At 40.9% G+C, this 121,896-nt stretch overlaps 1 protein-coding gene across 5 annotated transcripts; it reads right to left on the bottom strand.

The window, feature by feature from the left end:
- Window positions 1–4,960: 4,960 nt before the first annotated feature.
- Window positions 4,961–99,745, bottom strand: C1QTNF7 (C1q and TNF related 7). 5 transcript variants are annotated; one of them, XM_019740850.2, is made up of 3 exons: window positions 99,518–99,745; window positions 13,818–14,063; window positions 4,961–8,096 (listed from the first exon to the last, which is right to left on the bottom strand). In XM_019740850.2, the coding sequence occupies exons 1-3, from the start codon at window positions 99,528–99,530 to the stop codon at window positions 7,465–7,467; spliced, it is 891 nt and encodes a 296-aa protein (XP_019596409.1). In that variant the 5' UTR covers window positions 99,531–99,745; the 3' UTR covers window positions 4,961–7,464. The 5 variants fall into 5 exon arrangements, with proteins under 5 accessions (XP_019596409.1, XP_074177621.1, XP_019596410.1 ...); XM_074321520.1 differs by lacking the exon at window positions 99,518–99,745 and adding an exon at window positions 66,996–67,360; XM_019740851.2 differs by lacking the exon at window positions 99,518–99,745 and adding an exon at window positions 66,916–67,358.
- Window positions 99,746–121,896: the final 22,151 nt, after the last annotated feature.

The following is a 121,896-nucleotide window of genomic DNA, read 5'->3' as shown; positions in this document are numbered from 1 at the left end:
ATTAATGGTGACAAGAATGTGTGTGTGTGTGTTTACTATAGGGAGTATCTGTGAAGAAAACTGAGAGGAACTCAGGCTGCCTGACATTTTTAAGCATAATGATATCAGTGGTGATGCTAAAAGGTCACCTGGGTTCTCCTTGGCATAACTAAACCAGACCCACAGACCCAGGTCCGGTCTCTTAGGGTCAGTCTTTGCTTCGAGGGCAGAGTGAGGGAGGTCTCTGCAGTGTCGGCTCCTTCAGAGCATGCAGAGCTGCCTGGTCTAGCCACACTGAATATTTGGATCATGCATGAGCTGGTCCTGGTTGTGATGGGCTTAGCTCCCAGCTGAAGTGGGAGTTAGCAGCATAAAGGAAGAGGACTGAAGAATGAGGCTTTACCCCCACATGCAGTGGTCTAGTTGTGAAACCCTGTCTTAAGGATGTGGCATTGAAGGCAGGGGAGCGTAAGTGTGTATGTTCCCAACAGAGTATAGGTGTCAGAGGCGTGTAGGTGGCAGGAACCCACTCACGTTTATTAAGGCTTGACTGTGGGCAAACTGTTCAATGGTTCAGAGACTCAGTATTCTCATCTCTAACTGGGTAACAGGAGCATTTAACTCGTGATGAGCTGGAAAGCTACTTGGCTAGAACCTTGAAGCCCTGAACACTCTACCAGCTGCCTGTGGCTGTTGCAAGTTTAGGAGGGGGATTTACAGAGAGGATACTAGCAAAACCTTCTGTCCATCACTGCAAGACCTTGACCCCGAACTTCACTGGAATTTTCTTGTAAGTGGAGCTGGACCACTCTGAGACGTGAGGGCTCCTTGCGCACACATTACAGGCAGCCCTGAGAGGCTCTGGAAGGTGCCCCTTTTGCCCTTCTCAAGATGGAGCGTCAGTTTTATTGCAACTGCTGCATGGAGTTTTAGAGAGAATGTAGAGCGGGAAGGGATCGAAGAGTGGAGCCCTATGCTATTTAATTTCCACTTGCTCCCGCGCCTCTAGACCCCCATTTTCTGTCCTTCTCTGCACTGCTCTTTGCCCAGGAAGCCCATCTCTGCATGACATCACCCAGCTCCTTTGCCCCTGTAGTCTTTGGGTTTGACCAGTGGGAGGTACAGATAGGAGACTGGAGGGTAGAAGGAGAGTGTGGCCAGGGGACTGATTGCCCAGGCCTCCTCTCTGCTTCTGCACGGTTCTGGCAGTGGCTGGGCTCCTCTCCAGTCATGGCTTCTGGAGGACAGTCCCTCTGCCAAGTCTCAAGCTCTTTGCTGCAATCAGTAACCACTATTGCCTCCCTCCCCTTCCAGACTTGGGGTGCTAATGTGTTCCTGCTGTTTCTAGTCCTTGGATACCTCAACTCCAAACCCCCGACTTGGTTCTTTAAACCCTGCCAGAGCCTCTGAATACAGTTCTTCTATTCAGTTCTCCATAGTGAAATCCTTCTGAGTGCTCCCTGCTGCTGGACCCAGAGTGGGATGTTCCCAAGAAAGAAGAACACAGAGACGTTGGTGTGTGGCCTTGACTTTGACCTCCTTGTCATGCTTAATCTATATCCCAGCACTGGGGCTCCTGACACATCCATAGCCATGGTCCTCCTTCCAGGGAGGAGGGTAGTAGAAGAGGCACTGCCTTTCCTGAGGATAAAATAAGGTCCCATGCTCAAGGATGGTTCCAGTTACTAAGAATGCACAGGGCACGTGGTAGCTGCTGGTATCACTAGGCGCTGAGTGATGGTCTCTCAAGAAACAGGAAGTAAAACATGAGGACAGCAGGGTGGTTGATGACCTAGGATGGCTTTTTAGTTGCCCCTTCTCCCCTTTCAGTCCTGTCACTATGTTGGCTGAGGAATGAATTGGATTTAGTAGCCCTTTTTTGATTCCACAAAGAGACTAATCTCCAAGGATGCTGCCCCCCTCTTTTTATAATTATCAAACACAAATGCATAGGTTGTTGCATATTCTAGGGGGCTGATGTCAAAAATCAGAAGGTTGGAGGGGGAGGGCATTTTAGTTGAGAATAATACATTCTTTCATGAAAACTATCGATTGGGAGCTGGCATTATGACAGCCTATACATGAGGTCGTCACAAATGCCAGGTTCATAGAGTACAAAATACTTAGTCAATTCTGAGCAAATATTATAAAAATTAGATTATGTCAGAGAAAAATAATCCTAGCAATGCATTTATTTTGCATCATGCAGACAAAATAAATGTGATTTTGATTTTATTTGGAAACAGCCTACAGAGGTCACCTGTTGCTTTTGACCAGCCAGTCAACCAACCTCTCTTTTTCTAGTTCCAGCACCTTTAGTTTCCTTCAGGGAACAATCTTTTCCCCAGCCTCAATCCAGTGATTTAGGTGGGACTCATTCTGTTTCTACTTCTAAGGGTTGAACATGTGACGTAGGCATGGCCAGTGGGAAAACCACATCCCTTTGGCCAATCACTGATTGAGGGATAGGCCCATAACTCAAGCAGGACCAGTCAGAACCAAAAAGCTGTCATCCCCAGGTCTTTTGCTGGGACTATCCAAAAGAGAAACATATGTATCATTTTCCTGGTGGCTATGTTTGCCACAAAGGCAAGAGCCTGCCTGAAAGTGAAGTCTGCAATGAGGAGTAGTAATCTCTGAGATGGGAGAAATACAATCCTGGTGACAATGTGACAATGAATGAATACCCTGATCTGGCTCTAGAATTTTCTGTTATTTCAGTGAACGCCTTTTTTCTTTAGCCTGTTTGAGTTGGATTCTGGCAGTTGTAATCTAAAGTCTTGATCAATGCATGGGACGATCGTAGGACTTTTCAGTTGTGAGCTCTCTCTCTCTTCACATGTAAAAATTGTGACTGAAAAGATTAATTTGTCACATTTTTGTTGAGCATATATTATGGCAGACATTGTGTACAGCACTGGAATCTAAAGATAAATAGGACCAAGTGTCCATCAGATGAACAAATGTAGAAATATATGAGTGATACAATGATGGGACTATTGTGAGATAAATGTGACATAGGATAAGGACCCAGCATGACGATTAGGAGCGAGGACTCTGGAGCCCGACTCCCTGGGTCTCCTGTGCCACTTACTATTTACTTAACACATTTCTTAATCTCTCCGTCTCTCAGTTTCCTCATCTGTAAAATGGAGAGAATAATTATTGTGAAGACCAAAGTGAGCTAATACATGTAAAGCACTTGAACTAGCACACAGTAAGTGTTCACCATTGCTAACGTAGCTACGCACTGGTTTCCAGATGGTATGGAAGACACATGAGGTCACCTGTGATTCCCATTGGGCACAGGGGAAGAGGAAGATTAGAGAAAAGGAAGCAGCCTTTGAGCCGAGCCTTAGGAGGTGAGCTAGTCAGGCAGACCAGGGCAGCAATGGCATGATGAGCAATGAAACAGCACATGTGGAGGTCTGAGGCATGTGAGAACCAGGCTTCCTAGAACTGCAGTTATCTGCATTTGCTTGGATTGTAGGTTGCATGGGAGATAGGACTATAAAAGTAAGGAGATGATAGATCCCAAAGAGCTAATGTGCTTTGCTAAAGCGTGCTTGTATTAATATTAGGATAACATTTTTTGCAAGTGACCGAATGCCCACCTCCAAAGAGCTTAAGTAAAAATGGCATCTAATAGCTGTCATAACAGGAACATCCAGAGAGAGCTGGGATTGGGCATATCGAGGTCAGTGTTCAAATGATGACTCCTAGACCTATTTTTCCCCCTTTATCTGTATTTCTTTACTTCCCCTGTGCATGGCTCCATTCTCAAATAATATTATGCTTTGTGATGGGAACATGGTTGATAGAGGCTCACAGACTGAAGTCCAATGGGAAAGAATGAGATGCTCTTGTATAAAAGTCCCAGCAAAGTCTCATTGGCTCTGAGTCCCCAGAACCAATTATTTTGGTGAATGGAATGCTATACTCTGATCAATCAGCCCTGAGATTTACATACTGCAGGAGTCAGCTCCACTTAGAAACTCAAAGACTTAGCATATGAAGGAGGGTGGCCCTTCAGAAGGAAACTGGGTATGAATACCAGACAAAGGATATGGAAGGCAAAGCCCAAAGAGGTTCAAGACACCTTTTATATTGCAGGGGGCTACTGCTGGCTTTTAAGCTGTGGAGTGACATGACCAGATATGGAGGATGGCTGGGAGGGATGTGGCTGAAGGCAAAGGGTCAATTAAAAAGTTTTCTACTAGTCCGGGGAATGGATGATGAGTATGTGAACAAAACCTTGGCATAGAGAATAGAAAGGTACAATGACTCAAATGTACGGGTAGGGGCTGGAACCATAAGAATTTTATGCTGAACAAAATTCAGTGCGGAAGGGAAGGAAGACATCTAGAATGTACCTTAGTGTAGGGGTGCCATTTACTGAAAGTAGAGCGACAGAAGGTGAGAGAGAAGAAGGTATACAAATAATAAATGGCTAGCATCTAAAATGTACTTATGTCCATGATCTTTTTCACAAAGTGGCAGAGAAAAAGCATATTCAGAATTTACAGAATCTTTTTTCCTCCATAAACAACATCATTCACAATGATAAATGACCTGGGGATGCCCTTTGCATGCACAGGTACAAGGAAACGTGTCCTGTAAATGTGTAACATAGGAACACCTATGTTCATATACACAGTTTTGTATTAGCCTCACTCTTTTCTTTCTTGTTTGTTTTGCTTTTTGATTTTCACTTGCTTCTAACTAGTGTGTTCTTTCTGCATTTTATCTATCTTTGTAAGTGGCTTTAGATCCTTCTGGAATGAGATGGTACCTAGACAATAAATATTTCTTAATATCTATTCATTCCAAGTCAGCCCTTACAAAGAATGATTGGAATGAGACTTGAAATTTCTTTAGACCAAATTTACTCTTCTACTTTCTTTACACAAATATCTGTAAATGTGGATAAATTATATCTAGTTTTTGGTTTTGTTTTTGTTTGGAATAAAAGACAACTGCATTTGCTTAAACATTTATCTTTTTAATACAAAAATCACCTTTTGTTTTCCACTTTAGCTCTCTGATTCCCATCACCATCTCACCAGATATTCAAAAATAAAATTCATCTGTGGGCCTAGAACCAGCTTAACAAATTTTGGGTTAAAAAGCTACTTAACATAGGTTTTTTTAATGAAAGAAACATTTAAAAGACAAACAAGTACACAATGTCCAAAAAATGAATGCACTGATGGATCAGGATGAGAAGAAAATTTAAATTACATAGTAATCTTGTGAGTCATGGATATCTATAATAACTTCTCCATTCCAGTTTCTCCAGCAAATCCCATAATCTTCAAAGGGCCCATATTTTCATGTTTCCTTCTTCTGTTGGCTGTTCTTCACATTTTATAGCCTGGAATGCTAGGTTCGGCTGTTATCTAGAGGCAGTTGACTATCTCAAACCACCATTGCTCTGTCTTTTTTGTCTAATGTTCATTGCCATTGGTCATCCAGATCCATGTCTTGACTCAGAATGAGAGGAACCAGTGGACAAAGGATAGGGGTCAGAGGAAGATGATGGAAGCAAGCTAGGTCTGGAAGATGGAAGAAGCAAGAATTGCCCTTACATGCAAGTGCTTGATAATTATGGATTTCACCTCCCATAATGGCAGTACCCAGCTTTGGAACACACAGGGGTGCCACATTTTCTCATGAATCAAGTCGCCAACCCTCAGCTTGGCATTCAAGGCTCTTGCAAATGTGGCCCATGGATTCCTTTTCTGGGTCTCTGTTCTCACTTTTATGCTTGGAACCATTATTACCTCTGTTTCAAGTGCCTTCCCCCACTTTGGCTACTCCAAGTCCTATCCATCAATTGAGGCCCAGGGAACAGAGATTTCCCTAGCTGTCTTCTCTCACCCCCTGTTTTCGGAGTAAACAATTCCCCCCCAACATCTCTTCCTCAGCATTTTGTCTGTATCTTGTTTAGCACTTAGCATAGTTTAACATGTTTGTTTCCAGAATTCTAGGTATTTTGTCTGTGTGTGCATGTCATTTCCTTTCTTGTATCCTTTGAAAGTTGACAGCAGGTGCTGTGTGGTATTCCTTGGTGTTCCACCACCTTCACAGAATCCACTGTGTTGACTCCCACATAAGAGGCATTTGAACTATTTATTAAATGAATGAGCAGAGAGAGGAATTCATGGATTAGAAGATATCAAGAAGGAGAGAGTAAGGGGATACTACTAGTATCAGCCAAGGAAGTGGCAGGTCACAGAATTATGGGTGAGATGAATGGACAATTTGCAGTTCAGTGGGGAGCAAGAGACTGACACTAAGAGAGTGCTAGACCAAAGGAGGTGTGAGACTTGGAAGGCACAGCTATTTCCTCAGACGTCTGGTCTCTCTCCCTCATTCTCTTGTTCACTCCTCCCATCTGCTCACTCACAAATCAGTGGACATATGCTTTGCTTTATTTGAATTCATTACCTAGAGAGTCCGTGAGACACTATGTGTTACCACAATGTAAAATAATTCCCTAATTTGTGAGAAAGCTAAGATTACAAATATTTGTCTTGGGAAACTATTATGCTGAGGGATTTAGGAGAATGACCTACTGGCTGGTCTCAGTAAGTTTCTCTTCATTTCCATTACCCTTCCCAGGTCTCCAGGGTGCCTCTCTCTCCAGGTTTTTCACCCCTTCCTGATTGCAAATACCAGTGGTGTTTGGAGGATGGGATGGGGAGAATGCCGCTGCTGAATTTCTTGTTTCCTTTGCATCCCTCCCACCTCCTTAGACACACCTAGTCATTTTCCATGGTTTCTCTTGTTCCCATCAAGTTCATTTGTTTGTCAGGGTGCTCATCACACTGAATTGTGACAGTTTGCTCAATACGCACTAGCCTGCATGAGGTAGGAATTTTTGTCTTCACTGATTAAATCTGACCCAGTATCAGTGTCTGGTTCATACAGGCTTATTAAAGAGTTGTTGAGTAAATATATACAAGTGTGAAGGAATAAATGATAAAACAAGGAAAATTATCACTTCACTTTAGCTTGCTTGCAATTATTCAGCATCTCTTACCTTTGGTTTTTGACTAACTATAGCCTTTTGAGAATTGTCAAAGACTTTGAGATGTTATGATTCTCTTAAATAACAGGCAAAAATGTAATTTTATAAAGATTTAATGAGGCAATATCATTGCCAGCTGGTTTTGTCACTCAGGGAATTTAACAGAAAATTTGTTAACATTGCCTTGCATTTGTTTAAATATTTATGAACATTGCATTCAGGAGAATTCATATCTGGGGTTATTGTTTTATATAATTCATTTTGGTGTGGTTTCAACAATTTGGTGGTTCATCTAGTTATAATAGATTCTGCTGGAACTGTCTGTAAATGCTCTGGAATCTGAGTGGGAGTCTCTTTGGATCTCGTTTCTGCTTGTTCCACCTTCCAGGGCCCCAGATTAAATCAAAGTGACTCCCACAAGGATCTTGGAGCATTTCAGTCAGCTGTCCTGATCACAGTTCATCATCTTCTGATATGGAATCTAGATAATCTGTGTCAACATATAGAAGAAAGCCGGAGAACAAACTGTCTGCCCAACCTGGGTCCGAGAACAGGCCGTTCTGGTCAGTGAAGAAGATCTCTAGCCAGACTTCATCTTCTGGCTGCAGATAGATGACTGTGGACCCCGAAGCCACATCATGGTTTCCTGTGTTGGCGTCGAAGGTCTTTATCCGGTACTGCCCATTGTGTACCAGCCCAATTGCCAGATGCTTATTTGCCAATGTGATATCATAAGAAAAGTAATAGATTCCTGGGAAAGCACAGATGAACTTCCCCGTTGCAGGGTTGTAGTGCTGGCCCTCATTGAAGAGGACCTTGTTAAATATAATTGGTAGCCTTTCTTCTGGATAGCTGGTTGTGATGCCAACAGAAAAGGCAGATTTGAGCACGATGCTTCCACATCTACAAACTCCAGGCAGCCCTGGGTCCCCTTGCTCTCCTCTGTCTCCCTTTGGTCCAGGAGGCCCAGCTGGACCAATTTCTCCTTTTTCTCCCTCTGGTCCAATGGGTCCTTTCTTCCCAGTTTCTCCTTGATCTCCTTTCTCTCCAGCAAGGCCCAGTGGTCCAGTTTTACCTCTCAAACCTTTAAAAAGAGTTTACAGTTTAATTAATAGCTCCTCTAAATAAAGAGTCACAAACAGCATGCCCACATAGATCCCAGCGTACCCTAAATTTGTCTGTCTCTTCAAACAACTTTCAACTATATACTACTAACCAATGAATCTTTTAAAAAAAATCACTCATACACTAAAATGGAAAGTTTTCATCAGAATTCCAAGTAAGTTTTCCTGAGAATGTGAGAAATCATTTAAATCCTGATTAATTTAAAATACTTAACTATCATTTTGATGCTGGATCACCTGCCACTAAATTAATCATGTACAGGTACTTATGACTACAGGAGGAATTGAATGAAAATGATGATATTATTCCCCAGAGTGGGGTCATGAGAGCAGACAGAACAAGGTGGCTCCTTAGAGGCTATTCAGTCCCATGCCCCATGCTAACTATTGGTATTAATAATAAAAGAATCAATCAAAATGAGATTAGCTCATATTTATTGAACATTTACTATGTACCAGGTCAGTACTTTATTTACATGCATTCTCTTTTTTAAGGTCTGTAACAATTGTATAAACTAGGAACTATAGATGAGAACACTGAGCCATGAAGAAGTCAGTTTGCTCAAGGAAACAGGGCTAGTGAGTGATGGAGCTGTGATCTGAACTCAGGAGCCCGAGCATTTCCTGGGGCAGTGGCTGGAATATAAATTGTGAAGTATGCCTGGCACATAGTGAGGGCTCAATATGCTTCAATAACCTGACAACGGTGACTGCCCCCACTGTACAGTCAGTTTTTTTTGAAGAAGAAAACTGAGTCCTGGAGAGGTGAAACAAGGCGAGGACTGGAATCCATGTCTTAGCCCAACAATGGATGCTTCCCCGTCATGCCTCTGTCTTTGCCCAACAATGGATGCTTCCCCAAAATGCCTCTGACCTTTGGGGGTGGAATCAAGAATCCTAAATTCTGTTTGGCTCTGCAGCTAAAGGTTGTACCATTTTAGGCAAATCTCTTAATTTCTCTGTGTTTCCTTATATATAGAAAATACTTAGTAGGTAGCTGTGAAAAGATTTCAGCAAATTCAAAATTACCACAATGAAAGGTTTTCTGTTTGTCCAAATCTTTACATCTATAGATCAGCCATAGGTTAAAGGCAGATAAATCATGACTATTATTTGAATGTGGTAACCAGCATCTATTTAACTTTTAAGTCATATATGGAATGGCAATGACTTAATAGCATTAAAAAAGTCATTCAATTTTATGGCTAAATCCATTCCATAAACAATGTCTGTATAATGATACTTTCTCAAAAAGTATCCAAATTACTGGTAATTTGTAAGGCATTTTTGCAGTGAGGGAAAATATATTGTTGATATATAATGTGGTTTCACCCTTCACTATATATTTATTCTCAGGAACTTTTATTAAGCTAAGACTGTTTATCTTGATAGTGCTTTCATATCATTTATTTGAATAATACATATGCATCAGTGTATGAATTTGGTCATTTTTCAATTATTTGGTAAATTTAGCAATGAAGTGTTCTAGATAATGTAAATTTGAGAAGTGAAGTTTGATTTAAAACAAGTACTTTGTTTTAATAATTTTGGAAAGATGTGATTTAACAATTTATGATACACAAAGATGCTAATAATGAATGCAATTTTTTTTTTTTGATGACTAGGGTCAGCATTATTACTGAGCACAGGACTGTTCTCTAGCTGTATATAACTTTTGTTATGGAGTTGAAACTCCACTTGTTCCATCTAAAACACACTCTGGTATTTACTTCTTGAAATAATGCCATAATAGTCTGACCTCTCAATGTTTGCTTTTTTTTGTGGGGGGGAGGGTTGGAGGACGGCAGACATATAACATGAATATTATTTTGCTAATAAATTAACTTTTGAATAAAAAACCACAACTTCTAAATTGTTATTTTATCTTCAATAAGAGCTTGACTTTTGTTCTCTTCATTAGGGACTTTTGATGCATTAATTTAAAAAAGCATTTTGGCACCAGAACAATTTTGACCACTAAATTTCATTATGTCCTCAAATCTTCTTGCCTCTATGACTTTGGACAACTCAATTTTTGTCTGAGTTCCAAATGCTCCATTTGTAATATGAAGAAATTGGATCCAAATTCACTCCAAACTTGGTGGAAAAGCAGTAAACAGTGACTCAGCAAACTGGGGATAAAACCTTTGTTTAGCCATATATTAATCACGTGAATTTGATGAAGAGGTTTCATTTTTCTGACATTATTTTCCTAGTCCTTGAAATCAAAGTGTTGAACTAGATTGCTTGAGGTCTCCTCCTATCGAACATTCTTTGAGACCAAGACATACATACTAAGATGCAATTTTACAATTAAAAGGTCTTTACAATGTTTGGATTTTCTACACTTATTGAGTACTCTGAACTACTGAGAGTTAGATAATCAGGGACTAGCTGTATAATTTATAGTAATTTTTCCTGTTTGCATGACAGATTTGCCACGTGTTAAGGACCAATTATTCTTTACTGAAGAATAGAAAGAAGGGGTAGATCATTCACCCTCTCCCTACTTAGTTAGATATGTTTGTGTAGAGAGGAGAATTATAGAGAAAGTGTTTACGCTTAGGTACTGAAGCTTGGAGAGAAAGGATTTCTTCTTAAATTCTCCATGATACGGGCTTACAAAGATATTTTTCTTCAGTGCCATTTGTGTTATCCATCCATCCATCCATCCATCCATCCACCCACCGACCCATCCATCCATGGATTTATGTGTGCATGCATGCAGCCATCTAAGCCATCTAATATTGATCGACCATCCACTACATGCCATCCACTACATGCCAGAGTCTGAGTGGGACATTGACATGAATGACATCTGTGCCACCCTTCAGTGAGCTGTTATTATGTATTACGTTGTGATCTGCAAATATAGGTCTTAGCTAAGTTCATAAATATTAAAAGCCATATAATAAACCAGAATTACCTAGTTCATTAAGTGGTTCTAGTGTTATTTGACGATATATATATGGATGTGCATTCAGATTAAATTAAATCTTAATAATATGACACAACAATAATTGCTATAGGCCAGTGAGGGAGATAGATATTTTAACAAAAAAATTATAATTCAGTATAGTAAGCTCTGTACTCGTATTTAGAATAGGGAAGCTGGACAAAAAATATGCTTGATTCTGCCTGCACTTGGGTGGTGTAGATTTGTGGGTATGGTCACCAAGGGTACATGAATAATGACCTTTGTGGTGTCACTAACGTGGAAAGAAGAAACAGAAGCTCCCAGCCATGTCATGTTCTGTTCCAGCCACATTAAAAGCATGTCCCCCAAACCCTGGGCTCTGTTTCTATTGTTTGTAAGTGAGTTGTGCCTCTCTTGATCCATTACGCGGGCGTTTTGATTTTTTCTTTCTTAGCTGTTATATATCCTTATGTGTATATGTGCATATTGGATTTAAACAATCTCAGGTGGGGAAAGTAAGTTTATTTTTGAATCTCAGTTATTCATTTGCAACATTATTATTATTACGGTTTGTAATAATTGCTAGTAGGGTTATGGTGGACAATAAGTATGAAACCTAAAATTCCTGACACAGTAAGTTCTAAATAAATGGTTGTTATTATTACTCTGATGATGTTTCTCCATGTTGGCCTCCCACACCCAAATGTTTGCGTATCAAGGAGAGGACAATGTTTTAGTCATGTTTGTGTTCTCAGCTTCTAGAATCATGTTCTCAACCAGAGGCAATTTTGCACCGCTCATCAAGGGATAGTTGGCAATGTCTCGAGATATTTTTGTTTATTATTAATACAATCGGAGGGAGGTGCTACTGGCATCTAGCGGGGTGCTGCTAAACGTCCTTCAATCCACAGTATAGTCATCCCCCAGTAATAATTACTCGGCCCCAAATGTCATTTGTATGGAGGTTGAGAAACACTGGTCTAGAACAATCTTGGATAGCAATAGGTGCATAAAAAAATTTGTTAAATGAGTAATGTGTGAGTGGATGGATTATGAAATGGATTGATGAATATGGGGGTATAGCTGGCCTTATACATGTTTGGAATTGTAGCAATTATGAACATGTGATTTAATCTGAATGCAAATCCATAAACATATCTTTAAATAATACTAGAGCTACCTTATAAAATAGATCACTGATTTCTAGTGTACGACACAGCTTTGGATATTCATGAACTTAGCCATGACTCATTTACAGATCACAATGTGATAAGTGATAACGGCTAACATTTACTGAGTGCTTACTACCTGGCACTTACTCCATTGCATGTTTTACATGTATTATTGTCCTTAATCTTCATAATCACCCTTACTACACCCTATTTACAAATGAGAAAATTGAGGTCCAAAGACGCTATTTGCCCAAGGATACTTAGTAGTAATGGAGGGAGTCAAGATTTCAGCCTAAGTCTTTCTAACTCCAATGCATGTTTTTGTAATCACTAGGTATATTGTTTCCAGACACAGTAAACTAAAAAGATTGGTAGACTTAGCTCTGCTTCTGGTGTTGTTACAGGACCTCAAGGATGTTCATGATCATGACACACGGAGGTGGTGTTCATAGGTGTTGCCATATCGAAGAGTTTGAAAGATAAGATTTAAGCTCCACATTAAAGGATTGTTTTATCTGATGTTGAAATTTTACCTTAAGATTCTTTATCTACTATTGAACAATATTCATAAATTGGGTAGCTACTGATTGGCCAACTATTTTCTGCTTGACAAATTCAGAAGTGAATTATTAGCCAGTAATTTGAATATATATTATGATATTGTTTCACATAACCCTGGATGCATTGCACCACTAAATCAGGTGCAATGACTAGATAGAGACACATTTCTTAAATCTATTGATATTTTCTTCCTATCTTTTGTCCCAACTTTTACACTCAGAAACTTGCTTTCAAAGATTGATTCCAAATCACTCCCTCTTTTAGAGTTAACACGTGGCCTCTCTAGAATTTTAATTTGTTTCACACTGAAGGATTGCAGAATCTGGCAAGCTTCCTGGGTCAATTTATTTGTGAGAAAAAAAGTGAAAATTACTGAAAGATAAGAGGACAGTTGTGTTGCTGTAAAGAGCTATAAGAAATCCTTTTTTAAAATTAAATTAAATTTTTTTTTAGCTGCTGCAGGACTGGTGGGACCGTAGTGAACAAGGAAAAGTAGGCTATACAGGTACTATTGTCATTTCATCTGTAAAAAGTAAAATCTAGAAGCCCTTTATTGGTCTTTGTTCAGGATATTAGTGCACAGCAAGATGGCATCTGTGCTTTTGGCTTCTAATTCTGCCTCTGCTTCATCTTCCCTCCTGTCCAGCTGTCTGTCCATCCAGCTGCACCCTGTCGTAGCCTGCCACTGCCTGCTGGCTGTAACTGCCCAGTGGTCATGGCCATCAGATGTTTGAATCCAGCTCTGCCATTCACTAGCACTTCGTCTTCAGTAGTTCATTTAATCGTGGCATTGCCCAATGTTCTCATCTATAAAATGTGAGAGCTCCCACCTGAAAGCATTGTCATTACAATAAAATAAGAATGCACATAAAGAGTTTAGAGTAGCACCTGAAGCATAGTCAAGGTGCAATAAATTGTTGTGATTAATGAAGGGGAAGTAGAGAAAGGATTTAAGAGGCAATTCCCATTACAAAAAGCAGCAAAGAAAGGGAGTAGTTTTCAGGTGCTTTAAGAACTTCATCATTCATTACCTGCAGCCCCCTTTTCACCTTTCTCTCCTTTCCTGCCGTCTCTCCCATCTCGTCCTGGAAGGCCGATCCGACCGTGGGGCCCAGGGGAACCGTTTGCTCCCGGGGGGCCTGGAGGTCCAGGTAAGCCAGGAATGCTACAGATATATCTCGGGGAGTTGCTCTCTCCTTTGAACTGATTGCCCCGAGGTTGTCCACTTGCACAAATGGCGAAGCTTGTAACATAGAGCAAGACAAACATCTTTGGCTCTGTAAGAAAAGCACACAGACATAATGTACTCTTTCAGGTGGAGGTTTTGCTGTGATTGAACATAAGAATGGACATTTGCAAAAAATCACTTCCGTGCTGGTCTCTTCATGCCTGTAAGAAAACCCCTGGTCACCTTATAATTCCATTGGAAACTTAAGGCATTACTGATGGAGTTCTCGGTACTCCACACAAGGGTTGGTGGAGATGTAGGATTTATTTTAAAAAATTCAAAATAAATCCCTTTGTTGCACATTTTCTGCAGAAATCAGTGATGGATTTTGACAAATAATGTTTTGTTTTTTGCAAAAGTAATGCATTTTTTTAAAATTAGTGATGCAAATGAGTAAGATAAACATCAACATTATTCACACCACTGAAAGTGATGATGTTTTTTTCTATGCTATAGAGAAAAGTGATATCATGTCATTGCTGCAATTCTTCAACTATTTTCATGTAACAAAATATCATGAGCATCTCCCCGTGTCAAAAATTATTCATATCAAATATGTGGTGATGGAAGGAGAACTGACTCTGGGTGGTGAACACACAATGGGATTTATAGATGATGTAATACAGAACTGTACACCTGAAATCTATGTAATTTTACTAACAATTGCCACCCCAACAAATTAAAAAAAATTATTCATAACGTGAAAGAAATTGTTGCATTTGTTTCTACTCTCCATTACATACACAATTCCCCACTATAGATGTTGTTTCCAGTTTTCTGCCAATATAAACATGCTAGACATCCTTATATATAATCCTTGCAAGCATCCAGGGTCATTTTCTTAGGATTTCTGGGCTTTCTTAAAGGAGGAGAAAGGAAGTGGCATTTTCAGGAAAACATGTGTTTTACTTATTAATCACATGTAGTGCCAATTAGTGTTAGTCGGAATACTGTGCACGTCCTGATCGGGGTGTGTGTGTGTCTCAAACTTTAATTTAAAATCTGTGGGCTATAATGCCATGGTATCCCATTAAGCCAATAGCACTGGGGCTCAAAGAACTGAGTGAAGCAGGCAACAGGTATCTTCTCTGTGATCTAATAGGACTTGGTTTTTTCCTCCATAAAGCCTGGCAGCTGAGCGTGATGGATCACTTATTAGCATGACCCTTGGCATATAGTCTGAGGGTGGGCAGTGTAGGCTAGGGACACCTGGTTTCTGTGCTAAATGATCCTTAAGATTAGCAGAGTCTTGGATGGGAGAATGTATACATGTGATCCTGGGGTGGTGTAAATTGGCAGTTTTTGGATAGTTGGACCTGTGCTTTAATAGGAAATCTGTACAATGCTTGATATATATGCCTGGCATATACTTACTCAAATGAAATAATTATAAAATGTGGGAAAAGCAATTGGATGAAGTTTCTTTGTCTTTTTGACAGCCACAACAGGAAATTAACCAGGCGCACTGTATCACTTTTATGATACCCATGGGGAAATTGCAACATCTTGGAATTAGACCCAGAAATTTGCCAGAGCATAGGAATGACAAACCGAGAAAAACAGTGTGCGCATGTGGTTTGAAACAGGTCTGATTCCTAGAAATCTCATTAGTGAAAAACTGAAGCAATGTATCCAAATATAGTCTCTGTATCCTCGCCCAAATCTTCGTGTTAGCAGTGGGCCCTCCCTCCCTCAAATCAAGGAGAACAGCTTTGCCATATGCTGTCTGATTGATTTGTCATACAGCACAAACACAAAATTACTGGTCCTATTGCTGAGCTGGGATTCAGGCACTTTCTGAAAAGCCTGGTAGATCTGATAAAGATGCCAGCCCTTCCAAACGTGCCTCAGATGAAGGAAACGGAAAGAACCTTATATCCATACCCCCTGCCACAGTTAAAACAAGATGCAATGATTACATTGTTAGTTCTTGTAAAAAACTGATGAGAGGAGGCTTTCAGAAGGGACTAGAAAGAGGAAAAGATGAGCATAGAAGATACTCATCAAAAGGTTTTTTACCAGACATAGGATGGGATGCTGTATCTGAGGCCAGGAGTTGGTTCTAAGAGGGACTTGAAATTATCTGGAAAAAAGTCACCTTGGGCAGTGGCATCGCAGACTCTGTGATGGAGATTCTGAAGACATGAGCAGACTAATAATTAGGAGTCAGTCTATGAAGAAGGTGTGGTAAGGGTCCAGGTTATTTTGGATGGTGGAGGCTGAATTTAAAAGATATACTTGGAAGGAAGGACATTAACGTTTCCAATAGCCAGGCCACAAGGTGCTCAAAGAAGGAATAAATTCAAACTGAAACAAATACATTGATTGAGCAAATGGTTTGCCTTGCATTGACAAGTACTGTAGACTATTGTCTGCACAGTAATCTAAATGCTGGAAGCGTCTCCAGTTAAAAATCTTTTGAAAGGTACACAAAATGATTATGCACTAACAATTCTCATCAGAACTGAGGGGTTGGGGGGCGCTGTGGTGCCTGATGCTTGGTGATGGTGTGGTGGTGAGTGGCTAGTCGAATCTTGGCACTCAGTTTATCAGGAAGATAACGGGGTGTGGATTATAAGGTAAAACGATGGTGGCATCACTCTGTAATGGTGGTTTATTTTCCTTAAAAGTCAAAAGTCTCATAGTCGATGGTCAATAAGGTCCTACTTCACTGAGCACCTACGCGCCTTCCCTGCCTTCATCTACTACCCTCCTTTCTACTTCCTCAGCTCTAGTCACACTGACTTTCTTGGTGTACCACAAAAACACTAGGGATGCTTGGCCTCAGGGTCTTCACACTGTCTTTTCCCTCTGTCCAAAATTCTGTTCCCCAAGATGGTTACACATCTCACTCTCTCATCTCCTTCTTCAAGTCTTTGCTTAAATGTCATAAAGCCAACTCTTACCACCTTATTTAATACTGCAAGCCACCTCTCCTCCCTCCGGACCCTCCCTCATTCTGCTCGATTTTTTCTATTTTCCATTGTAGTCATCACCTTCTAACTCACTAGATTATTCTAATCTTTAGTATTCTTTTTTAATTTGATGTATCTCCATCCAATAGAATGTAAGCTCTACATTCTTTGAGTCATGGATTGATGTCTCCAACCACCTGCAACAACTCAGGCTGGGGGCAGAGAAGATTTGGGGTGGAGGGAAGTTGTGAGTTTTGTCAAAAACATGGGGAGAATGGAATATGACAGTATTACCAAACACAGATAAAATAGAGAATTCAAGGAAATATTTCTGGAGTCTGTGGGTCCCTTTCTCAGTGTTTGAGAAATACAAATAAAAGACTTGAGTTGTTTTAATTTTACATGATGTAGTATACTTAAAAAAAATATTTTAAACATTTATTTTTTTTTGTAAAGAGGAAACATGCACATTTATAAATTATTTTTTTTGAAAAGAATTTTCAATGAAAGGTAAATTTCTTCTCCTTCCCAGCCTTCCACACATGCAATTTCCTTTTTGAGAGGCAATCACTGTTGCTAGGTTTTTGTGTGTCCTCCTTCTCCATGTTGGAACATGGTATGCAACTTTCTGTACCTTGCTTTTTCACATAGCTTGGAGATCCTTTTATTATCAGTATACGTAGAGTTGCCTCATTCCTTTTTTAGTGGCTATAGAATAGCCATCATATGTATGTGCTGTATTTAACCAGTCTCCTACTGATGCATATTGGCGATATTTTCATTCTTGTGTTACTATAAACAATAGTGCAATGAACATCTCCATCTAGTGTAATGAATATCTCCATACACGTATTCTATGCATGTGATTTATGACATGATCAGCGAAAACGTTTTCCTAGTTTGCCTTTTCACTTTGTTCATGTATTTTTAAAAATATTTTTATCATGAAAACATATTTGAGGTTCAATTTATTGTGTTGAAAAGGTCTTCGTTACTTCAAGATAAAAAAGAGAATCCTCCCACGTTTCTTTCAGTTCCTTTGTTGTTTCGTTTGTTCACATTTAAAATTTGACCCATTAGAATTTTTCTGATAAAAAGTGTGAGATAGGAATCCAACTTTATATTTCAACACCTTATATTGAATGATTCATCTTTCACACACTGCCCCATTGGTTGGCAATGAGTTTGGTTATTTTGGCTGGGACTGACCTATGTTTGTCATGGGTTCATAAAAATTTATAATGTTTTTAAAGCAGCTTTATTGAGATTTAATTTACACAGCATAAAATCGACCAATTAAAGTTTACAACTCAAAGTATACTATAATCTAATTTTAGAACATTTTCAAAACTTCAGAAAGAAACCTTATGAACCTTAGCAGTCACTTCTCATATAAAATGCTCTGAAGGAGTGCATTGAGTTATGTAAATTTATATAGAATATATGGTAAAATGTATATTTCCACCATTATGCTTCATTGGAGTTAGAAAAATCAGAGTTCTGGAAATATTGTTAATCTTAAACAGATCTGTCCTCTATGTTAATTGTAAATGAACTTTCATCCTATTTTTCTGTAGGGATTACAAAGTAATAAGTTCTTAGTTGTTGAAACACATACTTAAAAAATTCACTTTGTGGTATTGTAGATTTCAGAGCCTTCCTGTTAGTGAGTGTTTTGAATCTGTAGACAGGAATGTACTGTACAGCATTTTGTAAGTGTTTTTTTTTCAGGGATAATACCCTATGTTCTTGCTAAACTAGCTATGGAAAACACTTAAAGTAATACTGAACAAATCAGTGCAAAAATTGAACTTCTAGAAAATGTGTCCACAGATTAAGACCCCTTTGTAAATAGCATCTTTCCTTTATTTTTAAAATAAAATAAACCCATACATAGACAGAACTAACATTTGACAAGGGAGAAAAGAATACTCAATGGGAAAAGAATAGTCTCTTCAGTGAATAGTGTTGGGAAAACTGGATATTCACGTGCAAAAGAATGAAATTGGACCCCTAATTTACACCACTCAAAATTTTAACTTGAAGTGGATTAAAGACTTAAATGTAAGACCTGAAATTGTAAAACCTCTAGAAGAAAGCATAGGAAAAAAATCTCGACATTGTTTTTGGCAACAATTTTTTGGATATGACATTAAAAGCATAAACACCAAAAGCAAATATAAACAAGTGGAACTACATCAAGTTAAAAAGCTTCTGCACAGCAAAAGAAATGATCAACAAAATGAAAAAGCAGTCTACAGAATGGGAGAGAATAAATGCAAACCATATATCAGATGGGGGTTAATACCCAAAATACATAAAGAACTCATAAAACTCAATAGCAAAAACCAAATAATCTGATTGAAAATGGGCAAAGAATCTGAATAGACATTTTTCCAAAGAAGACATGCAAATGGCCAACTAGTATATGAAGCTCGATATCAGTAATCATCAAGGAAACGCAAATTAAAACCTCAATGAGTTACCACCTCTCACCTGTCAGAATGGCTATTATCAGAAAGAGAAGAGATAACAAATCATTGCCCAGGATGTGAAGAAGAGGAAATCCCTGTGCCCTGTTCTTAAGAATGTAAATTGGTACAATCACTATGGAAAACAGTATGGAGGTTCCTCAAAAAATTAAAAATAGAACTACTAGTAATCCTACTACTGGGTATATAGCCAAAGGAAGTGAAAACAGAATATCAAAGATATAGATATCTGATCTTTCATGAGAGCTCAGTGAGAAACTTGCTTTGGTACCAGACGAAAAACAGGTATCTGCCATATTCATAGCAAGTTTATTTATAGTAGCCAAGATATGGAAACAACCTAAGTGTCTATTGACAGATGAATGGATACAGAAAATGTTTTATATAAAAAATATTTTTATATAAAATATATACACATATATATTATATAATTATATATTATATATGTATAATATATAATATATAATCTCATATATTATATATATACATATATGTATATATGTATATATATATTCAGCCACCAAAAGAAGGAAATCTTGCCATTTGCCACAAAATAGATGAAACTTGAAGGCATTATACTAAGTGAAATAAGTCCGGCAGAAATACAAATATAAATACAAATACAAATGCAAACACTATACTGTATGATCTCCTTATATCAGGAATCTAAAAGGCTGAATTCATAGGAACAGAGTAAAATAGTGGTTGTCAGGGGCTGGAGGGTGAGAGAACTGGGAAGATGTTGGTTAAATAATCAAACTTCCAGCTATAAGATGAGTACATTTTGGGGATCTAATATACAGCATAGTGTCTATAATTAATAGTGCTGTATCATATACTTGAAAGTTGCTAAGAGTAAATCTCAAATGTTCTCACTAAACATAAAACAATTATGTGAGGTGATGAATGTTTTAACCTAATTGTAGTAAATATTTCATAATACATGTGTGTCAAATCTTCACATCACCCCCTTTAAACTTACACCATGTTATATGTCAATTATATCTCAGTAAAGCTGAAAAACATAAAAACTGTAGTTGGTGGCCATGTAAAATGGTACAGCTGCTAGGCAAGACAATCTCGTGATTCCTCCAAAAATTTAATACAGAATTACCATGTCATCCAGCAATTCCACTTGTGGATATATACCCCAAAGAAGTGAAAATGGGCTCAAAAAGATATTTGTACAGCCGTGTTCATAGCAGCATTGTTCACAGTAGCCAAAAGGTGGAAGCAACCCAAAGTGTCCATCGACAGATTAATAAACAAAATGTGGCACAGGCATACAATGGAATATTTTTCAACCTTTAAAAGGAAGAAAATTTTGATATGCAGGAATCTTGAAGACTTTGCGCTAAGACAAATATTGTATGATTCTATCTACATAATACAAGGTCGGACAATTAAGTTCATGAACTCATCCTAGAAAAAGTGCTACATACCTCATTGCTGAATATCACTATGGTCACCTTAGAAGTACTCCCCTCGGGAAGCTATGCACCGACACCAGCACCTAGTCCACTCTTCAAAGCAATTTTGGAACTTCTCCTGGAATGGCCATCAGAGCTGTCACATTACCCTTGATATCCTAAATGTCATCAAAATGCCTTTCTTTCAATATTTCCTTTATCTTCAGGTAGAGAAAGAAGTCATTGGGGCAGATCAGATGAGTAGGGAGGGTGTTCCAATGCAGTTATTTGTTTACTGGCTAAAAACTCCCTCATAGACAGTGCTGTGTGAACTGGTGCATTGTTGTGATGCAAGAGCCATGAATTGTTGGCAAAAAGTTCAGGTCATCTAACTTTTTCACACAGCCTTTTCAGCACTTTCAAATAGTAAACTTGGTTCACTGTTTGTCCAGATGGTACAAATTCATAATGAATAATCCCTCTGATATCAAAAAAGGGATTGTTGTAAACAAGTTCACAAACTTAATTGGCAGACCTCATGTAATGAGAACAGTCAAATTATAGAGATAGAATAATAATTGCCAGGAGCTAGGGGACAGAGGGAAAGAGGAGTCAGTGTTTCGGTTAGGGAAGATAAAAAAGTTCTGAAGATGGATGATGGTGTGATGGTCATACAACAATGTGAATGTACTTAATCCCACTGAACTGTACACTTAAAAATGGTAAATTTTATGTTATGTATATTTAATTACAGTAAAAAAAATACAAAATAGAAAATATTGAGATGGAGGAAGCATATTAGTATTCTTACTACTGTGCTCGGTGTTTTAACGACAACTGCTCTCCGCACCACTTTGATTTTAAATAAGAAAACTGAGACTGAGGGCTCAAGTCCTCACAGCCATAAAAGTGGCTCAAGAAGGATTTGAACTGAACTTTTTTTTGGGTCTCCAAACTTTTGAATTTTCCTCTATATCATTTGAGGGAAACTAACATTACTTCATGACAAAGGGCTGGACTTGATTATTAATTCAAGTTGAAAATGTGTTTTTGCCTGGAAATCATTAGGAAGAGGATAGGTAACCAGGGGCGGCCAAAATGAGACATATCCTTGGCGTGCGGAGGAAGAGATTTCACAATAGCAGGCTTTTCCCTCTCTGGCTGCACTAGGTGTGGCACTGTGAGCGAGACAGAATGGGGACAGACTTTGGTGTTCACACCCCAGGTCCTTCTGCTTTGTGGTTCCTCAGCTCTGCCTTTGGGGCTCCAATTTCCCTTCTCAGAACTGCTCCTCCCGTTGGCCATGAATTCCCTTCTCCTGTCGCTGCTCAACCTACAAATCCACACACTACACTGTGTTAGGACTAGTTATTTACTTTTTTTCACTAAAATATAAACTCTGTATCACCAATATTTAGGACAAAGATGGGTCTACAGTAGAGACTCAACGAAGGTTGAAGGAAGAAAACTATTTATATATCAATATTTATTTTTATCAACAGTTCATGATTTATAAAGCTTTGGCTGCTTTATGTAAAATGTTATGATGTCACAACAGCAATAAATATTGTCATTTATCGAACATTTTGTAGTCAACAGAGCAATGTCAAGTGCATATCATCTTCCCAAAGACCCTTTAGTGTACTAGATAGGACAGGGAGCCAGTGTCCACAGAAGTCAGGTAACTTGTTTATGGTCACAGTCTAGTGTCAGACCAGAGATTTCAACCCAGGTCTTCATTTTCATGGATTTTTCTTATACAGCTGTCTATTTAATGCCCTCCAAAGCTACCATAATGATATGGGCATTGTGTCTACATTTGCCAAAAATTTTACAAAAAGAGTAAACACCATACCTTGCTCTGAGATGGTGGGTTGCTCCAGCATTCTAAATCCACAAGAAACCGAGGATCTTTCATGAGAGCTCAGCGTGAAACTTGCTTTGGTACCAGACAGAAAAACAAATCCAAGTTCTCAGGGGTTTCCAAATACTTGTACTAAAAATAATTTTCTCCTTTAGTCCCAAGAGCCAGAGGCCCTGGAAGTCATTCATTGGGTGAGATGCAATTAGGGGACGTTAAAATTACGATTTTGTTTGGGATAAACCCTAATCGCCTGCCTTTGTCGACTGTTAAGTTTAGAGACTCCTCCATCTCTGTGTGTTGTGACCTCTTTTCCAGATTGTTTACTTATTTTTTTTCTCCTCTTTATTTTTCACTGAGTGGATGTTTCAGGAGAAAAATTACTCACTGACTGGAAATGAGTTATTAAGAGAAAACAGTCATTCCTTACTTGAGAATTTTCATGGTAGAGTCTTCAGGTTCTGGACAATGGGTGGTGTCTCATGGAAAAACAAGGAGGGATGTCCCTGTTCTGATAAATATGGCAGGAAAAGGGCCTCTCACTCTATGTGCTGCAAAATGAAAGAAGGTTATGAGTACTGTACTGATGTTTTCTTTGTTCTCTGCTGAATGGATAAATGATTGGGTATTCTTAGAAGACTAATACGTCTTTGTTGCTATAGAGAACTGATCATAACAACTCAAAAGGCAGAATAGTTCTCCAAAGCCTATGACAACTCATCTTCAATGCAATCAATTTCTTTGTTTCCTTCTGATACCTACTTCTTATATCTCCTTAGCAACAGCCATATATAATTCATGATGTCATTTGTGGAAATTAAGTGACTGAAATAATTTTTTTTCTTGTTTTCCCACTATTCTTCCCAAGCAATTGAGATGCTAATTGGAAGACAAATTTCCAAAGTGCAGGAAGTGGACGCTGACCACAAATTTGCCAAGAGGATTGGTGGGCTGCCCATTCTACTAAGTTTCATTTTGCCTTAGCTGTCTCCCTCCCATCTAGAGAGAATAATCTTTTGAATTTGTTGGCTGGCCAAGATCTGAGTGCCATCAGAGGGTGGTGAAAACAATGCCTTGAACACAGAAGTGAGGCACAGTTTTTGCTAAATTAGAGTAGGATATTTTTATTAAATAAATTTGTATTTAACATTGTACAAGTTTAAGATGTATGGTGTCTCACTTTGATACATTTATATATTATAATATGATTGCCATTAGCTATATTTATCATATTACTTATAGTGCAATAATATTGTCTATATTCATTATAGTGTGCATTAGATATCTATGGCTTATTTACCACTCCTTACAAGTTTGTACCCTAAACACCACTACTCTCATTCTCCCCTCCTCGTTCCCTGGTAATTATGTCACCTCCTCTGACTTGCAAGTCTCTGCTCACCATGGCTATCCCATGCCCTTTTCTTCACCTGTTCACGTTTGTCCTTATGCATTGCTTTTGCCAGAAAGTCTCCCTGTTAATGTCAACCATGTACAGCCTTGCCTTCCCTTAGCCCTCCTGGCACATTATTTGGACTTTCTCATGCACTTTAGCTCACTGATTCTCAGCTAGATCTATTGAATCAGCATCCCAGTGTGCAGGTCTAAGCGTTTATAATTTCCAAAAGCTCTATGGGGAATTCGGATGGGGATCTTTGCCTTATCTACTCTGGCTCAAGTCATACCTCCTATGGTAAACCGTCTACACCAGGGAGTTTCAGAAACAAATGGTTTCTCCCTCTTTCATCCTGTTCTTTTATTCATTGCCTGATCACATACTTACTGAGCTGCTGCTATAAGCCAGATTCTGAATGTTTGGTCTTTGTATTCAATGGAGAGCAAAACATGGAGCCCTTAGAGAGGAAAAGTCTAGTGGAGAAGATGACTTTCATCAAATCATCACAAAACTCTGTTTAACAGGAAGTTAACTGGGACTTCCCACCATCTTGGAGTTTAAGTTGAGGACCCAAAGCAGAGAATAGTGGGCAATCAGTGCCCATTCATTTAAGACTTGCCAAAAATCAGCTGCATCTGACACTGACCTCCATTCACTTTCAATCCACATAAGAGAGACTAGAAGTTCAAAAACATTAATGGTTAAAGAGACCCATTGAGGTAGAAGGCTATTAGCTGGTGATGGAGTGCTGAGTATCTCTCCCCTGTCTCCCTATGAGGGACAGAAGAGGGGAATGACACCCACCCCTTAGCCAAGTGCCCAAGACCCCAAGAGTTCTCTGATGGTATTAGAGGTGCCTGCAAGAAACAAACAGTGTTGTTCTCTGGTGGGGTATAAACTGAGTTGTGAAACTGAAAGCCTTGCAACTATCATGAAGTTTTGATTTAGTTTTATCTTTTTTAATGTCTGAAAATGAGTCACAATTGACTAATGAGATTGTTCATGTAACTGAAAGTGACCAGAAAGATAAGGAATTTCCCCGAGATGGTACGTATGAAAGGACAGGGAAGAAAGATCCAACAGAATTTGACTAGAAAAAATGATAGGAGAAAATTTATATTGTTTCTTATTTACATCATATTCAGGATGGATAAGACCATTTGATAAATTCAGTGCACTCTGGAGAGTGTTCTGAAGGAAAAGTAAAGATGTTGTGAGAACATTTAGCAGGACGACCTAGTCATGACTTGCCTAAAGAAATGACATCTGCCCTGAAATAAGAAACAGCAGTAGGCAGTAACCAGGAAGAGGGGTGGGAAAACACTTCCAGGCTGACGGAATGCCATGTGCAAAGGCCCTGAGGTAGAAAAGGGTGATTTTGAAAGGCCATTGAAAGGAGTAAAAGAGAGCATGTGCCTGGAGGGAGAATGTGCCTGGACCAGGCAGGGTTCTGCTGGCCATGGGGGGTTCTGTTCTGGATCCAGAGGGTGGCAGGAGCCCCCAAAGGGCTGTGAGCAGGGTTTTATGGATCAGGCTGTCAACTCTCCCTCAAGCCGAGAGCAGTTACAATAAGTAGAAATGATGTCTATTGACAGTTTCTTGGCTTTTCAATGTAGTTCAACAAGCTATGAAGACTCAGTTTGGTTTCTGAACGGAATCTGCTTTCGTTGTAGGGGAAGATGAGCATCCTTGTGAGAAAAGAAGTTAGCATATTTAAAAAGAGGCAATTCACCCATTCATTGAATGAACAAATGTCATTGGTCCCTACCATGTTCCAGTCGCTGCCCCAGGCCCTGAAGATAAGGAGTTTAAAGAGGAAGACAGAAACACTTGCCACTGAGCTCACCTTCCGGTGGGAATTTCATGTCATTAAGGATAAAAAAGCCTCAGGGATCGTCAGCCTGATTTCCCCACTTTATAGATGAGAAAACACATTCAGTGAGAAGTGACTTCCCTAAAGTTGACTTTTATATACAACACCATATTTGATCTCGGGATCCCTGTATCATTTCCAAGATTCTCTCGTCTGCATAGCAGAGCCTCTCACCAAGACCTGATTCATGGAGAAGACACTGCAGTATTTTTTAGAGACATAAATATCTATTACTGTGGACAAGTGAAAATGAACAATGTAGTGTTATCCCACATCATAATACTTGACACTTGCCTTTATGCCCCAGACATCACTTCTCATATTTTAATCATAAGAAAAAATTTAAAAATTATGGAAAATTTCAAACATATTCAAGTAGAGATGAAACAAGTTCTGATGCACCTACCACCTAGCTTAACAGGTACCCACGGGGAATATTGTTCCATGGATACCCCTATTCACTTGTCTTCTCTTTTCCCCCACCCCTGCATTTTGTATGTTTTGAAGCAAATTCCGCCCATCACATCATTTATTCCATAATTATTCTAGGAAAACCTAGGAATTTTTATCATCTTGGATCATAACAGAGTGACACCATGCATCTTCATTGGCCCTTGAGGCCTTTGAACCGAAAATGAGCATACTTTAGATCAGCACAAAATGTCTTACAAGCACTTTAACGCAAACTGCTACATTAGGTACTAAAACCTCCAAAATGTAATTTTATATGGCCTCAGCGTTTTTCAGTGACGTTTTCATAGGGCAGGGGGAGCTCTCTGATGATTTGGTACAGAAATTCCAGGACTTAGGTTCATTAAAGCCTGTCTGTAGGCCTGTGTGGTGGGAAAGCAGACAGTGCAGAGCTGGTCTGCAGTTCGCCACACGTAGAGGACGGGTGGTGCTGGTGTGAGGTGTTCCAATCTTTGGCTTTCACTAACAAAACCTGTCAGACTGTCCTAAGATTCTTTAGGAAACACTAGAGAACCTGAGCTGTCTTTAAAATGTTAGGTAACCCTAGATAGAGTTTTGGAATGGGAAAGCTAACAGTGACACTTTCCTGAGAAATGTTTGGCGTATCAGAGATGCCATATCTTTGGTGTGTGTGTGTGTGTGTGTGTGTGTGTGTGTGTGTTCTTTTTGTAAAAAATTGAGATAGAATTCATATATAACTTATTAGTTGCAGGTGTACAACCTATTGTGTCAATATAAAGCATGTATTGCGAAATGATCACCACAATATAATTTACGTCCAGCAACACAGATGGTTACCAATTGTTGTTTTCTTGTGATGAAGACTTTTAAGATTTACTCTCATAGCAACTTTCAAAAATACAATACAGCATTGTTAGCTGTCATCACCGTGCTGTACGTTGCATCCAAGCACTTAGTTATTTTATAACTAAGTTTGTTCCTTTTGACTCCCTTTGCCAATTTCATCCCACTCCCCAACCCTGCCTCTGGTGACCACCAGTCTCATCTCTTTATCTATGAGTTCTGTTTTTGATATATTTTTTTAAAGATTCCTCATATAAGTGAGATCACATGGTACTTGCCTTTGACATTTCATTTAGCATAATGTCCTCAAGGTCCATCCATGTTGTCACAAATGGCAAAATTTTATTCTTTTTATGGCTGAGTAATATTATATATACAGTATATATGTATATATGTTATATAATCTCATGTTTTCTTTATCCATATATCCATTGATGGACACTTTAAGTTATTTCTGAAATGCTGTATCTTTGAAAGATGAAAATAAAATAAAATTTATCAAGAGTTTATTATCTCAAAACACTGTCCTAAGTGCTTTATATGCATTTCTTGTCTATTCTTTACCATGAGCCCATGAGGTCACTGCTATGACTTCTCCCTGACAAGTGAGGGGACAGATTGACATCACTGGTAAGGGCAGAGCTAGAGTCCAAAACACTCCTCTTTACAAGTGATCATGTTGTCACATGAGGGTTGCCTAGAATCCAAGGATTATTTCCAAGTTTGGCTTACGAGTCTCTCTTCATGACATTCAATAGCAATGGGAATGGAAAACTTAATTTGGAAGTTTAACGTTAAATGGACAAGGAATAACATTAGAGGAGAGTGTCTTGTCCCTGCTCCTTTGGTCTGCAGGAGAAATACACCACCTCTGTTTATTTTACCCCAGGGAAGGTGGGATGGATGAATTTGAGACATTTAGGAAGAAAACTAGGTGTTTTCAGCTCAGTTGACTGGGGACAAAAATCTGCCCAATTTCACAGAACCTGGATTAGGAAGACCCTTTACCATCACACCTAAGAACCATTCTTATTTTGTTAAAGCTGTAATTTATAAAGAGTAATATTCACCTTTGTATGAATACAATCTGATGAATTTTGACCAATGTATACAGCCGTGCAACCATCACAGACTAGCGACATAGGCCTTTTCCATTCCCTCCAAAATGTTTCCTCCCGCCCCTTGGTAGTCAGAACTTGCTCCCACCCCAGCCACTGGCAACCACTGATCTTATTTCTGTCCCAATAATTTTGTCTATTCCAGAATGTCATATGGATGGAATTGTACAGTATGTGAGTTTAGAGTCTGTCTTCTTCCACCGAGCATAATGCTTTTGAGAGTAATCCATGTTTCTTCCATTGTGTGGGTGCACTATTATTCGTTTATACATGTACCAGCTGTGGGTATTCGGTTGGTTTCTCATGATTGGCTATTCTGAATTAACGTTGCAATAAACATTCATGCACAGGTCTTTGTGTAGACATATGTTTCTAGTTCTTGTAGGTAAATACCTAGGAGAGGGACTGCTACGTAATGTGTTAAGAGTGCATTTAATTTCACAGGAAACTGCCAAACTGTTTTCCAAAGAGGCTGTGCCATTTTGTATTTTCAGCAGCAATGTATGCTCCATATTCTTGCTGGCACATTCTATTATTGGTTTTGCTTTCAAATTTTAGCCATTTTAAGGTGTGTGTTGGTATTACATTGTGGTTTCAATTTGCTTTTCCCTAATGCTGTTGAGCATCTCTTCATGTGCTTATTTGCCATCCATATATCTTCTCTGGTGAAGAATTAGTGCAAATCTTCTCATTTGGGGTTATTTACTTGCTTGTTATTGGTTGTAAGAATTCGTTATATATTCTACATACATATGAGATGTACATTTTACAAATATTTTCTCCAGTCTATGAGTTGACTTGTTTTTTTATTAACGGTCTTTTGAAGAGAAGTATTTAAGTTTAATTTATCAACTGTTTTCTTTTATAGTTAGCAGTTTTGTGTTTTATCTAAGAAATCTTTGCCAAACCCAAGGACACAGATATTTTCTCCTAGAAGTTTTATAGCTTTAGGCATTACAGTAAAGTCTATGACCCTTTTCAATTTTTGTATATGGGGTGAGGTAAGAAGTGAGATTTGTTTTTCTTTGCATATATGGCCACTGAAGAAATGTGGTTTCTGTTGGTGGAGGGAGAAGCAACTGTAAGTCAGAGTCAGAGACATCATTCATTTCTTTATTTTTTAAATAGAGTTTAGAGTTCTTTCTTGCGGGGCCTGGGAAATGCATGTCTTTGGTGACACTCTTACTGGGTTCTTGTTCTGCGTTCTCAGAATCATCTTATCTACATGATTAGAGAATCTCTCCCTGGGGAAATATCTTCTGAGCAATTTTTTAAGACTTGAAGTACTATCTTGGAAAACAGGTGTGAGAGTGGGGTAGCATAGGCTTTCCAGGGGCAGAGATGATGGCTTGAGTAAAAGCCTGGCATTAAGACAGAGCAGGGTAGCTTGGAGAAAGTGAGAGAAAGCTGGTGAGGAGGCTGGAGGAGAAGAATGTGGGAGGAATAGTAAGAGAGGAGGAAGAAGGCTGAGGCAGAAGCTGCCTATAGCGAAGGTGGAAGTCCGTTGTGAATCTTGGACTTTATCTGAAAGGCAGTAAGAAGCAAGTGAAGGGGAAGTGTGGGAGTGATAAGAGCATGCATCCATTCTGAAAAGTTCTCTTAGACTGACACGATGAGAAGGACTGGAGGGAGGCAAGAATGAAGGGCTATGGTAGATGGCACCCGTGAGCAAGGAGAGGTAAGAAAAACACCCAACCACTGACAGTGATTCTAATAGAAATGAGTAACAGATTTTGTTTGTTTTTTATTTGGCTGTGTGTGTGTGTGTGTGTGTGTGTGTGTGTGTGTGTGTGTTCATTCTTGTGTGTGATTTCTTTCTAATATTTTTTCTATTTATAGTTTGCAATTTTTTCCATCAAAATACATCTGTTCTTGTTTACCTCAAAATTTATTTTCTATGTTCTATATGCGGAATATATGCATAATTGTCACATAGACTTATTCATACTTTATCTTAAATATGTGACCATTAAAGAAAATTTGTAGAGGATAAAAAGATAGAAAAGTAAAAGTGAAACATTTTATAGTTCTCTCAGATAACCACCGTTACCAGTTTATTTTATTTTCTTCTATTATTTTTTTTTTTTGGTTCTGTGTATATATACGTACATAGATAGTTTGTTCAAAGATTTGTAATATTTCCCATATACTGTTGCTGCTTGTTTTTTCTTTCTTTCTTTTTAAAAATTGAAATATATTTGACATATAACTGTATAGTTTAAGGTGTATACCATGTTGATTTGCTACATTTATGTGTTATAATATATTGCATTGCAGTGATAGCACTCTATCATGTCACATAATTATCATTTCTTTTTGTAGTGGGAATAATTAAGATCTAGTCTCTTAGCAAGTGTGATGTTTATAATAGCGCTGATGTCTATCTTCAGTAGACTGTGCATTAGATTTCCTGACTTACTTGTCTACTAGTTGCAAGTCTGTATCCTTAAACATCTCTCCTTTTCCCCTACCCCAGTCCCTGGTAACCAGCATTCTACTCTCTGTTTCTATTTGTTTGGCTTTTTTAGTTTCCACATATAAGTGAGATCATCCAGTGTTTGTCTTTCTATGGCTTATCTCACTAAGCATAATGTCCTCAAGGTAATTTCACATGGTCAAAAATGGCAAGATGTCCATCTGTCTCATGGATGTATACTATTCCATTATTCACACCTTCTTTGTCCATTCAACTGTTGATGGGCACTTATGTTGTTTCCATATCTTGGTTATTGTAAATAATGCTGCAATTGGTGAAGGGCTTAACAAATGTAAGTGGGTAGTTACAAAATAGTCATGAGGATGCAACGTATAGCATAGGGAATATAGTCAATAATATGGTAATACCTATGTATGGTGTCAGATGGGTACAAGATTTATCAGGGTGATTACTTCATAAGTTATATAAATATCTAATCACTATGTCGTATAACTGAAACTAATATAATATTGTATGTCAACTGCAATTGAAAAAATAATGCTGCAATAAACATGAGGGTGCAGATAACTTTTGAATATCCCATTTTCATTTCCTTTGGATATACACTGAGGTAGGATTGTTGTTGGATCATCTGCTTGCTTTTTCTTTAACTTAATATTATATCATAATCATTTTTCCTCTGTTAGTTTTTGGAATCATTAATGGCCAAACAATATCCATCAAGTAGTTGTACCATAATTTATTTAATCTCCTCCCCCCATTACTGGGCAATTAAGTTGGTTTCATTTTTCCTATTATAAATGAGATTACATTGAAAATTTATGTGCATAAGCCTTTATCCCTATTAAGGATTATTTGCTTCAGATAAATTCCCAGAAATGGAATTACTGGGTCAAAAGATTTGGGTGTTTTATGTCTCTCTTGGTACGTGCTGCCAAACTGCTTTCCAAAAGGCTGAATTTACACTGCCCCATCCCCGAATAAAAACAAAATTCAGGAGAATGTCTGCTCCTCACCAGTCAGGTACCATTAGTCCCTGGAACACAGGCAGAGCCGCGGGTGCCCGATTTGGAAGTGACTTTAGAGGTCAGTAAAGCTGATGGTTGCCCACAGAGGTGTGTGTTGTGGAGAGTACATCAAAGCTTGTTCCACAGTGGTTTTGACAATTGTACCATCTCTGGGTCAGGTAGCTCCAAATTTCCCACATACCCTCAGCCAGGGGTTAAGAGTTACTCATTAGTAATTCCACAGAACAAGTACCGTGCTGGGCATAGTAGGTGCCCAAGCTACCTGGCAGATTGAATACAGGTGATGAGATACACTGCCTGAGTTGAAAGGATCTCATTTTCTCCCTGGAACAGTTGTGTGCCTGGGTAGATAGCTCAGGCAGGATACCAGAGACAGCTTTGTGGTGGGACAGAGAATGCAGCCCCTGGTGTGGCTGGGGCTCCAGGGCACCAGAGGCTCTCAGTCCCCAGGGCTCAGCTTCTATGGGGTCTTTGAACTCTTAGAAAGACTTCCGGGAGCCCTTGCTCAAAGAGCAAAGAGTCACATGACTAGGAAGGCAGTAGAACCCATTTCCATCTCTTCTGCACCCAAGGTGTAGCCCTCCTGGCTCTCCCCTCAAGGCTCTGCACTGACCCAGACCTACGGGTGACCTTTGCGCTGGTCATTATTTATCCTCTGGCCTTCCTTTGCCCCTTGGGCTATCCAGAACCTACCACTTTTCCAGGTCCAGTTGAAACCCGGCTCTGCTAACTCCAGAAAGTTTATTCATTCCACACAAATTTATCCAGCCTCCCACTGGACCAGCTGCTGACCATCGGCTGAGGTCCTCAGTTAGACAAGACCATTCTAGCTTTTATACACACTTTGTTTTCTAGTAGCTCTGTGACTTTGCGTGTTGCTGCTCTCTTTCAACCTGCATGCTCTTTCTCTTTCTTCACCTGGTTTGACCCCACACTCATTCAAAAACTCATTAGTCTTCGACTCTGTGCCCAGGTGTTGGTCAACACTGTTAAGCAGCCTGGACGAGACCTCTGAGTCTGCAGTGGGTCATGGAGTTAGACAGCTGTCGGGACTGTCACTATTATTATTCTCATTTTGTACATGGAAAACCTGAAGCACAAAGAGTACCTTGCCTGAGACTACACGGTCTTCGACTCTTAACCACTATATTCTGCTATGTCTTTTGAGTAAGTAATTTTATATACATGAAAGACAGCAAGTGATACAAATAAAAAGAAGAGACTAAAAAGGGGGAAGTAGGTTAATCTGAGGGATCAAGGAAGGCCCCTGTAGGGAAGGCACATTTAAAGGATTCCTGAGGATGACTTAGCCACGTAAAGACAGGAGAGACGCTCTCCGGGAAGGGACAACAGCGTGTGTGAAGGTGCTGGGGCAGGAGAGGGCTTTGGGAATTCTAGAAAATGAAAGAACAGTGGGTTTGTGTTTATAGCACAAGGGGACCTACAATAGAAGTGGTCAGAGAAATAGGCGAGGTCAAATCATTGCAGGGCTTTGAAGAGTTTGTATTTTACCTTAAGAGCAATGGGAGCCCCAAACAAAGGAAACGGTCATCTTTGTCATGCTTAAAGTAGGACTCCGGCTGCTGTGTGGAGAATGGGTTACAGAGGGCTGGGGACAGGACATGGATGACCCGTTGGGAGGTTGATGCAGGCAAGTAGGCCTGACACGATCATGACTGGTTATCGTCGCGGCAGGAGATAAAAAGAGAAATGGAGACATTTTGAACATTTTTGCTTAAGTCCTGATGGGATTCCCCTCCTGCACTGGTCAACACCAGCCAGCTCTGAAGCACCTTCTTTCTGTCCCTCTGGTACCTCACCCTAGTATCACATGGGGGACAATCTCCACTGTATCTTGTCTGCTTCCTCTCCGACTGCGAGCTGTGCAGTGGTTATTGTGTTGCTCACTGCTGTACCTCTGCCACTAGGACAGTGTCTGCCTCTGGTAGGTGCTTGAAAACTGTTTTTAAAATTTGTTGAATTGGTCACTTACTGTGTGCTAATCACTGCGCAAAGTTTTATGTGCACTGGTTTGTGTTCTACGCTCAGCAACCCCATATGAGGTGGTTACTCTTTCATCCCCATTATAGACAAGGAAACAAAGACACAGAGGGCCAGTTGCCTTTAGCACACTCATGTAACTATGAAATGTTAGAGCTGTGGCTTGAATCCAGGCCTGTTGGTGACAAAGACCGTGTGTGAGAACACCCAGCTACGACCTGCCTACACTTCTCACCAGGCTTGCACATTAGGTGAGTGGGGTCTTTGATCAGATCATCACTGAATTAAACATTGAGGCACGACACAGAAGGCAACAAGTCGGTGTGCATGGAACTCAACCAAACTGAATCAGGCAGTATAGACACACAGTGGAATATTAGACAGCCACGAAAAGGAACAGGGTACTGACACATGCTACAACATGGATGGACCTCAAAAATATTATTCTACGTGAAAGAAGCCCGAAACAGAAGGCTACGTCGTGTGAGTCCAATTCTCTGAAATCTCCAGAACAGGTGAATTCATAGAGACAAGAAGCAGATGGGTGGTTGTCAAAGCTTGGAGGTAGGAATGAGGCATGGGAGTGACTGCTTAGTGGGTCAGGGATTTCCTTTTAGGGTGAAGAAAATGTTTTGGAAATTGATAGAGGTGGTGGCTATTCAACTTTGTTAATGTACTAAGTCCCACTGAATTGTTTACTTTAAGATGGTGAATTTTATGTCACGTAAGTTTCACCTCAATAAAAAATAATGCGCGGGAATGAAATGCACTAGCTTCAGACTAGTGGTTAATTGAGGAGCAAGGAAAAGATCAAAATGGAGCTTTAGCTAAACCTATAATTTTTTATTTCTTTATAAAAGATCTGAAGCAAAAACCAACCAAACAAACAACAAACAAACCTACCATTACTTAAGTTATCGCTGGAAAGTTTTTCATATAGAGAAATGGAGCTAAGACAGAACAAAACACAACAGCTGAGTGTGAAGCCCGCATTGGTCAGATTTCAGCCTCTTTTTTTTCTCCACTCAAGCCTCTGACTTTAAAAGGAGGGATTTCAAAGTTATGAGACCAGATGCGTTGTGTTATGGCCACCATTCTTATCTTGTAATGAATGCCATGTCCATGTGAGACCTAACAAACTGCAGAAATCAGCTCTCCATGATTCGTCTCTGTTCCCTCCGATAGAAAACTGTCATGGAAAGAGCTGGTACATTGATTGAGTAGTTGCCCAGGCCTACAGGAAAGTGGAGCTCAGGCACCAATGCCTCCTGGGCCCTCCCTGGGCCCCACCACAGTGCACATGTCAACGTGGATGACTTTCAGAATCACCTCTGGAAAATGGAGTCTCAGGTGAGGAACCTGCCGAAGGTCACACAGGGACCAACACAGAGCTGGGATTCCAACCTTGTGTGCCTGGTGCCAGCGCCTGTGTTCAGAGCCTCCAGCCTGAGAATAGACACTGGCACACAAAACGGGCTAGAGAAGCACTTGTCCAATGAATAACCGAATGGTAGCAGAATTAAATTAGTGTTTTAATGGCTTAGTAGTTGGGTAACGATGCACAGAATTCAAACCAGCTAGAGGGCAGCCGTGTTTATAGGTTGTGCAAATATAAAATGGTTTAATCTTTCAAGAATGCAAAATTTACATTTACAAGTATATATAAAGAGTCTGAAAATTGTGCAACCCTTTGTCTTAACGCTTCCACTCTTGGGATTTAATTTAAAGAAAAAAGATGTAGGCAAAGCTATATGTACAGTGGTGATGATTACGGCATAATATACCTTTTTTTGGGCCATTATAAGTTATTTGTTCTACAGTTATAGATTGGTTAAGTCAAAGGCACATCAACAAAAGGACTCTTGCAACCATTAAAATCTATGTTCTGTAAGAACATTTAATGACAAAGGCAATTGTGTATATTAGGAAAAAAAGTGGGCTACCAAATAGTGTCTGTAGTATTGGAACATTCATTTTGGCTTACAAAATAATGTGTGTATCAAAAAGATGAGAAGCCTCAATACCAAAATATTAATGTGGCCATATTGCCATGTTACGGGTCATTTGTATTTTCTACTTTCGTTTCTATTGTGTATTCCAATTTTCTGCAAGCATCAATAAGCACATTCCTTTTGGTTTCAAAAAGTTCATAAATGCTACATAAAAACAGAACAAATTCACTCTACACATACAATATCCTGTGTAAATGAAAAGAATGTCCTTTTTCTCACAGAAATAAAACATTAATAATACAAAAGATTTGTCAATATTTATCTGTGTATTTTCTCTTCCTCCTCCTCATTTTTTTTTCTTTTTTCTTTTTTTTGGTTCTTTAATGTATAATTTTAGCTCCTTCTCTTCCTGGTGCCAGATTTAAACATTTGGTTAGAGTCCCAAATTCTCTTCTTCCCCACTTTCCCATTGAGGAATTTGAAAGCAAACAGTCTTGGATTTCAGACATCTGGCAATGGCCAAGATTTTGGATTTGTTTTGTGAAAAGATGTATTTGTTCAGTTGAGCAAGTGTGAAGCAAATGCTTTCAGCGTGTCTATTAATCTTAGTGGCCTGAGTGATGTAAGCGTAGGCTCACTCATGTTTTATGATGTTTGGTTTCATGAAAATATGTTTGGTTTCAAGGCATTGGCCCCCCGTTCTCTGTGGATGGGGAACAAATTTGGAGGATGGAAGGCCTTTGAATTTTTTTCCCAAACCTAGTTTGTCTTTTAATCAACTGATGATTATGACTAACACATTTTGTGAGTTCATGAAAACATTTATTTTGACAAAACAAAACAAAACAAAAAAAGCCCACAACAGAACAGCACTAGAACCAGAATCCTTGAGACCATATTTTGCCAGAAGACTTCTGCAGGAGGGTTTTAAGGATAAATTTAGATGCCTGTTGTTGCGTACTGAGAAGAGATGGAGGCATCTCCGTGTAGGCCACAGATTCTAAAAGGAAAAGAAGGAAAATGAAGGAATTTTCTAGTAGAGTCAGGGAACTGGAGCCTGATTTATAATAGCTGGGATGCAGCCGGAATTCTCTTTGGATCACACCAGAGTTGAGGTTATAATGTGTCTAAGGGCCTAAAATTTGTTTGCACCTTCAAGAGCCATGTTAGAACATTCTTTATCTTCAATCAATTTTCAGAACTAGGAGGTGACATGGGGCAATACTTATAATGATTTAGTGAAAAAGTCCCAACACACAAATGTGTGCCTAGGATTTTACAAGGAGAAAAATAAAAAGAAAGAAAAACACTCTACATTAAAAAAAAAAAAAAGACTGGAGAGAAATATAGTGCATTTTTTTTTAATGATCATAGATCAATGTGTGTTGCTCTCTACTTTTCTTTATTTTCCAAAATTCTTAATGAGCCTGCATTATTTTTATAATAAGACTTATTCATTCATCCAACACACAGGTGCCAATCACTAAGATTAAAGATCAAAGGTGATTAAGCCACTTATCTGCCATCAAGAAGCTTTTAGCACTCAAGGGGAGAGAGAGAAATAGTTAAAAAGTGAATGGTTGCCCTGTGGGAGGTATATTTGAGGTCAAAGTGTGAGTCAAAAAAGCAGTGGTCATTATACTTACGTCAAAATTTAAAAATAATTACGTGCACACAACCATAATGACAAAGTCCTGCATGCATTAAAGAATGTTGTCTCTTGGAGTCTAGGCTGTCCTGTCTAGTGATGTGTGCTTCAGAGCATGGGGCCTAAGACTGAGACCACCCATTTGTAGGCGCTGGGAGAGGAGCACATGAGTGAGTGTTAGGGCTTTGCAGCTTGTCAGTTTGAGAAATGTAATCAGTCTCTCTGAATTCTTGTCTCCACTACAGAGGATGTACCTTTACTGATGCATCCCTTGAATTCTATAATATTGATGTACCTCCTCCTGTGGAACGTGTGTTTTACATAATCTTCCTTTTAAATTGCAAATATAACTCAAGCATATCCCTTTGAGCAGGAAGTAGAGTGATCAAGAGCTGCACACATTGATTAGAAAAGAGAAGGCAGGCCCTGGATTAGGGCTCCAGGGGTTTTTCTAAATAGTGCTTTCACTTGGACTTGGAGTTGTTTATTTCGACTGTTGAGCAATCTTTTTGGGGTGTTTGTTAATTTTCAGTGTTCCATCCATGTTGTAAGTGGTTGAGTTTGCTCATATTGGTTATCTCTGGTCAAAGGAATGTTATTTATTACAAAAACAAGTATTTAGTTCCTACTATGTGCCTGGCCCATTCTTACAGCTGAAGGGACAGCAGTCAGCAGCAGAGAAGATCCTTACCATCGTGGAGGGATAGGTAACAAATATGTAGACAAACAAATAAGTAAGGAGACGGGTGGTGAAATGCCGTGGAGCTGTGCTGGGAATGGTGATGGCAGGTTGCATGCGGAGGGCTGCCTCCTATTACTGTAAACCGCCATTGCTGGTGCTTTTCTTCAGGACCAATTCCGGTGTCCATTGTCCCGGTGAGGGTGCCACCTGGGCTTTGGGGTCACAGCCACTTGGGCTCTAATCACAGGGCTCCTGCCCACCAGTGTTGCCGTATGATGTCAGGAGAGTTACATAACTCATCTGAGCCTCAGTTTTCAAGTCTCTGTTTTGGGGCAAGCATGCCCTTGCCAGGTGTGTTGCGATCATGCAATAAGTTAAGGTGGGTGAAGTATGAAGAATATATTAGATGCTCAAAACAGAGAGGTCTTGGTACATGTATTTTTAAATGCTATCTCTGGGTCCTCTTGCTGGCTCTGTGGAATTGCTGGCATTCTAAATGGAACAGCTTTCCCCTTCTGTATTATGTGCATAGAAGTATCTATGCAGGTACACTGTATCTTTTGAAGTTGTCTTTTCGTTTTTTTTACTATCCAGGCATGGCCGGGTGAATAATCTCCATTTGAATGTTCTCCCTGTGACCGCATTTTAGACTTCTGACTTCCAGAACTGTGGGATAGGAACTGTGTCGTCTTAAGTCGCTAAGTTTGTGGTAATTTGTTACAGCAGCCGTAGAAACCAATACAAGTGAACCAGGAGACCCTGCCTGAGCCCCAGGCAATAATGAGAATGTGTGTGTGGGGGTGTCTCTGGGGCTGGTTAACATAATGATTTCTGAAGCCAGCATGCCTGGGTTTGAAGCCCAACTCTACCACCTACTAACTGTTGAACTTCAGAAAATGACAGTCGGTCTGTACCTCAAGGTGTCTGCTATAAAATGGTATGAAAGTTTGCATATGTTTAGGATATATAAAGAGGGTGCCAAAAAAATGTATACTCATTTTAAGAAAGGAAAAAACTGTATTAAAATTACGCTGATGGTAACCACTTTTCAGTACGTCTTGTAATTGCAGAAGTCGAATGTGACTTGTATTCATCTTTTGTTATCGGTATATATTGAGTATTGCAATTTTAATACAGTTTTTGCCTTTCTTAAAATATGTATACATGTTTTTGGCACCCTCTGTATATATCTTATAGATCTATGTCTCTCTCTATCTTAGGATATTGGCATGTGGCAAGTGCTCAAGAAATAAATATAAATTGTTATTAATATAAATGAGTTCTTACTGAAATGAATCACTGTCTCCCTGGAATGATGGAAGATGAATGAATTGTTGCCATCAAGGTGCTAGTAGAAATTTGCTAGATAGTTGTTGAATGGTATCAAAGGATTGTTTTACTTAGTATACATGTTCTTTTCCATAGGGCATTTCTTTCAGTGGGGGCCAATGGCAGTTTCTTTCTCTTCCTGTTCACATGTGGAAAAAGAGATGCAAATTGGATAACAGGCACTGAGGCTTCTCAAAACTCTGTTTTGTCTCTTAGTTATAACTCAAAATTGCTGTTGGAGCAGTAGCAGCCAAATAAAATGGTATCCTTTGAAATTTTTACAATTCTGTTTGCCTCTGGTAGATCACAAGCTGCCTTGTTTCTGCTTTGCTAAAAGTTATTCCCCTAATATTTCTGAAAACCAGGGAAAAGCACATTCACGTGAAAGCATTGTGACTTTTCTAAGTTCATCTAGTTAGGGAAATATTGTCCTCTAATGTAATTTTATATTTGAAAACTAGAAGACCTGCCATTTGTGTGAATTTGGCCTAAGGAAATAATTTTTATTTCCTCAGTTGGACTGGAAGTTCAATAAAAATATCTACATACAAAGATGTTCATTGCAGTATTTTTAAGAACAGCAAAAAAAGAAAAATTGGGATAAACTGAAATGTTAGAGAATTGGGGAATTGTTAAATAGATTGTAGGAAAATATGGAAAATATTTGTAATATACTTTTAAGAGAAAACTTGAGAGACAAAATTGTGTTTAGTGTAAATATAATATTTATAATGATTATAATTCACATGTTAACAGCCCAGCAGAAAACATACCAAAATACTGACATCCAGTATTAACGTGGTGGAGTTATGAATTTTTTCCCTCTCTATTTTCCAAATATTTAGTAATATGCTATAGATATTTATATAGCTAAGGAAAAATTAGTTTAAAAAAACATAAAGCAATAAGCCAAAGTTTCTAAATAGTGTGGAAGAGGTCCAAGAAAATTATGAATGCACACATTTACAACCAAATACAAATGCCCAAGGGGTTTTAATTTCCTAGATCAGTGCTAAAGACAGAAAAACCTGGATGAGAAATCTTGGCCATTAGCACACAGCAGGGAATGTGTAGACTTTTAGCACATAAACTTTCTTGCTTTAAATTAACTGATTTGGTTTCATGAAACAAAGAACAGTTTTGCTTTCCAAAATAATTCAGTTCTGATGGTATCAGTAACCTCCATTCCAACGTGTGTGTGTGTGTGTGTGTGTGTGTGTGTGTGTGTGTGTATGTATCTGGTGGGGGTGGGGAGGTGGCTATGGAGGGAAAAAAAAGAAGAATATTTATTATTTATTGAGGCCTTGCTATATGCCAAGCTCTGTGCTGACTGCTTTACATTTATTGTCTTTATTCATCCTCTCAGTTCTGTTAGGTAGGTCCTATTGCGTGAATCTTACAGACCAGAGATGCTCAGAGAAGTGAACACTAATTGGGGCAGAGGCAGCTTCAGACCCTGGGCTGTCGGACTCCACAGCTCAGTGCCTCAACCTAACAGCTCAATGTCTCTAGCTCACTAGGCTGTCTCAGTCGATTCTGTAAAATGCTCTATTTTTAAGAGATCCAACAGTGTCTCACCAGATTTGTAGCTCCCTACCATGGCGGTACATGGGGAATTTTTAAGTTCAGTTTAGTTTTACATAGGCAGCACACAGTGGTGTTTGAAAAATTCATATAACAAAAAGCATATAGAGTGAAAATAAATCCTTTTACATCCATCCCGCATTCCCCATTTACGTTCCTCGAGAAATCCATTGTAAATGGGGATCCATTTTCAAGATTTAATGTCTTAGAATCTCCTCAGTTTGCCCAGGAAACCTGGACCTTTAACAAGCTTCCCAGATTATTTGGAGGCAGGGCCTGGGGCCGAGGACCATTGCGCAAGTGAATACAGTGATGCTCGACCGAATTTTAAAAATGCAAATTCGTGCTGTTTATGTCAACAGTATTTCAGTTGCATGCAGCCTTTCTGGAATATACTCATAGTTGTTTAATGAAATGAGTTCACCTTTCTTGGTTTTGCAAAATCCAACAATTTTGGAGAGTGATACATTTCAGTTAGAAATGTTTCTGAGCAGATGTGGAATTGAAAATTGATCTGAAAATTCCATGTGTCGTTGGGCGCCAACCGGTGGACTGGGAGACACACAAGCCTGGGGGAGATGGGGTGTCTTAGCTGTAACAAGACGCCATAGACTGGGTGGTGGAAACAGCACTCATTTATTTCTCACAGTCTAAGATCAAGGCGCCAGACAATTCGGATCCTGGTGAGAGTGCTCGTCTTGGCTTACAGATGGCCGCCTTCTTGTTCTATCCTTCTTGTTCTATATATCCTTCTTGTTATATGGTGGAGAGAGAGAGCTCTGGACTCTGTTGCTCTTTTTAAACATAAGCCGCTAACCTCATCATGGAGGCTCCACCCTCATGGCTTCATCGAAGCCTCATTACCTCCTAAAGGCCCCACCTTCAAATACCATCACGTTGGGGATTAAGGCTTAGCATATGAATTTGAGGGGAACACATTCAGTCCATAACACTGGGCTTCTCATCCACTCTGCCAATGTCCAGCTGAGTGCTCTTGGGTAAGTTACTTCAATGGTTGGGCTTTAATCTCCTCATCTATCAGGTAAGCTGATTGGGCCAGCTCAAAGCTATCTCAAGTTCCCCAGGAGAACCTGGAGCTCTCTTTGGGTCAGAGATGGAGTGAAGTGTTGGCGATGGAGCAAGCAGGTTTCTACCTCAATAGGCCAGTCCCCTCCTCATCACCATCATCCCACAACAGCAGCTCTGTCTATCTATCTATCTATCTATCTATCTATCTATCTATCTATCTATCTATCTATCTACCATCATCATCTTCTTAGTATTTAACCCTAGACTGTTCAAATCTCACCAGCTTCCCCACTGACTCCCTTTGCCATTTCCAGGATAGCACATTGCATTTAGTGTCTTATTTGATTTTGCCTCTGATTAAAATTTTGTTCAAACCAGTGGTTCCAGAATAACACCAACAAGAAACATTTGACATCCCCTGCATTAACTGCTTGCCAGGTGTCTTCTACTTGTTTGACGTTGAGGTTGACCTTACGTATGAGGATAAACTGTGATGTAGGGCAACAAGCAAGGTCTTTAGATTTAGACAGGGCTGGTCTAACTTTTATTAGACAAGTCACAGAGCCTCCCTGGACTTCAGGATTCTCATCTGTAAAATGGGAGATTAATACCTAATTTGCACATTCTGAAAATATAGTGTGTTTGGCAGAAGAAGAATTTTGCATTTGGTTCTGGTGGCTGTTTTCCAGGTCCCTATGGCACTACTGAACCTGAAATGAAGGGCCACCCCATGGCTGTACCTTTAGTGTTGTCCTTGTGATACACTTGTCCCATGCCCAGTTGAGCCTTTTAAACATTTCCATGTGCCTGGAATAATATTTAATAGCAGCCTGCTCTTCTGTTCCAAGGAAAGGCCCTCTGGTATCTAGTGTTTTGATCATACTCTTGAGAGAGGATTTAAGACATGCATCATAATTCAGTTGTTCCAAACCGGAAAAAGATTACACTATTCATACATGCTAGTCAGAGAAAAGTTAGACTATATGGATAACAAAAGGAAGAAAATAAAAATCAGCTGTGATTAGACCACCCAGAAATAACCTTGTTATCATTTTGGGACCTACATCTGGAAATGTACATATTCTCTCCCTCTTTTCTTTTTTAAATTGCACTATTGTATGCATTATTTTTTGAATCTCATTGTCATCACTGTATGTGATCATATTTCCATATAATAAAATATAATTCAGCAATGTACTTTTTAAATTGTATGGATATATTGACTTTATCTTAGCACAATTCCCTATTGTTGGATGGTTTGGTTGTTTTCAATTTTCGCTTTTGCCAATAACATTGTAGTACACATCCCTCTAGTGAAATCTTCATGCACCATTCTCCAATTTGGAAGTCTGAAGCTGGCAGCTGTCATGGCCCACCCACCCCTCCTTTGCTCTTACTTCCCCAATAGAAACCCTGCACTGTGTGTGTATGCGTGTGTTCCCAGGTGGCCTGTGTGCTCCTTTGCAGGCAGTGAGCACCTTGTTCGTCTTCATCTTCTCCTCTCTAATATGTAGTACTGTAGGGGGCCGTCTGTGTTCTTATGGTGTCAGCCTGTTACCCTGGACTTGCACCTCTGTTGCTGGTTCTGCTTGGATATTTGACATCTGGGTTCTTAACTCTAGTGCATACCCTCAGTTATCCAACAGAGATCTACAGAGCGCCTCTGTGGTGCAAAGCACGGATCCGGGCACTGGGGCACAGAAGGCAAATAACACAGAAAGCAGCCCTGCCCTCAGGGCGTGGCATTGTAGAGTGGGAGGCAGACGTCAATCAACGCAACACATGCAGTGACAATTTCAAATGGCAATAAGTGCTAGGACGACTGGAAAGCAGTTAGGACGATGGCAAATCTTGGAGGAAACCAAAGGAGGTTTCTCTGAGAAGGCAACCTTTGGGTGGAGATCTACATGACGCAAAGTGTGGCCAGGAATATGGCGTGTGTGTGTGTGTATGTGTGGTCCCTGCAGAGAAGTAGTCTCTGTAAGGACACTGCAGCAGGAACAACCTGGGCTGCTCATGGGCAGCAGGAAGGAGACGTGATGGCCAGGAGAGCGGGAGGGGGAGGGTGTTAGAAATGAGCCCCAAAGGCCTGGGGGGGAGGTTTGGCATGAAAGGGTGGTGGTGGTGGGGGGGCTGTCATGCCAGGGTCTCAGAAGCCATGGGGAGGAATTTAAATTTTATTTGACGTTCAATGGGTAGCTCTTGAAGGAAGCAGGAAAGGAACATGATTTTTGGTTTTCATTTTTAAAAAATCACTCTGCTCAAATTTTATCCTAAACCCAGATTATGCAGATGATAAACACTCAGCAGGGAGTGAGAACTTATCAACAGATATTGGCTAGGAGGAAGGAACAGGGTTTTCTGAATTTTAGTTTGCTGAGCTTTCCAGGTTTCTTTTGGTGGCAGATACTATTATCAAATCGATATCCATTCTCCCTTTCCTTTGCTACCAGAATTCCAATTGTGTCAGGTGGCAATATATGCCCACTTCCCAGCCTCCTTTGCAGGCGGCCTTGGAAGGCATGTGACACAATTCTAGCCAATCAGGTATAAGAAAACATCGTATGGAGAATTCTGGACAGTTTTGCTTTCCCGACAAAAGGACACAGATACAATTGGTACAACACTAACTCCTCCTCTGCCTGTGACTACACAAAGGTGACGTCTCAAAGCACGGAGCCGTTTTGCTGTCCTTTGATGACAAGTGTGAGGATGGAAGATAACACGTTAGGGATGAAATAGTGGGAAGAGAGAAGCAGCCTGGGTCTCTGCTGGCTTTTAATGTGTGTCTGAACCCCTGAGTTTCTGTCATGTGAAGAAATAAAACCCCTACTAGTTTAAGCTGCTGTTACTCAAGCATTCTGTTGAGTGCAGCCAAAGCGTTCCTGACCGATATGATTATCACTGAGGAAAAGTGGGAACTGACTCCATCAGTAATTCCACAGAATAGTATGAAAATCATAAAAGCTATGAAAATCTCAGTGTGTATTTAAATTGAAGCGATTACTGAACCCAACTTGGGGAGCCTGTGTGCTGTGGATTAGGGCTCACGGGGGTGTACTACTAAATTGCCACCCAAGGTAAGGATTTCTATAGTGCTCTGCAGATATCATTTACCAGAGAGGTGAGTCCTTCCAAAGGCTTTGGTGCAAAGATGATTGGACTTTCTTTCTCTCTCAGACTGATTGGTTCCCATTATCTTGGTTCCCACTAAGGATGAAATGACAGCCGTACTCCAGGCAGGCCTGCTCTGACAATGCCATTTTAAAGCCCCAAGTGCATATCTGAGATCAGAGAACACACTGTTTAAGGGATCCTGGTCACTGATTCATGCAAATACCTTTGAGTTTGAGCCATTCCCGCTTCCGTGGTGAAATAACTGAGGTGGGTCTCCCTAGCACAATCCCTCTAAAGTATCGCTTAGAACATGAGCATAATAAGAAACTAGTCTAGGCACTTTCTGAAGCACTTTATAAACATTATCTTTAATCCTTATTTAATCTTCACCGTGATTTGCCCACTAGAGTTGATTTTCCTGGTAAAAATCAAGCCTCAGAAAAGTCAAGTCATTTGCCCAAACTCATGCAGCTAAGTAAGTGGAGCAAAAGAACTTGTACTCGGATATGCCCGGTTCCCAAACCTGTGCTCTCTAAGCAGCCTCGGGCCTGTGTGTTGTGTGAAACCCTCATCTAGAGGGTTGCTCATTGCTTCCATGAAGCACCTAGAAGCAGTGGCACATAGTTTTGGTTTTTGCACCATTCAGAAAGCTTTTATGGTGGGTTGAATGGGGGTTCCCCAAAGACATGTCTGCCCAACACCTGTGACTGTGAACTTATATTTGGAAAGAGGGATTTTGCAGATGTGATTAAGCTCAGGGTCTTTAGATGAGATTGTCCTGGATTAAGGTGGTCCCCAAATCCAGTGTGTCCTTAGAAGAGAAAGGGAGAAGTATAATTACAGAGATGAGAACGTGAAGACACAAACACAGAGAAGACGACTTGAAGACGGAGGCAGAGGTTGGAGGGGTGCGTCTACAAGCCAAGGATTACTGACGGCCACCAGAAGCGAGGAGAGAGACATAGAATGGCTTCTCCCTCAAAGCCTCTAGGAGGAACCAAATCAAGCCAAACCCTTAATGTTGGACTTCCAGTCTCCAGAAGTGTGAGATTAAATTTCTGTTGTTTTAAGCACCAAGTTTGTGCTAATTGTTATGGCAACCCCAGAAAACGAATACAACATGACTCATATAAGAGGATGAGAAAGGATGAGGCCAACACTCAATGTTGGAAATGAGAAACACAGAGCTAAACTTATTGCTTACCTCAGTGAGGAAGCAATATGCTGCCGTGGCATACTGTCCCTGAGCTAGTCTTGTATAGGGTTTTGGGGACATGTGGAGCTCAGGGATTGGCTAGGCAGGTGACATTATCTAGAGAGACATGCTTACTTGGATGAGATTGTGGTGACATTATGGCAACGTGGCTGCTTATACAAAAAAATTCAAAGAATTTCAGAAAAGAGCAATGGAAAAAAGCAAAGCAAAACAAAACTTCCATTTCTCAGAAACCATTTCGCCAAGATTGATAATCATCCCAGACGTCTCTCTAGGTACATATTTAGCCAGAAGCCTTGGTAGATATAATTTTTCAAAAATAGATTTATACTATACATGCTAATTTTATAAAAATTCTTAAACATAAATCTACTTGAATTTACTAGACGTAAAAGAAACTAGAATCAAACTGAAGGAATTGTTGAATTTCAGATAAGTATTTGTTCATAACAAGAGATAATAGTTCCTAAGAGAACTAATAGTTCCTAATAGTTCCTAAGGTTAAAAGACAATTATGAAAAAAATACTCAGAGTTTGGAAATATTTCACTTTTTAAAAACTGTATGCTTCCACTCGATACAATATGTATTTAGTTTCTGTTGTGAAAGAGAAGGATTTTATGCACTTGCTTTTCCCTTCCACCCCCAGTCTTCCAATTTTTGCTATTACATTATTATTATTGGGTCGCCTGGAATAATAACATTTATATCTGTTCTGTCAACTCATTTCAACAGTTCTTACTTAGCCTCAGTCCTATGTTTAAATGGATTGAAAGCTTATTGGTGACTTCTCCATTGCTAGGTGTTTAGTTTTGATTCATATCTTGTTATGCTGAGATTTCATCATCAAATATTTTTCAAGAAGGGCTTTGTTACTATAGTCCTTGAATTCTTGTATGTTTAAGAACATTTGGCTGTTTCTTTTATAGTTGCAGCACAATTTGGCGAACTAAACAATTCTTGGGCCACCCTTTTCTCCCTTAGAACTTGATTGATGTTATTCTGTTGTTTTCTAATGTTGTAGTGATTTGTGCTGTTTATATGGACAGGACATTTCCCCTTGAATTTCAGTATCTTCACAATAGTATCCTGATGTTGTTAATATTGCTTATTTTTCCTGGGATACCGCGTGTCCTTTAAATCTAGAGATACCTAGCTTTCTTTACTTTGAGAGAGTTTTTTTGATTTTCTTTAAGATTTTTCCTGTACCCTTTTGTTCTTCTGTTCAGGATACCAATTTGTGTATGTCGGCCTCCGTTTCTTCAGTTTGTAGTGTCTTGTCTGTAATCACTTTTATCTCATTGTTCCTTTCTATTTCATTTCATGTGATTTCTTAAGCTTGGGCTGCACTTTCAACAGTATTTATCTACTTTCTGTTGCTTCTGAGTTGACTTTCATCTGTACAATTGCTTTATTTTTATCTTTCATTTGTTTGCTGAGCTCTGCCAGTTTACTTTTCAATGAGTTTTCATCTTATTTCTTTTTTGATCACATATTTCTCCGTTGAACTTTTCTGAAAAACTATGTTGTTGATTCATTTAAGATTGGAGACTAGTCTCTTTGTTCTCATGAATAGATCATTTATGATCAATATTTTTAAAAATCTGCCTTAGGCATTTGTTTTTCTCCCTCTTTTCCCCCTCTTGGCAATAACCCTGCTGGGGCCCTCATAGCCTGGTTTCTTTGGTATATTTTATTCAAATATAAATGGGTGCATCCAGCTGTTTGACCAGTACTGCAGAGGGGGCCTGAGGGGTACGGTTAATGAGCTCCAAATTAGGTTATGACTGCCCTCCTACTCAGCCATGGAATGTCTGCCTCACACTTTGGTCTCCAAGGTCAGTGTGGCTCAGACCCATCAAGTTATGGGTTGTCTGTCCCTCCCCAGCACTACTTAACCCTTTTCACTCCAGATGGGCTCTCCCAACCAGAGACTCTTCATAAACAACAAATGTGAGTCTTCCTGTTTCCTCCTCTTCTATTGACCGCTCCCATTCTGTCCCCTCCACCCTCAACTCGGCTTTCCGCAATGTGAAAATAGGGATATTCTGACTTATCCTACGGGAGGTACACAGCACGGGTACCTACCAGTATTTCCAGTTCTATCCTCTTCTGAAACACCCCCTCAAAGCTAGGCATGGCCAGATGAATTGTGAATTGCTTGGGCAGCAACATGTGAGTGGAAGCATCATGAATCACTTACATGCTTTCTTCTTTTTCCACAGTGAATGATGAAGCCTCATGCTATACGGTGGTATAGGAAGGTGGTAACGTTGGCCAGGTCCCTGAGTGCCTGTTCTGTTGCCCCACATTGAATGTGTAGCAATGACAATATTGCAGCAACAACAATATGTAGCAATAATAGTAGCAATCAACAGTGCATAAACCTTTGCTGTTTTAAGCCACTGAGATTTGTGATTTGTTGGTTACGCCTGCATAGCCTTGCCTCTTTGGCTAGTAGAGGGCAGGAAGAGCCAACTATTTCTGTCTCAAACAGGAGGAAGCCTGGCTATCAGGGAGGCTTGAAGGGCTGGCTGGAAGGTGTGCAGCAGAACAGACCATTCAATGCCCATCTGGAAGACTGGCTGGCTTTAATGGCTTCCTTGAATGTTGGAGGGGAAATTTTGTAGAATCTGCAAATGTAAGGTCTCTGGCTGGAAAGGGTTTCTGATTTCCTGTGTTCACCAGGAAACAAAACAACGGAACTCAGTCCTTTTCTGTTTCTTTCTTCTTCCTTTCATATATCCTCTTTTGCACCAAATTCAGTGCTGTTGACAGCGTCATATACTACCTGTGATCAGCTCGGCTGATTTCTGGGGGGGGGGGGGGGGGGTTCACTGATCGTCTACCCCTCAAAGAGCCAGGAGAGCTGCTGCCTTCAGGTCTTCTAACAATTTACAGTCCGTAAATGTTTTCCCTCTCTCTCTTTTTTACTTCAATCAAGTTACTCCTCCTTTCTATAATTTAAAAAAACAAAATGTGTGTACCACCCTGGATGTTTTCTAAGAATAAAACCTTGCATCTTTGAACTACCCCTGGGCCTAGAGACAGCTGGAGATGTCTTAGCTCCAGCCTCGTTTCCCTCAAATCCAGCACGCATATTAGCAGCACGATGACATCACTTCCCCAGAACCTGACAGTCCAGGCTGAAATCCCAGCCTTGCCATTCTGTAATGGCAATGGCCCTGGAAAAATTGCATCAGTGTTCTGAGCTCACTTTGTCATCTGACAAACATGTGATAATAGCAGTAGACGTTTCAATCCCACAGGAATATTGGGACGAGCAGATGAGCTAATACGTGGGAATGTCTCTGGAGTGGTGCCTGGTCCTAAATGAGCACTCGGAACATATTACATGAAAGCACCTTGTGAGTTTTGCTAGGGACGTATCAGTACATTCATTCCTGTACTTAATGCACATAGAGTTGCTGAGAGTTATGCAAGACACACATACGGAGGTGACAGTCAAATGAAGGTAACACTTGTCATCAAGTGTCAGACATAGTCTGAGAGTATAGTAGCTAACATTTGAGCGCTTACTAGGTGCCCAAGCCCTGGGTGAAGTGTTCATGCAGGCCATCTCATTCACTCCATGCAGCAACTCCGTGTGTATCACTAGAATTATCCTCATTCCAAAGAGAAGGAAACCGAGGCTTAGAGAGATGAAGGAATAGAGCAGCCACGTTGGAACAAGCACCGCAGGCAGCGTGACTCTGAGTCATGTGACTAACCACTGTGTAGACACTTGAGAGCTACTCATAGAAGCCGGAAACAGGCTGCTACCTCAGGATAGATGCTCGCAAAAGGCCTCTGGGAGAAAAGCATGCCTGAGCTCAGCCCTGAAGTCTGAGTAGGGGCTGCTCACTGAGAAGAGACCCGAGGATGAGCAAAGGTCGTCACAGAAGAAAAATACCGGCAGCCCAGAGTCTGTGAGGGTCAGTGTTGCAGGACAAGGCTTGAATCGGATCAAGATGCTCAGATGTCAAATAAAGGGGCTTGGACAGTGACGAGAAACCAGTGAGAGATGCTAAGAATGTTTCTGATACGATTGGGTGCGGCTTTCTTACCTAGGGCACTTTGGAGGTACCTTGGGTAAGAAAGTACCCGAGTCAGGTTTTATGGTTCATGATTCATGAGACGCCTCATAATCTAACCCATCATCCCTAAAATTTGAAGAGCAGATTCCAGTTCATTTTGGATCCAACACATATTTCGTAATTTTTGAAAATTATAAAATAAACATATTTGTTGTAAAAAAGTAAAACAATATAGAAGTCCATAAAGTAAAAGGGAAGTCCCTCTCCACAAATGTCCTTCTTTGAATCCTAATCCTTAAAGATTCCCACTCACCCTCCTGCCATATTTTTTTCCTTTTTTTTTGCTCTGCACAAAGATGTACACATATTGAGATAAATTGCTTTAAAAAAAAATGGGACCCAAGTATGTCTACTTTCTGCAGCCTTCTTCTTTCAGTCAATAATATTTGGTGAGTTTCTGCCTCTGCCCAGGGTTCTGTCTGTGGTGTGAGTGGATATGGCTTCCTTAGGTGTCCCCTACTGAGGTGCATTTAGGCTGCTGTTAGTTTCGTGTTGATTCAGCTGCTATTTCTCTGTGACTACAGTGGCTGGCGACGCTCTCCACAATCCGTCCTTGGGTTTCTCTCTGACTTCAGCTCCTGTCATTATCTCTTGTCTTCCTTTGCCCCAGTCATGCTATTTTACTTACTTTCCTCAAATGTTCCAAACACATTCTAACCTCAGGGCCTTTGCACAGGACTTTTCCTCCTCCTGGAATGCTTATATTCTAGATGTTCCCAGGCTCGCTCCGTTACCTCACCTCCTTCAGGGCTCTGCTCAAGTTACATATCTCTGAGGCCTTTTCCCCGCTCTCCCTGTGTGAAATAGAGCCCTTCCCAACTTGGCCCTGCTCACCCTACCCTGTATTTTCCCTAGGTGCTGCCATCACCTGAGTTAGGAAATGGTTACTGTATTATTGTTTGGAAGGTCCAAGTGGGTACAGAGTTTCTGTTTTATTCAGTGCTGTGTCCCCTACATCTAGAACAGGGCCTGGCACATAGTAGGCCTTCAATAAGCCTGGGTGGACTGTGAAACCCTTCCTTGTTACTAGTGCTCTCACATCGTCTGGTCATCACAACCACCCTGTGACATAGGTAGGTAGTCCTCATGTTAAAGTTGAGGAATCAGGTTCAGAGAGGTGGTCTCCCTTGCATCAGGTCACACAGCAAGAAAGTTACCTGGAGTGGTGGTTTTTGAGCCCATCTAGTCCTCAGAATTTCCAGGGAACTCGCTTAAAACCACAGATGCCCAGGTCTTACCCCATATGTTCAGAATCAGGACCTTTAGGTGTACGGCTTGGGAGTCTGCATTTTAACGAGCTCCCAGGTGATTCTGAGAAAGGCCAGGGCTGGGAACCCTTGGCCTCAGATGTATTTTACCTCTCACATCTCCAGGGGGGTCTGCTCCCTCCCTCCCTCTAAGCTTTAACAGCCCAGATGCAGTGGGAGAGTCCTGAAGAATGGCCCCCAGGGGAGGAGTGTTGGATGCAGTTAGGGGGCTGTCTCCCACGCAAGCTCACAGTCTATTTCTGGGCTTTTATTGCAATTGTTATGATTACGTCCTTGTTGGAGGACAGCAAACTCCCAGGCTTTGGCACTCACCTGTTTTCCTGATTACTCTCATGCCTACACTTTCGTTTCACTCAAATCCCTCTTGAAAACTTCCTTGGTGTTTTTCTTTCTTTTTTTCTTTTTTCTTTTCTTTTCTTTTTTTTTTACAAGGTAATTATTGCTGTTCATTGCCTGGAGATAGAGAAAGGAAATAGGCCCACAGAAAGGCAAAGCAATTTCACTAGGAAGTCGTGGCTCAGTTGCCTCTTTTATTACACCTCCTCTCCCTGTGGGTGCCTGGGCGCCTCGTGGCATTACCCCACGCTTGAGAAGGAGGGCTACCCCTGGGCATCCCCAGAGAGGCTGAGCTGGGGGCCGATGCACACGGCTGTTCCTCAGGTTCTATGGCGTGTGGAAGGCAGGGCTAACGCCCTTGGACCACGGCTCTGCTGCACAGATGCCTGAGATGGAGCTAAAGGGGCACGGGGCTTGGGCTGAGGACAGGTGGTTCACACACGGGCTCTGCTACTCTGTCCTTGCTTGTTCCATGTGGCTGGGAGAAAGGCTGCACCCACTCTGGGGCTGGGGCGAGGAGCAAATGAGGTGATATGAGGTAAGCCCCTCTAGATGCACAGAGGTATGGACCACGCACGAAAGGAATGTGCCATATCTATCTCCTAGCAAAAAAAAAAAAAAAGGAATCAAGTTTCTTGATGTCAGGAGGAGTGGAAAGTTTAAGGATTTCAAGAGAAGAGTGCTTAAATTCAGCCTGGTGTCTGCGGAACATTCCTAAAATTTTCCGTTCTTTCTGTGCTGGCTAAAACCTCTAACAAAGCCATTTACATTACTATCACTGGATCTAACGCTAAAGAAATATTCTAGAAGACCTGGTTAACTCCTGTTTAAAGTAAATCCAGGTTAAGCACCTGGATACTCATAAATGCTTCTTCCCTCCCTCCTTCCTTCTCTGTCTAAAGAGACAGCTCCCTCCCTGCTTGCCTATATTTATGAGGTCCTTGTTGCAAGAGAAAGAACATGACATTTGGAGTCAGACCTGGGATCAAATTTTACCTTATCTACTTAATTCCTTCAGGCATCAATTTTAATCCAGAAAAAAATGGGGATAAGTATACCTACAAATCCAGATGATTTTGAGGCCCAATCACAATAGTTAATATTTATAGAACATTTAGTATATGCCCAGTGCTTTACCGATATTAACTCATTTAATTCTCACAATTATTCTATGAGATAGGTACTACTATTTTCCCATTTTACAGATGAGGGAAATGAGACCATGAGAGATTAAGTAACTTTCCCCAAATCACACAGTGAGTAAGGAACAAACCTATAACTCTTACTACTATTATTTCAATTCATTCTTAAAAGATGGGAATTTGGAATATACAAACGATCGCTTGCACCAACTATGTTGACAGAACAGAACCAATCTCTCTTTCATTGTGCGTAACTTGGCCGAAATAGTGGTACTTCTCCCTGTCCATGTTCTTTCTCCTTGCTTCCCCTCTGCAGCACAAATGCAAGCTGCCCCCCAATAATAAAACTATCACCATGTCTTATTTACATATAATGTTTATTTATAAGGCACATTTGCATATACCTCATACGATTTTTAATAAGACTCGTTGTAGCTGGGAGACATAGTGTTGTTATGAGCCCCTCTTTAGAGATGAGCAAATGAGCCTTGAAGTTAGGACAGGATATTGGATGAAAGCCTCAGCTCGGTTCTGACCTGTGCTGGGTTTTGGACCTTGAGTTGTGATGTTCCTGGAGAGGCCCCTGACTTTTGTTGTCTACCTAATAGCTGTTCCTGCTTCTGGAACAGCCTCTTGATTTTCCCTTGGGGACCTTTCCTCTCCTCCCCTTAGAACTTGTGGTTGGGGGGGAGGGTTTCCCACCCATGCTCCAGTGTCTCCAGGTTATTACATTGCTCTGGTCACAACAGGTCATTCATGGGAGGGCTAGTGACTTACATGGGTCCAGTGAAACTTAACCCTGGGACCTTTCTGCTGTGATCCTGCTCCAGGATGTAGGCCTGAAGCTATTGGTGACCCTCTCTGCCAATGCAAGGTGGTACGGGACGCACAGTGAAGCCACCTTAGAGAAAAGCAGAACCAAGAGATGTGAAAAGACAGATTTCAGACTATATTCTTAGAGTATGTGGAGCCAACAGCACCTGAAGTGAGAGGTCTACCCAGACCTTAGGTCTATGCTTTAATGAATTCCCTTTAAAACCAATTTTTTTTTGGTTTTTGGAAAACCAAAGCCACCCTGGTTTTGCTTTGAAGCACCTTGGGTTGGGTGTTATACCACTTTCACTTGAAAGAATGCTAACTGGTGGACTCCCCAAATGGACTGCCTCCTGGGGGAGGAGGCAGAAACTGTGGTGTGGGGACAGAGCCCCAGAGAGTAGTTTACAGGCTCTCGGCCTCACGTGAAGGGGTACTGGCTCGGGTGGTGAATGGCCGTCGGCTGTGGCTGATTGGCTGTCGGCTGTGGCCGGTTAGCTGATTGGCCGCTGGTATAACTGCTGCAACTACGGAGGGCCGAGGAGAGCGGAAGAGGAGGGCCGAGGAGAGCGGAAGAGGAGAGCTGAGAGAGAGGAACAGAGGAGAGAGGGGAGGAGAGTCGTCGGTCGGTCGGTTGGCGGAAAGGCGGACGGCAGGTCACGCGTCCGGTGGGCCCAGCCTCCAGTGAGACCATAGTGGTATGACTCCCCTACCTATGGCTCCGTGGGTGTTCTTTTTCGGCCTCACCATATCCTGCATTCTTGTGTGGGGAGCTGGAGCAGAGACCCTGCAGGCCGCCCCACCTGAAAGATGGCGCGGCGAGAAGGCCTCCGCGCACGACATGTGGTTATTTATTTTTTTTCTTATTTTCATTGGAATTCTGGGTACTAATTAGGTGCCCATAAATATTGGCCAATTTATTAATCATGAATTCACTGGAAGATGGGATAGTTACTGGGAATTTTGAACTGTTGCTTAAAAATCCTTGCACATTGGACAAGTATTTCCTTTCTTAAAACATTCAGGGAAATTTGGAATAGCTTTTCTTTGGGTTTTTTTCCAACTTAGTTTATTTCCCACTGAGACCAACTATAATTCACATGGATTTGCACTGGGGAAAGTCATATTTTATTTTTATACTGTTTGCTGAAATTCTCTATGAAGAATTGTGACTACTTATGCATGAACGTCTGATCTTTCTGAAGTGCAAGGTGGACTATCTTCTTCCTCTCCCTGTAACGCTTCAGGGATTCCTCCCTGTTCATAGGAAGAGCTCTGAGCCACGGGTCTGTAGGTGTTAGGAAATAGCCTGATGTCGCAGTCAGTTTTATGTATCAAATTTGCCAGAATTCAGTCCCCAGTTTTCCACCAAACACTCACCTAGGTTTTGCTAAGATATTTTGTAGATGTGATTACAATCTATTACTACTTGACTTTTAAGTAAGGGAGGTTTTTCCTAGATAATCTGGGTGGATATGATTTAAATCAGTTTAAATGTCTTAGCAGAGTTGAGGCTTTCCTAGCGAAGAAGAAATTCCACCTGTGTACGTCAGCTTTAGCCTGTGCCTAAGAGTTCTAATCTGCCCTTCCCGGAGGTCTCCCCTACAGATTTTGGACTCTCTAGACAATCTTCACAATTGCATAATCCAGTTCCTTACAATACATCTCTTAATATGTATTATCACCTACTGCTACTGTTTGTCTGGTTGAACACTGATATGTGCAACTGACAGCTCCCCAACTCCCTGAAATTATAGGCAGAATGGATATAGGGTTCCATATAATGTGGCAGTGGAAGTAAGACCATATCTTCAGAGTTCCCAACGGCCCCTGTCATGGCACAAAGGCTAGGAAGCCTGGTCTGTTGGACAAAGGCCGAAGTCCTTCACACGATGCACAGCTCTCCATAAACTGCCCCTACTGACCGCTCAGCCGCCTTTCCTGCCTCCTCGTCCTTCTCACATTGTATAATCCAGGACTACCAGTGTACCTGGCTCTCAAGGGAAGTTCATGGAAATCTTTATGGGGAACAAGGAAGACACCCCAGAGTTTTCTGGGTGCTCCAGATACGCTTGCTCACTCCTCCACCTCCCGGCCTCCAAGCACCTATGATGGTTCTCATAGCCCCACCTCGCTCCTCCTGCCCACTACAACCTCACCACCGCTCTCTGTTCCTGTCCTTCAAGCTCCCAGGTCATCGCTCACTTGTGGACTCTCATCTCCATGGGCCCTTTTCCTGACCCGTCTACCACCCCTTCACGATTCCAGAAGTCCTTCCCTGGTGTCTCTTAGAACTCAAGGTCACTCATCAGCACTTAGTACATTATCTCAATGATTTCGTATCCTCATCCTCTTTTCCGATGTTTTTTACTTTCTTGCTCTGACTACAGCCCAGCTCTTCCCTGAGGACCTTCCTGTCTGTGCAACCCTCGCAAGGGGTGGTTCTTCTCACTTTCTGGGCTGTAGCACTCTGGTTGCCAGGAAAGGCAGGTCCAGAGAAAAAAAGGACAAACAGACAGCATTTTTCCTTGGCTTCCAGGTCTGGTTTGGAGCACAGTAGTCTGGTATTTGAGCTTTCTGGTTGGTGAAATAAAATGCCACAAATAGAAATGTTAGTCAAATTGATTACATTTTATTACTGTGCTGTGATGGAGTTTGTCCTCCAGCTGAGCGGTGTCAGGTAAAATATAAGTTGTAGGTGGGTTTTGTCATACATTTCAGGTATGTCCATTTTACTCTGGCTTGTGGATTCTTTATTATGTGAGCCTGCTATTGTTGCTGAAAAAGTAACAGGCCTGGCGAGGCTACTGAGACCCAAGCAGGGATGACATAATCCACCTACACAGCCTCCCACAGCCCGTTTACCAAACCGAGGTCAGAGTGGTCTTTCAGAATTAAAGTCAGAACCTGTCAGTCACTCTCTTGCTCAAAACCCTACTTAACTTCCCGCATCCGTCGGGATAAAACTCAGAGTCCTTGCAAGGCCTGAGCTGGGCTCGATCTCTACTCCCTTCTGACACCACGTGTCTGCCTCGTGCGTTCACTCCAGCCACCTGGTGGCCTCCTGTGTCTGCAACCAGCCGAGCACCACCAACCCTACCTTCTCTCCTGCTTATGATTCCTCAGCCCAGAACACTCTTCTCCCAGATGCTGGTGTGGCTCATTCCTCTCCACCTTCAAATGCCCGCTTTCCTCTTGGCTTTCTGTGTCCCCAGCCTTCTCTGGCTACCTGTCCAAAGCAGCACCTGCCTCTCGCTTACCCCACTTCCTTTTCCATGGTTCTCATCACCACCTGACATGCACATCTTTATGTGGTCTTTGTTTGTCTGTCTACTTCTCAGTTGGACGGTAAGGCCCTGGAGGAGAGAGTTTGCCTGTTGTGATCACAAATCTGTCCCAAGTGCCTAGAATAGTGGGTATTTTGTGGGTACTTAGTCCTGGTTCCTTATGCCTGTACTTGTACTGGTCTTGTGGGTGACTGGAATGCCTAAGAGACAAGCTAAAGAGACCAGTACTTACTTACTTACATGAGGGGAGTGAGTGTGTGTGTGTGTGATATATCTAGAGAGAGAGAGAGAGAGATAGAGAGAGAGATAGAGAGAGAACCAATGTTCATGAAATTTCAAACTCCTGACCTTTACTCTTGCAAGAGAACTCTCTTGGGAGCCCACAGCACTGGCTGTACCTGGGCCTGGCCCATCAGTTTGTCCTCCCCATCATGGCACGGGGGAGGGGCAAGGGGAAGGAGCGCCTGAGCTTCCCCAGAGGCCACTACCTGTGGCCCTAAAGTTTGCGCATAAAACTTCCCCAAACAGACCCTTATGATTTCAAATAATCGAAGGAAGATAGTGTAAATATGAAACATTTGGAAGCTAAGATCCTGATTTAGCCCAGGAAAGCTGATGGTTATTAAAATCTTCAAAGGCCAAACATGCAAACGGTCCATGTTTTAGATTATCTCCCAAAAATTTGTCATGTCTGGAACCATTTTTATAACATTGAAATCAAAAGCTCAGAGAGTTCAGTGTTCTTCCTGTACACACCTCTTTACTGGCAAGGTTCTGAAACATTCTCCAGGCTCGCGGGTCACGGAAAGAGAATATGTGTGGTCAGAGGGCTTTTCTGAAAGTCTGCACTTGGGCCAAGTTATTTTCAAATATGAGATGAGTTTAGAGAGGTCATTATAGTTCAAGGTTTAAAATAAAACTTTTAGGAAGTCTCATGTGTTTCACTTAAAACAAAATATATGGGTGGTATCATGGTGGCTAATTTTATATGAGGTCTTTTGGAGAGAAACATTTGCTATAAATTTCAATCTGTCAAGGGGAAACAAGTGAATATAATTTTTTTCTAATGCTTACTCTATGACAAAACTGGGCTGGGTGCTTGCACACACATTTAATCAGCTTACTGTTCTGATGTTAAGCAATGATCCCAGTTGCAACTTCCTAGAGAAGAACAGAGAACATCATCATGACCCCCTCGACTTCCCTATCATCCCTAATTTACTCGCATTCCCATCCATCCTCATTTGCTTCCTTCCTGTCTCAATGAACACATGTGCCGTCAGAGCACATGCTTGTTCAAAACCCAGCCCTACCCGTGGGTGATCATTTCGACCTGCCCCTTGCCTCTCCTAGATGACCTGACTCTCACCCTGTACAAATATTCATGTCTTTTCCATCCTGGAATAACCTTGACTTGGCTCCTTTGACCTGCCTCTAACCACCATGCATCTCTGTCCTTCCAAAGAAAGTGCAACTGATAGGTTAAACGCATCTTTCATAACCAATAAGGGGTGAAGAAAGCAAATCAGCTCTTTGCAAGGATGCTTCAGAAGCCATTACCTGAAAGCGTTCAGGTGTGCCTGGCCATTCTATGCTTGGGAGGAGGGGGTCATGACTATTTCCACAGTAGATGAATTTGAAGGGACGAAACTTTAGATAGATTGACTAAATTTCTTTGGTTTCTACAGTGTGCCATCTAAAGCCAACTAGAAGTTGGAGATTGACCATTAAAGGTGTGAGGTGTGGGGGATGTGTGTGCATAAGTATCTGAATGGGGCTGGAGCTATATTAAGATGGTGGAGGGCATAGATTATTTCTGTTCTCTGGCCTGTGACTGGTTTTAAGGCTTTTTAAAGGGAGTTGTTAATGTCAGATGCTATAAGGAATTTTTCCAAGAACACTTTTCGGGAAGACATTTCCAGGAAAGACTTGAGTCTCTGGGAACAGCACAACTACTTTGAGGCCAGGTCACTCAATTTGGGGAGGTGGCTTTCTCTCTCCCTCTGCCCAGAACGTAGCAACACTCTGGCTGCTAAATGTTGATCAACTTTGGAGGAGAAAGGCGATTATATCCTTCATATAAATGTTACCATTTTTCGAGATGGACATCATTAAGGTCCATTATTTGCGTAGTGACTATGGCATAGAAATTCATGAACACATGTGGGCACAATGTAGAAACACTTGGGGGATCTCAGTGAGAGGAGAGAACATGACATTGGATTATGGACTTTTGGGTATCCTTATCAGTATGCCCAGGCTGGTGAGGCCAGGGGGCTGAAATGTAATCTCCAGGAGGGCAGGAATTTTTGTCTGTTTGGATCACTCTTGAGACAATAAAGAAATATATATTCAATGAGGATGAGATGAATTTGGCTGCATTTGGAAAAGGTGGTCAGCCGGCAGAGAGCTGAATATTTAGTCTCAACAGCTAGAATTGGATAGAGCCCAGGAAGAATTGGCTACATTCAGACGAAGGGTATGGAAGAGAGAGTGAAAGAAGAGAAATTGCTTCTTGTCAAGAAAGTTTGGCTATAAAAATAGGGTGAGAATTCAGATGGAAGTCTGAGGGTTATGGGACTCATTATATGCTGTGACGTGGCACAGGCTATACTACAATCAATGGGAAATACCAAAATAGGCTTGAGTACATTGTGCAGTATTTTGGAAGGTGCATTTAGTACATTGTCTTAATGGTCTTCATATCAATCAGATGAGAGGGGAGGGGTAGGCGTTCGTTCCCTTTTTCAGGTAAGGATAGAGAGAATGAGGTTCAATAGCTTGCTAAAGGTCACAGAACTCATATGTAAACAAAAACTCAGCGCTTTGCATTGCATTCTATCATTTTTTTCCACCTTACCATTGTGCAGAAATGAGATTTTGGCTGATGGATAGATTTGGACTCTGCAAATCTGTGGACTCTTTTTGGTTTGTTTTGTTTCTTTTAAGTTTTGCAATGGTGGCTATGAGGTGATAAGCTTTAAACATCCATCTTTGACTGGAAAGGTCAGAGTGACATGGGGAGATAATTAAAATGGAAAGAAACCCAATTTAAAACCTGGCTTCACGGGTTAAGATGAGGCTAATGCATTGAAACAGCCGAAAGTCTCTGTGTAGGCTTTATTTCACAGCTCAACAACACAGAACAAATTGCACAAATTCTGGGAATTACATCCCTTGGTAACAAACACTGAAGTCACTTGATAAAATGTCACCAAATGGCTCTGTTGACTCTGTTTTGTAACAAGTCACAAGCAGATGGCACTTTGAAGCACACAATGCAGTTTGGAAAACAAAATCGCTCAGACATTTTTGTCTGGTTTGCTAAGATAATGTGCTGAAGCCCAAAATGAAAGGTTCTTGGCATTCCCTGATAAAGAAAGGCTCTACACCATTCAGAGGATTTGTTCTAATTTTTTTTTGCAATCAAAAAGTTGATTCTTCATCTGTCAGCTCTGGCTGAGATGGATTTCACAAAGGTTTCTGCACTTGCTAAATAAAAGGTGCAAAGCAAGAGAGAAAAGAACTACTAGTTCTTGAATACCTATTATGTGTCTGACTCTTTATATGGTGTTTAATTCTAAAGCAATTCTATGGGTTGCTCTTATCACCCCTATTTTAAGTATAAATAAATTGAGGTCCAGAGACATCCCACACCTAATTAGGTGAAGACCTGGGATTCAGACCTTGATCAGATCTATTTCTTTCCATAACTCTATGGTACTTCAGGTAGAATGCTGTTCACATCTACCCCTTGTTACTTGTTTTAAAAACATTTTTATGCTGACAATTAAGTATGAAAATAGATGCAGCTAGCAAATGTTCGTATGAAATAGTCTTATGTATGTATCAAATTCCCAATTTATTGCTTTCAGATTGGAATTTATGGCATATTTTGACAAGCACTATAGGCTGACTCACTCAAAACCCATCCTAATCCACTTTCTATGTTAAAGTCTGGAAAGCAGAATATGCAGACTTCCAGATTCCCTTGCAGCTCGGGGTGGGCATATGACACAGTTTGGCCAATAAGATGCACATGGAAAATCCAAGAAAAGGGCTTCCCTTTTCAAATAAAAAGGGCAAAGTTTGACAAGTAGAAGGCTTTTGCCTTCCTGCCTGAAATAGGAACTCAAGGAAGTGCAGCAGCTGTCTCCTCATCATTAGGGTGAAAGCCACATGCCAAAGCTGGTGAAGCAGGAAGATAGAAGGAACCTGGTTTCCAGGTGACATCTTTGACTAGCTACACTGTTTTTGGATCACCTACCTCTCGGCTTCTTGTTATGTGTGAAAAAAACACTCCCTACCTTTGAAAGGAACTAGCCGTTCTGATACACACAAATGCAACTCTAACTGACAAACACAATAGCCAGAATTTTAAAAGACATTTCTATTTTCTAACAGTCCTCCATTTTTTATGCTATTTTGGTCCCAATTTTAGTTCTGAAACATTGGAAGTACAGCCATCAAATTAGATAATACGTTCATTGGAATGGTGTTCATTTGGTTGGGTACAAACTGGAACAGAGTTAGATCTTCCTGGTTGTGGAAAAATAGGCCAGCAAACTTGTGATGTGAGTGACTGTGGTTCTTCCAGAAAGTCTGGACATCACATTAGCAAAAGTGACCAGCATGGAGTTGGGGAGGGAGAGTAGGACGGCCAGGCTCAACACATCACCACCTGTTTGCCTAGATGTAGACTTGGCCTTTGGTTGGAAAAACTAGAAAGGGACTTAAGGAATCATTCTGTCTATTTTTTCGCTTTGGGGAAGGACCACAGTGAAATCATACTCGATGTATGTAGTAACCAATCTGGTTCTAATAGACCTCCAAAGAAGGAGCCTCTTCCCTCAGGAGGCTATTTCAACATCTAAAACTTGCAGTAGACTCTTTTTTACAAGTTCAATAGAATGTTTATTGCATGTGAAAAGAGAAAAATAGCCATCGTCTTTCTAAGGCCGAGAGGAACGTTAGTGGATAGTGCAGTAGGGCAATCCTGGATTCAAGTTCTAGTTGTGCTACTTCCTAGCTGGAGAGCTTCATTGTCACTTAGCTGCATTGAGCTTCAGCTGCTCATCTGTAACACAAGCAGAGTAATAGCCACACTCCACTACTGCTGTGGTGAGGAGCTGATGTCTGTAAAATGCTGGGAATGTTATTTGCCATAAAAGTAAGTGCACAATAGTAGTTCCCTTCCCCCTACATTCCCCACTGGACAGCAGCCCACCACCATTCTCTGGGTGAAATTGCTTTAGAGCCCCAAGCAGCATCATTGAATCGCCCCACAACATTCTCTACTGTGGATTAGTTAACGCCAAAGTTCTAATCTCATTCTCTTTGCTCTGATTTTTCAGTCCTTGGATCTCAGCTTTGGACCTCATTTTCAAAACAATTTTTAAAAACGTGTTAGCAATTTGAAGAGATCACATTTTGAAAAACTGAGCAAAACGTAGCAGTATTTGGAAAGCAAAAGCATTGACCTATACCTTTTATGTTGCAGGGCACACAGAATTCTCATTCTAGGTTGTGCATCCATAACTGAGGTTTGCACTATGGTGAGAAAGGTAAAATGGAGGAACAAGACAATTATTTGGATTGCTATACAGCCAGTAATATACTGACCACAAATATTTGGCTGATTGAAAGACTCCTCTCGCACAAGTTATCTGCCTTCCGACCTTCGCATTGGATGTGTGCTGTCTGACATCCAAGTGAGGTCTGCCTTAAGAAAGGGACCACTTCAGAGCAAGGATTGTTTTTTAAGGCCATACACATGACTCTTGGCTAATAGAATGTTGGACCGGCTGACTTCTGGCGGCTTCCCCTGTTGGCTCCACTAACGTATGTACAATTTCAGACTCAAAGCCACACATGAAGTCATTGTGAAGCTGTACATTTCATCCTTAAACATCTGTCATGAGGTGGTTCTTTTCCTGTCCAACAGTGTAATCCCCAGGAATCGTGATGATTGGAGCGTTAAGGAAATAATTCTTAATTAATCTTCATTTACTTAGGACCTACTAATTTATCTTTGATGAGGAAGAGCATTTTGAAAATGTTCCCATTTTAAAATGGAAATAATTTTAGTATAGATTGGTTCAGAGATTTTTTTTTTCTTTTCATACAATTACTCATGGCATGTGATGCTCAGCCAAGGAAAGAAGATGACAGTTTCAGGTATAAAAGAATCTCTGTAGAGTTAGTCTAGCTCTGTAGTTTTGAGGTGATGAAACCGAGGCCTAAAGGGTTTCAACGGCTTGTCTAGCATCACATGATTAGTTAGTGGCGTAACCATGGCTTTTGTGGTTTTCTTATGTCAAATGTGTGCTATATACTACTTTCTCAATGAGGTGGTCCCTGACCACCTTAGCTACAGAAGTGTCCCCTCCCCCACACCTACCAGTCACTCTGTCTCATTACTGTGTTTTATTTTCTTCAGGCACTTGTCAGTCTCCAAAGTTACATTCTGGGTTGTGATTCTGTTATCTACCCCCACCCCGTAAAGGCCTGAAGGCACAGACTTTGGCTCTTGTTCACTGCTATATTTAGAATAATGCTTGGCACACAGTAGGTGCTCAATAGACATTTGTGGATTGAATGCTGAGCTGTTTATGTCTGTTGTATACTCTTGAGACCTAAGCCACATACTTGGAGTCTTGCAGTTGGGAAGTGGTGAAGCCAGAATTCCAAGCCAGGGATAGTTCACTTCAAATCCTGACATTTGACACCAAGAAAAATATTTCTAATGTTCTATGGTTCCTATTCCACCACGCCCTCCATGACCTCTTTCCAAGGGCATCTAAAGTTCCCAGTACATGTTTTGGCATCCCCCAATGCTCGTATCTATCTGTGTTGTACTAGTCTTCAGAGAAATCAATCTGATTATACTTTATGCAGCACAGTAAATACTCTGTGTTGCTGGTTTCCCTGTGAATGGTTTTTTGAGTAAATTTCTCATTTATAGATATCGCTCATGTTACACTAATATGGTGATGAATTCCATGGAGTTGTACTGATTTATAATAAAAAGCCTACAAAGGGAAAGAAATCTACCCATCTGCTGATCATTGAAGCCTGATGCAATCAAAGTGGTTGATGACAAAAAGTTCAGATGGTCACAGAGCTTAGAAAGTGACATGTGCCAAAAGATGAGGAAAGCACTGGGATATAAACAAGATCGCAAATAACTCTGAAATAGTGTTGATTCTGACCACAGGGAATTTCAAGAATTTGAATTGGGGGAAAGGCCCCATCTCTTGTCAGGTAAAGGTCGTATGGGATACAGCAATCCACTTTTTCTCAGATTGTACAACAGGCCAAGGAGAATGATTGTTAAACTTTGATGCACATCCAAATCCTCTGGAGAGTTAGTAACACAGGGCCCATGTACCTGCTTTAATCAACGGTGCCAGGCTCAGAGTGAGGGCCTAACTGATGGTGAACACACACCAGACTTTGCTAGCTCGCTTGTCCTGCAGGGGCCTGTGAGGGCCTGACCCTTTAAGAGCCTGGGGAAAGAACACAGGACTTGGGTCTTGAAAACCTGTGCTTAGCTCCCAGCACTGCTAATTCCTAGGAGTGTGACTTGGGGTGAGTTACTTCATGACTTTGAGCTTCAGTTTCCTTGTCTGAAATCTTCGTGGTCACTGGTCAATTGCATTTCCCAGATGGCCATGGTGGGAGCACAAAGGAAAGAGGCCACGGTTAAAAACAGGGACTTCCTCCATTATGATGAAGCCAGAACTTTTACTTCCAAATCCCACCCTGCCTGCCATCACCCTCCGTGTGGCCATGGGGGGAGTTACCCAGTTATCGCCAGCCTCAGTTTCTCCTATATGAGAGAGACAAAAACAACCCTTTACCTATGTTAGCACTCAAGTTTCACATGAATCCTGAAGTCACTGCCTTTATAACATCGTAAGGAAACCAAGGCACAGAGGAGCTAAGTCACCAACCCTCGACCACATGGGGGCCCATCTGGGACATGTTCCCAGGGGCTCCTGGTGCAGAGCCACTACTCCTAACCAGCACATCGCCTGCTCTGAAGACCCTGTGAGACACGGTGAGTAGAGGGCCACACACATGGCCAATGCTCGGCGATGTTTCCTAATATTTGCATAACTTCCTTTCACATTCCAAACATGCATCCCTCCATTTTATGATCCATTGTACCACACATGTCCAATGGCCAGTGCCCACGCTTGTTTAATTATTGCCCATGAAAGGGAAAGCTCGCTACAAACTACAAACATATTTATACTGGAAGGGGAGCATCGTCTCACGTTTGTTTTTTATTGCTTTCAGCACGTTAGGCATATGACATATATTTGGTAAGTAAAGGCAAAAAGTTAGACATCTCCTGAGACCAGAAGTTGAGATGAGTTGCTTACTGGAGGCCTCCATAGAAAGCAGGCTGTGAGGAACTCCTAGTCACTTACATCCCTTTCTGCCTGGAGCCTCCTGGCCCGCAGAAGCACCTTACACATGGGCCGACCCTCACTACCATCTCAGGAAAAAGACCAATCTAATCCTCACAGGACATCAAAGTGTGAACCAAAATTATTCGAAGAGAAGAAAAGAAGTCAAATTTTGACTAGAGTTAAAAGCGAATATTCTCATCATTGTGGGGGTTTTCTTGGGAGTCAGAAGAATACCACCCAGGCTGAGGAGACGAGGCCTCCTTATTCAAACCAGGAACCGGACACAGGCGAGTCACAGTCTGACGATGGGCAGAGTGTGAGCTCTGGAGACACGAGTTGCCCGCAACCACGAGTTCTTGATGAACAACCCTGGAAAAGGACACTCAAGTTCCCAGGGAAGCTTTAGGGTCTCAGGGAACAAAGGTTGCTTGAAACAAAATAATTTCCTTTGAATTAGCTATAGTCCCAGAATTACTTCCCAGTTCTTAACTACAGTCTGATTTAAAATATCTGTGACAGAAATGTACTCTAGTACAATGCATTATTTATGAAATTATGCAATCCATTCATATACCCACTGTTAATACAAACCCACAGTTGCGCTAACACAGTCTAGATGTTTGCGTTTCTACATCGCAGTGCATGTATTATCACCCCAGCAGCCATGTGGAGTGGTGAGCACATTTGTTTAATAACAACAAGCAGGAAATAAATCAGTACCCTTCACCAAAAATAAATTGAGCGCAAGATCTACACTACTACAAGGAAATCTCCACAGAACACTATTACCTTTAATGTTTTCTTTTCTCTATGAAAATCCTACAGTATATCAAAATGAAGAAGACACCTAAACTTGAATTGTGTAGGCGCAGACTTGATGCCAATTGTGTTTTTCTGGGTGAGCCTACGGAGCCACTTCTGTTTGCTCCCACAAGTGTCCCTGTCAGCCTCATACTCTCTTGAATATGGATTTATAACCATTAAGGAGCCTAATTGCCAAGTCAAGTGTTGTTTTCAAAATGAGCCCTTCTTTCCCCAGGAAAGCCGATTCTGCCGACTTTCGCTTTCTCTCTTCTGTTCAGCGGACACTTCCCCAGAGGAGATGTTTCATTGAGTCAGCCCCAGTCAGTAAACACCCCCAAACCTCAGAGAAGAACAGAGAAAGAGTAACACTAACCTGAGCCAAAAGACTCATCTCTGGGAGGAAAAACGCCTGAAGAAATTCACTTCAATCGGGACAGCAGGCTGTTTACTTACATTGCTCTCAAGACCTTCCAACAGCTGGAGTCTTTGAACAGCTGTGGAGCTTTCTCTTGAAATCCCCTTCTCTTTGGCAGTGAGGCGTGCTCGTAACTCTTTGGGGCTTCAGATTAATAAGTAATTTCCTGATTTGTGTCAGAAGCGTTCTCCCAGGCTTCAAGCAGTAGTGGGGATAATGGAGCACGCAGGTCCCCAGGCCGTGCAACGATGCTGGGGCCTACACAGACATCCCACTGGTTTGATGGAGTCCCAGAGACGTGTTTTCGACCTCACGAACAAAAACAAATACCTTCCTCTGTCTGTTGGCTCGCTCCTGACTCATATTTGGGAAAGAGCACAAAGAATCTGGACAATATTTGTCGTAAAAGTATAAAATTCAAGTTGAACACCTTCTCCTGTTTCTTGCTGGGGAAAGTCAGAACACCGTTGGTCTTCAGGGCATGTCAAGATGGCTTTCATACCAGCCACTTTAGCACTTTCACTTTGTTAATTGATTTCAAGTGTTTTTTTTTTTTTTTTTTTAAATGTATCAGAAATCCACAAAAACCAAAAAGTTGATATTTTGACTGTTTTACGCATTTAATAATAACAATTTGAGCTGCTTTGTATATAAAGAATATTATTTTTGTATATAAAAATTTCCTATTGTTATTCATTCTTGAAAAAAACAAAAATGTAGGAAAATGTACATCTGCTTTCCTAAACATCCTTTCTGGAAGTTTTCAGCCACTATGAGCGGATAGAAATATTCATTCGGATATATCAGACCGTTGCGGCAAAAGGGTTAGAGGATGTTCTCAGAGCAGTTCCGCCCCTTCAGTTTACAGTGGAGGGAGATGAAGCCCAGGGTCACAAGCCTTGAGCAGCATCATTCGAGAAGTGAGTGGAAGGATGACAACCAAAGAGCCTCCTGGCTGTCAAACCCGGATTCTGTCCCCGACAGGGAGGTGGACATAGTCGCAAAGACTTGAGATCTGGCTCTTGACCTATAGGATATATGTCACTAGATGAGGTCCTTAATATGTCAGTTCTCACAGCAGCCAAATGGGGATCAGAATAGTAGTTACCCTTGCTTGGTCATACAGTGTGGTGACCATGTTGAAAGATCTTCCTCAACGACGGAATCATGTCATGTAAAGGAATTTTTCCAACACATTCCATTTTACATGCTTCTCTTCTCCTTTTGATTCTCATATTCCATTTAATGTTATTTCCTCTGCTGCAAGAAGCCATCAAGTGACTTTTGGGGGACAAGGAGAATATTGATCAAGGAATGGGGTAGGACATGGACAAAACTTTGACCTTGGAAAACTAGGTCAGGATCAGATGAAAAGACATGTTTTGACATTTGCCATGGAAAAGACCCTGGATTTGGAGTCAGAAAAGCAAGACTTACCACCGCCTCTAACACCAGCTCAGGGAGCCCCATGTAAACCTTCCAAACCACTTTCCTCCCTGGGGACATAATCCCTTGCTTGCTGTGCTTACCTCAGTTCACTGGGGTGAGATTCCAGTGGGGTCTTCACTGAGGTAGTGATTATCAATACTGGCAAATATTCAAACTGCAAGGTAGTATTTCCCAGAACTCGGCACAGCATTTCACATGGAAAACATTGTTGATGGGATGTGCCACTGCCACTTCCCATTTCATCCATGACATCACACCCCTTAGTGCCAGAGCGCCTCGGTTCTGGGCCTTTATTTTCTCCTTTTAAGGAGTATACTTCACTTTCTTCCCTTCCTCCCATCTCTCTTGGCACTTGTCTCCCATATTGGCCACCATTGGTTTCTTTCTTAGAGTTTAAGTGTCCTCCAATTTCCCATGCAATAGTAAGAATGAAAGCAGGGAGAAAACATTTGCTCAACCATGTACACAAGCATCCAGAAAGCTTTGACACAGATGGGCTGTTTTTATCCTGGAAGTAGCCGCAATCCAACACCAAATGAATTGAGATCAGCCTCCTTGCTTTTGAAAATGCTCAAATCCCCAACCCAGCTCACATTTAATTATTCCCTTCACTTCCTTTGCCCTTTTATAAATTCATTCTTTAAATGTCGCTGCAGTTAAGACTGGCACTCTATCATCTATAAGAGGAATTTTCTAATTGAGCCTCGTCTTACACTCAGTATCATAGATGGGTGGCTTAAACAACAGAAATTTATTTTTCCACAGTTCTGGGGACTAGAAGTCTGAGATCGAGGTAATGTTCTGGTGAGAGCCATTTCCCGGGCTTACAGACGGCTGCCTCTGGCTGTGTCCTCCCTCCCACCCACAACACGTGACAGAGAAAAGGAGAGCTTTCACTCTCTTCTTCTTATAGGGTCACAGTGTTTGTTTTCACATTAGGGCCTCAATCTTATGACCTCATTAACCTTAATTACCTGACCCTATTTCCAGATATGGTCACACTGGGGATTAGGCTTCCATATATGAATTTTGGGGGGACACAATTAGGTCATAGTGAGCCTCGAGAAAGTGAGAAAAGGTAACTAACATTTGTTGAGCACTTATTAGTACAAGGCCCTACTCATTTCTTTTCTCATTGAATCCTCATAACACCTTTGAGAGGTTGGTAGCGACTTTCCCAAGGTCACAGAGCTACTAAGTGGCAGTGTCCCAGTGTGAACTATGATGGCTAGAGCTACGCTCTTTCCATGACACAGGCTGCCTCCACCCCGTCTTCTCTCCCAGATTCTGAGCCATGAAACTCTATTTTGTCTTCCTGCCTGTTCAGTTGCCTGGAGTCAGCACATGCTCACCCAGGGAGAGGGAGGAGAGGGAAGCTGTGTGGTTTCTCTTAGTCCCCACTGAGTTTAGGCTGACAGCTGTGGGGAGTCTGCCCAGAATGTTCTCGCCCCAGTCTGCTCCCAGCCGCCTTTATGTTGATAAATCCTCCTCGCCAGTTTGAACTCAGGTGTTCTTTCGTCAGGAAAGCTTTCTTTACCTACCCTCCCCTGCCCTAGCTCTCCCTTGTTCTTTTGTATACTGTTCCATGCTTGCCCTTCATAATTTATTTCCTTTCCTAGAACTTGTTTCATCGCTGTAGTAGTTATTACAGTAATATTTCTAAGCTAATTTGCACAATGTTTGTCTTCCTCACTGATTTGTAAGCTCTCTGAGGGTAGGGACTTTTTGCTCTCTGAGGTATCACCAGCCATCAGACCACAAAACAGAAGATCCTATTGGGGGAAAGAAAGGGAGAAGTAGGGCCAGGTGAATCAGGGAAAATAAACAGTAGTGGAAAGAAGCTACAAGACTCATTTGCAGTATTATGACTGGCAAACGTATGCCCGAGAGCACACACTTACTGGAGCCCCTTTACTAAGTCCTCTGTGTACCACCAAATGGAGTCTCTTTTCTGTTTTCTGTGGAGGAATGAAAATCTAGTTAAGCTAATCAAAGTGAGGTTCTTGGAGTTAGGAGAGGGACAGAGTTAGCTGAGGCACAGATCTTGGGTCACACCTGCTGGCCTCCTGGTAAACTCATGGACTCCTGCGTGGGCTGTGCAGCCTGCACTCGGCACGATGGGGCTGCCTGTTCATATCTCGTAAGCCTCAGTCTTGTTCAGGGAAGAGACGAAGCAAGACTGTGATGGAACAGGATGTGAAGAGGCATAGGGCCTGCCGGGAGGAATTCCTACCAGGGAAAGACATTCTCAGCAAAAGGAACCACATGCGCAAAGACAGGAAAAGACAGCATGTTGTGTTCACAGAACTACAAGGAACAGTTTTATTGGTGTGGTGCAAGGAAATGTGATAACATAAATGAAACTGCTAGATAAGTATTCGGTGTTTTCATTATTGTCTATTTCTCAGCTTTGTTTGGCTGTCCAATGAGAGAGTTCATGTGGAATTGTTTTATAAACTGGAAAAATCCTATGAAAAGTTGCTTATTATAAATTCCTTTGGGTAAAGATAGCTAGTTAAACCAAGGAACTATCCTGGGAAATGGAATTACTTATAAATTTATGTTAATTATAAACTGAATTTTGTTATTAATTTCCATCTTCTAACATCCTTTTCAAAGACTAGATTTTTAGTATCTGTTAAATATCTGTTTATAATTAGCTCGGACATAAGTTTTCAACTCAGCATTGTCCCCAGACCTTTCTACTCATAGATTGAGGATTGGAAGCCTGGAATTACATTTCCCAGAGTCTCTTGCAGTCACAGTCACCAGTTAGAACCAGCTAAAGAGGGTACTTATAGGAATGTGAAAGGGAGAAAAGAATGAGGACGTTCTTCCCCCGCAATGGCAATTGCAGTCAGCGTGAGGAGAGTCAATTGACAAAGGATCCTGGAGTCACACACTACACTCTAGAGTGTCTTCTGAGAAATCCTGCACTTCTGGATTCCCAGGAAAACAGCACAGTTTTTCTCCATTTTTCTCCAATTGTTGGTTCCTTAGCCCCCTCCACCCCCCCTTAAAAATAAACTTTTTATTTAGAAATAAGTATATACTCATAGGAAGTTGCAAAAATAAAGTGGCATAAAAACCAAATAAAACAAAAAACTGGATTCCCTTAATGATAACATGTTATATCACTGTAATATGATATCAAAACTAGAAACTGGCACCTGTACAATAGTATTAACTAGATTACAGAACTTATTCAGATTTCACCAATTTTTGCATGGATTCATTTGCATGTTGTATAGTTCAATGCAATTTGATCCTATGTATATACAGTTTCTTTACAGTTCTTTCAATGGTTGTTTAAGGCTTTGATTCCTTGACTTAAATCCCTACCTACAGTGATTTTTATTTTTCTAACTAAATCCTGACTGATATGATTGATAATTTTCTGGTGTTATCTCACATTTGAAGGCTTGTGGTCGAGTTTTGTTTCTTACATTCCATTGCATCCATTAATTTATTCAATTAAAATATTGCTCATTGATATATATATATATATTTTTTTTTCAATCTGCTCTTTTTACCCATTGTCTTTATCTGGGGCATTGTCACATTACATATTAATTACTGCAACAGATTTTTAACTGTTGTTGGGCTTTTACTTGTTACAGTCTCAGAGTCATCCTTACCATAGTGGGTAAAAAATGCAATACTATTTTAATCTTTCCTAAATAATGGTAAAATAATTTACATGTGATAGGATGGGAAACGAAAAATAAGAGATACAGAAATTAGATTGGAAGGGCACAGTTATCATTATTGACAATTAACACAACTGCACACTTAAACAATGCACATTTTAAAAGGCTATTAGAAATATTTGTTCAATATGGTTTCCAGATAAAAAATAAACACTAAAATAGCTTTCTTATATACCAAAAATAATCAGCTAGAGAATAGAATGTTTAAAAATCATTTAAAATTCTTGTGATAGCAAAACGATGTTGACTTTTCTGGAGAGGAATGGGAGACGAACCTCTCCCTAACTCTGGGCTGTGTTTTCTCATTTGGGCCCTTAATCAGCTCAATTTGTGTGGAGAGACTCACAAAATCATGGTAAAACATATTTCTTTCCCCTTTCAGATTCTTACCTCTGACTCACTAACCACAAGTGATATAAAAATCTGGTCTGGGGAAAGCCAGTTTGTCCTTTTCTAAGACATAATTCCTCCCAAAGTGCCCTACTCTGCAGAGATGCCTCTGGCTCCAACTCAATTTTTTGTTTTTTAATATTATTTTCCCTTAAGACATTGTAACAACTTGAAACCACATATTTCAGAAGGTGATTTTGCTTTGCATCCCCACATAGTTGACTTTCCCAGAATAAATGAACTGTCTGCCTTAAAGGACTATGAAAATCTCTCTCTCTCTCTCTCTCTCTCTCTCTCTCTCTCTCTCTCTCTCTCTCTCCCCCCCCCAAACTCCCTAATAAACTAAAAAGAGAATCCTGACTAACATTTATTATGCACTGGCACTGTTCATTGATTCTTTCTAAGTATTATCTTAATCCTCACAACCATATGGGTAGAAAATTGAAGTCACTTATCCAAAAATCTCAAGACTACCAAACTGTAGAACCAAGGTAAAACACAGGTGACAAAACTCTAAGACTTTCCTTAATGCCACCACAGTATACTGCTTTTCTTATTGGTGACAATAACTTTTCTTTCTATGATGGTTTAAAAAGCATGAGAGTCTGAGAGTCAGCCTGGGTCCCTGGCCATTGCTATGCATGATCCCTAGTGAACCTCATTGGCTGCATAAGCTTAGACTATTTAATTAAAAAAGTAAATCTGTAGGAAAATATTAGGTAAATAAATGGCACAGGTGGTACTGTGTAATGATAAAAAAAAAAGTGAAGGTGATGTGAATGTTGATATTTGGAAAACACAAGGGTAGAGGAAGTCACAGGTATGTGACCTTGACTTGTAGATGGTAACCTTGTCATGAGGGAGCATCTTGATTTGCCTCCAAAGTGGAGTTAATTCTTTAGCACTTTAGCACCTTAATAAAGGTAATAAAATTCATGTTGCTCTCAAAATATAATGCAGAAGACTGCTTTCTCCAATGGTGGCACTCCTTGGAAGACTAGAAATTGTTTTCTTTCAACTTTTATTTTAAGATTTTGATTGAAAACATTCAAATGCAGGCCTGGCTTCAAAGCATAGTTTGTAACCAAAAAGGATTTCCTTGTTTACATTGCTTAGTTAATGATGATGATGATTCAAAAGGAAAAAGAGTTTCCAAATCTCAGGATTTCCATTGTTAGTAGATGCAACCTCAGTGTAAACAGTTAAACCAAAACGTGCCTTGAAAGAATTCTATCTCAAGCCCTTCCAATCTCCAATCTCCTTATTTCGCAATCACTATCATTTTTGCTTCCCTCCCCCCATTTTTTCATTCTTTATGCTCAGCAGCGTGACCATGTTGTCTTAGTAACACCACAATAATTACATATACACTTCTTGTCTTAATCAGCAGTGAAGTTTCCACTTACTTGGTGAATTATCCAAGATAAATGTATTTACTGAAGCTGGCCTGTTTTAGTCAAACAACATAACAATTCCTTTGAAGATCACAAAATCTAAGTCACACGCTATTTGAAAGGCAAATATGTTGCCAAAAAAGAAAGTGGAAAAGAAAGAAGAAAATAAAAGAGAGAAGGAAGATAGGAAGGAAGGAAGGAGGGAGGGAGGGAGGGAGGGAGGGAGGGAGGGAGGGAGGGAGGGAGGGAAAGAAGGAAGGAAGGAAGGAAGGAAGGAAGGAAGGAAGGAAGGAAGGAAGGAAGGAAGGGAAAAAGAAAAAAGGAGAAAGAAGACACAGTGAATTAAAAACAATGAAAGCAGAGGGGAAGGCAAAGCAAAGGGACAATCCTGTAACCCCAAGTAAAAAAAGACACGGTCTGTGCCTTTTCCCATGGGCCTCTCTGTGGTTTTGGATGTACCGTACCACATCATTCTTCTGTTGGTGCGGCAACTAATAAACTGACTTAACAGGATCTCAGCTATAGCTAAGGTTTACACTTATAAGTACCATCTCTGGGCAGGGTGACCAGCTGTCTTGGTTTGTCTGGGAGTGAGGGCATTCCCCAGATGTGGGACTTTCACTTTTAACACTGGGATAGTTCAGGCAAACCAAGATGGTTTGCTTGGGACTTACGCATTTTCCAGGACATAGGACTTACAGTGCTAATATCAGGAAAGTCCTGGGCAAACTGAGAAAAGGTGGTTATCTTATCTTTGGGTGAAACAGTAAATCTGACTTAAGCCCTTTGAGTATTGTGTATGAAACTAGCTAATTTTAGCACATCTCTGTGTGTCAGCATTGGTGTTAAGTGTTACACCCCCTGTGGTGCACATCTTTCTTTTCTGCCTGCCTAATTCCTTAATATTCTTTGCGTAACTCCTTCCCTGTCTTATGTGGTTCTAATTGGTCTATCACATCTTCATTCATGCCATCTCCTCTGAGGTGAGCAACTCAGCCATGCTGGGCCAAGCATAGCGGGCCATCTGACACATCTGGAAACAGTAATTAGTTGAGGGATGAGCATGCAACCCAAGAAAGACAGCCTTTGGGAGAGAAAAGTCTATTTTGCTTCTAGTGAAAACTATCATTGGTTATCCTGTCCATCATGTATGAGAAAGTCAAAAGAAACAGAAAGAAGTACAGGAAGGAGGGAGGGAGGAAAGGAGGGAAGCGGAGAGAGAGAAAAAAAGAGAGAGAGAGAGAGAGAGAGAGAGAGAGAGAGAGAGAGAGAGAGAGAGAATCCAAAACATCGTTTGAACCCCTGATTCTGCCGTGTGTGAAGCTAACGCCATTGCTGGACTAACCAGTTACATGAACTAATGCATTCCCTTTTTTAAAGCTGTCTTGAGTTGGGTGTTTGTTGTGAACAACAAAAGAGTTGTGACTGGTAGACATACAGGACTTAATCTATTCTGCACTCAGTCCTGTGAAACCAATATAGGTTGAACTGTATGATAGCACCAATCTTAGGCTTCTTTAGACTTTAAACACAGCAAATTCACTTGGTTCTACTTAAGTATTGTTTTACAGATGAGGAGAGAAGTCAGTGGTGATAAGTAGTATATCTAATGTTGTACATTTATCATATAGCAGACCTGGGACTCAAATCCCGGTCTGTTTGATTCTAAGGTACACAAACACATTTCCAATTATTTATGCTGCCTGAAAACAGAAATCTCTTGAGAATCTTTTGCTGTCTGACAAATGCCTTGGAAAGACACTAGGCAGTGACTCACAGCCTATGTATGAACTTATATATGGTGCCAAACACCTGCTTTTTGCTTCTACACCTCCTGTCTCACCGGATGTTTCATGAAAAGAAGTCAGACACGTGAGTAGATCAAGCAAGATAGAAAACCTCACTCTACTCCGCTGAGTATTTCCATTTTGGTGGGAATAAAGCTCCAGGTGATCATGTCAGATTTCCAAATTTACTCCAGCTTTGGTTTTGACTGACAATCAAGAGATGTGATTATTGCCTCACAAAGAAGAGATTCTTTACCCATTCTACTCTCAAGACAGATTATTTGTTTCCTGTACCTCAAACCTCACACATTTATAACACAGCTGTGCCAGTGAGATGAGCATTCGGGTATTTTCTGTTATCATCGCCACCCCACGTGCCTGCCCATAGATGCAACAGAATGACGCTTGCCCAGAAAACATTTCTTTTCCATGGTGGTGTTCTACACATGCTCTAAAAACCTTTGAGTATTATTTGGGAAAGTTTGTCAGTTTTTTAGTATCTATTATATGTAAGGTTATTAAAATTTAAGGTTGTTAATTTTGAAGGATGGTAGAGAAGCAATGTGTCTTGTTACAGCATGGATACTTTTCTATAGTCAATGCTTTTGGTATTATCTGTTGGGCATCTTTTTTCCATGAATTTCTCTCCTCCGCTACATGGTTGCAAGGCTGTAGCATTAGCTATTGTAGCTATAATTACTGCTCCGTAATAATAAGCAACTCCCAAATCTCAGTGCCTTGTAAAAACAAAGTTCTTTTTTTTTTTTTTTTTTCACTCAGGGCAGGTTATGAAACTTGCCCTAGGTCACACAGCTGGAAAATGATAAAGCCAAGATTCATTCATTCAACAGATATCATTGAGCTCCTAATAAGTGCCAAGAATTATGAAGAGGCTGATAAAACACCAAACCAAAGACTATTTATGTCTTAGCTGATGGAGTTAAAAGTGAAAGCAATATCATTACAGCTCTGGAGAGAAAACAGTTCAAGCAGGAAAGACTTGACAGAATCTAAGAAAGTCAGCCAGCACTGAGTTTGCCGTGGGTCGGGGGTATGGATACACTGACCAGAGCAGTGGCCATAATTAGGTCATAACAAGATTAACTAGACAATGTAAATAGAGAATTTAAGTGGGAGCTGGTGTTGCATCTCTAATTTCATTTGAGAGAGAGGAGAAAGAGAGGGGGAACATTTGAAACCATTTTGGGGTGTCTACTCTGTGCCAGGCATTGTCCCATGAGAAACTTTCACATAGCGATCTTCTGAGAAAACTACATCTCATTTCATACTTTATATCTTTCAAGGATTGTGTTATTTCTTTCTCAGATTTGTCTTAGTTTGTGCCTGATATGTTTCAGGCCCTCAATGAATGGTAGTTCTCTTGGCAGACTCTGTTAGTTGCTCGCCAATGTCCATTTTGCCCTTCTTTCTTACTAACAGAAGACCCATTTGTTTTGGGAGGCAATGTGACCAGGTAAATACCCACCTTCCTATACCCCCTGTGGCCAGGGAAGGCCATGTGACCCACCCAGTTCTGACAATGATGTATAAGCAGAGATTGATGGAAGAGGTTGCTGGGAGAACTTCCTAAGTGGGAAAGACAGCTGTTATCACCTGTTCAGATTTTGTTCTTTGTCTTTTGCCATTCACTTAGAATACAGTCCTGACGTTAATGTAGAGTAGACATCTTGCGATCACAATAAAGACAGCCACCTACCAAGATGAAAGAGCAGAAACGTAGAAGGATATCTGGGTCTCGATGACATTGGTGAAGCTGTCTCACCAACCCTTGATGCCTGTCTCCAAACTAACTTCTTTTTAGATGAGAAACATAAATCCTGATTTGGCCAGGTCTCTGAAGTTGTGTTTCTGTTACATGAAGTCAAACACATTCCCTAACACAGCTCTACTCCACATTTCCATCCTATTCTCAATATGGAAGACTTTCAGATTTGTATATAATACTTAATTGTTGCAAAAGATTTGCTTCTTTCTGAGCAAACTTTCTAAAATAGTACGTTTTACTTACTAGATGAGAGGTTATTTGGCGATGATATAACAAAATCCTGCTTGAAAGACAACACCAATTAAACATATCTTTTTTATTTTAAAACCAGCGATCCAACACCCAATCATTAGAGCCTGCAGAAATAGCTCCAAGCTGGCTGCACAACTGTGCTGGGCTCCATCTTACCAACCATGGCAACATCACAGAAAACAGAAAAATCACAGCTTAAAATAAAAAAAAAGCATCCAGTGGAAGTGATGCAAGCTAAGAATTAATAAGGCTTCTTTTAAGAGTTGCCATTTAATCCTATAGCTTTAGCTGTGAAGTTGGGTAGAAAAAACACAGAATTTGAAGGCAGAGAATCCACATTCAAATCCCCACTGAGTCACTTACCAGCTGCTTAATTTTGGGTAAGTCTTTAATTTTCTACCCTGCAAAATTATGCTGATAACAACAGTAATAACGACAATAACTACTTACAGAGTTGATGTGAAGAGTAAGTAAGATGAGGTATGTAAATGAGATCTGTTAATATTAAAATATTATACAAGCTATCAAGAAATGAAAAGACCCATCAAGTGTGAAATAGTGCCAAGTTTGTCTAGTTGCCATCTGGCGCGGATGCATGGTCTAGAGGTGTGAAACTGAGATGCTGAAGGATATACGGACTGTAAATTATCTGTTGAAGGTTAGCAGTGAGGGCTCTTCAAGGTTATAATTCAGTGTTTCTTTCAAACATAGGTATCGATCCCTAATGGTGGTGAGGGAAAGAAGAAAGAAAACTATCATATTTCGAGTACTTACAATGACACTTTGGTGTTTTGCATATCTGATCTCCTCTAATTAATTGGAGACGTGAGTCTCCACCCACAAATCCTCTGCGGACAGAGCTTTTACATTTTCTAAGTGGGTTAACCCTGGTGGGATGACATGGTTTAGGCAGAAGGATCAGAAATGCTGGTGCAGGCAGGGAAAGTCTAGGCCTGGGCCAGGCTTAGGGGAGGGATCTGGGGTTTGAAGTTAGCTTATTAGTCACTCTCAGAAGGATGAGAGTCTTCTTACTCCAAGGTTAAGAAGACTTAGCTCTGTTTATCTGGAAGGAAAAAAGGGAAAAAAAATTTCTGGCCATTGAGACCTCCTACATCAGCTCTCCAGACACACACCTAAATACTTCAAATTATTAACTCATTCATCCCCCAACAACCCTACTCAGCAGGTGCTGATTATCCCGATTTTACAGATGAGAAAACTGAGGACTAGAGAGGTTACGTGACATGTCCAAAGTCATGCAGTTGGTTGGATTGGAATCAAGGCAGCCTGGCCTTGGGCCCTGCATTCACAATGCTACTATTATACCCTTTGAGGGGATAAATAAATCAGCACATATATCAGACAGCTGGTCTGTGAATCTTGACTCAGCTTCCTAAGAAATTCTAAAGCATGTATGTGTTTTCTTCATGGAGGAAAGACTGAAGCACTGCCTGGACATCCTTTTGGTTTTTCAGTGAGTTAAAACATAACCATCTACTCACACATAGCAATATCTCTCCTTATCGTAATGGAAGATTTAAGGATTTGGGAAGACATCTGGAATTTATTTATGCCATTTGGGTTTTAAAATTCAATATTAAATTTTTATAATGAAAGACAAAGAAGTCAGAGTAGATCGTATTAGTGAAATCTGACTACCCAGGGCATATGTTTGCAAACTGGGTTTTAATGTCTGGCTAAAATACTGCTCCAAACACCCTGGGTCATTCCTCTCAAAAGGGGAAAACACATTTCTGGAATTATTTTGACCCTCTGTGTGTATGACAAAGGAAACGACGATATTTCAGGGTTTTGTTCTCCCCCAGATAAGGTTGTAAATAGTGTAAGTGATTAACTTGCCTGTCCTGAGATTAAATATGGTGCAAAAATATTATGGTGACAGTCGCCGTTTGTCATTCTGATCCTGGGGAGATAGCATGGACTTCAGGGACAGGCAGCCTGGGTTTGCCGTTTTATTAGTTGTGTAATTTCGGACAATCTCCCCACACCAGTTTCTAAACCGAGAGGATTATCTCATGCGGCAGGGGGAAAGCAGTAACCCAAATCTGGGGAATTTTCCACAGTTCATTATGGCCAAAGGGGAATGCGCTTGTGAGGACTGTTAGAGATGAAACCTAAGAGGTAAGATCATGAAACGCCTTGTGACCCAAGCCAGGGTGTTTAGACTCTCCGGAAAGCAACAGGGAACTACCCGAGTTGTCTGAATTTTAATCTTTTAAAGCACTAAACAGAATTGTTTTTCCTTAGTACTCATGTAATGGCTTTTTATAGGAAAAAAATAGATAAAGAAAGGGAAACACTTGAAATTGAATCATCCTTTAAGAGCTTTGCTAACCTCTTGGGAATGTTCTTTATTGTAGATGGATGTTTTAATAAAAATGGAATCCGACTGTACCAACTCTTTTATAATCTTCTCTATTATGATTGTATAAACACCTATGTAAGTCAATGTAAAATGACACACACATTGTCATTTTAATGGCTACATAGTATTTAATGGCTGTATGGATGTGCCATAATTTCTTTAATATTGTTTTATCCTTGAGAATTTTGATTGATTCCACATGCGGGAACAATAAAGAACCCTGTAATGGACATCCTCGTAACTAAATTTTAACACATGTTCATGGTTATTTCCTTAGAATAAATTTTAAGAACTGGAAGGATATGCTTATTGTAAAGAATTTTATATACATTGCCAAATTACTCTCCAGTAAAGTTGTGTAAATTAATTGTCCTATCATCTGAGTTTGAAGCTGCTCATTTTATTCTAGAGCCTAAGCAGGAGATAACCGTTAATTTCTGACAGATTAGAACATTGGTCCAAGAAACTGACAAAAGATGGTGAAATTACATGGGACAGGGAAGTCCCACACGGGCAATTGCCATGTTGGAAGCGGGGACTGGGTAGTGTCTTCAAATAGCCATAGACCGCGATATGGAAGGAGGGCTGACTTTGTTCTGTGTAGTTCAGACAGAACTAGGATCAATTAATAGAAGTTCCAGAAAGAGAGTCTACCTTAATAGGAAGAAGATTTTCTTTTTTTAAATCAATTTCATGCTAAAATATGCAAGTGACTGATCTTAGAAAGATGTCTCTGTTTGGGGTCTGTGTCCTTTTGAGAAAATAAACTGCAACTCTACAATGGAATATTTTCTTTTCTTTTGAGAACCATGGTGTCCTTTGGGCTAGTTAATACTTAATTAACTAGACGTAAATAGAGCTGATATGAAATGACTGCAGCCCTGCCAGCCTGAGTTTAAATTCAAATGTTATGTCTGATACATAAATGTGTGAATGACTTTTAGATATAATCAATGCCGATTATTTGCAGAATTTGTATTTGCAAAGTCACCCACTTTCCGAAATTTGTTTTCAACCCCCAAATCAATCCTCAGGGTGCTTTCCCAGCCATTTGCGGATATGCACAGAAGTACAAAAAATTTGAGTTGCTGGCAATGAGCACAATCCAAGCTGAAGTCAAACAAGGCAACATTTTGCCTTCTTTCAGCTCTCAGAGTTCAGACAAGTATCCTTTTCGTAGTCTACTTAGTGCCATGTGTTTTAGATTCTTTGGTTTTGTTGATGATCTTGCTCTTTAAGACGCCCCCTAAGCATAGAGGTGCTCTCTGGTGTCGCTAAGTTTAAGGAGGCTGCGATGTGTCTTATGGAGAAAATATGTGTTAGATAAGCGTGTTCAGGCATGAGTTATAGTGATGTTGGCCATGAGTTCAATGTTAATGAGTCAACAGTATGCATTAAATAAAGTGTCTTTAAACAGAAACACATGTAAAACGAGGTTATGTACTGATCAATCGTTGAAAATGCTGTCACCAGTGTCTTGCAGGACACTCATCTTGTATTTTCCTAGGAACAACCATTCAGTATTTGCTAACTCAGTCTTTGGAATGACTTTAAGTAGAACATAACTACTGTGAATCGCAAGAATTGACTATGTGTGTTTTTAAACAACTGATGGATGGATTACTTTTGCCCGTGGAACCCAGCTCTCAAGTGTCTGATCACCTGCCTTGATCCCAGCACTGACTCTTCAGAGGATGGCAGGTTGTCCGAGTGGGGGCCCTGCTGGCCTTTTCAGTGGTCCAGACCATTGCTATGACCTGCCAGACCCTTGCTAGACGAGGCCAAACCCAAGCATGTCAGGGTTCCAGGGGCTGCAGAAACCAGGCATGTCTAACCACACTGCCCTGTCCTGTGATGCGTCATTTCAATGTCATATATCCTCTAATAGTCAGAGCCTGCCTCTTATATTTTATTCCCCTTAACACAGAGCATAGTTTCAAGTGACATGAAAACCATTTTGCATGGTGAAGAGCAGGCACAAGAGAGAAACCTTAATTGAGCCCTAAAAATAACTTGTCATTTTATTTAACATTATGGGGGACTGGGAACTGGATGAAGGGCTTTGGTAAAAGCTGTTGTGCCAACCTTCTACCCACCAGACCTCCCTGCAGACCAGAAACTAAAGGGTTAATGTTTGGCATTGTGTGTGTGTGTGTATGTGTATGTTGGGGGCAGGGGGATGGCGCTGCCATCACCTGCTCCATCCTCCTTCAAGGAGCCCCCGTGCACTTGATCTCAGTTTCTCTTCACTGTTCTCGGCATTGCCCTCATTCTCCGTATTTCTTTGATGAGGAAAATGAAATTTAGAGGTGTGGACCTCGTTTAAACTACACACCACTAGAAGTGGGGCGTGAGCGTACAAATTTGTGTGTGGCCAGTGTTTGTTTGCAAACTGGTTGTCAAACTTGATCTATTGCTTTGTTTGGGGCTTTGACCAATGATCTAAATGAGTTGCTATTATTTAAAAACTGGGAGATCAACTGAGTAGCTGGTGCCCTCTCTGGGTGGAACATGTCCACTCTAGTTTCTCAGGTCGTCACCCCTGCTGCATTCATTTGCATCTCTTGCTTGGCTGCACTGGCACTGATTTATGACCTCGTTCACCACCGTGGCAGCTCCTGATTTTGATCATGTTGTGTCATCTATATCATTTCATCTGATGCTGAAGTTTTTGCTACTATTCTGCAGCTGAGTGAATTTACCCAAGATCATAAGGCGAAGTGAGCTGAGAGTCAATCTTAGTTCTCCAGCTCCTTTTCCCACAGAGTCTTCTTGAATTTTTAGAACCTGGAAATAGCACGGACCCAATACCCCCGCCTCTCCCCTGCCAAAGCAAGTCCTGATTAGGAGATCCCTCGGGCACTGATCTCTGGAGATTGCTCCAGGAAAAGCAAGAATCCAGTGGTGCAGCATGTGTGTACACGAGCAGGGGCCGTGTAACACAACAGCACATCTATGGGAAATCGAGTTCAGGGGAGCCCTTCACGTTCTGACGCTTCTGCTTGGCAATCGTAATTTAAATTTGTGTCCCACTAGGAACAGTTCTTTAGGAGGCAAGCAAATTTCCCCCACCCTGGTGACTTTCCTTTCACAGCAGTTTCCCTGCTTCCTAAATTCAACAGCATGTTTGTAGGATAGGGCCTCCTTCTTTGGGGGAAATTTCTTTGCTGAAGGAGTGCCTGGAATTCACTCACTGTCAGGATGACATTTCCACATCCAAGGCCACAGGATTTAGACCATTCAAAGTGAATCCATTAGGCAGAGTACAAGCAGCCTAAAGATGCCTGTTTCATCCAAAAGGATAGAGCAGAGCCCAAATGGCACGCAGAGCCTCCAAACAGCCATGACCTTCAGATGTCATGGAATTCCTCTGAGGAAAGTCCCCATCTGGCCCCCTCACTTCCAGTCCCTCCCCCACACTGAAGCAGGCTTAATCTTTCTAAAATTCTGCTTCCCACATGTCTCTCTTACTCAAAAGCCTTTGGTGGGTTCCCCATTCCTGGAGAAAAAAAGTCAAAATGACCTCTCCTGTATTCTGAGTCCTTCGCAGTTTGGACCCTTATCCAACCCTCATCTAACTTTTAGCTCACTGCTTTCCTTCCAAAATATTCTTCTCTGATCAAACAGGGCTACTTGGCTTTCACCAAGGACTCCATAGGCCAGTATTTTTTCCCCTTCTCTCCACTAGGTATGGGTGTCCTCTCCTTCCTTCGAGACTCTGGCCAAGCTTCTCTCCTGTGAAGTATGAGATTTCTGAACCTCATTTTCCCTAGTTGGAAAAGGGATTTTGATGAGGATAAAGCACCGAAAGGACGAGCCTTTCACAAAAACAGCTGTGGAGGAGGAGGAGATGGTAGTGTCTCTTCGTGAAGATCCATAAATATTGGGGTATACCTTGCCTGAAGCTGTAGACTCACAAGAAACATCACCTTCCAATTTCCAAGGGTTAGAGTGGATACAGGGCCAAATAGACTCCTTGTATAATATATTTCTTCTTTTGTTATTTTGTAAGATTCATTGATTCAAACGCATTTTGGACTGAGTAGTTTCAGCCTTATTCTCCAACTCGTGTCTCGCCTTTACCATTGTTGTTTGTCCGGTTCTTTCATTGTCCTCAACTTCTTTTCTTTCCTCGGTGAATAGGAATAATACCAACCTCACGGGGTGGCTGGGAGGACAGAATGAGCTCATGTCGGTCCAGCCCCTAGGTAGGACGTATGGTACACACCAGACCCAGTAGGCACTCAAGAAAAGCCTCACCTTCCCTTTCTTCTGATGACTTTGTAATCAATTATGGCCACCATGAACAGGAATGTCATCCGAGTCACCACACATTCCCAGGACCATTTTGGTCTGAGACACAAACTTTATTTGAGGTGTTTCTGTATGATGAGTGTATCACATGGCTTCTCTCACATTTTTGTTACACTAACTTTTAAAGAATATCTGAAAATAAGAGGCAGAAGAAAAATGCTCAGCTGATCCCCTTTTTTTTGGGTATGTTGGCAATTTGTGTGTCCAAACTAAACAGTCTCTGTTATGGTCTTACCCAACTTTATTCTCAAAGCATCTAAAACGTCCTGGAATGAACTTGCTGGCAAGTTTCTTTTAAAATACATTACTAAAATATTTTTTCAAAAGGCAACACAAAATGTCACTGGCTCTTTCATGCGGACATTGCATCAGCAATTTCTAGGTCTTTTCATTGGAAGGGAAAGCATTGTTTTGCTCACTCCTTTATCTGAGTGCAAAGGATAACTAGTAATAATATTTACAGATGGCAGCCCAAATGGAAATCATCACTTTGGCACAGAATATGGAGCTATTTGGAACTAATAATACATTTTATTATTAGATTTCATTCTCCTCAGAGCCAATATTCCAGAAATCAAAGCAGTCCTCTGGACTATACATACCTGGATGTATTAGGAGGAAAATATTGCTTGCAAATGGATACTACTCAGTTTTCAGGGATAATCACAGGACGTGGAGAATCAATTTCAGGAAGAGAAGACAGCCAGCTGTACTGGCGCATGTCACGTGATTGGGCAGGCAGAAATCAGCAAGGGTTACATGTGCAGAAAGGAGGAAGGAACAGGAAGATGGCGGGGACAAACTGTGACGGTTCCTGCCCAAATGCCCCTGCACCTGCGCATGCAGCTCAGGATGCTGTGTTTTCAGATTAGTTTTCAGATTGTGGGCAATCCCAATTCTCGTTGCTGCTCCACTACCATCCTGGGCCTTGGTGTCAATGATGACAAACAAAGCCTCCTGCCTACTCCTCTCTAACATGCTTTGTGTCTTGCTTAAGCCCTTCTGCAACCCAAAGTAGGAGATGCAGCCCCTGGTACACTTTTCATTCTTTTCATTCAGAGATCCTCGCGCTGCAACATGACCTTTCAAGCCATTGTTTTAGTCATTTTGCAGGTTGGATGGAAGTATGCTGCTCTCCGAGGTCTGAATTTGTGCTTTATCTGGACATACAGGGGCAGGGCGAAAAGACCGTGGGCGTTGGGGTCATACAGATCCAGGTTTGAGTCCTGGTGTTGCCACTTACTGACTCTGGGCAAACCACTGAAACTCTATGAATCTCATTTCCTCATCTGAAAAATGTCCTCGTCTGTACAATGGGAGGCAGCCACTTTACAGGATTTTGTGGGGATTCAGAGAGGTTGTCAAGTGACATATTTGACACACAGTAGAAAATTTAACATATGGCAGTTAAAAGCAAAGCAAGTACTGGGGTATAAAGCAGAGGGCATATCTGATCAAGATCCTTTGATGAATCTTAAATCATAAAGGTGACATCTACTGGACCAATGCAAACAGTGTTTTCCTATTTTCCAAAATTTGAATTGTAAGCATATAAGGTGTAGGACACTCATCTTTGGTTCAAAGCTGTTTAGGTCTCTCATATTCTAAAAATAAATCATTTTGCTTTTGCTGTCTTCTCAAGCTGTCTTCCTCACTCTTCCCTTGTGGGTTCTACCGCAGTTATTGAAGGATTGAGATTTACCTGCTATAGAGTCTTCCTAGCCACTCACTGCTTCCTTTCACAGCCTCATTTCTGCTTCCACAAGTCTCCTCAGAATCCCTCTAGAGTCTAGAAATTTACCGATGCACTCACACCGTGCGTGCAGCATACAGCCGGGTCAGCTCTGTGGCTTTCCACCCTGTTCTCTAAAATAGAGCTTCTCAGTCTTGGCTATATATTAGAATCTCCTCATGGTTTTAAAAAATTATTTATGTCTGGATCCCCCAACCAGAGATTCTGATGTCTGGGGTTCAGTCTGGGCTCTGATTTGTCAAAGTTCCCTCATTGCTAATTAAAGTGCAGCTCAGGTTGAGACCCACAGCTGAGACTCCTTCTCTCCTTTATCTACATAATATTGCAAAGCGCCACTTCTCCCATCCTCCAGACGCTTCTACTGAATCTCTTTTGGGGTCTCACTCAAATCCTGTTTAAGTGTGGTTTGGGTGCAAGGATTGTAATTAAGGCAGTTTATAGTGGGAGTTGTTGCTATGGTGTTGTTAAAAGAATCCTGAAATTTTTGGTTAATCAGAAAGCTTACTGAATGCAGGTTCAAGGTACAGCTGGATGGCTATGGAGAAAGACAGAAGGAAGGAAAGAAGGAAGGAAGGAAGGAAGGAAGGAAGGAAGGAAGGAAGGAAGGAAGGAAGGAAGGAAGGAAGGAAGGAAGGAAGGAAGGAGGGGGGGAAGGAAGGCAGGCAGGAAGGAAGGTTTTATGTTTTATGATCCAAATAACTTAATAACCCGGTATATCTAATGCTTTCTCCTGTATTGAATTTCAGCAGAAGTATCAGGAATATTAACCTTAGCTATGATTGATTCAGCACTATGTTATATCCTCACCTGCATCTATAACATGTCCATGTTATAACCTTGACGAGATGGATACTATTGTCCTCATTTTCTACAGCAAGGAAATGGAGATGGGGAGAGTTAGTTCCCCAATGTACACAAGACTATAAAATAACAGAGCTGAGATTTTAACTCAGGGCAAATCCTGTCTGGATTAGAATCTTAAGTAATTGATGCCAAATATTGTAGATTGCTTCAGGAGTCCTATATGAAGCAGAATTTCAAAACCCTGAATTCAGTCTCATATCTCCCATTAGTTTTTCCCTCTCCGGGGCAGGATCCTGCAATCCTTTTCCATGTGCTTTTTTTTTTTTTTTTTAAATTATTTAAATTTTTATTAGTTTCAGGTGTACAAAACAATGTAATAGACATTTATCATTTATATCCCTCACACAGTGATAACTCCCTTTACCCATCTACTACCCCTCTGACATCTCATGCAGCCATTATCAAGACATGAAGAGACATTTTTCTAAAGAGGACATACAGATGGCAAACAGACATTTGAAAAAATGCTCAACCTCACTAATCATTAGAGAAATGCAAATAAAAACCACAATGAGACACCACCTCACCCCAGTCAAAATGGCTATTAACAATAAATCAACAAACAACAAGTGCTGGCGAGGATGTGGAGAAAAGGGAACCCTTGTGCACTTTTGGTGGGATTGCAGATTGGTGCAGCCACTATGCTTTGGTTTTAATAATTCTCATCCCTTGGTTACCCGGCCACATCTAGGCTGTGTGGTGTCGAGTAGTATAACAGCGGCAGTCTTAGGCACTGAGCACTGATGAAGTGCATTCTGGGAGAATGGCTGGTCAAGAACAAAACAGAAAATTTGTGATGATAGTTAGATTTCTATGTTCAGGAGAAAGTGTTGGAATTAAAGCATTCGGTTTTCACTGAAAAGGAGCGGCTAGGAATGAAGATATGGATTTCCCTCTAGGCCTCAGAGGGAAGGTGAGGGTGACAGAAAAGAGGAAAGAGCACAGTGTAAGCGAAGATGAGGAAAATGAGCAACTTTGGGGGAAAGTAGAAAAGGATTCAGAAAACCTTTCCTGCCTCCCCCCTTTCCTCCCTTCCTTCCTTCCTCCCTTCCTCCCTTCTTTCCCTCCCGTGTCTTATACTTTTCACCCAGCTGTCACTTGAACTTGCATTCAGTAAGTTTTCTGATTAATAAGAAATTGCAGATTTCCTTTAGCAACATCCTAGCAAATTGCCTTAATTATAAGATTTGCATTCTTTACTACACAAAACCACACTCTAAATAGGATCAGAGTGAGATTTTAGCACAATACAGCCTTGGCTGCCAGTGGGAGATCAATGGGATGCTGAAGAGAAAGCTGTTAGATGGGGGAAAAAACAATTGTTCAAAACAGGATGCAGGTCACAGCAAAAGAAAAGGAATTCATTTCACCTCCTCCAGCCCAGCACCCTGAGCACACCAGAGAATACACGGGTCACTTTAAGTACGAAAAGGCTCTAGGTTCAGCTGCGAGGAAATGAAATTTCACGCTCAATCCCCGTAACTAGACTGGGCCTTATGGTTCACATATTTTGTTCGTCCTCCATCTCTTGGCTTTGATTTTTAACTTCCACTTCAACTGCTTCATCTTGCACATTTCTTTGAATTTGCCTGGAATCCTGTGTTGACGGGGCACACTGACATTTATAGGGTTCCTACTGTGGACCAGGCACTGTGCTAGGCACTCCCCTTATGGGGCGTATACACTGCAGGTATAAAGTGTAAATACAAGCAAAGAAAGAATTTAGACTTGAGGGGTTGTTGTGGAGAAGAGGGCAAGAAGAAAAGGACGAGAGAGGAAAGGACTTTGGCGAAGATGGTGATGGGAATGAAAGAGAAGGGAAGAGAAAGCAGAAGAAGAGAGAAATAGGAGAATGTCTGAAAGGGAGGGGTTTACAGCATGTGAGAAAAGAGAGATTGTGTAGAATGAAAGAACTGCATGGCACAAAGAATGGGGTAGAAAGAGAGAAGTGGTTGAATAAAGTGGCCGGGTGGGAAGAGGACTATGGGAAAAGGAGAAAAAGGCTGGGGAGGCTGGTTCTCCATATAAGTGAGCTGGGGTGTTTTGGACTTAATTGTGTTCCCTCCCTGCCCAGTTAATATGCTGAAGCTCTCACCCTCAATGTGACTATATTTGGAGCTAGGACCTTGAAGGAGGTACTTAAGGTTAAATGAGGTCATGAGGGTGGGACCCTGATCCATTAATCCTGGAGTCCTTATAAGAAGAGAGACAACACAAGTTCTCTCTCTCTCTCCCCCTGTCACTCCCCTCACTGCCCCCCCCCCATTTGTCTCTCCCCTCAGCGCCATATCAAGACATAGCAAGAAGGCGGCCATTTGCAAGCCAGGAAAACGGTTTTCATTAGGAACCGACCCTGTCAGAACCTTGATCTTGGACTTCCACCCTCAGAACCATGAGAAAATTAATTTCTGTTGTTTAAGTCGCCCAGTCTGTGGGATTATTCTGTTCTGGCAGCCCGAGTGAACTAGCACGAGTGGTAAGGAGATTTAAAATTACCAAAAGAGGCTAGGAGGATCATTGTTCACCCCAACTTGCCATCTGTGGGGGACTGGGCAGTAACATACATTTTACATTTCTTCCTCCAATCCAAGAGACATAGGACACTGGCTCTCTTGGCAAGGGGATCATATATTCATGTACATATGTGTCACTACTAACTGAAGGTGAGGCATTGGGTCTCATTTATAAAGTAAGGATAAACAGAGTATCAACCTTATAGGGTGTTGGGAGGATTAAATGAGGGTTTATCTACATGCATACCTTCTGTGTAGGAACGATGGTCTGTTAGCTATTGCTGTTAGTAGTGTGTGTGCATATATGCGCATGTTTATTTAGGAAATTTATTGGAGGGGCAAGGCCTCTTGAGATTTCCTGCACAGCAAGAAAATCTGAACTCTTTATGTCTTTAGATTATATTGGGTTGAACCATATGAAATTGCCATCTCTCTAGGTCAAAAACACAGCAAGTGTGTTTAAAATAGGAATATTTCACATGAAAATCCAGATACATGGATTTTCCTTGAAAAATCTGAAGACCTGGCACCATCGGGCCACATTGCCCTGGACATCACCCATTGGAGTGAGTGGTGACTGCCCATGTTAGGTAGAGCATGATGTCCCAGCTGCCCCTCCGCCCCCAGGTCTTTGTCACGTGCTCGTTCACTCATGCACTGTTCCTGCTTGGTCCTGTGGATTGAGGGTTGTTGCCCCCAATTAGTCTACTGGCTAGAGCTATGGTGACGTGGGGCTGATAACGTACCTGAGAAAAGGGTGTATTTTCTTTTGCAGGCAAAACATTTAGGATAGCAATGCAGATTTATGTGAGCAAATGGCCAGCACAAATATCTCAAATCAAGCGTGGGAGGCCATGAATAATCAAAATAACCATTCTGGAAGAGCCACTCTGGATTTTGTTTGTCACTCTGCTTTGAGGCATCATGGAAACACTTTCCTCTCAGCTGAAGTCTTTGACCTTGATGTGTGTGTGTTCACATGCAAGTTGGCTCTGCATGTGAGTATTTAGTGGGCGTTCATTTCTCTTGCTTGTACTTTTGTTTTCAATCCTCTACTAGATGTCAGTTTGTCCAGTGAGAAGAAATCCCCTAAAACAAACAGGTTGAGGGAACTATTAGCTGGCTGGCCAAAACTGTAATATCAGGCTCCTAACAAGTAGCCTTTGTATTTCGCCTTCCAGCTTGTGTACTTTTTCTTGTATAGTATCTCATTTAATACTGCCAAAAGGTTCTCTGGAGTAGATACATATATTCCCATTTCCAGTGATGAACAGACAGAGGCTCAGAGAGTTCAAATAACTTGCCCACAATCATACAACCAGGAAGGGTTAGGGCTGAAAGAAGCAGCACACAAAGAGATCATAGTTCCAGATTCTTCATTCTTTTTAGTTAACTATGAAGAAAAACAGTACCATAACATGGGGGGAAATAGGCTTTGTTACAACAAGTTAAAAAAAAAATCTGAGTGTCTTAGCTGGTCTTTTTATGAAATGAGCTTACTAGCAAAGCTGATGCAAATTTAGCATTCAGGAAAACAGAGTGTTTAAATCAGAGAGGGTAATAGTTCCCCTGTACTCTGGGTGTCAGACAATATCCAGATGAATAGGAAGAGGAGCTCTGGGAAGTATCTGGTTCTCCCTTAGACAGCACTAATTGAACTCTTCGTTCCTTCCTGCTAACCCTAGACTGGGTTCAGAGTCTTTCTCAATACAGCTTCAAGGAGCCACTATACATACCAGGAAGTTCATATGGAACAAACACTAGCGGAGGAACTCATCTGGAATCTAGTGTCCAGTCTGGACGCCCAATAAGGAGGGGTATGGATATCCTTGGTGAACCACATGGTATCCAGAGAAAATTCCTCCCTGTAAGTGCAGAAGAGCCTTGGGAAGGCAGATGGTGACAGTCTTCAAGTATTTAAAATGCAGGAGGGAAGAGGTGCACTTCTCCTTGCTACTTCTAAAAGCAGAACAAAGACGACTGAGAGATTAAAAAGGGCCAGATTCTGCATAATAAAGAACTTTATGGTTACTAGTGGTGTTTTAATGGGAGGGGCTGCCTTAATAAGTATGAGCTTTTCGGTACTGTTGGCATTGAGGCTGAAGGTCATATCTGTTGTGCAGATAAATGATAAAAGTCTGCTTGGATACAATTCCATCTTGACCTTAGAGACAAACAGGAAGGTAATAAACAATTTCTGTGGTATTTTAAGGGTCCGGTACATAAATTGTCTTCAAGAAGTGATAGTTTTCTTAAATCTTTACACTATATTGGGATCACAAAAATTGCCATTTTTGTAGGTAATAAAGTAGTTGAAGGTCAGAAGTTTTATATGTTCAAAGTAATTCGTACATAGGCAAAGAAATAGACTTGATTCTTTAGACCTATGTCACATAGAGAAAAGGGTTGCCCAAGAAACTGTGAAGAGTTCACTGTGCACAGGTATTGGGTTGTTCTGGGTTGAACTGTGTCCCCCAAATTCATAATTTGAATACCTCAGAATGTGACTATATTTGAAGATAAGGCCTTTAAAATGGTGATGAAGTTAAAATGGGGCACTAAAGGTAAATCCTAATACAATTGGACCAGTGTCCTTTTAGAAGAGGAAATTTGGACACACGGAGAGAAACCAGGGGTGCTCTGCACAGAGAAAAGACCGTGTGAGGACACAGGTTGAAGTGGGCATCTGTGAGCCAAGGAGAGAGGCCTCAGAAGGAAGCAGCCCTGCCGACATCTTGGTCTTGGAGTTCTAGCTTCCAGAACTGTGAGAAAATTAGTTTATGTTATTTAAGCCACCCAGTCTGTGATATTTGGCATACATGGTATATGGTTATATGGAGGAGAACCATACGGGTGAAGGTGGGCAGAGAGGGCCACTAAGAGATAGATTTTCAAAGTCCCCTGAAGACCATGCCAAGGAAAATGGTCTTTATTGTGAAGGAAAAGAAGAGATGGATGCTAATGATCTGAGAAACTGATATATACACCTGTGATAAAATGGATTGGTAATTCCAATAAATTCAAAGACTCGCTTAAATAAGATGTCATTGTTGTCAAATTAAATTTTAGAGTGGAATGGGATAAAAATTACTTCAGAGAAAGTATTTTCTAAAAAAAAAAAAAAAAGTTAATGATGCCAGAAAAAAACTGAGAAAAAAAAATTACGTACCAATTTAAAAGAGTAAGCTGCTTTGGGGATGTTAGCAATTGGCAAGGTCACCAACTAATGTATTTATGATAGTTCTCAAATATTGTTGGAGTACATCTGGTAGGATGCGTTTTAAGGCAACCACCTAAGCTATGCTTTTCTGTTATTGGTAGAGAAGTCCCTGAAAGTGCAAATATTTAATGATTCTATAATTAGCCTTTTATTCATGAGGACTAACTCCCTCCCCTTGACTTGGAGCAAAGACAGACGTGTGTCGGTATTTGAGCTCTCGTCTAGCTCTGTGATCTTGGACAAGTCACTTTACTTCACTCTCATCTTTCAAATAGAAGTAAATCTCCTTCCCTACTGCCTCCCAGATGAATGATGAGATGGGGTAATAAACCATCTTATGGCGTTATTACCATATCAAGCGGAGTCACACTGTGATCATGGTGAAAATAAAATCTCCATTTAAAACAAATTTTAATTAGAAGTGGCAACTGGAGAACTATCAGACCTCTGGACTGCTAAATAGAAAATAAGGAATCCTTTCCAGAGTCCATGTGGCAGGATGGAAAGGGTGTAGGTTATGGAGACGGGCACACCTTGAGTCTAAATACATGCCCTGTCTCTTAGCACTTATAGGATCTTAGGTAAGCTGCTCACCGCTCATCTGATATGGAGACAGTACATGTAAAATATTGGCACCTGGTAGATGCTTAATCAAAAGACTCTATTAAGCTGATCATAATAATACCTCTTCTGGTGGTAGGTAAACTGAGCAACTTTGGAGGAGTCATTTTGTCAGTTATTGGGGCCCACATTTCACTGACAATTACTGAATACCTATTGTGTGTGTGACAGGGTAACTTTGTGTGTTCTTCACCCCCAACCTATTGTAAGAATGTTTCTTGGTCCTTTGTGTGCCCTTGTTTCAAGGTTGTGCAGAACAGGAAGCAGAAGTTTCTTGAAAACCTGTCTTTCTTTTTTTTCTGAAAGTCCAAGTCCAAGAATATGTGATAGCAGTGGCAGAATAAGAGATCTTTGATGGGAGATTGCCCTAAACCAGGGGATACCGGGGGTTGGGCATCAGTGCATCTGTGAGAAGTGGAAACACTCCCTCTGTGGCCAGGCCTCACACAGGAAGGGCTGTCTAGAACTGCTCTGAAACCAGGTTCCTGGTCTGGACAGTGATTCTCGAGTCCCAAGCAGGGGGTTGAAAGCAGAATCCATAGACATCGCAGGGACAGGCAATGTATAAGAACTGGCATAACTGGTGTGAAGGAAGACCTCTAAGTTATTTGAAGGTGGTGAGAGTAGGAGCCTATTAATTTCTAAAACCAAAGTTCCTGGAATCAGATTCAAGTTGAATTCAAGGAAGTAAAGGTGACATTTCTTGCAGACCCATGTTTGTCGACTGATTGAGAGCTGCTGTAGTGATAAGGCTTTGGAAAATCCAAAGACAAAGTAATTCCTAATCTTTAGAGGCTTACCACCTATTTGGGAGCTGGAGGAGGTTAGGACACCCACATGATACCTCTTTCAGAGCATTGTAAGATCCTGATGTGGTATGAACTGCATGAAGATTTCTCAGTCTCAAAAGGTAGAATTTTCCAAAAGACAGACAGCCAGGATTATGGATACGAGTTTTTCCTGAAAAGATATATTAAAATACACCCTCCCAATCATTGCATGCTAATATCACATTATGTAGTTGCTCTAGCTGTAAACTCATAAAATTTTCTAGACGATAATGTTCTTTTGGAAATACGCCTACTTGATATGAAGGACAAGTCCAGAAACAAGTGATGGAGTAAGGAACTTATAGTTAATGATTTCCATAGAAGTGCTCAGAGGTTTCTCTTCATGGAGTTTGAGAGCTGAGCCTCAGAGGTCAACTAGCTCCTCCTGTCCTTTCCATTCCCTACCCCCTCCAATTTCGCTGGGTTTAATCTTGATTTAGTGAGGTCTCAAGGTTGTTGTTTGAAAGACTACCATGATGGCAAAGGCCTTGGTGTAGCAGGTTTAGGAAACTGGCCCATGTCCATCTCTACCCCTCAACTGTTATGTGAACAATGGCTGTTGTTATCTCTTGCCTGGATAAATATCACTTCCTAACTGGAGGTTTAGTCTCTGCCCCTCCTGCACACTGATTAATCATCTTCAATTATTGTTCTAAGAAACTGTCAGGGCGTTACTTTCTTCTTTACAAACTTTAAACGATCGCTACATTTGAAAAATCCAGACTTTATTATTTGGCATTCAAGGCTTTCTGTGACCTGATTCCAATCAAGTCTTTTCCCCCCTACCAAGTCTTTTAAGCTCATTTCCCTTTGCTTTGTACCCTGTTTCCCCGGAAATAACACCTAGCTGGACAATCAGTTCTAATGCGTCTTTTGGAGCAAAAATTCATATAAGACCCGGTCTTATATTATGTTAGATAAGATCTGGTCTTATAGTAAAATAAGATTGGGTCTTATATGAATTTTTGCTCCAAAAGATGCATTAGAGTTGATGGTCCGGCTAGGTCTTATTTTCCGGGAAACACAGTATGACTGCACTTTGTTTTTTCCAGGGCAGCTCTTCTGCTACTCCCCACGCTGTTCTCCTTCAGGCTTTTAAAAAATACTCTTCTTGCTGCCTGGAATGCCCCTCCCACCAATCCTTATCCATTTTTCAAGGCCAAGTTACATGTTACCTCCTCTTCCTTGAGCATCAGATGAACCTGAGTTTGAGGATGTATTCTGCCCCTTACTTCCCGGAAGACCTCAGACAGGTTTCTAAATTTTCTAGGGCTCAGTTTTCTCATCTGTGAAATGGGCAAGTTAACACCCACCTTGTAGCCTTATAAAGTACACATGGATTAGTCATATTGTAAAGTACTTAGCACAGTTCCTGGTACATGTAATTGTCAAAGAATGTTACACATTACACTGATTTTTCGAGGGACCTGAGGTCTCCTTTTCTCTGAATCCCCATTCCCTTTGAGTCTCTCATATTCTTCCCTGTAAATGTAATTTTAAGTGTTGAAATACACATTTTATTTTCCCCATTCAATTGATAACTCTTTGAAGGTGGAATCATGCGTTATCCTATCTTGGGTCCTTGGCAGTACCTCCTATACAGTAGGCCCTCAAACCATAGGGAAAGGCTGACCTTCCTACTGTGAAATTTCCCTTTTCTGTCACTTTTCTCTTCCGTTTAAAAATTGACAATAGTTTTTTAAAAGGTCAGTTTCCTTAGGTATGACAATCCCAATTGTTGGGCTTCTGTTTCACAGAAGTATGAAAGACGATTCATGAAATGGCTGGTGGAGATTGATAAATTTCAATGAAATCTTGAGAAACTTCATGAAGTTCCTGTGGCCTGAACTTACGGGGCCAACTCAACCTCACCATTTCCAGCATGCATTCCACATTTTATGGTTTGTGTGATAGGCCTTGGGGGAAAAAGTGGTGTCATGTTCTAAAGAGTTTGGAAAACATTAGATTCGAATGACCAACTCACGGAGAGACAGAGTACACAGTAAGAAACAAAAACATGTGAAAATAAATAACTTTCTAGCATGTGGCATGATCAAAAAGTTTTGATTAGTGGCGCCCATGAAGTAACTAACTGAGATAAATTTGAGCAAGTGACTTAGCCTTTCTGGCCTATGGTTTTCTCAAATTGTAAAGTTTATAGTAGAATCCCACTAATAATATCCCCAATAGATTGTGAGTTTTAAATGAGACTATTCAAATGAAAAAACCTAGAATAGTGCTTGGCACAAAATAATGGTCAATAAAATGTTATAAATTAATATGTTTTTATTAGTAGAAATAATGTAAGTGGAGTATTTTAAAAAAAGCAAAACTGTGTGTGTGGGAAGTCCTGCAGCAAAGAAACCAGAATTTAATAGCTAATCAGAAAAGCTCACATTCACTGAGCTTTTATATGCCGTGTAGTCTGATTATAGACACTTCACATGAATTCTCTAATTGAATCCTCAGAATGCCCCTGTAAGGATAGATATCCTCATTTAACAGGTGAAGAAACCGAGGCTTCCATGGGCCTAATTTCACAGGGCTGCTAACGGGTGGAGCTAAATTTGAAGTGAGATGTTTTGTGATCCTAGAACCTGAGTTCTGTCCCACCGTGCTGCACAGCTTTCCACATTCCCAAATGTGCCTGACCGGGAAATACTTTTGGTTATTCTCTTACCAGTAGCTCATGAAACGGTGTGGCTTCGGATGCACTTTGGGGAACAGAGCCTCACCACCCCCAATCTACTTGGTTCACAGGAGCAGCCGGTATCTTTCCACCGCTGTGCCTTTGCTCATTGGCCTCTGCCTTGCCCCTCTTGCTTCTGTCATGACATGTTACTCCTTCTCCAAGGTCTAGTTCAAGTGCAATTCTGTGAGGAGCTTTCTTTGACTTCATCGGCCTGATTTTGCAAAGCCCCTCTCATGTGGTTCTTCACATACTTTCTACACTTTCATGTTTGGTCTCTCTGTCAAAGATCATGTTTAAAGAGCCGTGGTAAAGTTTTTGACACAGACTGGATGCTCAGTGAAGGGTGTCCCTTTCCTAGTCCCTCTGGGGTTTGATTCCTGGGCCTGGGGCATTTCAGGTCTTGGTGCACAGATGTGGGGTGTGCGACAGTAGCTGGCAACCTGGGCTGAGTCTGGTTCATGTCCTTTTCACGTTGAGACAGCGAGGCTCCCATACTCCCTGGCAGTTCAGTAGTTAACACTCTCCTGCCTCTGTCCCCCACAGATGTTGCCTCCTCCCCAGCCTCTTTGAGGTGAACAGACGTGAATAGGTCACATTGGGCCACTCATCAGCGTCCTTTTTGGGACAACCCTGACCTGTCCTTTCCAGGGCACTGTCCAGGTTTCATTGCAAAGGCCTTCCCCACCAACCAGGGGCTGCGCCTCAAATGAGTCAGCTGGCTTGGGGCTTCATTAGCAAGTCTAATCGCCGTTTTGTTTTTGTCCTCTTTGGGGCCTTCTCTGGCCCAGAGGTGGTGCCTGGGGTGGGGGTGGGGAAGCGGTCTGGCTTCCAGAGATGCTGCCAGCCACCATAGAAGTCCATGTGGAGAAGTCCACGCTCCACTCCCCAGCAGTCACGTCATGCCACACGGCGCTTTTCTCGCTTTTCTCGGCCGCACCCATCCCCAGGGTGCACTCAGGCGCCATGTAAACGCTGGCCATCCCAGCTTCCCAGCTGCCTGCAATGAGGTCATGGGGTGGGGTCCTAGAGACCCCCTCCAAATGGGGGGTGCTTCCTTAACGGGCCTGGGAATGGCCAAGGGGATGAGACGGAGGAGATGATGATAATCCTGTATGTCCAACCCACTCTCGATGTTATGTGGCCGGAGTGGATAGAAATGGAAAGAGAAAGGGATGAAGAGAAGGTACGCGGTGGGGAAAGGACGACGGATGGGCAGGCACAAGTCCCTCGCTTCTTCTACTACAACTGCGGATGGAGAAAGGAACTAACAGTTTCTCTTGAACACCTTGCAATGAGCTGATGGAACTGCCTTCTCTCTTTTCTATAATAATATCCCTCCTCTGACCTTAATCTCTTTCCTTTCACTGAGACCACAAAAGACAGGGAAAGTCACTGTAATCCATCTATGGAATCAGAATTTGACACAGAAGGAAAAAAAAATATCCTAGACACAAAGCAACAGGTAGAGTCCTTCTCAACCCAAGCGCGGTGCCTCCGGGTCAGCACCTCACGTTCTCAGGCCTAACGCGTATGTTTGCTAGTGTTTCTGTACCAGTGGGTTTTGCAGCTTGAGGTTGCTTAGATGTCCCAAACCCCTCAAACTCGGTCAAATCTGCAGGGCTTTTTAATTTCTGCCTGTGAGCACAGATGTGTGCGTGGAGGAATGAATGTGGGGTTGTGCTAAATCGCAGCCTGCTGGAAGAATTTGCAGACCTCTGCAAATATCTAGCTTTTTTTGCACCTGGAAGTCTGCCTTGAAAGATGGGAACACTGATAACAGACATTTTCAGGGAAATTGGAACAACACAATGCACATCTACATGCCCCTCCACCTAAAAACCACAAGATGCTTCTCAAAAGACCAATGCATAGAAAAACAAGGATATTCTAGCCTCTCTGCTCCCTACCTGTTTCTGAGACACAATCAAGAAGGCACAACCATCCCATGTATTTACTAGCATTGTCCGTCAATTACAACTTGAATTAACAAACTTCAAGTTGAACTCCCCCCCAACCCCCACCCCCGCCAGGCATAATAACTATAACATCCTCTCTCTGTGGTTACAAAGGAAAAGTCAAATGATTTACTTAACTTTTGAAAACATATTCTGCAAAACAAGTTTACAAGAAGTCATAGCAACCATATTTAAGAGAATTTTTGGAATGTTATTAAAATCTTCCATGGGAAAAATTTCTGACTTAGTAGGAGGCTCATAACTCCGGAAGTTGAGTTGCATATAACAGATAGGAAAACATAGATACTCTGACTTTGGCAATGGATTAGCCCATCACCACACGAGTGGATGCCAGGCGCATCAGAATGGAGATTTTGAAGACTCACACACATTTTCTGAAACAAATGGCATTTTTCATACAGTCAAAGATATTTTACAGAGGTTTGTGCGACGCGCGGAATAGAAAGTAGAGAAAGCACCACTGCTGAGGTTTTCCAACCTCTGATTTATCATTTGTTGATATACTTTCTACAAGTTCCTTATTTCTTTACAAGTAACTGCCTTAAGTTCCATTAGTAAATATTTTTGATGAAGGCCAAAGAAGAGGGAAAAAGAGAAAAACTGCAGTGAAAATGGTAGCTTACCTTTGCTAGGCATTGCTGGTATCAGACTTTCCCCCAAAACATGAGGCTGGCTTGCTTTGGTTGTCCCATGAATTTAGAAACCATTAAAAAATGTAAAACAGAATACTTGTTTGTTATTCAAAGCTGCTTCAAAACAATATAAAAATTAACTTGATGAAAAATAAAAGTCTCGTCTGAACATGAGAACGCGTTTGAAGCTTGGAGCTCATGCTGTGGTACAAAGTTTTGCAACTGTCTTTTTCAGTTTAAACAACCTTCCGCTCCTCCCAGACACTTGCCAACTCCTATAATTTAAAGCAACTGCGATCCTTCCCATAATACTCACATTTCAAAGAGCTTAATATATACTCTCGTTAGGAGTGAGTAGGAATGGATGACGTTCTTCTGCAAACCCCAGACTGAGGCGATTGAGAAGCAAAGGTTTCAGGTATCTAAATTCTTCTATTTCTCTCTTTTATCCATTGACCTTCTCACCGGGTTACTTCAAGTTGCTTCTGCCTTTTCAAGTGATGCCTTGAGACCAAATGTCATTGCTTCACTGGAAGCTAAAAGAGCACATAGGAAAGTTTGTGTCCCATTTTATGGAACAGTGATATTAGTGACAATTGTGTTTAAACATCACTTTTGCTAACACCGTTATTTCCATGCAATTCTACCCTAACTTAGCTGGAAATTTAAATTTAGTGTACATTGTGTTTTCATAAAAGGCAAAAGTACTTAAAATGATGCTATTTGCATTGGTCTTATTTTAACCTTCATCTTGTACGCAAATCATAACCTCTAGGAAGGATATTCGGTTTGCAGAGTCTGTCTACGTAGCTGAATAAGTCTTCTGACATTTAGTCTGTAACCGATGTTCTCAGTTTTACTATTTCCACCATCCTTTCCCAACTGCCATTAATCTCTCCCTCCCCCTGTCACACACACACACACACACACACACACACACACACACACGAATTCAAATTACAGCTAACTTAAAGTGTGGTCAACTGAAAATGGAGATTGCAAAAAATATTTATGGTATATCGTAAAGCAGGTTTTGCTCAGTACCTGGTAGATCATAAGTGCTCAATATACACTTACTGAATAGAATTCAATATTGTGTACGTTCAGACCAATTAACAGTTGTGACAATTTTGTTCTGCATATGTGCTCACACTAGTCAAGCTCAATAGGTCAAAGCTTGTACATCAGAAAACGTGTGCCCCTGCCAGATTTAATGAATGGCTATGACGTAGTAAAACCCCATAAATGAATATAGAAAACATTTGTTACATAAATAAACCGTTTGGTGGAGAAAAGAAATGTTGACACAGGCACAAGCTATTAAGTATGCTTACTATGTAAACTTATGCAAACAAGTTTCAGGATAAAAACCTCACTCATTAATTAAAAACTCCAGATTGTTTTCCACTGTGTTTTTTGAGTCACTTAAAGTAGCTATTATGCTATGGACAGAGGACAATACCTCTGATCTAAATAGTGCAAAGAAAGAAAGAGTCTAAAACTGAAGGGAAAGAGTCAGGTTTCAGATGTTCTGTGCTATGAAAGCACAGAAAAAAGTGGAGTCTCTTTTTGCTCTGGCTTCTCCTGGGGAGACGTCTGGAGACACAAGTCCCTGTCGTGTCCTAGACCTGGCTCTGCCCCATTCCACATATGCGACCTCACAAGTGTTGCTTAATTTCTGTAAGCACTGGCTTCCTTAACAGTGAAAGGACAAATACAAATATGGTAAAGCAACCTATCTGCATATATACACATCATACTGCATTTATTCAACAAATGTTAATTAAGCACCTCACGGTGGATCAGGTACTTAGCGAGACCTCTGTAGGAGTCACTGTGATCAACAGCAAAATGGATCATGGGCATGATTGCTGCCTCTCAGCAACCTCAACCCAGTGCAATTGGCCTCAGAGGAAGTGAGTGGTGAGGAAACTGAGTCCAGAGGCTGGAAAGGTGAAAAGCCATGTTTTGCAATGGCGGAACACTTGGTGACCCTGACACCTTTGAGGACTTAGAAGGCTATGTGTGCCAAGTAGCCTTGTTGCTCTCAGAGAAGAGGATGGGGGAAGAAACAGCTGTGTGCACTGGCTGCAATTGAGAGCGTTTGGCACGATGTTTCAAGACTGCAATGTACCTAGGGAAGGAACAGCTACACTACAAGCAGAAATAAAAGGGGGTAGATAGCATAAATTTGATGGTTTGCAGGAGCCTATCAATTTTTGGAGGGACTTATATTGCAAAAGTAACTATAAGCCTGCACTAAAAATGTTTCTCAAGACTAAAAATAACTTTTTCCACTGGCAGGGAAGTGGATTATTGGCTGCCTGGAGGGCCAGCTCCATAACGTGCTCTGCAGAGGTGGGCAAGGGGGGCCCTCAGCAGGAAGAGCTGGTGGCTGTAGAGACAATGGACGAGGGACTTTCCCCAGAGAGCCAAGCCAGGGCCATATCCAGACACTCCTCCACTTGCAAGGCAGTGGATCCTTCCTGGGTCTACCTGGCCGCACATAGCATCAAAGGCTGCTATGTGTCTCCCGTGACTTCCTTTCATTTTCTGAATGGGAATTTGTATTGTACTTATCCTATCACTGTTACACCATTTGTATTGTGTGTGTGTGTGTGTGTGTGTGTGTGAGAGAGAGAGAGAGAGAGAGAGAGAGAGAGAGAGAGAGAGAGAGAGAGAGAACTTGTCCTTTTGGTCTTTTGTTCATAAATCACTTTCTTTTTAGTTCATAGGTCACTGGGTCAAGAGATGCCACATCCAGACTTATAACGAAAGCTTTACATGGCCCAGAAGTTCTGGACTTTGAGCTGATTGCAGCGACCAGATGGAATTTGACACCCTTTCCTTCGGGAAGGGGTAAGTGTGCTCTGTGTAAGGAGAGAGGGAAGGAAATAGATAGATATTTGGTGGCAGAAAGGTAAACTGCAGGCAAATAATTTTAGTGTTTTCTGATGTCTACTTATCTCCCACCATTTCCCAGCCTCCCTTGCAGTTTGATCATGTGACTGATTTCTGGCTAATGGGATGTGAACAGAGGTAATGCAGGGTTAATTCTGGGCTGTGATGGTGAGAAACTGGTGTACCTACTGCACATTCTTTGTCTCTCCCTTATCCACGTGACAGGAAACAAAAGACTCAGAGGTGCTGAAGCCCCAAAATAGAAGGAACCCCAAACCCTGGGACATCCCTTAGAGGATTTCTGCCTAGGAGAGCCACCTGACCTGCATCAGACATTACTGAATAACATATTATCCCATATTCTGCTCCCTCACTGAGTTGGGGGAGTTTATTTGTCACAGTTAGCTAACATCAATCATTCTAATACAGATAGCTACCTTAAAAGATTAAATGATATATGTGAAGAATGCAGAACAGGGTCTGACACAATAAGTGCTCGAAAATGATAGTTATTTTTATACTAACCATAAATTCCAACTTTATTTTTGCTCTAGCAATACTAATCTACCTAAATGTCCGTTGTGACTTGTTCTTTAAATTTAAGGTTTATAAATTGTGTGCTAAAGGGCTAAGTAAATTGGTATCCATGGAAAGATTTGTGACAAGGATAGATGTAGAAAACAAAATGTATTACCCAGCTTTAAAATATATGCATTTAAGAAAATTGCCCAACGGCTTACTGTCAGATTTCACAAGCAACCTTCAAAGCCGGGGATAAAGGAAGTTATAAACTTCAAGTTACAAGTTAAATATTCTACTTAGCATTTAACCAGTATAAACTCCACTTTCCCAAACATTTGCTTTACTGTGTGTACAGAAGGCCGTGGTCCTGACATTCACTGTTCCAGGCTGCTTCTCAGTAGAAATCTCATTAATGCTAGTAGAACACTAACTTTTATAAAATTATCCTCCACTGAGGACATATGTTTTTCCTACTGGCTTTGAACTTCTCTAAACAGAGGTTCAGAAGGTCCTAGTTCATACATTTTGTTCCTATCTCACGTATTTTGAGCACTTCCCATTAAAAATGTGGCTTTCTTCATTCTGCACACTCCTTTAAAAGGGTCAGATCTTTTTTCTTCTACTTCAAAGCAACAGCAATAATTACAAACATTCATTGAGCGTTAACTATATACTAGGCACCATTTTATGGGCTGTGTAAATGTATTAACTCATTTTATCTTTTCAAGAATCCTGTGAGGTAGGTACTAACATTATCCTCATTTCCCAGATGGGGAACTTAAAGCACAGAGAGGTTAAGTGACTAGTTCATGGGTACACAGCCAGTAGGTAGCAAAGCTGGGATTTGAAACGAGGTTGTCTGGTTCTAGTATGCAAACTCTTAAATGCTGCTTATAACACATTCTCCGTGTCAAAGAAGAGAATACGCTTATACCGTGTATTTTCCTTAGCATCCATTTTATCTGAGATGAGTACGGATTGCTTCTGAAAGACACTCTAAGCTCTTAGAGACAGAAGGTTGTTATTCTTGAAAAACGTGCATTTTCCTATCTGAAAGCCATTGTAAAGTTTGAACATTTTTCATTTTTAAGCTTTGTGTTCTTATAGTTGATTTTATTCCTTCTCTTTTGCATGTATGAGCAGCCAAGTTTCAAATGATATCATATATCCAGGTGGTTTTATCTTGATTTTATAATAAAGCCTTTGATGAATTGTATCAAACATGTGAAGACATTGAGGAAGAGGGCGAAGGAGAAATGAACCTAGCTGGGAAAATTTGTCTTCCTCTTGGAAGAGGTTGTTAAATGTATAGAAATATCAAATCACTATGTTGTACACCTGCAATTACTATAATGTTGTATGTAAACTATAGTTCAATTTAAAAAAAGTTTGGAGATCAAATATATTGAGAGTGGTAGGAAATAATCCAATACCAACTTCAAGGTAAGGCCAGCCAGAAGGCACTAATGCTCCTTTAAATTATCTGATGGTACACAGATGCCTACTGTGTGCTCACAACTTTTGGGTGTAGAAGGGGAAGAAGCCATTTCTTTGAGTTTGCTTCTCTGGCTCCCCTTTCCCAGGGAAAGGAACCACAACTTCACAAAACACAGGAGAGTTTTCTGAACAACAATGAATATTCTGCTTCATTTCCCACATGTAAGAGCCTTTACAATGTCTGAAGACAATGCTTAGCCTTCTTCCTCCCCCTCAACTTCGTCTTCCTTGTTCTGAGTACAATGTTTCTGGTTCTTTCAACTGTTCTCCATGCAACATGATTTCAATTAGATTGTCATCTTGGTTGGTTGCTCTCCAGTGAACCATTATTCAATTAATGGCTAAATGACTCATGGGCATTGTGGTTAGGTTACCAAGAAGTCAAGAGTTTGAGTTAGTCTCAACTCTGCTATTGGCCTTAAGGAGTCATTTTCCCACTCTTGGCCTCTGCATGTAGGCCCACCAATATCACAGCATTTTGAGCTGCCTCATTTGGCTCTGGACTCTCCTCCCTCTGCAGGATCCTATTTCATGAGTTGGCCATTCATCAACTCACGAAACCTATAGAACCAATCAAACACCTCCACTGGCATCATTTGTGTTTTCTAATGCTTGCTGGACTTCACTTCCTAGTGGTAGTACGTTGCCTTCAGGTTTAATACTTCTAAAGCAAAACTGTTTCTCCTCAAACCCACTCTCCCTGAGTTGCCTAAGTCTGTCATTAATACCACAATCCTCTAAGGCTCTCAGGATTTTAAACATATGTCACTGCTTTTACTCTCTTCTACTTCCGCCAAACAGTCTACCATCAAATCCTGACTGTCCTTTCTTTATTATGTATCTAAAATATGGCATCCTGGGGCACTTATATTCTTACAATTTATTTATCCCAGACTGTTGTCTGTGGAATCATATTCTCAAATAAAATTAAAAAAAAAAATGTTCCATGAAAAGGGAACACATATATAATAGTAAGTAAGTTTGGATGATACTATTTACATATCGGAATCTCTGTCTTAGTCTGCTCAGGCTGCCATAATAAAATACCATAAACTGGTGGCTGAAACAGCAGACAGTTATTTTCTCACAGTTTTGGAGCCTGAACATCTGAGATCAGGGGGCCATTATGATCAAGTGCTAGTGAGGCCTCTTTTCCTGGCTTTTAGATGAATACCTTCTCCCTGGGCCCTCACATGGTGGGAAAGAGAGAGCTGTGGTCTCTCCTCCTCTTCTTATAGGACACTGATTCCATCATGAGGGCCCCACCCTCATGACCTCATGTATACCTAATTATCTCCCAAAGACCCCACCTTCAAATACCACACTGGGGGTAGGGTTTCCTCATATGAATTCTGGGGAGACGCAATTCAGTCCATAGCAATCTTTAAGAAAAGTTTATAATTTAGCTATTTCTATGTTTCTTTGTTTGATTTTTAACTTTGTGCCTTCCAATAGCAACCATTTATTACTCCTCATGAATCTGTGGGTTGACTGTGAGCAGTATCATTGGCCTTGGCTGTGCCATTGACCTTGGCTGTGCTTGGCTAGGCAGTTCTTTTGGTCTTGGCAGTGGTTGAGTCACATGTCTTGTAGTTTGCTGGCTGTTGGCTGATCTAGAATGGCCTTAGCTGGAGCAACTGACTCACTTCCACGTATCTCATTCTCCATAAGGATAGTTGGACATGTTCTCAGGCAATTGTAAAATTCCAGGAGAAGAAGTATTAATAGAAATATACAAGTGCTTTTTTCAAGTTTTGATTTGCATCAAATTTGCTATTGACACATTTGCCAAACCAAGTCACATGCCCGAGCCCAGGGTCAGTGTGAGCTAGTCTGCCAAAACACATGGTACACAGAGGCATGAGAAATATGTACCATGGACACAATTAATTTTTCCACTAAGGCATAAAATATTCTGTGTCTTCCAAAGAAACACTTGATTCAAAGAATGCTTATTTTGAGTCACAAATTATGGTATAAATATTGTGCAAAGCACATTCAGGAAGAGCCTGTTCTAAGGTAATGACCTTGAGATACGGAGGTTTCTATTCCTCTGTTCACATCTCATCTTCAGCTCACAGGAGAGAAAGAGCTAATATTACTACTTTCCCTTTACCTATAATTTTCCTTTCCTTGTATAGTTTCCCTCTAATGCAGAAGGAGTTATAATCGGCTTTGTCTAAGATTGAAATGTACTGGCCACAGTTCCACTAGTGGGTGTAGACACAGCCTGTGGATTTGCTGGCTGAGACTCTTCTGATTTTAGAGTAGACCACGGACTGAGTCTCCTCAGGGCTGGGCAAGGATAATTCTCTTGTCTATGCTTTCACTTCCTGTGCCCAGGTGAGGTATGTGATTTTCAATTTCCAGTTTCTGTGTAGTAACACGCAAGTCATCTCCCCACATGGTGAGTCCAACATGTTTTCGTTCTGTTTTAGATTTTTAAAATTTATTTATTTTTTCTTTAATTCAAGTTTATTGGGGTGACAATTGTTCATAAAGTTTTAGACTTTTGGTCCATACAGTTGATTAAGTAAGTGGATCAGTGTTGACTTTGCTGATTTGGGGGTGGCAATGGGGAGTAGCAAAGGTCACTTTGTGTCAAAGCATAAACATGTGCTTCAACACTAAGAATCGGAAATGACCAACTTTTCTTGTCCCCAACCAGGAAATGGTATGAACAGGCACTTGCAAAGCTATTAAGCATCACTTTATCCCCCACTTTGCCCTAATTCCTGCATGCATTATGCTCTTGACAGGGCAAAGCCCTGCCTACAAGGACACTCAATGTTTTCAAGCTACAGTCGTTTATGTTATAGGGTACTTATCATTTTCTCCTTTATGTGATTGTTCTTTATGTGAGTGCCTTTCTTCTCTTCATACTAAAGTATAAGTTTCTCAAGGGCTTGGATTATGTCTTAACCTTTGTTGTAACTTCCTTTTATCCATGGTGCTTCATAGAATATCTCACATTTATGAAGGAAAATTGCCAAATGAAACCACATAATGATAAGACCATTTGAAAGTTTATGTTGTGAAAATGTATTCAGAGATATGAAGCAAGTTTAGGGTATTCATGCATACTTTCATCCATTGTCAGACAGTCATGGAGAGCTACCACATATAATGTTTGGGACTTGATGTTACCCTATTGTGAATCCAAACAAGGAAAAGGATAGACTGTGTGACATTGAAATGACTACATTCTGATGGTGGTTTATTGCCAGAATGAAAAAGGAAAATGGGAAGGAAGTCAAGAAAACATTTTTGCTTGGGTTTAGTTTCAGGGATAGACAGAATCCCTGGCTCAACTTTGATTTTGCCTTCATGGATGAACTTGTACCTGATTGGAAAGTGTGCTTCTTTCAATTCACAAAAGGTCAAACTAAAATGTTAGGTAAGAAATCTTCAAATTTGTTTGAGAATTGGCCAGAACTTGGTATAAAATGTTTTCACTGATAATCATGCGTCTTTAAATTTGCGGTGTGGTTTATGGCATAAGCTTCATTTTTCAAACCAAAATAGTAGACTGGAAGAAAGCTAGTAGTTCAAAACATGATACATATAGTACTGCATACATTTTAATATTGTCGAAGTTTATAATAATTGCTGCATGAATGTGATGGGGCCTCTTTGGATAAACTTCTGCTCTTGGTACGGGACTTACAAGCACAAATATAATCTCAAATATAAGTATATTGGTGATAAATATAGAGTTACTGAAGGTTTTGTGAGGAGATGGAGGATAAAACTACATCGCACATTCAAAAGCAAAACTTAATTCAAATTACAGGGCTGGTATGGAATGTCCCCGTCTCTCAAATTCATATGTTCAAACCCCAACTTCAATGTGATCTTGGAGATGGGGGCTTTAAGAGGTAATTAGGTTTAGATGAGGTTGGGAGGGTAGAACTCTCATGATGAGATTAGTGTCCTCAGAAGAAGAGACACCAGAGACTTTGCTTCTTCTCTCTCTCTTTCTACCATGTGACGACACAGAAAGTGGTCATCTACAAGCTAGTAAGAAAGGAGTCATGAGGAACCAAATTGACCAGCACCTTGATCTTAGACTTCCTAGTCTCCAGAACTGTGAGAAATGAATTCCTATTGTCGAAGTCACTCAATCTATGGTATTTTGTTATGGTAGTCCAAGCTGAGAAACACAGGGGCATTGCTGGTAGTTACACCAGTACACTGGGTGTAAACCAGGACTGTCTTAGGCAGGTTGTAATATCTGCTAACTCTATGCATTAGCCTTCTCTTTTTGCACCTGAGACCAGATTTCCTCTCTTCATACCTTAAAGAGTGTCACCAGGAAAATGAAAATGAAAACCATAGTGAAGTAACACAACGCACCCCCTATCATGACTAAAATGTCAAAGACTGACAGTGCCAAGAGTTCACAAGTACGTGGAGCAACTCTCGTACAATGCTGGTGGGAGAGTGAAACAATACAATCACTTTGGAGAACTGGTTGACACCTTCATACAGTTAATGATACCTTTATTACGAAGTGCAGCAATTCTATTCCTAGGTTATTTACCCAAGATCAATGAAAGAATACATCTACAAGAAGTTAATACAAAAATATTCATAGCAGCCTACTTCACGATATCCACAAACTGGAAAAAAAAATCCATCTATAAGTGAGTAAATAAACAATTTGAAGTATATCCATATGATAGAACACTACTCAGTGATAAAACTGGAAACAATGCACGCGTCCACCAATAGGTGATTGAATAATAAACCAATGGTGGTAAATTCATACCATGGAATTCCATTCAAAAAAAAAAGAAAAGAAAGAAGGGCTGATACATGAAACAACATGGATGAATCTCAAAAATACTATGCTGAGACAAAGAAATCAGATACAAAAGAGAATATACTGCGAGATTCCATTTATAAGAAATTCTGGAACAGGCAAACCAATTATAGTGACAATGCAGATCAGTAGTTGCCTGGACCAGAACCGGGTGTGGGGACTCACAGCAAAGGGGCTGCAGGGAAGAGTCCAGGGAAACTTGGGGGAGTACAGGAGTGTTCTATATCTTGATTGTGGTGGTGGTTACAAAGGTAGGCAGTTGTCGCAACTCACTGAACTATACACATAAAATGGTTCCATTTTATTATATGTGAATTATGCCTACGTAAAGTTGATTCAAAAAGAAAAAAAATTCTGAAAATAATTTCTGCAATTATCTTGAGAATTCTGACATTCTCTTCAGCTTGCATTTCTTCTTCAGAAAATTGAATGCTGCAGCAGTAAAGCAAAAATTATGATTTTTTTCATTGATGTTCAAATGTGCCTTGTATTGTCTTCGGCTCATTGTACCATGGGTATATATCTGATGACTGTTAGAGAGTCTTGAAATATAATGTGATGTGGTAATTGTCTTGAGTTGGCCTATTTTTATATATTTATTTTCATTTATTTATTTATCTAAGCACAAGGTTCTAAACTAAAAATTGTAAAACTTTTGTTGACTTCAGCGCCGCTGTCCTTGGGATGATTTTCCTGACCCACCTGCACTCTTTAAGGCTTCCATAGACTTGGATTTACATGTCACATGATAGTAAAAGTCCAGCTTGGAAGTAACTATGCACCAACTTAAGTGAGGATTGGTCATTAAATTATCCCAACTAGAAGCTGCCAACATACTCAAAGGATGGGAGGCTGGCATCTGGTGGCCAGCTGTTCAGACTCCTTTAAAAAAACAAACAAACTTTAAGTCTTCCAGATGAAACAAAATATGCAGGCAGCATCATTTCACTTGATGACATGACTCACCATGCTTCAGAAACTGGGTCCCCGAGAGTTTTCCATTTGAGCTGTTAAAATGTCAAAGGAGAAAGTGGCGATGGCCGGCACTGAAGGGCTTGGTTCAGCATTTTCAGCAGCACTCAAGTGCCATAGCCGGAAGACAGCCAGGCCGGTGCTGAACCCAGCAGCTCTCCAGGCCTGAGGTGGAACCAGGCAGAAAGTGGTCAACCAGAGTTCCTCCAGGACACTCTTCTTGGCTCCTTCTGATGCCGCCAGCTTTCCTGGCTTTTGCTCAGTGACTTAGTTCCAGTTCTGTGAGCGGCTCTGGCAAATTAATCAAATCCGAGGAGGAGGAGCTCATGGGAACCTATGATCTATAGCCAGCCGGTCAGAGCCACAGGTGACAAACTGGACGTAGACTTGGTGTCTGAAGGGTAGAGGGACAGTCTTGTGAGGCTGAGCACTTAGCCTGTAGGATCTGATGCTAGCTCCAGGGACGTAGTGTCAGACTTGAGTTAAATGTGTGGGACACTCTGCCAGCCAGCATTCACTGAGTATTGGAGAACTGTTTGGTGGTGGTGGAAAAAACACATGCTGTGCACTCTCACCCCTGGAACTTACGGATGTGATGAGATTTCCCTCTGGTGACTGTGCTTTATGGTGAGGCACAGTCGGCCTTAGGAGAAGGAGATGAACTGGGTGGGTCTCCTCAGATCCCAGGAGCCACGGGTGGTGGATGGCAACACAGGCTGTTAGCGAGATTCCAGTGGTGAGCAGGATTTCATTTGCTGTTGCTGCTTTGAATTTGGAGGAAGACACCTGAAGAAACGAGAAAGCGAGTGGCCTGTAGCAGCAGAAAGAGTGACCCCAGCTCACAGCCAGCTAGGAAGTGAAGATCTCAGTCCTATGACCTTAAGAAAATGAATTTTGCCAACAATTCTAAAGGAGCTTAAAGTGGCTTCTTCCTTAGGACCCTCAGATCAGCATGGCCTGGCCAGTGTCTTGCTTCTGGGCTTACAAAACTCTGAGGATGAAATCCTGCTCACCCTCCACCCCAACTTCTGACCTACAAAACTGTGCCAATAAGTGGGTGTTGTGTTCACTCATTAATTCTGTGGTAATTTGTTATGCTGAAATAAAAAACCAATACATGCAAGGTTCTTGCTAAAATGACCATTCTGATTTGTCAGGTCTGGCACAGAGCCTGAGATTCTGCATTTGTGATAAGCTCCCAGGTGACCCCAGTGCTGCTGGTCTGGAGATTAAACTGCATGGAGCAGCACGCTAAAGAACACAAGCATTACAATAAAGCTAGTCAAACTCTTTTTTCCCACCAATATTATGCTATTTAGGAAATAAATGAATTTTTATTATTAGCCATACTGTTTTCCTGACAATTTTTCCTAGGATCATTTTTGCAGTTTGCCTGTTTTACAAATTCAGCTTTCTCTCCTAAGAGTAATGCGTTGCAGTGGAGAGAGCAAGGGTTTTGGGTGGGCCTTCATGTAGGGTCAGATTCTGTCTCCTCTTTTCATTAGTGGTGTGGTCTTAGATCAATGATCTGATGTCCAGGAGCTTCAGTTTCCCACGCTACTGGGCCTACTCCAGCTGTCCTCACGGGGATGATGGTCAATCTATGTCTCAACTTTGGTTAGGCTGTGGTGCCATTGTTAGGTCAAAATCACCAGTCTAGATGTTGCTGGGCAGGTGTTTTGTAGATAGGACCAACATCTATAATTCATTGATGGTGTAAAGGAGACTAACGTGGGTGGGCGTCATCCAAATCAGTTGAAGACCAAAAACTGAGGTTTCCTAAAGAAGAAGGAATTCTGCCTCAAGACGGCAACATGAAATCCTGAAAGAATTTCCAGCTGCCAGCCTGTTCTACGGATTTTGTATTTGGCAGCCCCCAATCACGTGAGCCAATTCCTTAAAAAAAAAGAAAAAAAAAAAAAGAAAAGGAAAATCTATATTGAGAATGACATATTATATATATACATACATATGTATGTGTGTGTGGTTGGATATAAACATATATGTATATATAACCACACACATTTAAGAAAGGAAAAAACTGTATTAAAATCATAATACTCAATATATACCGATAACAAAAGGTGAATACAGGTCATGTGTATATATTTTTTGGCATCCCCGGTATATGAACCCCTCAACAACAGGTTTGAACTGTGTGGGTCCACTTATCTGCAGACTTTTTTAAAGAAATACTATAAATGTATTTTCTTTTCCTGATGATTTTCTTTTCATTCTTTCTTTTTTTTTTTAAATTGGGGAATATTGGGGAACAGTGTGTTTTTCCAGGACCCACCAACTCTAAGTCAAGTCGTTGTTTTCAGTCTAGTTGTGGAGAGCGCAGCTCACTGGCTCATGTGGGAATCGAACCAGTGACTTGGGTGTTGTGAGCACTGAGCTCTAACCAACTGAGCCAACCGGCCGCCCCTGATGATTTTCTTAATAACATTTTCTTTTTTCTAGCTTATTTTAATGTAAGTATACAGCATATAATACATATAACATACAAATATGTGTTAATCTACTATGTTATCGGTAAGGCTTCTGGTCAACAGTAGGCTATTAGTAGTTTTGGAGGACTCAAAATTTATATGCAGATTTTTGACTGCATGGGGGTGGAGCCCCTCACAACCACATTGTTCAAGCGTCAACTGTATACTTTTATGTATATGTACATAGATATAGATGTCTTTTGTTTCCACTTCTCTAGAGAATTCTGACTGATACACAGGGGTTAAGAGAAATAATGGCACATTGGAGGAATTCATAAATGTTTATTATTATTTTTAACTTGTATTTTTCCATGTAACAGTAAAACAGATGGAGGAATGTATGACAAGAAGAGTTTGTTGTGGATTCCCGTATTTCATCCCCCTTATTTTGTCACATCTGTTGGTGATGAGCTTAATTCTTTTTCCTATTCCAATAGTGGGTGGTGGTGGAGATTCAGAGATTTCAATCAATAATTACAGATGATGAAGATTATTATCATTGACATACGCAGCCAAATTGGGGATCAAATTATAATCATTCCGTGAAGGGAATCTGAAAGCAATTGCTGGGGGTGGATGGGCAGGAAGGAAGCCCTTCTCCTGAAATCATACCAGGACCATAATGATGATAGTGCTAGTGTTTCCCCTTTGAAGTCATGTCTCTGACTATCCACATCTGCCTTCCAATGGGCTTGTCAACAACTTTCACAAACTGAAGAAACCAAGGGTTGGTTGGCAGTTCTGGATGCAGACAGAAGAATCACTGGAGGTGCATAGATTGAAAAATAGCAGCAATCTCATGGATTTGTAGTTTTTGCAGCATAAGAAGTGATTTCTTTTTTTTTAATTAAAATTTATTGAGGTGACAATTGTTAGTAGTGTTGCATAGATTTCAGGTGTACAATTCTGTATTACATCATCTATATATCACATTGTGTGTTCAACACCCAGATTTAGCTCTCCTTCCATCTCCATATATTAGACCCCATTTACCCTCTTGCGCCACCACCTTCCTGGCTACCCTCTAGTAACCACTAAACTATTGTCTGTGTCTATGAGTTTTTGTTTCTTCATTTGTCTCATTCCTTTGTTGCTTTCAGTTTTATATCCCACATGTCAGTGAAGTCATATGGTTCTCAACTCTTTCTGTCTGGCTTACTCTGCCATAAGAAAAGATGAAATAGTGCATTTGCGACAACATAGATGGATCTTGAGATTATTATGCTAAGTGAAATAAGTCAAAAGACTTATTTCATTTCAATTATCTCATCTAACTTTTATACGTAGAGAATTACTATCTCCATTTAGATATGAAGGCATGGAGGCTCTAAAACTTGGAGTTTCTCTCTGCAGGCTTTCTCAGCAAGCCAAATGCAAACCTGTCTGGTTTTCAGAACAGTCGCTTTTCTTCTGCAATAGCCACCTTTCTATGCTATTGGTGCATTCCAGTAGGTTGCGTAAATCACTGACGTCCAGGGTAACAGAAACTCTTCTTTGATATTTCCTCCTGTGGTGAGTGGAGAAACCTAATGATCAGAGAGAAACTCTTGGAACATGGGCTCTTCAATGTTGGGGCCATTGTAATGAGAATCAGGGTAGGAAAGAAGGGATGGAGTTGGCAGGGAGGATGAGGACCGACAAATGCACAGTAGGCTAAGGTTATTCATGCTCAAGAAATGAGGTCAGTTATGTTTGGGGCAGGATTATGAATTTTTAATGTGGATCAGAAAAGAATTTTCAGAAATTAATTTTCTTGGTGATGAGCTACATTTAATTATATGTCCCAGATGGGCTCAAACTATACTGCTTCTGGGGGCAAGGAAAGTAAGATAAGTGAGTGAGCTGGCTGTGTACAGGACAGTAGAGAATCAGGGCTACTTGGGAGAACTGGGGAGTCTGGCCAAACAAGACATCGGAAGGCCAAGTTCTTGAAGACACTATGTTTCTATCCCTATTTCTAGGACAAATAGTTCTATCCTCCCCAGTCATAAAGCAAAAGCTCACACTGGCTCTTCCTGGGGAAACTGGAAGGCCACCAGCTGAAGCCCAGCTCTCCTCTGTAAATGGGAAAGGAAGACAAGCCCATTACATTGAGTCGATGCCCATTGCTGCAGAATTTTGCTCAACACAGGAAGGAACGTAAGGGGACTGAGGCCTAAGCAGTGAGCTCTCATTATCTCTAGGATTTCAAAGAGTGAAGTGGCTTAACCAGACCAAGAACCCCACTCCTGATTCTTCTACTTCCCTCCACTCAATGCCCCCAACCCTTGATCTCCAACTTTGTACAACATCGGCATAATTTTTGAAACTTGTTTGGAGTTTAAACTTATTGGTGTCAGTGAACACTCAGTTCGAAAAATGGCAGTAGAGGCAGTGTCCTGAGTAGATGTCTGACATTTCCCTTCAGTTCTAGCTTGAATAGTGTCCCCCCAAATTCATGTCCACCCAGAACCTCAGAATGTGATCTTTTTGGAAAATAGGTCTTTGCAAATGAACTTAAGTCAAGGATCTTGAGATGAGGAGATCTACTAGAGTATTCAGGTGAGCCCTAAATCCAACGACAAGGGCCCTTGTAAAAGACACACAGAGGAAGGACATATAAGAAGAGGAAGAGGACAGATGATGATGGGAGCAGAGATTGGAGCGATGAGAAAGACTGCCACAAGAAATCCCGTTTTCATTCATCAAAGAACTGCTATATGGCAGGCACTGTTCTGGGAGCTGGGGTTTGGCAGGGTTCACAGCAGCCCCTTGCACCTGAGTCTTCCTGGCAGTGGTGGAGAGTGAGGCTGGGAGAAGCCAGTCTGTAGAAGGAAGTCCGTGAATTCATGTGGCATACTGTCACACTGCTGGGGAGAGCGGTCTGTTAAACTCAAATTGGGCTAGAAGCTTGGAATTCTTGGGAAGGCTCATCCTGATGGGACTATGATAAATTAAGGACCCCTTTGAATTTCCAAATGAGAATGATTACTTATTTGTTTCTTTATTCATTTGGCCAACAATTATCAACCACCCAGCTCATGGCAGGCTCTGTCCTAGGCATTAGATACAGTGATGTGCAAAATAAACAAAGTTCTGCTCTCCCGGAACAGATGTTCCAAAGGACAGAGACAGACCATAAAGGGGACGGACGTGAAGAAAGACAGTGTTCCACCAAGTCTTAGATGTGCATTTTTAAAGTTGCAATAATAATAATACAACTAGAAAACATATGCTTACTTACATATGTAGATACACACACACAATGTATCCTGGTACCTGTTTAGCTAGCAGATCCACAAACAAACAAACAAACAAACACCTTGCTTTGTAGCATTTGCTGATTTCCATAGTGTAAATACTCCCTCTGCCCATTTTAAGCTACCAATTGTGATGCCACTGAACATATAGTTGGGAAGAGGTACAATAAATGCAAATAACGTCAAAAGCATGGATAATAGCAAACTGTAGTAACATAAAGAGGATGTTATGTGTTTTATGTATTTGTTGTCTTTATTCTTAATATAATTTATTTAAATCTAAGTTTATTTGAATAATAGTTGTGTTAACAAGGGGCTCACAGAAGGCCAGAAAATTAAAAAAAAAAAAGAGAGATTTCATGAGCCAGTACAGCAGACTCTGTGTGCCACTGACACACATACATACATATAGACGTGCGTACGCACACACATTTACGTTTTGGGAATCGTGAGTGTGCACTGACTGAAACCTCTAATTTCAGTTCCGGTGGCTATTTTTGCCATCCCGATTTCATATCTGAATTTCCCTTTTTGTTCAGTGACCACCCTAAATCCCAACAAGATCCGTGGCAGATTACTCTTTTGCTCCGTCCTATTACGCATCTAAGGTAGTTTTAACATTGCTTTACTCATACCACTGGGAAAAAACGAAACTACTAAAAGGAATTTCGTTGTCCCCAGTCCTCAGCCCCTCTCAAAACTACACGTACACAGTGACACACCATGTCATACTTACTCGGATTAGTTATCTGCTCCCCTCCCCATCAGTATGGTTTTTTAATTCATTTTAAATAAATTTGGATTTGCGTATTTTAATTTGTTTTCTGTTTGGGGTTTTCTTTCCTCCATCCCATCATCCTTGTTGATTTAAGTGTTGCCACACAGCAGCTTAACCATTTGTTTCCTTCTACCTGCCCCCAAAGAAAGGAGAGTCTGTAAGATGGATCCTTTCAGGGACTTTGCTAAACCTTTATGTTTGCACCTTATGCCTCCCTGTTTGGTCCCAGAAAGATGGCTGGACAGTCAATGACGAGTAAGATTCCTCACGGAAGGAACAACTCAAGCCAGGTTCAGTCGCGTGGGGACCAACAGGAGAACCCACGGGGTTGACAGAGGTGGGCACAGCCCCCCATCTTCCTCAGGTTAAGGAAAGCCTCAGCCTCTGTGGCTGCATTCCTTCCCAGAACTTGCAAGGAAAGTGATTCAATGTGGTGCTCTCCATCTATTCATATGCATATAGGTTTTGTCCCTTGGGGAAGTTGGGACTTATGGTCCAGCTACCTGCAGGCAAGGGTGATTGACTTAAATCGGTTTCCTATTATGATGTATAGGATTCACAGATCTTGAGATTGACAAGCTTTATCTCCTTTACTTTCCAACCGAACTAATAAAAGCTGATGCAAGGCTCATTAGGGGCTTCCATTCCTTGAGATTGGGGGTCCCTTGGCCTCCGCACTTAAACTCTATTCATGACTACTGTCTTTTCTTAACCCTGCGCCGCCCTCCTTGATCCCCACAACTCTCGTCGCGCGGGACGCGACATTTAAGATTATTTTAAAACTATGTAAAAACTGAACGTGCTTTTGAAAGTCAAATCTGTGCCAACAGTGTCATCAAAGCAATGTCACTCACTCCTGTACTCCCTCCCTGTTCTCCTGCTCCCAGCTTCAGTATTCTCTGCTTTATCTTTCCTGCGTTTCTTTTTAAAGACAAGCAGATAATATGTTTGTTTCTTATGCCTCTTCCGTTTTACAGAAAAGATAGACTTTTTGCACATTTCTTTCATCACTTAACATTATTTTCTGTGAACTACTCCATGTGAAATCATAGAGCTACTCCTCATTCTTTTTTCCAGCTGCATAATACTCTATTGTGTGTATATAGTTTAGTCAACAAACAACCTATATTTGGAGATTTAAGTAGTTTCCAATATTTTTAATTACAAATAAAGCAGTAAATAACCACATGCACATATATTTTTGTACTGTTGGAAGTGCATATTTGGGGTTAAATTCCAAGATGGGGAATCGCTTAGTTGATGGGTAAATGCTTTACGTTTAGGTTGTTTTGATAGGTATTGCCCAATTCCCCTCTCTAAGAGTTTTGTCATTTTGCATCTTTTCCAGTATTAAATGAGGGTAGCTGTTCTCCCATAGCCTATCTTATTTTTATACTTAAAGTGGAAAATTAAAAAAAAAAAAAAAAGTGGATTTGAAATCTGGGAGTCTTGGATTTGAGCCAAACCTCTGATTTTTACCACCTGTATGAGTTTAGGAAATCCCCATGTCTAAGCCTCAGTTTTCTTATCTAGAAAACAGATGGTAGTTGCAGGATTGAGGAGCAGGTGCAACATATCAGACAATATTCTTGAACCCGAGAAGAAGTGCATAATTGTTGCTTGCTTGTACTGTGCTTTTGCTTGCTTTATATGAACCTTGATTAAGAAAAGGTTCAAAGAATTCTGGCAACTCAAGCTTCCCAGTAGACAGGAATTTCCTTACTTGTGGTTTTACCAAGTGTGGACCGTAGGGCTGCCAGATAAAATACGAGACACATAGTTAAGTTTGAGTGTCAGATGAACAATGAGTAATTTTTTAGTATAAATATGTCCCAGATATTGCATAGACCATACTTATACCAAAACTTGTATTTTTTAACCAGAAATTTAACTGGGCATTCTGTATTTTTATTTGTTAAGTCTAGCAACCCTATGATGGGGATGGGAGAACAAAGATTTCTAAGTGAAATGTCATGTCCTTCGTCCAAGATGGTTGAAAATCAAAATTCAATGTCCATCAATGGATGACTGGATAAAGCATGTGGTATATACATATCTGTGGGGACTGAGCCCCAGAAAGAAGTTTCCAGGCTCTCAGCCTCACATAGAAAGGTGCTGGCTCAGGTAGTAAATGGCCATCAACTGTGCTTGGATGGTCATCAGCTGTGGCTAGTTGGCCATCAGCTGTAACCAGTGAGCCATTGGCCACTAATATAATTGCTGTGGCTACGCTAGCAAGAAGAGAAGAGAGGAAAGAATGGGGGCTAGCAAGAAGATGGCGGCTGGGCTGGCAAGTGTGGATGGCAGTTTGCGGACAGTGTGGATCCAGTCTCCAGTGAGAGTATAGTGCCGCCAGAGAGAATATAGTGGTAAGACTCCCCTATCTATGGCTCCCTGGGTGTTCCTTTTTGGCCTCACCGTGTCCTGTGTTCTTGTGTGGGGAGTGGGAGCAGAGACCCAGCAGGCCGCCCCGCATGACAAATGGCGCAGCGAGCAGGGTCTCCCACACGACAATATCATAGAACATTATTCAGCTTTAGAAAGGAATGGAAATTGGATATATGCTCCAACATGAATGGATTTGAAGATTTTACGCTAAGTGAAAGAAAACAAGCACAAAAGGATAAAGACTGTACGATTCCACTTATACGTGGTTCTTAGAATAGTCAAATTCACAGAGACTGAAAGTAGAGCAATCGTTACCAGGAGCGAATGGCCAGGGGTGAGGGGTGGGGGGAAGAGGGGAATGGAGAATAGGGAGTTATTGTTGAATGGGTGTGGAGTGTCAGGTTGTGAAGATGAAAAGCTCTGGAAATGGGTGGTGGTGACGGCTATACAACAATGGGAATGTACTTAATGCCACTGAACTGCACGTTTAGAAAAGTAAATTTTATGTTATGTATATTTTACCATAAAAAGAAAAATTCAGGAGTGAGTTACTTCCCTTCTCTGATTCTCAGTTTTCTTATCCACAAAATGGGCCAGAAAGATTGGAATAGAGTGTCCTGGCCTGCTTCAGAGTTGCCCGTGGTCTCATTGACAATACGAGCTCCTGTACTGATTTGCATTCCCACCAGCAGGGTATGAGGGCTCCTTTTTCTCCGCAGCCTGTCCAACACTTGTTATTACTTGTCTTGTTGATGATAATCATTCTAACAGGTGTGAGGTTTGATTTGCATTTTTCTAATAGCTAGTGGAGTTGAGCATTTTTACATATATCTGTTGGCCGTTTGTATGTCTTCGTAGGAGTATTGTCTGCATAGGTCCTCTGCCCATTTTTTAACTGGATTGTTTGTGTTTTTTGTTGTTGAGTTGTATGAGTTCTTGACATAGTTTGGGTATTATCCTCTTATCAGAGGCATTGTTTGCAAATATCTTCTCCTATTTGATTGGTTGCCTCTTTGTTTTGTTGATGGTTTCTTTTGCTGTGCAAAAGCTTTTTAGTTTGATATAGTCCCGTTCATTTATTTCTGCTTTTACTTCCCTTGCCTTTGAAGTCAATTCATAATATCCTCTTTGAACCCAAGGGCTGTAAGCTAGGTACCTATGCTTTATTCTATGCAGTTTATTGTTTCAGGTCTTATGTTTATGTCTTTGACCCATTTTGAGTTAATTTTAGTATATGGTGATAGATAGCAGTCTAGTTTCACTGTTGATGGGAATGCAAATTGGTGCATCCTCTATGGAAAACAATATGGCGATTCCTCAAAAAATTAAGACTAGAATTACCATATGACCCTCTCATGGGTATCTACCCCAAAAATCTGAAAACATTTATCTGTAAAGATATATGTCATTGCAGCATTATTTACGGTGGCCAAGACATAGAAGCAACCAAATTGTCCTTCGATAAATGATTGGATAAAGAAGATGTGGTACATACATACAATGGAATGCTACTTGGCCATAAGAAAAGATGAAATGCTGCCATTTGTGACAACATGGATGGATCTTGAGATGATTATGCTAAGCGAAATAAGTCAGAAAAGGTCAACAACCATATGACTTCACTCATATGTAGGATATAAAACTGAAAGCAACAAAGGAACAAGACAAAGAAAGACACAAATCAAACAAACATAGTCACAGACAACAGTTTAGTGGTTACCAGAGGGTAAAGGGGGAGGGGGGAGGTAGAAGAAGGAAAAGGGGGTGAAATATATGGTGATGGAAGGAAAACTGACTGTGTGGTACACATACAATGTGATATATAGATGATGTATTATAGAATTGTACACTTGAAACCTGTATAATTTTACTAACATTGTCACCCCCAATAAATTTAATAAATAATAATAATAATAATAATAATAATAATAATAAAGAAAATATGAGCTCCTCTCCCATCCCCACTCCTGCACCCAGGCTTCTAATGCATTAGGTTCAACCACGGTCAGGGAACCTCTAGTTTTCATAAGCTTTTCAGGTGCATTCTAAGCAAGAGGAGAATTTCATTCACCAGCAGAATCCAGACACTTTAACAAAAACTTTTAGGAGCTGAAATAATTAGTGGATCTCACTGAATTTTTGTATTCATCCCAAGCTTCCTCCTTCTATAAGAAATACCTTCAGGTGGTTTTGAAAAAATTCAAAGCCGTTGGAATTCAACCCATACAGAAAGTCAAAAGGCTTAAATAAATTCCCCAAACACTGCTAATTCTCTCATTTAGGTCAATTTCCTGCCCTGGCATAGATTTTATTAACCCATTTTTTCTTCTTTATCTTTTAACTTTCCTCTCAGATACTTTGCATTTCTTCACACTGAAGTTTTCAGCTCTAACTTTGAATTTAGCTCTTTGAGAAAGTCCGCTGCAATATTGATGGTTGTCTTATTTGTGTCTTTTATCAGAGAAAGAATGCAGTTTCTGATGAGGTGCTAATCTGTAGATTACAGAGGATTTAAAATAGTCTTTAGAGGAAAGGTCTAGAATATTCATTACTGGCAGAAAGAAAGAACAAGTTTACAGACTTTTAAAAGTGACTTTAAAAAAAAAAATATCCCTGTCTGCCTTGTAGAATTCTGAAATTGTCTCACTGGTTTGTATTAAAACACTTAATAAAAATCACTACTGTTTGGGCTGCCATGGTCCAGAATGGGTAATCAAAGCAAGCTGCCCCATCCTATAACGCCTGTCTTCCTTGTT

Source organism: Rhinolophus sinicus, linkage group LG02 (assembly GCF_036562045.2).
Source record: "Rhinolophus sinicus isolate RSC01 linkage group LG02, ASM3656204v1, whole genome shotgun sequence".
NCBI lineage: Eukaryota > Metazoa > Chordata > Mammalia > Chiroptera > Rhinolophidae > Rhinolophus > Rhinolophus sinicus.
This window is presented reverse-complemented; position numbering and strand designations above follow the sequence as displayed.

Bases quoted from the DNA above. Each gene is read 5' to 3' on its own strand.
- C1QTNF7 (XM_019740848.2), bottom strand. From the start codon at position 22,716: ATGCTGGAGCAACCCACCATCTCAGAGCAAG. The intron at 14,064-22,685 runs GTATGGTGTTTA...CTTTTCTTACAG, and splicing joins ACCCACCATCTCAGAGCAAG to AGCCAAAGATGTTTGTCTTG. The intron at 8,097-13,817 runs GTAATGAATGAT...CTCTTTTTAAAG, and splicing joins AGGTGAAAAGGGGGCTGCAG to GTTTGAGAGGTAAAACTGGA.